Consider the following 140020-nt stretch of genomic DNA (forward strand, 5'->3'; position numbering starts at 1 on the left):
AAGATAATCTTCCAAATAAGAAGGTTTACTGTCTTGTCTGTTGCACGCTGTGTAAACCCATCATGCACCTTAACAATGCAAATCCTTCCCAACGCCCTACTGCATGTGTGTTTAGTTTTAATAATTTAATCTCGATTAACTTTGATACAGATAAAAAAGAATACATTACAATATTAATAGTAAATACCATATTAAAAGTAATTACTATGGCCTGTAAGTCACATTTCCATTGTCTAAGAGCAAAACTTTTCACTCATTACAGATTAAAATATTTTAAAATCATTCAAGACAATTATTTACAATACTTAAAGACTTAGGGCTCCCAAATCAATGAAATATGTGGACATTACTAAAGAGATTTCTTAGTTATATGTGCAGGTCTGATGGCAGTGGTGTGCTGACTGGCGGCCGAATTAGCCTAGTCCCTTCGTTGACTGGGGAATCAGCGCGGCGTGAATCATCAAATAAACACGCTGTCAGGCAAACGACGTAAGTTTCACTACTGTTTTTCTCGTACGCACTTTAAACATTTAATTAACAACCTAATTACTTTAGACATTGTTTCAGATATAAGCGCACGCGCACATGGCGACGAAGCCGTGCGCGACGGCACCGCCCCCATGTAAGTGGGTGGGTCTTAAATACCCGCCTACTTTCAAGATTCGTCAAAAAATAAGTGCTGTGTATATAGTGCGTTAATGTGTGTGTGTGATTATAGTGGTGTGCGTGCGTAAGTGCGGTTTTCTAATTCTTAACTTTCTAAAAATCAATCGAAACTTTTCAATAGAGCAACACTAAGCTTTAGATATAAAGAAATAAGCTAATAGATTAAGTAAATTTAAGTTAGAATTAAGGTAACTGCCGTTTATTTCTAAGTTATTATTAATGATGTCGGTATGAATAAGTTAAACGTTTTTGTATGGGTGCCTAATTATAAGTTAAGCTGAGATGTTTAAAAAAAATTGCAACGTTTGTAAAAATTTTTACAATTCTACTGGAGGCCTAAAATGTTATTGAATTTATAATGTTATCGTTTCGACGTTCAGTTTTTGTCGTTCGGGTCGTGATGCATTTAAACTGGTTTTTGTCGTTACGTTTTGATTTTAAAGCTCTAAAGTTAAAAAAAAAAGTGAATCCCGTCGAAAACTTATTAAAGTCAACGATAAGGTAGTATTTTTATTTTTATAATTATTGTCATTTTTTAATCTAACAAGTATATGAAAACATAATTATAAATATATTACATATGTATATAATTGCTTAACTTATACATCTTGTAAATAAGGATGTTTTTTTTTTTTTCATCAACTTGTTAGATTACCTTTCTACATAAAAAAATTTTGGGATGTGATGAAATATAAGTACCTGGGTATTGAATAAACACATCCCAAAATTATTCCACATATTTTTTTGTGTCATATTTGTTCGTTCCAACAAGATAGCTTCAAGCCGTGTTAACTTCCTCGGTGGGGGGAGCCCTTCCTCCATCAGCATCGGCACGGGTCCACCTCTAGTCGAAGAGAAGAGGAACAAGAGAAAAAAGAGACAGAAGACAAGAAAGGAAGATTCCAGAGACGGTGGCTGTAGAAACAATGAAATTGGCGGCAGAAATAACTATAAAAAACTAAATACGATACATGTAATACGATGGTAATTATAACTAATGTAAGTTGTAATTTTGTTATTTATTTGCTAGATTCGAATCATGAAAATAACCAAATATTTTGGACAGATGAAAACTATAATAACGCTTATGTTCTAGGTGCCACTCACCGCTCTGGTAGATTAGAGAAGTATTCATTCATCGAGGCACACTGCGCAGTTCACCGATTCAGCACGAGATCTATTTAAACAACATGTATCTAATGTGAGCATATTCATTCATTCAATTATGAGCTAGTGACGCGTTTTGGATCGCCACTAAAATAGTCATTCTTTTCTCACAGTGAAGAGGCTAAAAGAAAAAAGAGCTACAAATCAACTCATTTGTGCAACGAAGTAAAAGAGCCACACTGGTCGCCAGTTCAACACGCGATCAATCCATACCACGTCAGGATTCATTTTAATTCATTTATGCATGGAATAAGAATTAGTGCCGCTCTTTAGATCTACTGTCACTAAAATAGTCAATCTTTTCTCATAGATATGGTGGTGCCATGAAATGCTTAGAGCTCCTCAACAATTTGTCCATTGAAGCATCAGTACTACATGGAACGTCAGATAAGAACGCGATCCATACAAACAAGTAAGTGTCTCCCAATCTTTGTTTCATCAGCCTTCATTCCTTAAATAAAATTTTCCTTCTTTTCTCATAGTTAAGGAGCCACCAAAGTATCTAGGCTACTTGAATCTCTTCAACTATTTGAAGAAAGTCATAGTCAAGTCTACTTCTTCTAAGTAAGTATGTCTACTACTTCATACATTTTCAATAATTCAGACAAAAGCCGCCGTTGCTATCTATTTTAATAAAACTGTTATTCTCCTCTCACAGTTTCTGCCTGGATGATGTTACAAATTTCAAGTCTTTTTGCGACGAGTTACAAATAGTCCCAAACATGTGCACCACCATTTGAGTACGCGATCTATTAAAAACATGTGAGTATAACCCAAAACTCAATCGAATACTTAATTACTCCTTATTTTCTGAACTTATTTCTAATCTTTTGTTATTATTTGACAGATATAATGCTGCCGGGAGGTTACAAGATAGTCTTCACATATTTGGACAGTTCAGCATTTGATTTCTTCAATAAAACTACGTAAGTTTGAGTTAAAACTTACTTAAGCTTACTAAGTACTCATTCGTAGTATTCGTATTATCACGGTATCAAAGTCGCTTGATACCGTGATAATAACGATACACATCTGTGTAGGTGAAGGAGCAGCGGGCAGATGCTGAGTCAAACGGGTCACTTCTTACTTACTTCAAATCGTTGTGAAAAGCACCAGTGAGGAACAGCCCATAGAATTTAAAAAACGGGGCTTAAAGTAATAAACAAGGAAGTCGAAGAATCGATGGTATCAGACAGTAAACTCGCTAGCCTAGATAACCGATATTTTTAAGCGTCCTGTCTTGCCCAGTCCAGAGAATTAAAAAGGCGAATGGAATTACTTGTAGGGTGTCAAGAAAAGTGCGTGAACTGATGGATGCACTCTCCTACGATTCCATTATCATTCAGTCACAGGAGCCATGAATAAAGGAGGTGTTGGCTTATCTTAGTCTTTCATACTACAAATTTATGATAATTGAGTACTTGTTATAAAAGCGAATTTGGAATTTAGCATAGTTTAACTAGAATGAGAAGATAGGTCTCATAAAAGATCTAGTTAAATAAGACATTGGAATGTTTATAAAATTAAGAAGAACATATAATTGAAAAGAATGTTAATGTTGACAGACGCTTAAAATCCATAATCATCGTATGATGTCTATAACTCCAAGGAGGCTTGTAGCGGCAGTTGAATTCAATCGATTCTGTTACATGTAGAGCTTCTGCAACATTGAGTTGAGTTGCAGTGGCGTGCAATGGAGATATCGAGAAGGAATGGTGCCTGAATATCATCGAAAAAAGAAACGTAGATTTTAGAAATATAGCGACCACTATGTTCGTAGTATTAGTAGTAATAGAAGACGGTTTCTGAAATTCCACGTCTAGCGCGTATTTTATGTAGGACAAAACATCCTGATCACTCCAATCCAACCTGCAACCCCTTCATGTTACTGGTGATCTCTGGGAGCGATTTCAGTGAACAGAGATACCTAATCCTTTAGTTGGACACTGCCGGGCAGTGTTGTATGACGTGAGACACTGTTTCCTCTTCTTCCATGCATTAGGTGACATTTATGTATGAGGCCTGAAGTGATTGTGTTGCTGTTTAGAGCTTGAAGCATCGCCATGCTGTCATTAAGTATAAGGATGTTTTCATCCTTAAGTTTCCTTGCATCTATGATATGTGCTGCTAATCTGTAGAAAGGATGGGAAGGGAAAGAGGACTAAAATTAGGCCTCCGGTAAAACACTCATCAGACGAAACGCGGAACTTCCCCTTCACGCCTATCTTCTGTGTGGTCGTGGGATTGCACCAGTCGAAGCGACCAATTCGTGCACCCAACAAATATTGTTGTTGCGGTATCTACTACTGTTAGAGCCACCACTTTTTATAGCCTTGGTGGCTTTGGTGATTTTATAGCCCTTTTTTCAACTCGGATTTCCTTACCAGGAGGCATTCCCTTTACAAGAGTTACTCTCCTGCCAGAGAGGCTCTGGAGGTCTACGACCTGAACTAGTTGCCTGATGACCGCTGGAACCAGTATAATACGGTTCCTGATCGGTGATTAGCGCTTTCATTTTATTGTCATATATCTAAGACAACTTATGTAGGTTTTGCGACGAATACAGAAGCATTTGCTCTGTATTTCCACATTATTTTCTATTAAGAAAGGATGGGAAGGGAAAGAGGACTAAAATTAGGCCTCCGGTAAAACACTCATCAGACGAAACGTGGAACTTCCACTTCACGCCTGTATTCTGTGTGGTCGTGATATTACACCGGTCGACGCGGCCAGGCGGCCTTTGCCTGGGCTGTTCTTAATCTTTACATCTTACTGGATTTCATTTCTTCGCTTTAACAGTACGTGCCTCCACAATGGATGCAGCTGCCTATGATTGTTTAGGTATAGTTAGCGTTGAATTTTGCATAACCTGTTATGAAAGTGTCGCCCCCCAAGCTTCCCATACTCCATACAGCCCGCACCTTTTGTGACGCCTTTCTCACAGAGATTCAGGCGCTAGGATTCCTGGGGATTAATATACGGGGCTAGGACAGGCTGAGACATATGTGTGTCAACGGGCATTCAAATTTAAATTGATGGTATACTGTATCTTTGTAACTTAAGTTATTAGACCTTATCATTGTAAAATAAGAATATTCATCTATTTTTATATTCAATTATAATTATTCGTTTGACACCTTCTAGTATTATAATGTTGTAATGAAATTATAAAAAAATATTGTCATGATTTAATTTTCACTGCAAGACATATATTTTTTTATATTACAAGGTGGCAAACGAGCGCTGCCCATAGACATTCGCAATTGTAGATGCGTTGCCTACCCTCAATCGATGAAAGAGGAGACGCACAAAAAGAGAATATTTAACCTTCCTATGCACCTCCTCCTCCATCAAATCAAAAAAAATCAAAGAAAAGGGTGGGAAGGGAAAGAGGACTAAAATTAGGCCTCTTTCCCTTCCCACAGACAAAACGCGGAATTGCTACCACCTCACGCCTGTTAAGCGAGCTGAATAATTCGTGCAACAGATGTTGTTGCTGGCGTTTACCACTGTATAAGAAATAATGTGTAAATTTGTATTCATATATGTTACATTTACTTATTGTTACAGCAAATGATAAAAAAGGCTTTATAAAAATTGTTATTAATTTCTATGTTTGTTAACATTAATTATTAAAATTCGACATCACAGGAGACCGAAGAGCTGGCAGCTACCTCGGACAAAGAATAAGTCTTGCCATTCAAAGGGGGAACGCTGCCAGTATCTTCGGAACCTTGCCTAAAGGGACACCTTTTAATGATATATTTTAGTTTTTATGTATTATATTTAATCTAATATTTTAATTTATTGTATAGTTCAGAAGTATTAAATATTAAATGAAAATTATTAAATAACCTAACATTTAATATTTAAATTGTATGTTAAATTAATTTATGTAATGTAATGTAATGTTGAGAAAGAATCATATTTATGTAAAAATATTACAATGTAAATTAAATACATTATTATGTACTTAAATATGTAATGTAATTTTATAATTAAATACATAAAACACAGTATTACGTGTATTATGCAATATTATTCTCATGAGAGTGAATTTTTCTTTGTCTTTTTGTAAATAAATTCTTTAAACCTTAAACATTCTTAATTCATTTAATTCCTTTAACCTTAAATTACTTTATAGTGAAAATTAAATTTCATTCAATATCAGAGTATCTATCAGATTACTTTAATATTAAAAATATAAAAATTCTATAATTCTCTGTTTTACTGGATAACTAAAACGTTAGAATAATACATACTACTTAGCCACTTTAGTACTTAATAATTATTTATATTTAAAGTAAACATGATATAAACATATCATAGACAAAAAGCACTTTAAATAAATCGAACTATACGCACAATGGCTTTATTACTAAATCTATTCCCTTTTTTAACTAGCCTTTAACAAAATAAGATTACCATTAGAAGACATGAGTGATTGCCAAGTCTCATAGAGCCAAGGTAATTGTTAATTAAAGCAGATTTCCACTATCATATTACATTTGACATTTCATATTAAAATTAAAAAAGATAATTCAGCGTAATCACGCTCAGTAATGTAGTTATACCCACGTCATAACAGGATTGACAAAAACCCAATGTCCTACGCCGTAGCAAACGCTACACGACCTGATACTACGCTTCATCAACTGTGCGATACAAAAGGAGTAACTACTATAAGTACATATGCAGTAAGTACACAGTATATATTATATGCGGTAAGTACTTCTAACAAGGAATATAAAAATCTATTATCTTACTTTTAACTCTTGATGACACTTGTATTAATACCGTCATCCCTTTCATAACGAAACAATATATACATGTCTGCAGTCGAAATGCATAGTTATAATAACAAGTTTACAATCTACAATCTATATATATAAAAGAAAGTCGTGTTAGTTACACTATTTATAACTAAAGATCGGTCGAACTGATTTAGCTGAAAATTGGTGGGCAGGTAGCTTAGAACCAGGAAACGGATATAGGATAATTTTTACCCCGTTTTCTATTTTTTATTCCGCGCGGACGGAGTCGCGGGTAAAAGCTAGTAATCTATATATATAAAAGAAAGTCGTGTTCGTTACACTATTTATAACTCAAGATCGGTCGAACTGATTTAGCTGAAAATTTGATGGGGAGGTAGCTTAAAACCAGGAAACGGATATAGGATAATTTTTACCCCGTTTTCTTTTTTTTATTCCGCGCGGACGGAGTCGCGGGTAAAAGCTAGTAATCTATATATATAAAAGAAAGTCGTGTTCGTTACACTATTTATAACTCAAGAACGGCTGAATCGATTTGACTGAAAATTGGTGGGCAGGTAGCTTAGAACCAGGAAAAGGACATAGGATAATTTTTACCCCGTTTTCTATTTTTTATTCCGCGCGGACGGATTCGCGGGTAAAAGCTAGTAATCTATATATATAAAAGAAAGTCGTGTTAGTTACACTATTTATAACTCAAGAACGGCTGAATCGATTTGACTGAAAATTGGTGGGCAGGTAGCTTAGAACCAGGAAAAGGACATAGGATAATTTTTACCCCGTTTTCTATTTTTTATTCCGCGCGGACGGAGTCGCGGGTAAAAGCTAGTACATAATAAAAGCCATATTTCGAACAAATAATGTATTTGCGTTGCTGACAAAGAAAAACCTATCTTTAAAAATTATGTCTGTCTGTCTGTCTGTTTGTAACTGCGGAGAGCTGAACTGATTTTGACGGGAAGGTAGATGATGCTCGAGCGCGCTATTTAAGGCTACTTTTTTTTTACTACGCTAACGAAGTTGCCAGTCTAATAATCCTGCGTATAGTATAAGAAGTATCTAATGATCAAACTCTAGAATGTACTCTGTGAAAGAATGTGACTCCGATGACACCGGTTCAGTCACATGGTCTTCAGAGAGAGAGAGAGGTTAGAGAGTTTACCACCAAATAAGTCAAAAAGTCAAATATATTGCCATCTGATGGAAACCAGTTAAAGTTATAAAAAAAAATCTGCTTAGATTATAACATTCTCTTTCCGGCCTCAGACGTGTATCCGATAAAGTTATTTAAGCCGGTGAGAGAGGCGCTGTTATCGCGGCTAGTTCTGTCAGAATATAGCAGTGGGCCAGTGGGCTAAAGTCAAAATTAAGTTACCTAAAACGAAACTAAAAGATACGACAACAGCGCCTCTTTAACCGGACCAGATCTTTGTGGAGCTATTAGTATTTATTTTAATAAATACAAAGCAACATTCTACTACGTCTCTATTCTCCTTTCCGATAACAAACATTTCACTACATTTGCTTTTGCATTTAAAAATTCAGGTAAGCTTATAAATTGCAATGACATATTTCTCTATGATTATATAATCTATGATACATCTAAGCAACAGGAAAACGCGAAATTAAATAACTAAATAAAGTCTAATTTGTGTATAATCTTGACATTAATTGCTAATTGTAATAGTATCTTGATTTTTAGTAATTAATATAATATAACATAAAATTATCTTTTCTTAATATTTTCAAGTTATTATGGCAATTCTGGGAAGCGTAGATTACATAAAAAATATTTGTAAGCTGGTAACACTCACACATTTGCGTATCGAGCTCGCAGTTTGCAGGACTGAAAGCTGGCTGAATAGAAACAATTCTGGTGTCCACCATTTGCTAATTGTAAGTACTTTAATACTTCTACACTTAACCCATAAATTAAAGATTTAATGTTAACAATTGTAATTTTAATCTAGTTCTTCATCTTCCATAATATGTATTGCTTCGTAAGATCAATAAATTGTACAGAGTCATATATATTGGCAAACTTTCAGGCCCAGTGCTGACTGCGGAACGGAACTTTGTTCTCGACTTTCAACGGGAACTTTAAGCTCATAAGTGCGAAACTACGAGCAACCAGCTGTGACCTGAAAATCACCGATTGAGGTACGTGGCTTAAAATATTTTGCAGTATTTTCATCTTGCTTGCATTAGATTGCATAACGGTTTTTTTAATTAAAATGAATCTGCTTACAAAATCTTTAGACCCCTTCTGTAGTCCAAAATATTATATTTTGGATTCTAATAGGACAGAATAAAGTATTATATAACTATTTATATATCGTTATATTAACTATAACGTAGATATTATATACAAATTAATTTATATATAGTTTCAGTGGTATTTGTGATACAACGTGATTACAATTTTAGCCATGTTTTTTATTTTATTTTTTAAATATTTATACGTATATAGGGTGTGGCCTGGCAACCGTCTATATTGAGCTAGGTCCGTGGGCGGCCGGGATCACGTGGGTGGATGAAAAGGCGCATGCGTTATTTCTTCGAGTCGATAACGACCCCGCCCTTTACATAGTTTATACCTTCTTCCAGTATCACCTAGACGTGTTCTATTTGCTCAAAATTATATTAAATCTACAATTTAATATGTTTTACAATTAAAAATAAAACTTCCATCGTAAATTAAATTCGAAATGTGTAAATAAAGTATCTACATGTCGTGTATTGGAACTACAATAGAATGTTGCAAGCTCAGTTCAGTAAGACATTCGTCTAAGTCTTGTTGTATATGTTGTGTCTAAAATTGTCTTGTTTATAAGTTTAGCTTGTTATATTTAGTGATCCCGTCAATGTACTTTTTAAGTTTTTTTTTTTTAAACACGAATGTTAATTTGAGCAAAAATAACTTAACGCATTGCTTATTGTTTATATTTTCCTAACACCATCGAAGCTTTGTTAAATGTTCGAAATTTTTATTTCTTTATGTTGGCAATAAATATCGCGGTTGTTCTATGAAACGACGACTCCATTTGAAGAGGTTGGCCGTTGTCTTTTTCTGTAAGTACACCCTCAATTCTGTCACTTAAATGACATCGTAATGGTTACTAAATAACGTAAGATGTATAACCGTCAAGTGATCGGATAGCAAAATGCGCTGTTGACATTTCCAAAGTCATTATGACACATTAATTTTTGTTTGCAGTTGATTTGCATTAATCTCCTACGTAGTTAAACTAAAACCATTTTATACCCAAATATAGTTTACAGCATTTTAGAAGTTTTATGCCTTTTATATGTCTGTATTTTTTGACTTTATTTCGTATGAATCCAAACCCAAATTCTTCTCACTAAGACAATCTGAATATTTTTCGCTTATACTTGTGTGTTAACAATCATTGACAAAGTAACTTAAAGAGCATATTATCCATGTACGGAATTTAATAAATAATAATAATGGTTTAGGATTTGGATTCAAATAAAATATGATTCTGACATAAGCATAAGAGCGCAAAAGACCCTTTGCATAAACACCCGTTTGAATAAATAAGCAGCTTACTCAAAAAACTAAGCTTGGCTTTTTTGGCTTATTATGCTTTTTAATTACTTGCATGTTTGTATAATATGCCAATTAACATTGGAAATATGAGTAATTTGAAATTTTTACTTAAATTACTCAAAACTCAGGCTGATTATAATGATGATGGTGTCAATAAAACGATTTTTACTTTATTTTCTTTTTTTTTCAACGCGCATTTGAAACAAAATCTCTTTACTTCTGTTTATGGAAATTAATAACGTTTTAAAGAATTATAAGAAAAATGATATTTTGTACAAATAATGTATTTGCGTTTCTTATAATGAAAAACCAATTTTTTAAATTTGTCACTGTCTGTCTGTCTGCAAGGCCGCGTTTATTCCGTGTGATCTCCGGAACGGCTGGATAGATTCTGACGAAAGGTAGCTGATGCATGTGGGCATAATTAAAATTCTACGTTGCAAAGTTGCGGGAGGAGCCATAGTCAAAATTAAAATTTGACTATGAATTATGGTCCAATTTCGACCAATGGACGACTATAAATTTAATAAAATATGTAATTACAAAATGGCGCTCGTAACTCCAATGCAGTCAATAACACCATCCATTGAGGATTAATTGAGGTGCGTTTTAAGAAATGGGAGGTGCAAGTGCGATAGCCGGAGTCGGAGGCATCTTACCCTCTGAGGGTTTAATCAAAAGACCAAGACTGTGCCGTCTATTTAAATAAACTCTTTACAAACCCTTAAATTATGTATATATAAAGTGGTGCACATACCTAGTCATGTATTGTCTTTTTTTTTAATGATGGAATAATTTAATTTGACTTGTGGTTACATGGGATAGCTTTATCGGTATATAGTTTAAAGACGAAACTAGTTGTCAAAGAAACAAACACCAATAATAATAAAAGGAAAAGAGAACTTTCGATATAAAATTTTCATCAAAATTAATACGAAAAAAGGCTTCGATGTAATGATCCCGATCTACTAATCCCGAAGTATTAAACAGCATTAATTGGAAAAAAAACAAAACAAAAAAAAAGAGATAAAAATTAAAAAAAATTGAAAAAATTACCACAACCTACAATACAAGGAAATAATAAGATATTATAACAAAAAAAGTTAAACGAAAGTACACATCTATATTAAAAAAGCATTAGCGACCTTGACCAGAATGAATCTTACTAGTCTTACTAATATTATAAATGCGAATGTTTTTTAGTGTAAATACAAAGTGCGATCTCGTCACGATAAGCGAAATTAAGGTGTAAGGAACAATGATTCGTATAAAGTTGAAAATGGTAGATTATCCATCATATGTGAAACCAGTTCTGAACAAAGATCCATTGATCCTCTAATTGCAATGCGAGTTATTCTACCAATGCATGTTTGAAGTGATCGGTCTAATATACGAGTACCTGATAAGTCAATAGACAGCCCAATAGAAAGCATTTTTACTAATAATTTTTCTGTAGTTATTCCTGCAACAAAGATGTTTGAGAATTTATAAAATCACGTTGTAATACAAAGAACGAACTATCCTCTTTCGAGTTTCCTGTAAAATTATGTTTCACGTAGACGAAGTTCGATTGCTGGCCAGAAAAGCGGCTACGACTCTTACAATTGTTTAAAAAGTACATCAGCGAATCTCAAAAACAAATGAATGCCTAAAAAAATTGATTTCCTTTTCAAGTATACATCAGATAAAGGAGTAATATGAATCTCTATACATAGTTATAAGTTTCTAGCGCCCATTTTAAAGCTGTGAAAAAATATTACTTAAAAATTAAATATACAAACTAACTGTCGCCCGCAACTCCATCCACGCGGATAAAAAAAAATTATAAATAAAGTAAAGTAAAATTACAAAAGTTTTTATTCAAATCAATTAAGTTAAAGACATTAATAAAATGATGATTTTTACATATCTGAGGAGAAATTCAAACATGTGTATGAAGTCAACCAATCCCACCTGAGCCAGCTTAGATGACTATTTTCTAGTCACCCTTTACAAAGGGTAGGCTCGAGGCCCAGGATGAGGACATGTAAGATTTGAAGATACGAGTGTAATTAAGTTTTCTTTATTATTATTATAGATGACTCGTCGTCTTTTAAAGACGCCATTTTGAAAAAAACCCGCCATTTTGATTAAAATCAGACGCATGCGCGTTGAGGATTAACAGGTCACCTTCAGTTGGGTTGAGTAGACGGTTGTTAAGGGTTGGGCAGGGGGAGGGGTGGCGATAAATCGATAATGCCCGGGCCGTGCGAGGTGTAGAGCGCATGATCAGAGTCCTAGGTCAAATCGGACACGACCGCACCCTGCACACTCGTCTAGTCTACCGATCTGATCGGACGTCTGTGATTCGCTTCTGATATGAAAATATTCTTGTTCTTAATTTAATTGCTTGATTCGAAGCATCAATACCAGATTGTTTATTTGTCGTGTTTTTGCACACGTTCAGTGAAATTCTAGAAGATCTTGAAGTGTAAACATGTTCTTTTAATCCACCAGGCGGATTGGTTGCGCTACATGCTTACGTAAGTTTTTTATTTATTTATTTAGAAGCAAAGCGACATATTATGATACCTTTATGTTATTACTGATACAAAAATAAAGCGATAACAGAGCGCATATTTGGCTTTTTATTAAGTAGTCACCTACCTACGATTCATTTTGTTATTACACTTTGCTTCGGTTTTGTTCGCTATGTGCAGGCACTATGTGCACTACTACATCATATCTGCATCACCCGTGTGGCATCACCTTTGTGCGTTCTATCACCATGTGGCATGTTCTTTGTATTGATCGTTTCAACCTTTTTGGCGGCTCAAGGTCATCTGCTCGATGCGCAGTACACCCATCCCTATACACCTCTCGTCACCTAACATTGCGTATTGCGCAGCAACTAGTGTAACGATCTGAGCCCCCAAGATATTTAAAACCAGAATGAACGTCTTAATCTTAATAAAATAAAGAGAATTTCTTTTTAATTTTAGATAGCCACAAAAGACTACAAATATCGTTGAATAAGAAAACAGATAAACCGTTTCTTCGTTTGGTGAGTTTCTTATTTAAGTTTTTATATGAGCTGATTAAAAACGACAAAACCGAGTATAATAAACTGTCGAGGGTCCTACTTAAGCTGGATTCATGGTCGCGTCACGCCTCGCACCGGGGGATGAGGGGCGACTTGAGAGGGAAGCAGGGCGTGGGGAGGAGGGGCAGCTGGCCGCTCTGTTCGGCGATAACGACGAGCTCAATATTGATGCGTCATTGTTGTTGTTCACGATCGAAAGCCATTTTTAATCAGTGTACCCCACAGTAATGTTTCACTACAGTTTAATATTATGATATGATAACTGACCAAAGAATAATATTTTGAATTTAAACTCGAGGAATGTACACCATCGGTTAATAGATGTGAATATTTTTTTTTGGAAGCCTAGTACTTGTGTCAAGTGGTATAGTCGTTGTTTCAGGTAAGATATGGATCCACATCAAATTCTGCACCACTGCCACCTCGCGCTCACAAGATTCTTCCGCAAGGATTTGGAGAATTTAATAATCGTCATGAGCGCTTGGTAAGTCATTTGACTTATAATATGCAAACTTTATGGCGTCTTTATTGGTTAGCGAGCGCAAGCCTGCGCAGGCGGCGCATGACTGCTGCTGAATTATTTGACACCAACTGAAGAATCATGTTCCTTTTCCAAGATCATCATGTTCTTTTAACAAGTGGTCACTGCTCGTTGTTTTAGCAGCTGTGTTAGTAAATGTGCTGTTTGTTCAGGGACCGTGCTGCACTCTCCCACAGCTCGAACTGGTCACAATACAACCAGAACCCGGTGCTGCCCCTGCCCCACGAGCACGTCGTGGGCCTAATGTCTACAATGAGATTTACCCGCGACATCTACCTCCATCAATACCACTTCGACTCCACAGTGTACACTCTAGAGTCGGTAAGTCGTAATACGTGGAATCTTGGCATAATTTTGCAAATATATATTATCCCAAAAAATATAAATTTGCTTTTTAAATTTGTAATTGTCATCAGAGCTAAAGATGAGAGTGGATCTAATTTAAATTACTATATTTGACCCCATTAAACGAACAGGGAAATTCAAAAAGTATCAATATAAAGCCGATGAAAATCTTATCGCGCTCCAGAAAGGAATACGATCAAATCGGAAACAATACATATATACGCAAAATCACAGTACAAAAATAAATATATAAAAGTTTAGAAAACTAGGGTTACGGAAAAATCCACCGCTTTCACAAGTCATGTTATTGCCGTGTGTTTGTTTGTACTGGCGGGCATTTCTTCCTTTCCTATTGGAACGAAGTTTTGGAACGAAGTTCCTTATCGCGCGTTGTGAAAGTGGGGCTAGACGGAAAAAATTCTTACGAAAAGTTGTCACGACACTTTTTGCTATATCACCATGGCAACGACGTGACAATATATAACGAAAATTCATAGAAATAAAATGTACTTCTTGTGAAGACTTAAGTTTTTTATTCATAGAATAAACATTGGTTCCTTCACTAATTAATTGAAAGGAACTTCGTTCCATCCGAGTGTCCCTTGACACCTCTCAAGTTTTTTTTTATTTATAAAAAGGTATAACAATATGTTCTGTTGCAGTTAAACGTGGAGGGAATAACGGACACGGATATTGAGAGGCTGTTATGCACCGCCTAGAAAGAGCTCCTGCAGGTTCTCCGGGAATTTGATTTCGCTGAAGAAATTCCGGACCTCCTGCGGGCTGCTCTTAAATTAAATCTAACTTTTTATACTTTTAGGTAAATGTTACTATGCGTTGTATTATTCTAGTAAAAAACACAGACAAGATATTAGGATTCAAAATCATTCAATCAGGAAATCATTACCTGGTTGGAAGATTGCGCCTAATCTGTCACGGTATTTTAGACATCCACAATTCAGAATGATTTTACCTTTATTTCGTTTCCTTATCTTTTAGATTATTATATTCATATATTTACTGTCAAATATCAGATTTGGTTCGTCTGATAACGTGAGTTTTCTTATCTGGGAATCTTAACTTGGCAGGATTTTAGGCCCAGGTTATTGCTGAGGGTTATTCAAATCAAGTCCATATTCCAACGAGTATTCAATTTTTTTTTTCGTCAGTGTTTATTTCTATTTTCTTTTCAACAGGAAAATGTTCTCAATATTAGAGGAAAAATTATTTGAGACTGAAGAATCAATTAACATAGTTGAGAAGGGAATAAAACAGGGTATTCTAACAGTCTTTGATATTATTCCTGCGCTACCAGATCGCTTGGAAATAAGCGTTAGAAAATTGACTTTTGAGGTAAGAACTTTGATGAAGAATTTTTTATAAACTTGGAGATTACCTAAATTTCATAATGGATCTTCGTTCACAACCGGGTTTCAGTGATAAAGTCCCAGATTTACTATCATCATCTCCTTGACCTTGTCCCACCTACGTAGGGTCGGTGCACCAGGTTTCCGTCCTCCAAATCAATCTGTCTGCCGTCATCTCCATTGTCACCCCCTTCTTGATCATGTCATCTTTCACGCAATCCATCCATCTCTTCCTAGACCTACCTCTACCGGTGTACCTCCACACTCATACTTAACGTTCTCTACAATACTATATGATTTTTTTTTGGTGATGATAGTAGTAGATGGATGATGGTAGACGCTGATCATGATTATGATAATATTGTTCCTACAGGTTTACCCGGAAAAATGGTTAATGCTAGATGAGAAGCGGCTAAAAGAGTTACGTGAGCACTGCGCACTCGCTGCGGCCACACATCGTCATATCGCTCTCTTCTCCCCTGAAGTAGCTCAACTGCCGCGTTTCTGTGCCTCGGAAATAATTTGGAGCAACGGGTAAGTGTAATTTTCGCGGCTGTAACTACTGTGGAAACTGTCAGCCCCGCGCGACCGCAGTCGCTCGCCCACCACTCTAAATGTGAAAACAGGCTTAGTTTGTTCTAAGTAATTAAATATATGATTGAATTTTTTCATACACAATCATTAAAATAAATGTAAATTTTTTAGTGCTGTCCCATTGCTAAGTCTGAGAATGTCTGGAAGGGCGCTTGGACCCTATGGAAGGATGATAAATGGTATCGATTACTTCAAGATCGAGAGCTGTCAAGTGTTAATGCCCCCCGTAGAGTTGCTCAGTCTATGGAACCTCTCAGCGGCGATATCTGGCGAACCACGCCTTACATTTTTCTTGTTGAAGGTACTGATTTTATTAAATAAAAGGCGTGTCCACACATTTTGTAACGGTTACACTTCATTAACTTAATCTTTTTTTTCCCATCCAGTATTACTGAGACAATTCAGCCAAATGACCAAATTGGAACATATCTTTGCGTGAATAAATTCCTTCGATAAGCCACTGTTTACAATTAACCTAGCTACCTATTACAAAGCGTTAATAATAAATAAGTATAATTCTTGTACAGTTGATGAAGGAAGTGGTCAAAGGCTTCGAAGAGGAACGAGAGACGTGGATACCGGACGGCCCCGAGGGCAATAACATCGTTAACGTATTGTACACGTACGGCTGCTGCATGAGCGCTATAGGTAACACGCGCGCTGCCGTCACATATCTCAAAGACGTCATCAGGTAAGAGCGCCTACAGATGACGGGTCGTATTACCTCTATCTGAATATTAGAAAATTAGGTAACAAGAAAGTATTTGATAATTGAAATCGCTTGCCCGTACACCATCCTGGGTCAATCGGATAATTTTCGGTCGGCTTATTTAAATTTAATTGACAAAATTAGACCAAAAACTTATAGCAACATACATACATGATAAATTACGTAGATATGTAAAGTTTTTTACATAAAATAACAGTTTTGTATACAATATTAGATCTTAAATGGAAGTTAATGTAATTCTTTGACTGTACTTGATAGATAAATCATTAATTTAGATTTTTTTTTTTCAGAATTAAGGACTACATAACTGATGACCATTTCCTGGTACCGTACGCTATGTTGGAATTAGCGATGTGTTATCACGCTTTGGGTCAAACTGAATCAGCTCGGGATCTTCTCATAGACATAAAGTAAGCTTTTTAAAAATCATAAATTTGTATAATGACTTTAATAGGCTATAATATAGATCAGTGGTTTCCAAACTGTGAGACGTGACTCTGCGTACTTTTCGTTGCCCACTTATGTTATTATTTATGGCCAAAACTAAAACTAAAGCTCAAGGCCAAATCTATATATATAAAAGTGGTGTTAGTTACACTATTTATAATTCAAGAAGGGCTGAATCTATTTGACTGAAAATTGGTGGGCAGGTAGCTTAGAACCAGGAAACGGACATAGGATCATTTTTACCCCGTTTTCTATTTTTAATTCCGCGCGGATGGAGTCGTGGGTAAAAGCTAGTTATGTAAAAATACATAAGCTTTTCTTTTAAAATACCATACATTTTGCAGGTAAACATAAATAAAATGTGAGCACTGTCCTACGTCTAAGCAAATTCTGGTGACAAATGAAACATTTTAGTTTTTTTTCAGGAATCAAAATTTCAATGATTCGAAGTCATTGCGTTTCTTATACCGCTTGTATTACAAGATTATAATGAACGAAGAAGATACGACTCCTTCTCCTCCGTGCACCGATTAAATGATGACTATAGCAATGGGTTGCGATACGATGCGACATACTTGTATTAAAACATATAGTTGTCTCTATTTTTTCCAAAGAGAATATGTGTCATTAGGCAACCAACAGACTTAATCTTTGTAGGGTCGAAGACTTTTATTTCCTACCCATCTACACGGTGAAATGACGCTCACGTTATAATTGTGTTGAAAACTGGTAGTGTAATAATAATATATAACACTAATATATGTGTTAAATTAAAGCTCTAATCACTATTAGAATTTTTACGAATTAGAACGAATTTTGTATACCAAAGTCACTACTTTGGTATACAAAATTCGTTCCTAAGTGGTAAGCGAATTTAATTCTTTAAATGTACATTTGCCATTGGTTTGAAGTGCACATTAGACACTATGTGACTAGTGGTTAATATTGAAGATTGGAAGCTAATAAAAAACAAACTCAAAGAGACAGTAATATTAGCCTCTGTTGCACAATTTTCTTTAAAATTGTATGTCGAACAATTAGGTTAAAGTATATTACAAGGGCACTGAACATTTGTGTATTTACTATCGTAAATCTTTTCGATTGTGCCAAAATAAATGTTAAATGTGTTACCAATAATATCACTTGGTTATGTATAAAATACTATGTCTGTCTATATAATAAAACTATGTGTGTTAAGAACCTTAATTTACCCTTAAATGTGTTTAAAGAAACTTTAAATGTGTCAACTTTAAGAACGTTAAATTACATTTAAAATATATTGTGAATGTATTCACAAGTTCTCATAAAAGTGAATATAATAAAGATAGTGTTGTGTTGGAACTATATTTGAATGTGGTATAAGGAACATCAAATATATCGTCGGCTCAGAACATTGTACGAGTCACTGCGCGGAACAAGTTATGCTTTATTTAAAGAATGCGTCGTGGTCGGTGCCCAGTTTGCTATCCCAAGTATCGCTGGATAGATGAGGTGGATAAAGATTTTCGGGAGCTACAGATCAGGGACTGGGTAGGGACGGCGCAGGATCGGATAAAATGCACGAAGACTTTTGTTGTCGGAGGCCAAAACCCATTTCGGGTTCCCTGCGTCAGTCTAGTTAGTTTAGTTAGTGGGGATTCGTTCTGCGCAGCGCTCAGCTGACTGTGCCGTCAAAAATTGACACTGATAATGTAATTCTTGAAGGAAATCAATTGTTTGGTGTTCATGTGAACTATTACTTGCGAAGGACTAATAAGGTTGTGGCTTTGTAACTTGGAAAAATTGTAATGAAATTGGTAGTATATAAAAATGAATGTTTAACTATAACTATGTGATATTATTGTGATTGTATACATGTATTATGTTGTATGATTTCTTCCTGTATGTAATATATAAGTTATATTGATGTGAAACATTGATGTTTTCGTAAGTTAAGATATAATCATTATTCAATATATTATGTAATGTATATATCCAACTTTGGTCTTCTCCGCCTCTATATCTTGTGATTTGTTATATATTTCAGATTATTTTTTATCTCCTACTTGTATAACAAGTTATTTGTACATAATATTCCTCTTTAAAACAAGAGTTCTGTAATTCCGACCATTTTTTAATCCTTATATTTATGTAAATAACTGATCATATAATATTTTTGTGAACCCCCCTGACTGAGTTTTTGTAATCGTAAATAAGATTCCGAACTGAAAGTTTTTTTAGACAATTTTACTGTGTCATATATTTTATTATTCAGGGTAATGTTTATCTATACATTTAGGCCTACATTATACGAAAAGGTGTTTTTCTTTTCATTTATATGCTTGACTAAGCGATACATTATAACGCTAATATATGGCAAATAACTGAAAAAATTATGTAGAACGAGTCAAATTAAGTTTAGTATTATTTTTAAAACAACATTAATTAAGTATGTATAAAATATGTATTATGTATGTGGAAATCGAATCACTTGTTCATCTTTTATTTCTACTTCATTTGATGTTGGTACAATTAGTTTGATTCTTCATCCAACCGTTATTTCAGGAATCCTTCTATATTTAAATCTATGTTGCATTTCAAATTTGTTGTGCTTAAATATTGTAATATAGTGCCACTAACTTAACTTTCCCGATACGTAAAATTGTAAAAGTGTAGCGTGACCAGTAAAATAGAACTCGCCATATTGCGGCATATGGCAACACTCTGTACTACACAACAACAATGTCAATGACATGGCATTGACATTGTTGTTAAAGTTGTTTATTGTAATCTCAGCGTAATTAATGATAATTGAATGTTTTATGTTAATGTATAAAAATGTTTGTAGCCGCAGAGATAAAACTATATATATCCATAGCTTTTACGAATAAGGGTCAATATGTAAATTGTCAACTTTACAAGAGTCTCTCAAAATTTCAACCATATAAGAAATAGTCCTTTTAATTCAGAAAAAAAACATTTACATGTGTAAATGTGTATTTTGTTTAGTCCATGTTGTTAACTAAGAGGTAGCTTTTAACACAAAAAAGTAAAAAGCATTAGTTCGTTGTTGAGAGTGGTCGAGAGATTTCAATGGTTATTGACGTCGATGTTGAGTGTTGCAATATGAAAATAATTGTAGCTCACACATGATAGGCATGCTATATTTTCGATTAGGCTATACAACAGTAGCGCCCCCATGGCAATGATAAATAAGACGGTCAGATAACTTTGTCGCAGAATAACTGTTTAGTAATACATGTCGTGTCAATGTCATGTTCGTAACGTGTAATAGTTTGCTTTTTAGGACATGAATATTATTAAGCTAATACATCAGTAAGTAAGTCACGCTAAAGGTTGAAGCGTCAATAGCTTAAGGGGTTTAAATCCCGTTTTATGTCTATTTCGTGAACCATATTCTAAAACTAGCCTACAGCTCAGTTGAAATGGTTGCAGGAAATATTAGTAAATTAAGAGAAACCAAAAAAAAATTAAAACTTAAAAATTAAAAAAAAAATTTAAAACAAAAATAAAAAAAAAGAATGTATTTGTCAGTGGAAAAGTGTGTAATTAGTTTTATTAGTACTAAGATTCAAACTTTACGGCGGCTCGTGTTTGGTTTAATGCGATTGAAAGAAACTCGTATAGGTGTGCCACGCCACCGCCTCACTTTAATTTCTGTTGATATCTAAAATTAGCTTCTGCACTGTCTCCAGCGAATTGCTAGCCGCCATAAAGTTTGGATGTCACTGTACCCCGTAGAGATCCAACAAACATGAACGCGTATATATGAATTGTAAAGAGAATTGTATGCCTTCGTGATACATTCCCAATCTGTAGCCTCTGCCCGTAACGCTGGGTTAAGGATTTTTGTGCTTATTTATGAGTGTCATCTATATGTTAAATTAATAAAGTTTATTTAAATACTCGAAATGCCTATTTTTTCCAATTAATATTATTTTTAAAACCTATTGTCCAAAATTTAAATTCCCGAGTGTGGTAACATTGTACTACATTGCAAGTATGTGTGCGTAGCAAAGAAACAAAAGCTTTTGAGATACATGTTACCTAAAGTAGTCCATATGGATGCCGTGTGGTCCACGGACGATCCGGCGGGAAATAGTGAGTTCATAAGTTGGAAGAGAAGTATAGGTGGGGTTCATCAAAACCCATACAACTAAGAGAAAATACATCGTGAAAATACATGAATTATGTATATTGTAAAAACTTGCTGAAACAAATTGTTTATATTTTAATTTTATAGAAAAAGTTACTAAATTAAGTAAGTTTGAATATTTTGAACCAACGGTTTCGATAGAGTAGGTTTTTGAATGAAAATCTTTTTTTTTTTACAAAAATACAATTTTAATTAAGGTAAAGGCGATTCTAAAAATATTTTTAAGATTTAAAAAACAATAAACTTAAAATCTACGTTCAATTCAATTCAATTTCCAAGCAGTGAAAATCTTCGTTCACTTGAAGCCCTTGTTTTTCTTCTTGTCACCCTTGTTGTCATCCCCACCACGACTCGATTTTGAAGGTATATGATTATTGTTTCTGTCATTTTTCGTAGTATAAATGCGATACTTCAAATTCTCGTTTTTCTGGAAATATCAATACAATAATAGAGTTTCTTAATTAAGACATCGTCCACAATTTTTTACTGTTCTATGGGAAATTCACCGAATAACACATCGCTTTTAAAATCGGTACTAGATTTTTTTTAATCCACGCAGACGTAGTCTCGGGCAACTGCTAGTCTTTAACAATCATGGATGGGAAGCGAAAGTGGATCTGACGAAGAAAGGTATAGAGAACAACCATATTTCTCTAAATCACATGTTCTCTTTATTTAATTATACAATAATTCAGTTATTATTTTTATAAATTCTGTCTCCGCCTGGCTGGTTTTATATGATAGATAAAGTAAATAAATAATAGTAAAATATATACTTGTTAATATACTACTTAATTAAAATATATTCATAAATATATAAAACCTAAATTACATACTATATTTAGCCCAGCCAGACGGGATTCCCTCGACAGGGTAGAACAGACGGCCAAGGGTCAGGGAGAAAGGGAGAGAAGTCGGCGGACAATTCGGGCGGTATCGATAAGCATCGCTTTCTGCATTTGATCTCGGAGCACACCGTCCCGAAGCCCCAGCCTCCTCAAATATCCAGAGAGGCTGACTAGAATTAAACCGTTTGCAGAAACCACTATCGGTATAATTTCAATCGACAAGCCACCCCACATGTCTGAAACCTCGTGTGCCAAGGCCAAATGTTTTCTTTTCTTCACTGTTTCGGCAATCTCGAGGTTCTCGTCATGGGGGATCGCTGTGTCAACCAAAAATATCCCAGACTGTGCCCGGTCCATCAGCACAATGTCAGGCTGGAATAGTCCTGACTGTGATGATGGCCCGGTCATAGTAGAGCCTGGTGTGGATATTTTCGAGCACGGCTTCCGGGACGTAATTATAATAAGGCAGTCTAACATCCAGAAGACCATACTTCAGAGCGAGCTCCTCATGGACAATCCGGGCTACTAAGTTGTGTCTGTGCAGATACTCAGTGTTAGAAACCGCCGTACAACCGGAGATAACATGCCTAAGTGACTCACCGGGAGGGCGACATGCTCGACAAATGTCATTATTATTAATACATCTGGCTTTTAACTTTTTATAGGTGTTTGCGTGCTCGTTTGTTTTGTAAAAAAATATATATTACCTCTTGAAGTTTTTTTGCTACCTCCTTGTAATCCATAATAGCGATCAAGTCCAATCAAATCAACAAAAATATTAACTGTAACAAAAGAAAATAAACAAAAGACATACAAGAAAGAAAAGAAAAAGAAAGAAAGAAAACCGATAAATTATTGTAGTTCTTTATTATTATCTAAACTAGTATATTTCAATAAACATATGCTAAGATTTTCAAAAGATACATTTTAAAAAACTATGGAAAGATATCTTAAATAAAAAATCGATTTTTTTTATTGCTTCGGATTAGTATTACCTAATCTTGAAGTGGCAATATTCGTGACATCATAAAATTTTGCAATCGAAATTATTAGAACACTAACTATCATTAGAACGACTCCGTCCACGCGTAAAAATATATAAGTAGCCTATGTGTTCTCCAGACTATGTTCTGCATATGTTAAATTTCATCAAGATCCGTTGTGCCGTTCCGGAAATACTTTCAAATAAACATCCATCCATCCATCTAAACTTTCGCATTTATAATATTAGTAAGATATAAATTATCAATAAAAATATATGGTAATTGATTATCTTGTACGTAGTGTTTGGGTACTTGCAATTAACTCAAAGTAAAATCAGCAGAAGCTTTTGTCTTAGGACGATGTTAGTAATTAAATTCTTTTTGTTTTAGCGCAATTAGCGTTCTTAGAAATTTATACTGAGACATTTTATAAAAGCGACCTTATACAAAACTATTTTAGGTTGAATATCGAATGTGGAATTGATCTATGAATGTTGTATAAGCAACTAGGCTGACAGTAAGTCTGCACAGAATAGGGCTATCTCCATTTACACTTTAAGAATCTTGCAAATAAACTCTCAACCCTCAATTCATCGTGACGGGAATTCGCCTGTATAAAATTTCAACCTCCTACCCTTTTCCCTACGGAACATCGACACAATTGTACTCTTCCATACAAAGCTTGATATATGTTTGGATATATTAATAAACACTGAAAATAAATAAGTCTTGAACGATTAATATGGACGTCCTCGACCTCTACAAGAGTAGTTAGGGCAAGAGCCCACCTCTGTTGTTACATCCTGTATAAAGCTAAAAATATGTACCTAGTTGTAACCAAAATTACACATTCAAATTTCATGCAGGTAGTTGTTTAGAAGATATTTAATCAATATTGAAAACAATGTTGGTATTGTAGTTTTCAGACATCTTGGTGGCTCTTAACATCGCGCGCGTCGCTACGCAGAACACAATTATAAGTGTAGCGGGGCGTATCGGGATGTGGGAGGGAGGGCACTGCGCAGCGCACCGATGACCTTAGGCCGTTAAGATACTTGTAACAGTAAAATGCATTATAATAACGTAAAAAAAAATAATAAAACTAACTATAAAAAACGTAATTGCACACCTTTTATATGGAGTATAGTTGATGACGTTCACACAGTAAACACTACGAAAGAGAAGTGATAGAGATGAGCTTTTGTTTTGCTGCAAAGTTCGATGTTTACAAAATTATAAACATACTAGCTGTGCCCGCGACTTCGTCCGCGTGAAATACTGTTTTCGTTAAGCATTTTTTTTAAGGATTATTATTTTACTTGACCGACGTGCTATGCGTTGATGTATGGATGTAGACATAGAGATAGGTGTGCCACGACCGCACCAAATGTAGGTGTTTGGTCTCTACCTATCCCTCTGGGTTACGGGCGTGAATTTAGTTGTTGTTGTTGAGGTATTTTATTTAAACTTATAAAAAATTACAACAAAACAAATGGAACTTACAAAATATTCATTTACTCTTATGCAAATTTTCATCCCCTATTCCCTTATCATATTGCAACATTAAGGGTAAAACTTTTACAAACTTTAAATGACCTATTTATTAATATAAAATTAGCAGCCTAAAAAAAAGTTATAAGCTTCTAACTGTAAAAATGACGATACGTCCATACAAATTTCCACCCCTACTTTTACCCCCTTACAAACCTTCTTTCACGATAAAAATTAATCTTCGTCTTTTCTCAGGCTCTAAGCTAAATATCAGTAAGTATAATAGTAAAACATATTAAACAAAACATTCATTAAAACCTCACATATTGCGAAACAAATTTTCATCCCCTATTGTTATTTAGCACCCTTACGGGTAAAATTTTTACAATAATCGAAATTCTTACTTATTTATATCAAATTTTAGCAGCATTAGAAAGAAGTTTCAAGCTTCTTACTGTAAAAATGACGATACTTCCATACAAATTACCACCCCCACATTAACCCCTTACAACCCTTTTTTCGCGTTAAAAAGTAGTCTTTGTTCTTTCTCGGGCTCTAGACTAAATATCAGGAAGGGTAACAGCAAAACATATTAAATAAAACATTCACCTAAACCTCACATATTCCCAAACAAATTTTCATCCCCTATTGTTATTTAGCACCCTTCAGGGTAAATTTTTTAACAGAAATTGAATTTCATATTTATTTATATCAAATTAGCAGCCTTAGACAGAAGTTTCATGCTTCTAACTGTAAAAATGACGATACTTCCATACAAATCACCACCCCTACTTTCAACCCCTTACAACCCTTTTTTCGCGTTTAAAAATAGACTATGTTCTTTCTGAGGCCCTAGACTAAATATTGGTAATGGTAACAGCAAAACATACTAAACAAAACATTCACCAAAGTCTAAAATATTCCCAAACAAAATTTCATCCCCTATAGTTATTTAGCACCCTTGAGGGTAACATTTTTACAAAAATTTAATTACATATTTATTTCTATCAAATTAGCAGCCTTAGAAAGAAATTTCAAGCTTCTAACTGTTAAAATGGCAATACTTCCATACAAATTACCACCCCCACTTTCAACCCCTTACAACCCTGTTTTCGCGTTAAAAAGTAGTCTTTGTTCTTTCTGAGGCTCTAGAATATCTGTGTACCAAATTTCATTTAAATCGGTTCAGTAAACAATAGTAGGCGACACTTCCATACAAACTTTCACCCCCACTTTCAACCCCTTACAACCCCTTCTTCGCGTTAAAATATAGCCTATGTCCATCCTCAGGCTCTAGACTATCTGTGTACCAAATTTCATTTAAATCGGTTCAGTAGTTTTGGCGTGAAAGCGAGACAGACAGACAGACAGACAGACAGACAGACAGACAGAGTTACTTTCGCATTTATAATATTAGTAAGGATTTGCGTTGTCCTTGCTTACGCCAGGTCCACACCTTCGGTTTTAAATGATCAGTCTGAACAGAACAGTCGGACTGTTCAGTTAAAACGTATAAACGTATTTAAGAAAAACTGAGACGTGTACAGTATCAAGTAAATCTTGCCTTCAATCATACATTTTAACAAAACAGTGCGACCGTTGAGTTAAAACTGATGGTGTGTAGCCGTCTTTAGGTCCATGATAAAGACTTATACAATACGCAGTTTGATATTGACATTAAAGTTAACACCCATCTAAAAGGTTATCGCGAACTTACAAATTTATTGTAGTATAAATTACAGGTTTTGTAGGCAAAATATTATAAATACGAATGTTTGGATGGATGGATGAATTGTTTAGAGGTATCTCAAGAGCGGCTGCATGAATCTCGCTGAAATTTGGCATAGATATAGAACACAGTCTAGAAGAACACATAGGCTACTAATTATTATTTTTTTCATTCCGCGCGGACGGAGTCGCCGTCGACAGCTAGTTATGTCATAAATATTTTGAAAAACTGTCTATTATGATGTTACAAAAAATAAAATTTTATATAGGTAATTACATTAATGAATTGAATCAAAAATCTTCCTACTTTAAAAATAAACATCACGACAAAAAATCAAAGTTATATAAAACTTTCTTAATAAACTACGGCTAATTTCTTTTTAGAACAATCGACATGTACATCCTAAATCAGCCCCGGCTGGGGAACTGACTGCGGACATACAGAACGACTCGCACGGGAGGTGCACCGGCAATGATCAACGGTGCACCCCCAATGCGGAGCACAGGAAAATAAAACCACCTAATGTTGGTTAACGAAAGAGATTTATTTGAAATGTATTTCGCCTTATATTTGTTCTTAGATGCCTGACCAAGCATGATCCTTTATACGATCTACAAATGTGTATAATTCTCATGTAAAAACAGCCACTCTGCAAATATTAGGTATCTAATATCTTTTACCTAAACCGTAGAAACATTTTTCTAGCTAATGGAATGCAAATCAGGTTGGAGTTTTCATACCTACAGTTGTCGCGTTCTTAAAAATTATTCAGGTCTCGTCCGAATACGGGTAGGTAGCGTTGCCAGGCGTCCGGATAAAGCCGGACATAGGTAGGCTTTTTGATTGCGTGTCCGGCCAAAATAATCGGTTTTCCAGCTTTTGTTAGGCTTTTTACATTTCTCAACGAGTGTACCTATTAATACTGAGACAAAATCCAAAATAATATAGGGTGTCCTTTCTACCCAAATGTCCGGCCAAACTGGCCGGTCTATCCGGCTAGTCGGTTTGGCGAACTTGCAACCGTACGGGTAGGCGAGGCTAGTGTGTTCAGTCAACCTACAAACCTGCTCTATTACAACATGGTGAATCTCCACCACACCATTATCCTTGTAATTATATACTTCATCCCAACAAATAAAATACAAATTAAAATAATTACTTTATTTAATTTAACCGTAATAGTACGCTAACAAATTATCAGCCATCATTACAATGAAAATATAAGAAATAATAAATTCAATTAATGGACGATAAATAAATCTGTTATAGACACATCGTAAATTTAAAAATGAATTAAAAACGGAATATAGTGCGACATACTTATCTGACCCGGTGAAAGGCGCTGTCATCGCGATTACTTTAAAAACACATAAAAAATACTTCGACATAGAAAATGACATATACGTCTTGTTATGTTTTGTCTTATAAGACAAAACAGATTACGGGATGGATCTTTTGACACTTTTTTGACATTGACAGGGTGGCGCTAATGAGTTTAGAGCGCGTATTTTAGTGTTACTCACCGGGTCAAATAAATTTATCTATCTTTAATTACAATAGTGAATCTATAAAATCATCACAAAAATAAAAATGTTTTTGTTTGTAATTTATACTTTCTCGAATAATCAAGTTGCGATGAAACTTTAGAACCAAACAAACTGTCTGTCTGACCAACAGTCATAACAATATTAAAAAATATTTTTCCAACAGATCTTTTTTCATTGAAGTCAATCCCTACATTTAGCTATTTATATTAAAATTTTAGCAACGCACATCCAATTTAATTCAAATTAATTCTACATAATTAAGTAGAAACAGTTTTGCCTCAAGCGACCTTAGATATATTACGTATATCCAAAATTATTTACTGACTAAAGCACAAAGTGATATATTAAAAATTAAAATAATAAAAAAAAACATATAAATGTTTAAATTAAACAAATAATAGCACATTCAGTAAAAAATAAACAATAATTTTTGTTACAACTGACTTATTAAAAATAAATGGCGTTCAAACGTAAATTAATAATATTTGTAACAGATTAAAAATTTGTGAAAATTCAGTATATTGACTAATACAGTCGAACCTGGATAAGCGAGAGTTCAAACCGCGATATTTTTCTAACCTGAATTAAAATGAAAGACATCTGTCTGTACTGGATAATGACTCTCACTTATCAAAGCACAGTATTAACTAAGTACACTATAATTTAATTTATAATTAATATATTTATCTAATTTATTCAGTGCTTAATTAAACTTTGTAGTGCAATGTGACCATATATGTATATTTAATATAAAAAAGTGATCTTTCTTAGTGTAAACTACACTGAGGGTCATCTTTAGCGACCAACTAACCATTCTGTAGCGACAATTAAGAAATATGTATTTTTTAAACATACAAAATATAATATAAAATCTGATTAGAAAGTTATTTTACTTTGTGACATGTCAGTTAATATATAATTAATATTATGATTATATAATAAGAGAAATTATTTTGAATAATCAATAAATAATTTGTATTTTTACAGCACAACAATCAATATATTTTTAGGCCACATTTAAGTTTTTTTTTTTTTTTTATAGATTAAATTATGAAACATTTCATATTCGATTTTATTTCACTGTCTTTTTTCATTGTTTTAAAAAAGGCATTTAAAAAAATTAGTACCGTTAAAGCACATTTAATTTAATTTAATTTTTTTGTTAAGTTTAAAATTTTAATTGTTATCTTAGTACATTTATTTTAATAAATATATCTAAATGACTTAGATTATGTTACAAAAAATAGCCCCTTTTTAAATTGGCATGCATTTTAATATTAAGTAAAAAAAATTATATAAAATTGTAACTAAAAAAAAATTAAGTAATCAACCAAATGTGATGCATTTTATTGTGTTTCATTTAATATTTTATATCATAAAGTCTAGAAAAAAAAAATTGCTCATTTTTGCAACAAACCGTAGATTTCTTTGACCGAATAATATATAGAGGTATAAAACACATCCGTCAGTTATAAAAAAAATTTTAAACGGAGATTTTGTTATCAGTAATTCACTATAAATCAATAATTGCAAATAAAGCCGTTTTTTTTTTTCGTTTGAATAATAAAAATTTGTAGCCGCCTTTCTATAAATTTGATAATCAACTTTAAGCACATTATTAACTATAATAGAAATTTTATATAAAAATAAAAAAAAACTACAATAAATTGTCAAGTTTTGATACCTATCGGTATAAATTTTTTTTTTAGCTTCCTTTTTATATGAGCTTAACAATTATATACGAGTAAGATTTGAGTAAGCACATTATATTTTTTGGCCGAATAGAAACATTTTTAATGAAAAACAAAAGCTTTGTTATGATGTTTGTAAACTAGCCAAAAGGTTTTGACAAAGAATTCTGACTGACGCAACAATATTCTTTTAAATCTTAAAATAAAAATTATAATTATAACATAATCAGTCTAAAATCATTTTGTAATAAAAAATTAAGCATCTAGAATTTTTATATTTGAACTTCAGTTATGTATTAATTTTTTTTAATTGGGGAGAAAAACCCCAATTCTTTAAGTAGGCCTAACTCTAGTCCTCTTTCCCTTCCCACCCTATTTCTTATAAGGAAAGGATGGGAAGGGAAGGTGGATTTGTTGGAGGAGGAGAGGCATAGGAAGGTTAAATATTCTCTTTTTGTGCGTCTCCTCCTTCGTCGATAGAGGGTAGGCAACGCATCTACAATTACGAATGTCTATGGGCAGCGGTCGCCAATTTCGGCGAATTTATGTGGCCGCTTGCTTGTTTGCCATCATGTAATATAATTAAAAACTGAAAACTAAAGCCTAGTGTCGCCGTCAAGATAGAGCTTATACATAATTCTAGCGATTTAAAAAAAAATGTATCCATTTTTTGTTACATATAATTTATAAACTATTTAAAAAAAATCCTTTTTTTTAAGTGATTATGACGGAATTCGTTACTATGACTACAATCCATAGAGTACTTTGAATATAAAATAATGTATTTTTTTGTATAATCTGTGGTATATTTAGTGCTGTCATTCTTGATCATACTGACATTTATAGTGTTTAAAAGGTAATTTTTCTCCCCATTAATATAAGTAAGTCTGAGGAAAAAAACTGTCTTAAATAATTGATGATATTTTATGCATAAATTTCATCTATATTAATATTATAAATATAGAAAGAAACCCAATTTAACAAGTGAATATATAAAACATTCATAGATTTCTAGTTATTTATATATTTATATATTTCTAGTTATGTATAAAGCTGGTGCGTATATACCTGCACATAGCAGGCATATTTATTAATAAGCTCAAATTTTCAAATTAACCTAACATTCAGAGCATAAAAAAACTTAATTATATTTTTAAAAAAAACTTAAGCAGGAAACATGAAAAAATATATAAAAAAATAATTAAATACTAAGAGATATATCTCTTATAAAGCCTTCAAACGCTATTTAACTGTGGATTTTCACTGAGGTTATTAACCAAAAAAAAATACAGTAGAATTGATAACCTCCTTTTTTTGAAGTCGGCAAAAAAATAGTTATTACTGTTTATCGTGAAATTCAATTTGTATTGAAAAATGTTGCCATCTCTTACTTTTTCGAAGTGAATTACAGATTATACAAGGATTACTAAATTGCATTCCGTCAGTGAAAATTCATAGTTGAATTAAGATTCGCGTCCTATTTTAAAGAATTAAAATGTTTACCCATACAGTTTGACTTCAGTGTCAACGCAGTCCTTCATTAAATTGTCTAATTCCTCTAACGAGGTATTCTCCGGGTCAAAATTACTTAAAAACTCTTCAATTTCCGACAAACAGCTGTCCTCCATTTCACGTAGTATCTTTGTTATCATCTCACTGTTTTCTTTGGCCTGATATTTAGCGTGCAACTTGTAAAGATGATGTTCCCTTCTAGGCTGAAACATTTGTATGAAAAAAATTATAAAAATAATGCGAATGTTTAGATGGATGGATGTTTGTTTGGAGATATCTCCAGAAAGGCTCTACGGATGTTGTTGAAATTTGGCACAGATGTAGAACATAGTCTGGAAGAACACATAGCCTACTTATGCGGACGGAGTCGCGGGCGACAGCTAATGAAACATATAGGCAATTTTTAATCGGATAAAAAATAATTAAAAATAAAACTACAAACTAAACCTCTAGCCACATATCTATTAAAGTAAAAAGAATTTTTGTTTTTTTAATTTCACTATCATAGATTATTGACAGATCCAACTACTTGACTTTACAAGACAGCCGTTGTAAAAGAAGTCTGTATAGAGGATATATTCTGTTATGTCTAATTTTGCTATTTTACAGCGACATTTGAATATCGGGTTATCAAACAGTTACTTTAGATATGTTACATTTTTTTTTTACATTTGCCGATCCAACTATTTGAATGTAAGTCAGTTGGCTCCGTTGATTGCTACTTTTTAATAAATCAAGCTACCTCATTAGGACTCTCAGTATAAGTTGAGACCTGGGCATTAGGTGTGAAGACGAACGGCTTGAAATAAGAGATGCTGGGGTCCGGTGTCGCCGTGAACCAATGAACGCTCAGCCCGTTGGCAGACAGTGCTGACACCTACAATGTATACATATTAATAAAATTGGAGTGTTTGTAGTCTGTCTTTCTGTATGTTTGTCCACCCGGCTGCATTTGTTCTAGGTAATCTCCGGAATAATTGGATCGAATTTGACAATATTTGACAGGAAGGTATTTGATGCACTCGGACATGTTAAGGGCTACATTTTAGGTTTTTTGATCCGGCGCTAACAAAGTCACGGACAATCGCTAGTCGGAATATAATTTTCTGTTAGAATTTCTTATTATTACGCCATTATTTCCGTTAGAATACATATAAAACCTATAAGGATCTTGTTCAACATATTTGATATTGATATATTTTTTTGTTATGGTCAGAAAAGTTTTTCAGGGTAATCATAATTAGGATGTTGGATTCTTACCTGACTGCCCTGTGTTGGGAATGTGTCTTCGCAGCCACGACAGATGCAGCTTTCCTTGTGCCGCAGCACATTGAACATGTCCTTGACGCCAAAGCAACTCGCTGCAGTCCCCTCCCGCAGTAGTCTCTCCCCCTCCTTCTGTCTCTTCTCATCCCCACCCGATGAGAAACACTTCATAAAGTCAAATTGTCCCTGTAATTGAGTAATAAATTATGAATAAATTTGTATTTTATCACTATTGTAGGTCATCTCAAGTGTGTGTTATAAAAAAATGCATTAAAAATTTAGAGAAAATTTAATAGAGCAATATTTTTACACAAATTAATACAAGGTAACAAATAAAGTTATTGTGTTTATTTCAGAAAGAAATCACAAACTTAAGAGACATTCATAAACACAACATCTACACTGATATAACAAAAAGGAGATATTTACATTTTTTATTTTTATATATACAAATAAATTCAAAAAATACTGAACAATTTCAATAACTCTTTTGCCAATATGAAGCTATATTATCACTGAGTAACATAGACTATATTTAATAATAGAAAAAAAATCCACGCAGAGGAAGTCGCGAACAAAAGCTATGAACCAAAAAAAAAGTTGAAGTACTTACTTGACCATTCCAAAAACCAGTTGCTTCGGCTTTAACAAACAATCCTCTTGAATGTTTATCAAATTTAGTCATAATTGTCAATCCATTAGATATATTTCTGTAGCCGGAAGTAATCTTTTCTGCCGCCCACAGTTTGCCGCTGGTTTCCAATACCCATGCCTCCTTGGCATCGGCAATAAGGAAGGAATTGTGATAGAAGTGACTGTCGTCGAACTCCGAACATGGCCCACCTTGGCCATGTTTCTCTAGAAGATTGGTAATTACGTTCAATGCACCCTCAGCGGAATTACCCCTTTCAAGACCCAACCTGGAAATAAACACAAATTATGTTTTCACTCAACATTCATTCATGTTTCAAACAAAACAATAATAATACATAAAAAAAAAACAATACTTTCTTATACTGTCTGTTTTGAACTGTCTTGTTTATTTGTGAAAATTTGTTAACAAAACTAAAAAATTCTGTATGCTTAAATGTAAACAGTAAAATATAACATACAATTTTGCGCGGACGGAGTCGCGGGCGAAGGCTAGTATTAATATAATAAAAAGGTAAACACACAGTTCTTTAGAAAGCAGGAACGTAGCAATTACGACATAATTTTGAATAAGTCTTGTAGTAAAAATCCTTATATTACAACACACTTTAGGCTATATATTTTCACACCACTAAACTAAGGGGGTGAATAAATTGAAAGAATTGTTATGCGAGAAAGGTAGGAAGATTGCAAGCCAATAGCAGCAAAGATAAAGGATGGTAACTGTAATAAGCTAATGGTGATGATGTCCATAATTTTTGCCATTTACAATTGAAAGTTTTTCGCAATAGCTCCACAGGAACAGATAGTTATTACAAATTAGTTTAAACTAGCACATGTTGCTTTGCAAAATTAAAAACAGTCATTATCGAACTGCAAGCAAAAAAATAAAATAATTAACCTAATAAAATAGGATTATTAATAATAATAACATTTTTAATGACACAGTAATCTATATATATAAAAATGAATCCCTATATCCCTTGGGCACGCCTTCACGCGTGAACGGCTGGACAGATTACACTTTTTTTTGTGTTTGTTATTGTCAGTTGAGAAGGTTCTTATGACAGAATAAATTTAAAAAATTTAGATGGATGGATGGATAATGATGTTTGTTTGAAGGTATCTCCAGAAAGGCTTAATGTATCTTATTTGATATAGATATAAAACATAGTCTGGAAGAACATATAGGCTGCATATTGTTTTTTTTTTTAATTCCGCGCAGACGCAGTCGCGGGCGACAGCTAGTGCAGTATGAAAACTCGCAAACATAGGTATTTTTGCCGTAAATATATTTATAACAAATATAACAAAAAATTTGGACGGATGTATGTATATCGTACAATTAAAGAATGTCTGAATAATTCAGATCGGAATGAAATGTAAAACAGAGATAGCAACCTATAATAGAGCATAATATTGTAATTAAGATTATTTTGAATTCGCACTGGAAGAATCACAGGCGGCACTAAATTTTAATTAAAAAAAAACAAAAATTTAAGTTTAAGTTCGCTTCAGGCTGTTTATTCTGCATACTTAAATCTAAACTTACTGATTAAGTAAAGTTATACAAGCTACACAACTATGTTAGTGACTTTAAGGTGTATAACTTAAGAATAATTCAGTGCCTAATTACAAAAAGTTAAACAACAAAATTATTATTTTAATTTTGATTCTTACCATTGATATCCGAGACGAAAATCTCTGTATAAAAAACAAAGTCATCCCTGTCATTATCTTTGACAAACCAGAGATAACAATATATTTTAAATAGGGATTTTTTTCTCAGAAACACACGGTTAATAGTTTCCTTAACCTCACTACTATGTTATGAATAACATATTTAATTTATCACAATTGCCATAGCCAATGTCAAAGAGATATATTTAAAAATATTTTCAATTGATAAGTCGCACAGCTTTATATTTATAAACAGCTTACAGTGAAATTATACTTGTACAAAACATGTCACTTGTTCTATAGAGATGGAAAAGGATGAAAATATGTTTACACTAGTGTTTTAACTATAGAATCTTACGTTTGGATAATACATGTAGCCACTGTGACTCAGCTTTTGAAAACAGTTACATCTCTTAAGAAAGGTCATAAGAGATGTAACTTTTTTCATCAGATGTATTGATTGGTGTATTTTGGAACATGGCAGGTATAATATTAGGTCCTTACATATGAAATTGGCGTTTTGTATGGGAGGAACAAAAAGTCGAATATTTTTTAATATAATATATTTAATTAATCAAAGTATGAACCATTATTTTCTATGCACTTTTGCCATCTCATAGGTAGTTCATTGATACCTTTACTAAAAAAACCAGTCGGACGGGAATCAATAAAATCTTTGAAGGCGATTTGGACTGCCCCATCGGAGTTGAATTTTTTCCCTTCCAAGAAGTTATCCAAATTTGGAAAAAAATGGTAATCTGTTGGAGCAAGGTCCGGGGAGTACGGAGGATGTCTTAGACTTTCCAATTGAAGCTCTTCTAATTTAGTAGCCGTCTGTTGCGCAGTGTGTGGTCTAGCGTTCTTGTGAAGCAGTGGCGTAGAGCGATTTACCATTGAGATTGAGAAATTCGTGATTAAAGTGGCCAGTACGAAAAACGCCAATTTCATATGTAAGGACCTAATATAATGTACTAATAAAACTAATATTCTCACCTTACTAAATCCATTCCTAACAATCTCTTCTGTCTGGCATCACCTTCACCTTCATTGTTGCTCGTCCAAACAGCCTCATTACCAATAACAACATTTTTATCATTTGCACCCATCTCAGCACCCCACATCCATGCAGGCTTACTTAGTATTACACTATTTAATGGCTCGGAACTTTCATCAATTGTAATGTAAGTACACTGAAATTATAAAAGTTATAATAATATTAACTTAACCATTATAACCCACATCTTATCCCACTCTAAATGAGGTTGATAACCCAGGATATAGTCTTCAAGATCTATCAATCATTTGTTTTTTCGGTTGCAACTTCCTACTCAATCCTATCACTTTTCACACAATCCATTCATCTTATCCTGACTTTAAATAACACAATTTCCTTACTTAACCTAGTATCAATAATTGATGACATTTAGATGAATAGGTAAAAAAGTTTCTATGAAACAATGTTACATTTGCAAGTTTAATTTTACTTTAGTAATTCTGAACTTGAAATCATTATGCAGATTGTGAACAAAATAAATTATAAATCTTCAGTAATTTAAAGTTTTTTTATTTTAGTCCTTTAATTGATTTTATTATAGGCACATAGCCTTAGTGCTCTTTTATCAACTCTTTACAGAAGATGTTTTTGAAGCTTACTTCTAAAAGACGTGAGCAGTGCGTGGGAACTGAAACACGTATAGCATATACTAATCAATAAAATTATACAATATGCTAATTATACACATGAAGAATAATCGTCTAATAATGTTTGTGTAGTTTTAAATTTGTTACATTTGTGAAATTAAGGCAATTTAAAGAGTATTATACCTTTAGTTTTGAATTGCGGATTCGGTCTTTAACATAAATGACTTCTTGGACTTCGTTCTGTGGACGGTCCGAATTTTTTCCAAAGATTACTTGATTGTCTTTCGTGAGCGGTGGTAGAACCACAAAAGTGTCACAGGACCTCGGTGAACCCATCATGGCACGAAATATTTATATTATTAAAGCTTTTGTCTTGAATCTCAACTTTGTTTATAATTGATTTTTCACAACGGCCCAACTATCTTTGTTATCTAAATGTCCAACTGAAAATGTCAATGTCAAGTGTCAATTTTGTTTTGCAGCCGTTGGCCGATGTCGTGTAATGCCTAAAACGTCATACGAGATTTGGTTCTTGTACAGGTTCTTTAATATGTACAATAATTTACAAAAGTATGTGTATTTTTTGTCCATGTACGATTTCTATTATGTATATGCTATTTTTTTTCTTTTTGTTCTTAGTTATAAATCATTAGTAAAATGTATATTTGTTTAAAATAAATTGCATGAATCATAGACACAGCATTCTGTTAGGTCATTTTAAATTAAAATCAAATTTGATCGAGACCCTGAGTATAATGCAATTTTATTTTATGTTTTTTTATTATTAGATAGATTATATAGATTGGGTTCGAGCCAGACTTTTGCATACGCCATCCTCCCCCCGCAGTGGACACTCCTTGCCTTGCACCAACCTCCGCCTACAAGAACTCACGAGGCGCCATAAAGTTTAAATCTTGTGCTAACATTACCTATATATTTTTGTCGCCTAACAGGTCACCACTCATTTCACTGACAATGCTAAATGGTTCAGTTCGTAATACCACGCCTCATAATATATATATAAATACATATACCACTGACCATTCGGTAAAGAACTCACTAAAATTTTCTTTTAAATCATGTAAACTGTAATAAAGGAGTAAGTTTAAAGATGAACGAAGTGACCACTCGTTACAAGACCAAGAAAAAGACTGCGTGTCCTGTGTATTAAAATAAACTCATTGTTAATCATTTTATCGCTCTGCAAGTTACCGGGAACAAGAATAAACGTCTCTTTGTTCATATAAATTATCACGCGTACAACAATGTCAGCAAAACAACTCGAAGGCAGGAAGAAGGTGAATAAAATAGTATATCACTTGGTATTGATTTATAAAGAATTTTTCATATAAAAGATAACAAGATAGTAAAAACTGTTTGTGCATACAAATATGCTAGTTTATATTGCACAACATTTTATTTATTGTGTTTATTTATGCGAAAAAATCGTAATTAATAGAAAATTTAATCGTGGCTCCAGAGCCCAGGAACGGTAAAATCTAAAGTGGGGAATAGGATTAACTATGCGTTTCCATTATCGTAATACTTGTTTTAAATATAATAAAGATAAAGAAAACGTATCAAATCATCTTTTTCACATTGAGTTCATGCGAAAGAAACATGTTGTTTAAGTTGAACATCTTATAAGTTTTTCTGCGATGTAAACTCATGTTTAGTATTAACTTAGCTTTTACCCACGACTCCGTCCGCGCGGAATAAAAAATAGAAAACGGGGTAAAAATTATCCTATGTCCGTTTCCTGGTTCTAAGCTACCTGCCCACCAATTTTCAGTCAAATCGATTCAGTCATTCTTGAGTTATAAATAGTGTAACTAACACAACTTTCTTTTATATATATAGATATAGATATGTTTCGACAGGACATCTAAGAGCAAGGGTCCATGAAACATCTCATTCAAACAATTCACCACATCTTTACCTTATCTTACTAATATTATAAATGCGAATGTTTGAATGGATGGATGGATGAATGTTTTGTTTGTTTGAAGGTATCTCAAGAACGGCTCAACGGATCTCGATGAAATTTGGCATAGATGTATCATAGTCTGGAAAAACACATAGACTACTTATGTTTTTTTAATTGCGCGAGGACGGAGTCGCGGGCGACAGCTAGTAATAAATAAATGCATATTACATAGAACAAAATTATATTGATTGAAAAGTAATACGTTCCGTGGCACAATTTTACGATGTCGCTCATACAACGGCGGCACTCAACGTGTTAAGTTGTAATAGAATAATTATTAGATCCATCCAAGCTGTTGTGTAGTTGTAGTTGATGATTCAATTGGAGCCATTGTCATCTCTCCCGGGCCTCGCGTTGGATCTTTGAAGGAAGAACACTTGTGTCCAAGGCACTGGAAAAAAATCTAAATATTTCATAATTATTATCAGCTTTTGTCAACCCATTGTTAGACATATAACCTTCTACAATAAAACGCTCGATTCGAACATAATCAATTAGCGTATGCACGATTTTAAAAGTTATATGACAAATCTTAGTTTTAATATTTTAAGAAAAGATTTCATCATTCTTCCTAAGTAAAAAAAAAAATATTTACATATTATTATTTAATTTAATATGTATGAGATATAATATAAAAGCTAAAATATATCATTAAAAGAAGTCCCTTTAGGCAAGGTTCATATGTATGTATATGGAAGTAGCAAGAGATGGACAGGATCACTCCAATTGGAAGGTGATTTGTGTAGTTATTGTAAATACTCACTGTTGCACTGCAGTTGGTACCTTTGCACTGGAAAATGAACAATTTATATATGGAACAAGTTGACAAACGAGCGATCGATCACCCCGTTCATTATCACGGCAGATCGACACGGAATGGGAAGAGGACTACAATTGGCTTCAGTCACTACTTTCAGTAGACGAAACCCGTCTCCCTCCCTCAACTCTTGTGTTCTGTGTGATCGAGGTATTGCACCAGTCGAGTGGATTGTTTTTTTTTTTGCATTTGCAGAAATAAAATGTGGAAATTTAATAAATATGTAAGCACTTACATATGCAATACAATTATCCGAGTGACACTAGAATAATATAACGGCATTACTTATTGCAAACGCTGAGGACAAGAGCAAAATGGCTGTGCACTGTATAACTTAGGAATATAAGTCAATACTATGCCTATAATAAAATTACGATTACAGATTTTTTATTACTTTCAAATAGCTTCCTACATATTAACTGTAACTGTGAAATCCAAAGGTTAAGTTCATGTATATAAAATTACAGTAGAAGCATCTAAAATCAGGGGACCAACATAAACGAAAAAGTTTCAATCTGTCAATTTACTATGCCTTTGTATGCGTGAGATTTTAGCACCGAACCACTTGTAATAATAAATATTGTTACATCTGCGTTTTCAAACAGAATTAGAAAGATAACATATTTTTACACAAGAGTTTCGACCCCTACAGGCACAAGTAACTAAAACAAAGGTAAGGTTTACCGTTGAGAAGCATTCGGGACCTCGGCACTGAAAATATTGTTGAATAAGTCTACAGAAGAAAATTAAAAAAAAAAGTAATCTTGTATACGAAATTTTAATCTAGTTTACTGATTCTTATTCAGTACAGCTTGTTTAATTACTACTACATTCGCGTCGCCAGGGGGAATAAGGTGGGTAGCTGCTTGCCCCCTTCTAGAACCGAAAATAATAAGTAAATGTATAAGTTACTTCTAAATACTAAGATTCACAACAATCCCTATAGATTCGCACAGATAACTTAGTCTGTTTTCTCATTACCTAGGTCAAACCTAAACTTTAGCTAGCATTACCTTTGCAATAAAAGAAATATTTTGTTTACTACCTGCCTCTCTCCTAGATCTAGCCTAGATCATCGTCTGGCGAGGCTCTTATGCTACTTACTACCTTGTAACGACGGACTACTACTTGGATAATTATTTTGTGTATAAAAGATTATATACAGATCAATAATAAATAACTGTGAACTTATGGTATAAACAAAACTGACCTAGAATCTATTTTATTTCAATGTTTTTTTCTAATTTAGCCTATTATAAATGTACTCACTAATGTTTCACAGCCTTCTCCCGTACACTACAAATAAATATTAATATAAATAGGCATTCACGACTGTTACATACATGTATTGGCAGAGATTCTGTACAAATTTTCATCGCTCAGTTCTTATAGTAAGACTTCCATGTGGACCAATGACCATATGAGGTCAGCAGGAAATCTCCGAAAGCAGAGAACCACATGCTGTGCAAGGCATGTCCCGTATTGTACAGGTTGATAATGATTACGATGTTCTTCGCAAGATTTATTCAGCAAATTGTTTATATATACATACATACATACATTATGTCGATATAGTACTTACATTTGATACACATTTTAGACCAAAACACTGTAAAACAATCCAAGCGTTTATTCTACCATCCGTGAAAATAACTAAGTTCGGCAAAAAAGAAGTATATGTGAGAAAAGATATTAAAACTTAGCAAATTAAAACTCATTCTTACAGCATTTCTGCATATTTGTCCAAAGCACTGTTAAAGAGTTAATTATAAATATTACTAATCTTACTATTGTTTGGATGGATGGATAGATATTTTTTGAAATTATCTCCGAAACGGCTCAACAGATTTTGATGAAATTTGGCATAGATGTGGAACATAGTCCTGCAGAACACTTAGGTTAATTATTTTTTTTTTAAAATTCAACGCGGACGGAGTCGCGGGCGATAACTAGATAATAAAGCAGAGATACTCAAGATGCGTATTGCATCAAATTAAAATACTTAAGTTAGAAAGACATATGCGGGAAGTAGTTAATAAGCCAGTATTAAAAAAATTACCGATGAAGTACAAGAATGTCCTACACCGTCGCACTGAAAATGAAGAATTGAACATTCGGATCCGAACATTGTGAAAGTAAAAAATAGATTGTTAGTTTCTGACCCCAAAATCTCAGTATAAACATAACATCCTTATAATTTTGACAAAACAGTGATAGCAATGCGTTTTAAACTAGTGTTTTGGTTTCAGAAATCTACGGCGAATAATAACAATCTTGTAAAACTGACTTTGCAAACAATTTAAGGTTTTAAGATAAATAAAAAAGTGTTCTTACCCCTGACTTACAAAATATACCAAAACACTGAAAATTAAAAACATCTACTATCATACAAAATCTATATAACACTTCCGACTTGGATTAGGTAAGTAAATTACAAAATATAATACTTGTGAGAGATTAATTCATTGATGAAGCGAAAACAAAAAACATTCTCACGAGCGTTGTTTTAACACCGCATTAAATAAAACTCGTCGTCAGCGGCTCTTGAGAGATGTAGGTGTGCTTTAAAATCACTTTTGCATACTTAGCCTTCGATGTTTCGATTTCGTACTAGAACTAGATTAGTGAAACAGTTTCATCGGACTCAACGGTACAACAAGTCTTCTAGTTCAACTAGGTCTATCTCTATTTTTACCTATTTGGTACATACGCTAAAATACCTGAGAAACGGACCCCGGATAAGATGACTGCAAAAACAATCTTAGTAAAATATCTTGCATGGAAAGGTCAATTAAATTAATTTAGTTTAATTTTTTTTAATGTTTTAATTCTTACTTACTATAATATAATAAATGCGAATGTATAGATGGATGGATGGATGTTTGTTGATGTATCTCCAGAACGCCTCAACGGATTCCGATGAAATTTGGCATAGATGTAGATCATAGTCTGTAAGGACACATAGGCTAAAAAAGTTTATTTTTAATTCCGCGCGGACGGAGACGCGGGCGACAGCTATGTTATAAGTATTGAAATGTCTTTGAGCGGATTAAATGTCTTATTATTATCTATTATTAATTATGCGTTAGTATATCTTTTTCATAGAATTCAATACTTACCCATGCTACAGATTCGAAACCTGTTGCCTAAATTAATTTGAAATTAGTCCTTATATAAGCTATGATAATTATTTGAGTTTTATTATTTATTTATTTTTTAGTTATTTTTATTAAATATTACTCACTTTAGCACGGGAATTGTTTCCAGTGCACTGTCGATCATAATTTTAATATTATTTAAGCCCGTAGTACACAGCAGTTAAAGCTAATAGGAAGCGAAGCGAAGCGAAGTATCACTCTACGGTCGGAGTACGGAGTGCAGTCGTTAAACTGCTGAACGCTTGAAGTTGTTGATACTGAATACTGAGATTGATATGTGGTTTGCGCAGCGACGTAGCTATGTGCTTCAGGCGTGTTCCTATTTCAATTCAATAAAATGCCTAAATAATATTAAAAATCTTACATTAGCCACGCAAGCAATACCGTTGCACTGAAAATATTTTTTAGATAATCATTAAAGGCTTTGAATTTGAACTTAGAACTTAAAAAAGAAATATGTCTAACCTCTGCAAAACAGTCCTCAATTTCGTCCTGTACATAGAATTACAAAAGATCAATTCAACCCAAAATTGTCCTAAAATGTGATATTAAAAAGTGATATGTATAGCATCCATGGCTTTCTGAGGTCAGAATCTCTCATTAAAACATAATTGTTATCTTTGTTTGTCAGAGATTTTCATCTCAGATACCCATCAAGAAAAAAATAAAGCTGTACAAAAGACAAACTTAAAAGTTATCTTAAACATTACCTCTTGGGTAAGTATATATGTCTGAAAAAAAAAATGCTATCAAAATACAAAGTGTATTGAGGAACACTTCAATAAATAATTTCTTGTGAGCAGCAAAAACAAGACAATGCATGGTATGGACATATTATGTGGAGGGAAGAATCAACCGATAAGGAGAAATTTAGTTATGTGTGTGAAAACCAGTAGAAGTAGGTCAGAGATGGATAGACTGCGTTGTAGGTGACATGATCAAGAAGATTGTGATGTCAGATGACAGAAGATAGATCAATATGGTAGACTAAAACCTGGTGCAATAATTAGCAAGATTTATATCCAATTTGCTCCAATTATTCCAATCCAGATTCATAACAATTAAGGAGAAGTGTAAATATACTTTACCATTGTAGTCATAGAGATAAATAAAATAGCCAATGCACGTTGGTATGAATACATTTTGAGAACTGTATTAAACAAGATAAATGAAATTTTCCATACATTAAAGATAATTAGAAAGTTAGTTCCACTAAAAATTAAACTTTACGCATATCTCCAGTTTTATAATTGAATGAAACTAACAAACACATAGTGTCATTCTTTATATTCATTCTGAGAAAAAAAACGACACTCTTATTGAAAAAATTAAATTAAATTTAGCTGAGATTGAAAAATAAGTTTAAATTTTCACTTTCAATTGTAATAAAAAATTAAGGTAAGTTAAATAAAAACACATATATCGATAACAGATATAATTCATGAATTATATTACGTTTACAAACTAGCAAGTGATGATTCACATAAGTTACAATACTAGTATATCAGATTTCTTTCTTCATAATTTATAATGCATAAGATTTTTAATAAACTTTCATATTTTTGAAATGTAATGTTTAATGCATTATTGCCGACGAAACGACGAGAGTGCGTGTGTCCAGGTTAAGTAGATCCAAGTCCAGCGGATATGGAGACTGATCGCAGGCAAGCTTGAAATGGTCCGTCAACGTATCGAAATCCAAATCGCACCTTGCATAATCTCTTTCGTTCTCAATTAACTGTCTCTGCAGCAAATTCAATTTACTAACTGTCATGTGAAAAAGGTGATTCTGTATCGAATCATACAATGCGTCTCTAATGGCGCGCGGTCTCGGTATGAGTTTGTAAAAAGCATCCGACCAAAACAGATGCGATATATCCAAGTCGTAATGTTGCGGCGGACAACGCAACACCGGGTGATCTCCTCCCGTACGGCCCTTGAACAACTCGTCGATCGCATATCTTTTCACCTTGTCCTTGGATTTTAGGATTAACTGATACAATTGAGGTTTGTACATATTCAATTGTATAGGTACTCCATTCATTAGAAGCCAGGATCGCATTTGCAGTTTAGTTGCATCTGGCCGGGGGGGAGGGCTTAATAATTTATTCTGGCACGGTAAGTTTACCAAAACGATCACCGCATTCGGCGGAATGTTCGGAATGACCCTTTGGCGAATCCAATTTTGGCATATTAAAAATTGTTCTTGTTCCAAATTGTTATTGTTCGCGATTTCGTACATATCGATAGAATGCGGTGCAAGCCCGGTACCAGAGTTGGCGTTCAGAGTAAACGTGTTACAACGATCACGGCCTCGTTGTGAGAAATAGTCGAAATATTTGCTCAAATAAATAATGGGCCGTCCTTCTGCGCGGTATCTCTGTATCGTTTGTAAATATTCCTCGCGATGTAACCTTAACGCTGCGCTCTCCACAAGAATGTTTTTGTTTGGGCTGTTTTTTGTCACAAACCAAAAGTAACCCATTTTGCAGAGTCGTCTTTTAAATTCTTTTAAAGTTCCTCTAATCTTCAATTTTCTTTTTAGTACATGTACTATATCGCTGTGAGGGTACAGTAACTGTTCATTAGCTATGCAGTGGTTAACAATTCGCCGTATATAGAGTTTACAACCCTCGCTGGCATATTCATTGCAGGTTGGTTTATTTGAAATTGTCAACCGAATGTGCTTTGTCTCTGTATTAGACTCCGGGTTTCCATCGGATCTCAAGACTGCAAGGGTTCTCGTACCTCCAGTAGTCGTCTGGCCTGCAAAGGTGACCGGGGCCGCACTGGACGCCGTGGTCGGATTAAGTGCCGCGGTTTCACTAGGCTCTGCAACCTCAAGGGGGCACACTTCAGTGGATAAACTAAGGAAGTTTGGCCTTACCACTGCACAAGGCTTCGTGATGCGTGGTTTTTCCGGCTGCGTTTCTTCGACGCCCAACTCCCAGAACACGTTCCATGACATGTTTTCGATATATTTTACTTAACAATAAATAATTATTTTATACGCACTTGTTGCAAGTTTAAATCAACGCTTCCGAGTGATGATAAAGGGTCGCTTCGTAAATAGCCTGAGAGTCGATTACAAAGTGTACGTCGTCAAACATCTGAATCAGCTTTGTCGATGGCGCGACCTGTGTTCGTAACACGAGCGCTCTCCTTCCACGAATTGTTGCTTAGCCTCTATCAATAAATTATCTATTTCATATTAATGCATAACAATATAAGTTACAACAATTCATCCACAATATATATTTATAATCTGAAGTTGTAAGGAGTTTAAAAGTAGTAATAATAATTACTACTGTACTAGTACTAAATAATCTTCTGAAATAGAGATAAATGCAACTAGTTTTTTTTTTAATTTTGTCACGGACAGACCAATAGTAAACATCTTAATTTAGAAGTTCACTGCTTTGTCACTTGTATCACTTCAAGACATAGTGTCATACCTTTCAGTCTCTCTGACAAAACGGAAACAATGCATATTAAAATAAATGATCACAGCAATAGAATTCTACAGTTAGAGAAATATGTAAATCCTTCACGTTTTGAATAAATTTTATTATTTCATAACTACAATAAGCAGTCAATAGTACAATTATTAAACTGTACTTTTTTGAAAAAGAGAGTAAATAATTAGGAGTAGAAGTTAAGTTGAACGGAACTGACTTTCCACTGTCCGTTGTTGTATTGGAATAGGTATCAAATTATATCGAGATAGATAACTCTCTGTAATAGCACATAGGCTACTTAAAAGTTTATTTTTATTCAATGCGGACAAAGTCACAGAATGACTAACATAGAAATGTAACTTGTATGATTGCATATAAAATAAAATTATTTTATATTATCTGTATTTATTTGTTAAAAGACCGTATCAATACTGCATTACAACAATTCAATACTTCTGTATTCAATTGTACCATTATATACATTTTCTACTTTTAATGGACATGGGAACACTTTTAAACATATGGAAAAAGCTATTTTCCCTTCCTCCGCCGAGTACATTTCCCTTCCGATCCTTCCATAGCTAGGAAGGGGAGGGGGAAAATATCGACCTCATGCACCCACACACACACGCCTCAGACAAAATGTGGATTTAATTCACTTTCATACCTGTCTATAATGTATTCGGGGAATTACCCGACGAACGAGTTATTCGTGCAGCAACAAAGGCTGCTGCGGACTCTACCTTGGCACAGTGTCATGGCTCTAAGGTCTACATACCAGATAATATAGGGTGGAGCATAAGACGGAAAACTGCGATCTATTATACACTACATCCAAACAAGGTTGACCTTTATAATGTATTTTACTAGTGGCAGAATCAGATTTTGTAGTTTATTATGATTGGAACTTTTATTTACTTTAAATATTGAATGGTAATCATTATTAATATATAAATAAACATAAACAAACATTAACATTTTACATTATTTTGACACTATACACTATCATTTGCTATTATCACTTATCATTCCAGCACTATGACAAAAAACAGATTCTTGCCATTGCCATGAACATCATTTTCTTTTACCAAGCTTTTTGTTTTTTTTTTAAAGATATTTAGGAATTATTTGATACCAAAAATTTTATATTTTTAGGTCTTTCGCCTTCCATAATTAGTTAAAAAATTATATCGTACTGTAAAATGCAACCTCTATCCCGAAGTAGAAACATTTACATATGAATAATTTGATAATTTGTCTGTCACTCAGATAAATTATTTAATCTGATCTGTGGTATTAGTCAAATTAGTCAATACAGGAGTGGGAGAGTGGGGTTAAAATTTAAAAAAGAATTACCGGCGTTATTTTTTCATTTAATTAATCAATCATTTAATTATAGTTGGGAGTTTAAAATTAGGGTCGAAACTATGACGTCACTATATTGTCACGAAAATCAAGACTTAAAATATAAATAATATTTGAAAAATAATTAGAATATTAAAAGAAAATATTAAAAATTGGAGGAAAGGTCGCGATGCGCTTCCACCGGAGATGTGGAGACAGGGTCACCCTTCTTCACAATAATTATACAGCAGTTAGGAATTTTGTCGAGTTCAATCACGGCCTGGTTCTGAGTGACCAGCCTCTAAAAAACGATGTCATGTTCGAAGTCTGCATCGATCGCAAGGTTAGTATCCTTCAAAGTAGCCGAGTACCACTTAACAGCAATTTTATATGTACTTAAATAGTTCTATATAACTAGAATAAGAGTAATGGTCCTCATAAGCAATATAATATCATATACATTTTTATTATTTACATTAAATGATATAGAAAATAGCTTGTTAGAAACTGTAATACATCTTAATCTGCAGTTCTTAAAGGTTGCATGGTTTATCTATATAGTCTAAATACCTTAATGCTATATTATAATTGGATAATGATGGATATTAGGTTAACTGTACCCTTTATTTTCGTTAATACATACTACTATGCATAGATATACAATTAAACACATCAGATAATGTGCATAAATATATTCCCTTTTAAAATATTTAATACTGAAATAAAATAAAAATGTTTGTATTATTATATTTAGTGGGAGTGATTAATTTAATATTGATGAATTACTTCTTTGTTTAAGGGAAATGTAATGGCTTGAGTGAATTCCGTAAATTTTTTAATGATGTAAATATTCTGTTTAGGTCAATGTATGGAATGGAAGCCTTGAAATTGGTGTTACAACACAAAATCCAGAATATATGGACTTACCTGCCACGGCAACCAAATTGAGAAATACCGCATGGGTAAGTCATAAACAACTGTTGTTTATTTGAAACATATACAAATGTAATTATTATTACAAAAATAATGCAGTTTATTTTTTACCATTTCTAATAAAATGGTCTATGCCGTAACAATTTTTTTGTATGAAACTTAACTGTTAAATATTAAAAAAAAAAGTTATGTTAAACTACAAATTAAAATTATGACAACTTCTCATATCTTCTCACTTGGCTTAAAACATCAGTTATCCATATAGCACAATTTTACATTTGAAATTATAATATTAGTATGGCCACATTGTATTTTTTTTTTATAAGAGAAGGGGGCAAACGATCGGCTGGAACACCAATGACAACACCATTGTATGACTTGTACATGTCTTTTTCTAGATTCTATCAGGCAGTTCAGTTGTGAGAGATGGTGTAACACATTTACCATCATATGGCCCAGAGCTTGACACACTGCAGGAAGGGGACTGTGTTGGTGTCATGAGAACTAGTCGAGTAAGTCTTTATTAATAAGTTAATTTCAATTAATAAGTCCCCACTAAGGGCCTCGAGCCTACATTAAGTGAATACAGTTAATTAATTAAATTTGCTTTAGCATTGAACTGTCAACATAACATCTGAAATTTTGCATTTATAGACATACTAGCTGTCGCCCGTGATTCCGTCCGTGCGGAATTTGGAAAATCTTAATTAGTAACCTATGTGACCTTCCAGACTATGCTCTACCTCTATGCTAAATTTCATAGAGATCCATGCAGCTGTTCTGGAAACACTGTCAATCAAACATCCATCCATCTAAACATATGTTGTTGACCTAATTGCAGTGTGTGTATCAAATGGAATCACTGAAATATATAGGTTATAAACATCCTGGAATATAATTGTTAAGTTGTGTTTTATTTTTGTAGGCTGAGTTACTATTTTTCATCAATGGAAGATGTCTCGGTGTGGCTGCCATGGATATGCCCCCACTTTTATATGGGGTTATCGATTTGTATGGACAATGCGTTCAAATAACTCTCGTGCCGCAATCGCCCACTACACCTAGATCTGCAATAACAAATGCAGAATCTGTAAGTATATTTTGTTAACATATTTTAAATGTAGGAAATGAGTGGAGTATGACCATAAAGTTGTGCTCTTTTATTGCTTTTAAAAAAGTACTCAAATAAGGCAGACATGTTTTTATGTATGGGTGTAATATTGTGGAAAAAACTGTATATAATTACTATAATTTTTCTAATGTTACTTTAGTAGGGTTTTTGTATGTTTTTTTTATATGAAAAGGTGGCAAACAAGCAAACGGTCACCTGAATTCGCCGAAATGGCGAGGCGTTGCCCATCAGCAAATGCAGATGCGTTGCCTACCTTTAATCAACGGAGGAGGGGACGCACAGAAAGAGGATATTTACCCTTCCCGTGCCTCCCCTCTTCCCCTTCTCATCCTTTCCTAATAAGAAAAGATTGTGAAGGGGAAGAGAATTAAAATTAGGCCTCCAGCACCACACTCATCAGACTGTACTATAATTGCTTCCACTTGAGGCCTGTCTTCTGTGTGGTCATGGTTTTTCACCAGGCGAGCCAATTCGTGAAACAGATGTTGTTGTTGCTGGCATCTACCACTGTTGAATAATGTATATAATGTTTGTATGTTTTAGCAAAATGAAGCAACGCGTCATGACGGACCAGTGGCACTCATGGAGGTTGTTAACTATGAACCCTCTGTTGACACATTCCCTAAGGGTAGCCGGGATGAATATGTTAATAATTCTACGGAAGCTTCTTGTACACAATGTAAGCAATGTTTCATACATCAGCTTGAGTCATTTCACTGTTGGTCATAGTCCTTCCCAATGCCTTATATATTAGAAGATCCGTAAGGTGTGACATAGCCGCACCAAATGGGATACTGTAATCTCTGCCTAATGGGTTATGGGCGTGAGCTGTATTCTTGTGCAAAGCACCGTATCAGGTTTATTGATGTTTTTAATTGACAAATTATATAGTCCGGGTTTAGTTGATTGTGATTTATAATTACAGATAATCAAGACCGTTTGAGATTTCATACAAGGTGCGGTGTATTGGTGCGGTTCTCACATCACAATAGGTAAGTTGTTTGAAATAATATACTGAATAATTCTCCTGCTTTAATACTTATATTAGAGGTTTATAGTCTTAGAAGTTGTTACATTTGTATGTATGTATGTATGTATGTATGTATGTATGTGTATGTAGGACGGCGGAACGCGCACGGCCAATGGATGATTATAATGATGCTGTGGTGATGACGTCACGACCGTTGCATGATGGTGAACTCTTCGAGATACGCATCGAGCGCCTCGTGCATAAATGGAGCGGTAGCATTGAGGTAACCCACCCCCCACAACATCCATACATACATACATACACTGCCACCATACAAATATCAACACATACACATCTAACGCAGGCTGATATAAAATTACGATGCAACATTAGTTTAGGAATCTATAATAAACTAGCTTTTACCCGCGACTCCTTCCGCGCGGAATAAAAAATAGAAAACGAGGTAAAAATTATCCTATGTCTGTTTCCTGGTTCTAAGCTACCTGCCCACCAATTTTCAGTCAAATCGATTCACCCCTTCTTGAGTTATAAATAGTTTAACTAACACCACTTTCTTTTATATATATAAGATATACAAGCATTCATTTTTATTTGTAGGTTGGCGTGACCAATCACAATCCGGCAACTCTAAACTTCCCGTCAACTATGACCAATATGGAAACTGGCACAGTCATGCTCTCCGGCTCCAAAGTGTTAATCAACGGTCAGGGTACATGCACTGAATATGGCTCTATGAACCTTGATGAATTGAAGGTATGTATGCAAGTGGGTGTTGAGTCAGTCAAGAGGCAAGAGGTTCCAAATGGCTCCATACATATGTCACTTGACTAAGATAAAAGTTAACAAATTTCAGTATCACGCATTTCAGTGATGTAATACAGTTCTGAAATACAGTTTGTCTGTGACGAAAGTTGGTACCCGAGATAATACTAGGGTAAATAGAGTAAATTTCAATGTATGATGATGGTGAAAACTTTGTTACCAGGAGGGTGATATGGTGGGTCTGATGAGGAAGTCGTGTGGAAGCCTGCATTACTTCATCAACGGCGTGGACCAGGGCGTGGCCGCAAGGGACGTTGCGGCTCCCGTCTGGGGCGTTGTTGACCTCTACGGGATGACATCCAAGGTACATTTAGCCCACTCACAACATTGACGGTAAGTTCACGATCAAAGTATGGCACAACTGAGAGGAATATACACTTGATTAGTGTGCAGAAAGTTGCCAGTTCAAATCTCGTGACCGAACAAGATTTTTGCACTAGTAAGTTCCATTGGAGACCCCCACTTGTGGCACTAAAGGAAGGCCATATAGAGAAGGGTTTTACTGTAAATGCAATGTCATATATCCGTCATGATGTTGCTTTAGATGAAGAATCAGGAAAGAGGAATCTAAAGTACGAAGTGATAAATATTTATGTGTGGTTCATTTTTTTTTAAGATTACATAGGTTTTTTTTAATATATGCAGGTTTCTATAGTGGATGCATACGATGACAGTAACCTTCATGATATATCTCCGTTGCCCAGCGTGTCAGTGCTAGCCGGACTAAGTATGTATACATCTATATATATAAAAGAAAGTCGTATTAGTTACACTATTTATAACTCAAGAACGGCTGAATCGATTTGACTGAAAATTTGTGGGCAGGTAGCTTAGAACCAGGAAACGGACATAGGATAATTTTTACCCCGTTTTCTATATTTTATTCCGCGCGGACGAAGACGCGGGTAAAAGCTAGTTATACATATTATTAAATAAGATTTGTGTGTTTGTTTGTTTTTATAATTTGAATTTAAAAAAAACATATTGATCTATTTTTTTTTTAGTAAGAAATTAAGCTCTTTAGTGAGAAAGCCATCCAACTTTTTAACCTAACTGAAATCAAAGATGTTTTTTTTTTTTCATAGTAATTGTTATGTATTTTGTCTGTATGTATCCGTTCTAACTGTTTGTAGCGTAAGCGACACCGACTTTGAATATATCAGAATATGGCCGAAATAAATGGTTTTTTTTATAATTAACTTAACCGTTAATATAATTTACTAGATTTTGCCCGCGACTTTGTCGTATATTATTCCGTGATAATGTAGCTTTCTAAGCTTATTAATATTATAAATGCGAAAGTTTAGATGAATAGATGTTTGATTGAAGGTATCTCGGGAACAGCTGAACGTCTCGAAGAACACATAGGCTGTTTATTATGTTTTTTTTTTTAATTTCGCGCGAACGGGGTAGCGAGCGAAAGCTAGTATTAATGTAGATGTGTAATGTAATATTTATTATGTTATTGTTGCAGATGAGCTAGCACCTGAGATAGACATGGATGCAGATATAGATACAGATACAAATGACATTGAAGATGACAGTCATTTATTTCATACGATGCGTGCTTCGAATGTTGTTATTATTAACAATGGTAAGACTGCTTATAGGCCTAAGTGAGTATCAATTTTTATACATTTCTTATAAATACTCTATGTGTTGTTATTTAAATATTTAAAAAAAATATCAGAATATAGAAGTATTTCAGCAATTTTTTAATTTCAAGTATAACTATAATTATTATTATTATAATGTCCTCGTTTTGTTGGAAATTCAATAAATATTATACTTTTTTTTATTATATTCGCATAGTATATAATGTAATATTTGTTTATCAGCGCTATGGAATTCTTCAATGAAGGGCTCGTGATGACAAACCGGCCCTTGAAGAATGATGAATTGTTCCAAGTTAGAGTCGATGTGATCGTACCAAAGTGGGCTGGGAGCATTGAGATCGGAGTCACGCAACATACATCAAATGAAATACAGTTCCCATACAAATTGAGCAATGCCAAGTGAGTTAAATACACATCTTTTAACAGTAGAACTCCACTGCGGTGACATCAAACACATAGACTAAATAAGATATTAGACATACTTTCACACTTTAAAAAAACATTTATTTTTTTTAAATTTTACATTTTTTACTGTGAGTTTTGATTGCCGAAACACTTGTATGAAAATTTGAAAAAAAACAGAAATAATCTGTTTCATATAAAACAATGGAATTTAACACTTATAGAGTTTTGTTAAAACTAACTGGTGCACTTGTTGACTAATTAACTAACTATGAGTGCGACAGGTATACTTAAAAAACGTATTGATATATGTTATTAGCAATTATAATACCTTTTTTAAATGAATAAATGTGCATTTCGTGATATGTGACGGAAAGAGTTACATCGTCACAAAATTGTAAAAGGAGCTATGTTGACAGAAGTGGCACGTGGGCCTTGGTCGGCGAGGACGTGATCCGCGACGGTGTCATCATCAGCTCGCAGTACACCAGGAACCTCAACAGGCTGGTGGTAACACTTTACACACATTATATTAGTACTTTATAACGTAAAATTACGAGAAAATTTCTTAACGCTGTCAAAATATTCTAGATATTTCAGGTTTATTTCTAGATTATTACTTTAAAAAGATAGTGAAAGGGAAATTGCTGGCTCCACTGTTGGTATGATTGCAGGAAGGCGATACAATCGGCCTGATGCGTACCAGCTTGGGGGTGTTGCATTTCTACATCAACGGAGAAGACCAGGGTCCCGCTGCTTACAATGTACCAGATCAAATCTATGGTATTATTGGTGAGTCAAATGAAAAAACGAAAAAAAAAAATATATAACATTGGTTTTTTTCTGAGAGATCAGTTAATTTTTTTTTTTCGCAGATCTGTACGGGCGTGCGGGGCAAGTAAGTATTGTGGAGGGTCGAGTGGACCCTCCAGTGTACTCGCCTGAATCACCACTCTCCACTGAATCCATTATCACATCTTTTCCGTAAGTTTCTATATTAAATTGATATTATAAATTCGCTTTTTGACATATTTTACCAACTTTTTTTTTGTGTATTTTAGGGAAATGTGTTTCCACCTGGTGCATGGTCGTAATGCAGTGTTGTCCAGATCTCGTCTGACTGCATCACGAGCTGCTGTCTACTCTGAGTTCAATGATGCTGTGTTGTTCAGTTCACGGCCGCTGCGTGAATGTGATATGTTTGAACTACGTATTGACGCTATGGTCGACTGTTGGATAGGCAGCATTGAAATGGGTAAGTAATGTTTAATATATAAAATAGAATTAATTAGATGCCTGTGTTTTATGTTCCAAATTTATGCTAAATTTTAGCGAGATCTATATAGTCGTTCTGGAGATATCTTCAAACAAACATCCATCTAAATTTTTTCATCTATATATATAAAAGAAAGTCGTGTTAGTTGCACTTTTATAACTCAAGATCGGTCGAACTGATTTAGTTGAAAATTGGTGGGGAGGTAGCTTAGAACTAGGAGACGGACATAGAAACTTTTTTTATCTTGTGTGTCTTTTTTTTATTCCGCGCGGACGAAGTCGCGGGTAAAAGCTAGTTTATAATATTAGTAAGATAGTTATTTTTATTAACCCATTGACTGTCAGCTACGTGATATCTCGTAGTGTTTTTTTTTTCAATAAAAATTACTGTAAATGCTATTACAATAATTTATTGTAAAATTTCATGTATTCTTTAAAATAAAACTATGGCACCCAGGGCAAGACACTCTAAATATGTCTGGCAGTCAATGGGTTAATGCTAACTAGATAACTTATTATCTAGTGTTTAACTTAACGGGTGCTTTATATTAGGTGTGACTGGTATTCGGCCTGAGGACTTGGAGAGTGGTGCGGGAGGTGCATTAGCAGGCACCGCTACTGACTTGACTGGGGATACTTATGTTCTGAGCGGTGCTGCTGTCATGAAGGATGGAGAATGCGTGCGCAGCGGTTACAGACTAGATCTAGACACTCTCTCCGTTGGCAGTAGAGTCGGTGAGTGATTTACCATAGGTTTCTAAGACCAAAAACTTTGTTTAAAACAATATGTTATAAACAGGTTTTTGATCTTAGAAACCCACTATTGTACATAACATTTAAAGCTAAAATCCTATACATTATACTTACCCTTGTTTTTAAGGAAATTATGCGAATTGGTGAACGTAAAAATTTACATATTTGAAAAAAATATCTTTGATGGGATTCGAATCCAAATCATGTAGATTATAAGTCAAGTGTTTAATCCCTGAGCCATCGACGTTATTAGTAGTGATATATATTTTGTGTATTTATATATTTGTCAGGTATGATGTGGCATGCGGACCGCAGCCTGCATTACTACTTGGATGGGATGGACATGGGACAAGCGTGGCATGTACCACATCTCAATATCTATGCAGTCGTTGATCTCTACGGCCAGTGCACCCAGGTCCTATACCCTGTCTGAATTCATTACTATAAGTTTATGAGTTTCCACTGCTAATAAACATGTACTAAAACATATCTTTACCCATCTCAGTCTATAAAAAAGGGAAATAAAAATATAGATTAAGGCATTGAAATCTTGATTATGTGAACAATGAAGGAAGAAAGTTTCTAGGAAGTTTATTTGTAGAAAGAAGTCGTAATTAGTGATGCAACGGATGTCTGTTTCCGTTTCGGCAAGTGCGGAAGTTCCGCGTGCTTTTCAACATCCGTTTCTGCTTCTGTTTCCGCAAGTTTTGTAACGGAGATAAAACGGAACTTTACGACGGCTGAGAGATCCAAATGCACGGCGCGAGACGCGCAGTTCGTGCGCGGCCTTTCGGCACTTGTCGCATTTTGTTTGTTTACGTACTTTTTCGTGAATTTAAGCGCGTAATATTTTTGCTGTTTGAATCAATCAGTTTCTCTTGCTGGAGTAAACTGTCTAGTTGTTGTCCATACAAAATTTGACAACTGGCAAAATGTGACTATTTCATACTTACGAGTTATTAAATGTACTTTTGAATAAGTGATAACCATGTAATATATCATCATCGTTATTATCATCAGCTCACTATACATCCCCACTGAGGGGCTCGGAGCCTACCCCAAATTAGAGGTGACTAGGCCATAGTCAACCACGCTGGCCCAGAGCGGGTTGACTTCACACATATCATTAAATTTTTTCTCAGATATGTGCAGGCAAGCATCACTATGTTTTCCTTCACCATAGGAACGTCGCATAAATGTACATATCTAAATCGAAAAACATATTGGTACATAGCGGGATTCAAACTCAGGCCCTGCAGATTACAAGTCAAGTGCCTAATAATTATATATTTTTCTAATCTAGATTTGGTGTTTTTGATACTTAACACATTCACTGTTTACAAAATAAAAAAAGGGTAACAGCTGGGAGCCAAAACTTTTTATGGTGAATTTTTATTTAGTAAGGTATATCTGGGAGTGTTTGAACATATAAATAAATTAATAATGTTTTTTGTATTTGAGCGCTAGTGATCGTCATTTTGAGCGCTAGGGATCATCATTTTGAGCACTAGGGATCATCATTTTGAGCACTAGGGATGGTAATGGTTTAGTTCACTAATACTCGTATGTAGATATTTGTTCCACGATTGCATTTCTGTGTACTAATATGTTACAATATTTTGACAAAGTCAAGTTTTTCATCAAATTCCAGAATATTGAGTAAAACATGTAAAGATACTAATCAAAACCAGCTTTTATCTTCTCGGTTCAAGATCTTGTAACATTTCATACACACCCACACATACACACACGTATACACACACACACATAAACACGTACACACACATACAGGACATACATATATTTAAAAAATATACTACAAAGTGAACGGGCCCCTCGGCCTCGGGTCAGCAGTGAATGTATTAATAAAGAAATATATTTGACGTTTATCAACACGAGTGGTTTGGCGAACATTAATTTGTAAATAGTGTAATTTTGTTTCCTGAAAATAAATAAAAAAAAACGTATTTTAACTTATTGCAGCACAGTAAAAATACATATATTTTTATATTGAAGGCTAAAGGACACCGATATCCAATGCCTTAATAAATTAAAAACGAATACAAACTGTTCTTACCAAAAAGACATTTTGTAAATATGTTTTTTTTATTATTTACACTTCTGTTTCCGCTTCCGTTTCCGTTTCTGCTAAAATTTATTTTTGACATCTGTTTCCGTTTCTGGTTCCGGTAAGACACTTCCATTGCATCACTAGTCGTAATACTATTTTGTCTTTGCATTTTAACTTAAATTAAATTTTTGTTGTGTAGGTGACAATTTTGCAAAACGAAGCTCGCACTTTCAACTACAACCCTGGCACAGCATCAGACAACTCTCTACTGGACATGACTCAGCAGCCTGCTGCACCTCCGCAGCCTTACTGGTATTTATAGCTATCGCCCGTGATTTCGTTCGCGCTGAATTAAAAAAAAAATATAAGTATTAAATATGCTCTTCAAAACATTAGTAAGATAAATTTATACAGGGTGTAACTTAAGTGATTAATTTTCACGAATTTAATAATTTTTTATAACTTTGACATATCAGATATATTGAAAATCGCATCTTTTGACAAATATTATAATCCTCAAGCCATTTAAATTTTTTAATTCGTAACTTAAGATACATCCTGTATAGTACTTTAAATGCTGTTTGCAAATAAATCAATTTGAATTCAATCCCAAAAAGACACAAGTGTGCGCCATTACCGCTAAAAAAACAACCCTTTGTCGTAGATCTTCGTTTTGAGGGCACTCCCCTGGTTGCCTCAGCCAGTATCGGTATTCTCGGCGTTGACATATCGAGTGACGTTCAGTTTCGCGGTCACTTGGAAGACAAGGCCAAGCTGGCCTCCAAAAAGCTGGGTGTGCTCAGTAGGGCGAAGCAATATTTCCAGCCGGGCCACCGCCTTCAACTGTACAAGGCGCAAGTTCGGCCCCATATGGAATACTGCTCGCACCTCTGGGCGGGAGCACCCCAGTACCAGCTTCTTCCATTTGACCGCATACAACGGAGAGCGACTCGAATCGTCAACGACCGAGCGCTTACCGATCGGCTTGATACTCTGGCCTTGCGGAGGGACGTCAGTTCCCTCTGCATTTTTTATCGTTTATACCACGGGGAGTGTTCCGAAGAACTGTTTGGAACGATTCCTGCCGCCGAGTTTCGTCATCGGACGACCCGACAGACCGCCAGGTACCATCCATACCATCTGGATGGCTGGCATTCCACAACAGTGCGGTTCGCGCGAAATTTCTTGCCGCGCACTGCCGCGTTGTGGAATGGTCTGTCCTCGGCGGTATTTCCAACCCAGTACGACTTAGGGTCCTTCAAGAAGCGAGCGTATCACCTTCTCAAAGGCCGGCAACGCATCTGCGATTCCTCTGGTATTGCAGATGTCCATGGGCGTCGATGAACACCTTAGTGTTCCCGCTGCTCGTTTGCCCACTTTTCTTATAAAAAAAAAAAATCTTAGTCTATGTATTAATTATATTTTTGACAGCACATTTTCTGAATACTGCGGTGACAATGTTCGTGTGACAAAGGAGTACTCGATAGCGACACGGTTTTTACCTGACCCTGCCGGTGCTATTGTCTTCAGCTCCTCACATCTGGCACAAGATGAGATGTTTGAGGTAAATATTATCTTATTCTTTTATAAAGATAATCTTCAATTTAAGTTGAAAAAGTTCATATTTATATTGTAAAATAAACAACATAAAATGTTTTTATTTTAATTAGAAATAAAATAATAAAATTAACAATATTTATAAAATTAAAGCCTAATTTTAGTCCTCTTCCCCTTCACAATCTTTTCTTAGTACGAAAGGATGGGAAGGGAAGTGGATTTGGCGGAAGAGCGGACGCATAGAAAGGAGAAATATCCTCTTTCTGTGCGTCTCCTTCTCCGTTGATTAAAGGTAGACAACGCATCTGCATTTGCGTATGTCTATGGACAACTGTCGTCTCGCTATTTCGGCGAATTGAAATGGCCGTTTGCTCGTTTGCCACCTTATGAAATAAAATAAAAATGTCTAAAATTAATAAATTTAAATCTTTCATGACAAGGGAAGAGAAATATAAAAAAACATATTTAATATCAACTTGAAGATAAAGAGATCTCTTTCTTTACATACAAATATATACAAACTGAATATCTGATGCCTCATTAAGGCAATCATTGTATCTCAATGTTAATGTAAACTCCCTAGACACTGAGATTTTCACACTCATAATGGTTAAATGGGCACTAAGTAACAATGGGATAGTTAGTGTTCCATACTTGATACATATTTTAAGTCATCACCAAATCTGTCTTTCATTCCAACACAATCAACAAATTCAGCAGATATTTCTCTGTAATTATCTTAATTTTATGTCAGGTGAAGATATTAAAGCAACGCGCCGGGTTCGCTGGTGGTCTGCGTGTTGGTGTGACAGATGTTAATATATTGAACGCGCACGTCAATCGCAGCCTCCCGCCCGCCATCATCTACTTACCTCACTTCACAGCTTACATCGACGGTCAGTTACAACCAGACGTAATACTGCCTTAAAAAAATGTATCAAGAACTGACAAGGATTGGACCTGTGCTCAAAAGTCAAACTAAATTATGACAGCTCACTACCATGTCAAAAGTGTCGCAATATCCTTTTTTTTATATCTACGTAGGTTTTATATGTTCTGTACATTCTGGTAGAATTTAACTGCGATACTAGCGCCCCTCATCAGTTCAGATATTCTTGTTTTAGTATATAAGTTATATGAAACATTTTTTTTTTTTTTTTACACATTTGCGATCAACAAGCTAATCGCCTCATTTATTATCTACACATATTAAAATACTCAAAGTATTTTATACCCGTCTTACATAAATAAGCTGTTAAGTTCTATTATCTTAGTACAGATTCTACAGAGGGATGTTTATGTTTTAGGGAAGCACATGTTTTATTCAAGACCGGGTAGTCGAGAACGCGATGCTAGGCTTGTGGTGCCGTCCTTTGAGTGGCTGAGACCCGGAGACCGCATCGGGCTCAAACTGACCGCAGACCATCGGGTTGTGGTCTATTACAACTATGAGCCCCTCGAAGTTGCCTTTGAAGGTGTACCTGATGTAAGCCCAAATCATATATCTGTCTACTCTACATCTGTCATAAAAGCAGGTCTAATCTGTTTTTTTTTTCAGAAAGTGTATGCGGTAATTGAGTTACATGGCGAGGTGAGCAAGATCCAAGCTATGAACAAAATGACCGCCAATGCATTGCCTCCGCACTGTAAGTTACTAATATTTTTATTTTAAACTAGCTTTTACCCGCGACTCCGTCCGCGCGCTTTCTTTTATATATATATAGATATAGATAACAAAAATCTTTTCAATGAAATATTAATTATGTTTGTTTGTTTGTTGCAGTAAACGAGTCGTTCATGAGACGCGAGGTGGAGACGTTCCAAGAGGTGACTTCACTGAAGCCATGCGAGGATATGGACGGCAGCATGGAGGGGATAGAGGGCACGCCAGCGCTGTCCCCCGCACCCCCCGCACCCACCGCGCCCCCCGCCATCCCCGCCATCCCCGCCCACCGCAACCCCCGGCCGTACACCTTTCACAATGTACACGGGAACAACATCAAGCTTTGCAGCTCCGGTGAACAAAATATTCACAATTATTATGTTTTTAATACGATTTTGTTATAATGCAATGTGAACTTGGCAGATACGGTGGCGGTGCGCACAACCAGCTACAATGGCGGCCTGGCAGTCGTCAGCCAGCCTATCAGGCGCGGTCAGAGCTTTATGGTACGTTATATTAGGTCCTTACATATGAAATTGGCGTTTTTCGTACTGGCCACTTTAATCACGAATTTCTCCTCTTTGGTAAGGAATTCCAAATTCAAATTTGTACAGCTATAGACTCATGTATTTGTGGTTCGATGACCGTCATTCATTTGTTTTTTTTCTTCTGTTTTTTTCTGTTTGCGTCACTCATTTTACAAAATGGAAAACTTAAAATATCGCATTATTTACGAGTACGAGTTCCGCCGTGGCACTAGTGCTGCGGAAACGACTCGAAGGGTGAATGATGTGTATGGCGGTCGTGTTGCAAAAGAAAACACAGTTCGTTTTTGGTTCCAATGTTTTCGTTCTGGAAATTTCGATCTGCAGAACAAGCCCCGTGGACGGCCTGAGACTCAAGTTGATAATGAAGAGTTGAAGGCTATTGTGGAAGCGGATCCATCGCAAACCACGTCCGAGTTAGCTGCAGGCTGCGATGTTAGTGATAAAACTGTTTTAATTCACTTGAAGCAAATTGGGAAGATTAAAAAGCTTGACTGAAGCAAACCGGCGAACGCGCGTCGACTGTTGCGTTACATTACTAAAGCGGCACAATAATGAAGGTATTTTAAACCGAATCATTACCTGTGATGAAAAATGGGTTCTTTACGATAATCGGAAGCGCTCAGCGCAATGGTTGGATCCTGGCCAGCCAGCCAAATCCTGCCCCGAGCGAAAATTAACCCCAAAAAAGTTACTTGTAAGCGTTTGGTGGACTAGTGCCGGTATTGTTCATTACAGTTTTCTCAAATCTGGCCAGACTATTACGGCTGATGTCTATTGTCAGCAATTGCAAACCATGATGGAAAAGCTAGCGGCTAAACAACCTAGGCTGGTCAATCGCTCCACGCCACTGCTGCTTCACGACAACGCTAGACCACACACTGCGCAACAGACGGCTACTAAATTAGAAGAGCTTCAATTGGAAAGTCTAAGACATCCTCCGTACTCCCCGGACCTTGCTCCAACAGATTACCATTTTTTTCGAAATTTGGATAACTTCTTGCAAGGGAAAAAATTCAACTCCGATGGGGCAGTCCAAATCGCCTTCAAAGATTTTATTGATTCCCGTCCGACTGGTTTTTTTAGTAAAGGGATCAATGAACTACCTATGAGATGGCAAAAGTGCATAGAAAATAATGGTTCATACTTTGATTAATTAAATATATTATATTAAAAAATATTCGACTTTTTATTCCTCCCATACAAAACGCCAATTTCATATGTAAGGACCTAATACTAATGGTTAGACATCACATGATGTCTATGGTCAATTTCTAGACCGCAGTATTAGATATAAATATAAAGGCTATGTCGTATACTGAAGGATATGTGGTTGCAGTTCCGTGTGGACAAAGTTGACCCGACCTGGTCGGGCAGTGTGGGTGTGGGTGCTCTAGGCTATCTGCCTGACGAGCTGCCCGACTTGGCCGGTGCTATCGACCCGCCTGCATGGCTGCTCGCGCCCGACCTCTGTGCGGACAATGGCATTTACGTAAGTAAACCTAACATCATCGTGGCCTACGTATAATATTTTACATGGTAAGTTATAATTGAATGTCTACGTGTGTGTATCAGTTCCGGGGGGAGGCTGGGCGTGCGCTGGAGGAGGTGAGCGAGCGGTCTGTGGTGAGCGTGGAGTTTCTGTGCGACGGGCGGCTGGTGGCGGCGGCGGATGGCAGACCTTTGTGCGCGCTCGGCCTCGTGCCAGACACACTTGATGTCCTCTACCCACTCGTAGATGTCTACGGCAAAGTCTGCCAGGTTGTTTGGTCTTTCATATATCATATAATAATAATTTGATAACTTTTTTAAATCGCTACTCTACATGAGCTTGCCAGCGAGCTCATCAAACAAACATTTGTTCTTCCAGGTGTCAATATTGCTTCACCCATACGTACTAGGGAGTGGGGCCTCCCTGGACCTGCCGAGTGTAACTGCGACCCGCGAGGACAGCTCGGGCGTGTCGGAACTGCCCGAGGACGACGTGTCGCCGGTGGACCTCGACGCCGGCACCTCTGTCGCCAAACCGAAGCTGCGTGCGCACAGTCACAGCGGCCTCGCGGAGGAGCTCGCGGCGGCCACGCGTCGGCCCCGGGTCGGCGGGCCGGCGGCCACCACCATGCACCACAGTCTCATGCTGCCGCCGCCCGCTCGCGAGCGGATGCACAAAAGCCACTCTAGCCACAGCCTCGGTGAGGCGCGCCGCCACGCCTACGCCGACGACCCCTTCGCCGAGCGCCATCTCTGCGATACTAACATACGTCACAACGACCGGTACCCGGAGGCGAGCGAAGTCGACAACCTAGACATCGAGATCGTGGATGCGCTCACACTCGAGACCGGCAACCTGCCAGACCTCACCGAGGACCACTCCTCCTCCATCGATGACTCGACGCGCCGAGACGATCTCTGCACGGACATGCTTTCCGCGGAAAACGTCCACTATCTGAGCTCACTCCTCGGCCTCGAGAGAGGCGGCGGCGGTGAATGCGAGCCCTCGGAGTGGGAGCGGGCGGTAGGTGGGCGCGACTGTGCCCACCTCGCCCTCGTGCTCGACTACTGGCGCTGTCTGCTGCAACCGCTGCCCGAACTGCGGCGCGGCTGCGCGTGGGGTCGCGCCGAGTGTCACTGCTCCGGCTGCCACCCCGACCTGCGACCACCATTAGCCGGTAAGACAGCCGCTATCGGCAAAACCACCGTCACTTACGGCAAGTGCAAGACTAGTATAGGTAAAAACTCAATGTATTGTTTGTATGTACAGGTTGGGTGCGTATAGAGAGGGCGGACGCTGCGGGCGGGGCTGCTCGCGCGTACTGGCCGCTGTCGCGTGCGGCGCTCGCGGGAGTGCGCTCGTGCTGCGCCCGCGCCCGCCGCCCTCGCCGCCCTACCGCCCTAACGCCCTCCCTCTCACGTCTGCCCGCCTCACTCTATGACGTGTTAGTATCTACTGCTACATACATTGCCACAGTTACACTCACACTGGATTACACAATATTATAATTTCCATTCCAGATGGTTCGACGTACAGGGTACACCGCATCGCGTTGCGCTCGCCTTGGAGATAGATGTCGAGTAAGTCAATTTAAAACTTGTCATTTTTCGCCTTTTTCTATCTCCTCCTTGAGAAAGGATATTTATTTAGAAATGCAATATTCATTCATCACAAACATGAACTTTAGTTCAATGGTGTGACATTAAATTTTACAGTATATCCTGTCAATTGCAGGGGAAAGACACCGGAGAGTGATTGTATGCTGGCAGTCCTCATCTATATGAAGCCTCACTCCACCTTGGCAGACAGTCCCTGTGGCCTGGAGGAGTGAGAGGGTCCGTGAAACCTGGGACAAGTTTTAAATCCAGATTTAAGTGCCAGCATACTGATGTCACTAACATTTGTCATCGGTGCATCAATGTCATAAATGTCACCAGTCAAGTATAGTGCGACATACTTATCTGGCCTGGTAGGAACTAAAATACTGAGACTGACAAACGGCCCTTGTTAAAAAAAAGTCACTCTCTTATTATAATATGTCAGCAGATCTGTGTCAAGAATAGTTACCTTAATTTAAAGGGCAACGTTTATAATTTTTATCCAATTTGACGGTGCTATGGGGTCATTCTTAAATACAAAATGGCGTTTATGTAACGACCATTTTGTACCTATCGTGAATTATGTCAAAGTTGTTTTATGACATTATTTACTCATAAAGATAGTTGTTGTGTAACTTATACAAAACATGACTTTTATGACATTGTCACATCGGTCACACAAATTGTCATAACAACGAGGCTGTTTTATTCTCTACTTAATAGTTGTAATTCCAAAACGATAGTATATAAGTATTTATTTATTTTTTTAAATTATAATTTGCAATATTTGTATGTAAATTAAGTTTTAAAATTAATATTTAAAGAAAAATTATGAAAATGATTTTTGATGAAATTTAGATATGTCGTCATTTTTTCTCTAATCAGATTATTTTGCCTCGTAATCAACTATATATATATATATATATAACTGTTATATACTATACAAGTATATACTATATTTATATATAATATATATATTTAATTGGATTCTAATTGATTTTTTAAATTTCATGAAGTTATAAATCTCGAGTCCCCAGAGTCAAATTTGAAAATGCACCTTAAATAATAAATAACACAATTTAATGTAATATATATGTTTTACATAAATATGTAATGAATTTCACATAAATAACTATATATATAATAATTCACAGAGAATTTTTAACTATTTAAAATTTGACTATAACATATCTAATAATTTGATTGAATAGTATTTTGACTAATTATTATAATATACGAAATTTGTTATAAAAATACTAAAGTAGCAGTAGTTATGTTGAAATTATATTTAATGGATTTTTGAACGGTTCAATTTGTATGAAATATTGCACTTTATTTGGATATGTAATAATATTAACTACCCTTTTCCACAAAACAGTAACTGCTTTTTCTTTGAGTTTATATAATTTCCACTAGCATATAAATATTAGTCCTTTGAGGTTAGTCTCACAGTTAGTCGCGCTAGTAGAAATGGGATCTTGAGTAAAATATATCTACAAGTACCACAGCAGTGAAATTCTATGTGTTTTTTCGCTTCCCTGAAATAATTATCGTTGCTTTCTGAGACCTTAATCTATATAAAACATATCTCTGTCATTATCTTTAACAAAACTGAGGTACAATATGTTTTAAAATGGGATTAAGTCTCAGAAACCCACAGTGAGTGAATATAATATCTAGCTTTGGTCTAATAGAACCCAAGTAATATAGTGTAGTGCTTTCTAGTCCATAGCCATGTTTTCAATTTTTCGACGCCAAATCAAGGCGAGTATATAATCCTGTTTATGGTTTAATTATTTAAAAAAAAAAGATTGAATAACCTAACCAAAAAAAAATCCGTCTGACAGGTTTCAACAGATGAAATAGCGTCTAGCCATCTATTGATTTCATTTTTAATTTAAACTTTATAAATTACTAGCTTTTACCCGCGACTCCGTCCGCGCGGAATAAAAAATAGAAAACGGGGTAAAAATGATCCTATGTCCGTTTCCTGGTTCTAAGCTACCTGCCCACCAATTTTCAGTCAAATCGATTCAGCCGTTCTTGAGTTATAAATAGTGTAACTAACACAACTTTCTTTTATATATATAGATTATGTTTAAAAGTATATAACTTTCTTATATTAGAATATACTCGGAAAACATCGAAAAAAATTTAGCAATCAATATAAGTTATGGCTAATGAGATGTGTATTGTTTTTAGCCGACTTCAAAAAGAAGGTTATCAATTCGACTGTATTTTTTTATCTGTGTTACCGCGAAACTCCGCCCCTGGTGGACCGATTTTGATAAAAAATATTTTAATCGAAAGGAAGTGCTTGCAGATGGGTCCCATTATTTATTTTTTTTTTTTTTTAAATAACTAGAAAACTAGTAGATTTTTATTACGCAATTTTTTAGAATTTAATCTCTCAGATCCACTATATGTAGTTTATGCCGATGTTGTACACTATGTCACCTCATTTGCCAATATCGGTTCAGTTGTTTAGGATGCAAGCCGTAACATAGTAACATTAATAAAAAAAACACATTTTTAAAAACAAACTTACTGTTCGAGAAAAATTACCCGCTTTATCAGTCGAGTAAAAAACATTACCCCCCTTTGTCAGTCGGGTAAAAATTAAATTAACTGTATTTTGTGTGCTTATGTGCTATATTACATATTAATGTTTTCTATATATACTCGTAGATATGAGCCATTTCGATTTTAGTCTGTGATTTTCGGCAGCGATAGTATCCTTTGTGTTCATTTGCTTTAATAATTTATTTTATTCATAATAATTTTGATATTTTATGTCAATATCCTTTGAAAAATATGAAATTTTAAACTATTTTTTTTGTTTAAACTTTCGTGAGTCATAATAATTAATTAATTAAGAACGGCTTAACTCACGTGTGATCGTCCAGTGACGGCACCGACTAGTTTCGGACCCGTCGGGGGTCCATTTTAATGTTAACAACAATAACAGTGACTCGTCAATTTTGAACTCGTCGACATCGCCGACGCACGCAACGTCCACCGCGAAACCGCGCTCTCCGCCCCCTCGAGCCGCGCACTACGATGGTTGGACGCGCGCGAAGATGGACCCCCGACGGGTCCGAAACTAGTCGGTGCCGTCACCGGACGATCACCCGTGATTTAAGCCGTTCTTAATTCATTATTATTTTTATACTTTATGTTCAAATATTTTTTAATTTTTTCTTCTATATAATTTGTATTTAAAAAAGAATTGAACACGAAAACATCGAGATTAGAAATGAATAATGAATATAGTAATTAGAGTATTACTTTTTATTTGTTATTTAAAATATTAATTAAAGGGTTGTGTCTGATATTTGATACTCTATAGTGTTTTGGTTCAATACCACTGCCTCAGAGTTACTTCCTTGTGCTCATATGTTTACAACTCATTATTGAGAATAAAATAAATAGATTCTTGAATTCATTGTGTGTTTTTTTTACATAAGCCGTCAAATACCCTTTGGATTTATTTTTATTCATTTCAAATATCTTCTCCACACCACACCTCCCGCATCCCGCTACACTTAAAACTGTGTTCTGCGCAGCGACTCACAAAAAGTTAACATCCATCAAGAAATCTAGATATCTGAAAACTATAAATAACTACAGTCGCCCGCGACTCCGTCCGCGCGGAATTAAAAAAACGTAATAAGAAGCCTATGTGTTCCTTCAGACTATGTTCTACATCTGTACCAAATTTCGTTAAGATCCGTTGAGCTGTTTCGGAGATACCTTCAAACAAACATCCATCCATCCATCTAAACATTCGCATTTATATTATTAGTATGTTAAGACGATCGTGTCAATAATTTTATCAACTTCTGCCTTGACATTGTCCGAAATTTAACAATAACAATTACAGTAAAGTAATGAATAGAAACAAAGAATTAATAAAAAAAATGATTTAATGTCAGTGTTCGAAAAAATGTACAATCAGTTCAAATTATGTTACATTTATAAGAAAAAAAGAACAAAAATTGTTGCCGCTTTTGGTATTAAATGTTTGTATGTTCAGAGAGATGAAATAAAATTAAAACTGCCATATGCTGAACAAGCTGGCAACTGAACAACACAAACTATAACCTAAACAAGAATATAAAAATCCTAGGGACACTTCAAACGGCTTCTTTATTACATCACTTTCTAATGTGCCCAATAAATTAGTTCCATATTCTTCCGCAATATTGCGAGGATTTTTATATTTGTAGCCAGGCTATTCATAAAAATTTACAATACTCTAATACAATGAAAATATTAACTATAGAGTGTAAGATTAGTTATTCCATATCGTGAGACCTTTTTGAACGTCTAATAATTTACTTACCCTTAGAACTAAGCATCTAAACTTGTATATATATTTTTAAAACCTATTTGAGTTCATACATGGAGCATAGTTTGCCCTCACTACTTAAAATTCAATCTGTGTTACAAAAAAAAAAACAACCGTTGATGGCTACCGCTAGTCCTACGGATTATATAACAAACTAAATTGTTTGTACACCCCATATGTAATATATAATATTTTAACTATTTATCTCTAAATGTAATATATACTGTTTCCTGCATTACGGCAGAAGCTACATCGATTAAAATGAGTTTTAATTTAACACAATTGGCAACACTAATAAATTAAAAGACATAATTGTAATGTAAATCTCCTAACGGCACATAATATCTAAAAATAAATTTATTAAGTAAAATTTATTACAATTAAATATAAATTGGGTTTCAACGAAACCAAATGTTTAAATAATAAATACGTACAATGAAAAATTATATAATTTTAATTATTTAAAAAAGATTTTTTTTATTAATTCATTTAATAAAAAAAATCTTTTTTAAATAATTAACGTTCTTGTAAATAATTTGATTTGAAATAAGTAAACATTTATTAAATAAAGAAATGAGTAGTTAATTAAATAAAAAATATTTACAAGAAATAAATCTCTTGATATGAGTTCCTGATGCGATCTTTTGAAACTCGAAAACAACAACTTTTGTTTGTGAGTTTCCACAGCGGGTGTACTTTTATAAAACATAGTCATCTCTATCATTATTAAAAAAAAATAGACAACAATGTACGACATGTGACATGGTAAAATATGTTCCTAAAAATGTCTACAACTGGGCGCTAAATATAGTAAGACGGTACAGATCTAATCATTTCTAATTTGATATTTATATTAAATATGATCATAATTTACATTTTTATTACATGCAGTATAATAACTAGGCATCTACAAAACTGATCTATGTATATTGTAAGAGTATTACATGTCCTATATTTTAACTAACAGTGCAATATTTAACATCAATCAATGGACATCCGATAATGTAAGCTGTAATAAATGCATAATTACACATGGTGCTATATAAAGGACAATGGTGGCTATTTACATATTGTTTTTTATGTATTTTGTTATTTAAATATCTTTTAAAATGTATTAAATTTTATAATATACATAACAATAATAACGCAAAGAAATTTGTTAAGTATTTTTACGATGAGTATTGTTGTGTCTATTATTTTTTTAAAGTCGCACAAAATCTTATCTACAATTTGATAATGTGTTATACAGAGATTTTTAATAGTTCTACATACATGATTGTTTATTTAATATAATTTAAATGCAGAATTCGGTAAATTAAATTTGTAAATTCATCAAATATACACAATAATTAAATTTGAATGCACACAGTTCAGAGCTTTGTTTCACAAAAGTAACGAAATAAAAAGCTGAGTTGTATAATTTCGTTCGATATGTCTGTGTGTAAGCTCGTCAAACTTTTTATGATTTTCTGATAAGTGTCAACTTAAAATATCAGAAGTATTTTAATGATCTCTAGGTCATAAAGTATATGGCGAACTTAATCTCCGTGGTAAAGATTCAGAAAAACGGATCAACAACCGGGGTAGTTACTAGGAGACTTTCGCGTATTCAGCGGCGGAGGACATCGGTATTTCTTAGTCGTTTTCGGTGGCTGAGTTGTTGTAGACTTGATATACTCTAAGTAATGACTGTTCTGTGGATAGAGGTAGGATAGGAAGTGGCTGGGAACTCTCAATGAATTTCTCATGAACATTTTTTTCTTGGGTGCTTTGGGTGCTTTGGGAGCTTTTTGTTTTTTGGTACCCTCTGAGGGAGGGTCGGCGGTGAACTACCAAACCTTGCACTTGTTCTTTGGGTTCATGGGCGAACCGAGGGGGCAGGAGTAGTCTCGGGAGAACTCCTCCATGTTGGAGAGAGGGCCTAGAACCCGGAAGCGGCCTGGCGCGTGGAAGCCGGTCGTGATGCGTAGCTTCAGTGCCTCCTTGCGGTACACCGAGCACCACGTGCTCGCCGCGCTCAGCCAGAATAACTGCACACATAAACAACACATATAAATCACAACCTACATTATCTATATTTATTACAAGAAATCTATAACACTCAAAATCTAGAAAACCTAAAAAAAATATAAGCACTACTGTCACTTCTGTTATTAAAGCAGAATCTATTAGTTTTTTCAAAATGTAACTATGTTACATTTACAACTTCTTCGTAATGGTGTCTAAGATAAACATGTTTATTCTTCAATAAAATGGTTAATAACCTGTTTTGGCGTGTATTTCTCTAATCCTGGAAGGCGTGGCTCCTCGCCGTGCCTCTTGGTCCAGGCCTCGTACGCGTAGTAGGCTCCCTTGATACCGCCGTTGTCTGCTATGTTCTCACCCTGAGTGTTCACGCCGTTTAACTGCGAACACACAAATGTCATTGAATCAAATAAACATGCTTTAACAACTTATGAAGATTCAAACAAATAGAGCGGTTATTAGTAACATTACCCTACAAAAATTATCAGTAGCAATAATAGCAAAACGCCATTTTATACCTTATAGTACTAAATTATAAATTACGAGTGGAGAGTTGTTGCTCAGAGGTAACATGTACCCAGATTTTGGTATTTTTGGTACATAGAACTGTCTTTGACATGATCTCTATGTCACTAATATTATAAATGCGAATGTTTAGATTGATGGATGTTTGTTTGAAGATATCTTCAGAACGTCTCAACGGATCTTAATTAAATTTGGCACAGATGTAGAATATAGTCTGGAAAAACACATAGGCTACTTATTACATTTTATTTTATTTGTCGCGGGTGACGGCTAGTGCTCTTATAAAGATAGGTTAATTAGAAATTACACAAGAAAACCTTTGCTTTTAACTCTACGCAATTTACCTTAAGACCAACTTCTTCAACAGTGTAATTCGAGTACTGATCAATGATGCATTTAGCTTTCTTTAGATACTTCTGCTTCGTCTCCTCTTGCCACCAATCCACCAGGTTACCATCCTTATCGAATTGACGTCCCTGATGACATAAAAAAAGTTAAGCGAGCATTACTGAAAAAGCACTTGGATATAAAAAAACGTTGTATTGATTTTTACCAACTCTATAAAAATGACTTGAAATTACTACTGATGACAAATTTTTTTTTTCAAGTTTTCCTTTTTTCAAACTAACTGGGACACTCGCATTCGATTGGTTATTAAACAATTTCTTAATGTAGTTCTTATTATAAATCGACACTGAAAGCCTTCATTAGTGACTTCTTAACGACTGTCAGTATCGTATGAATAACAATGTCGACCTGGTCATCAAAGCCGTGTGTGATCTCGTGTCCGATTACGAAGCCGATTGCGCCGTAATTCATGTAGGCCGGCCGCAGAGCTGAGAAGAACGCTCCTTGTAGAATGCCCGCAGGGAATTCTGTGACAGGCATACAAGTAGTAACTTAGCTAGAATTGACACGAATTTATTCGATTAAATAAATACATTATTTCTTCTTTTTTAGCTGGTTTTAGTAAACATAGAAATACTAACGTATGCTGTTCTCTATGGAGGAGTAGAATGCGTTAACGATGGCAGGTCGGCCGTGCGTCACCCAGTCCGTCTTGTTGACGGGCTGCCGCAGCTTCTGGAAGAGGTAGTCGGTGCCGAACAACGTCAGGTTCAGAACCGACTCCATCAGCTTGTCCTCAGACATCTCCAACTACAAGGAATACATATATTATCACCAAAGGTGGACATAACTCGTTAAATCGTTAATTAAAGAAGTTAACATTTTGCTTAACGGATTAACTTTTAAGTTAACTTCAAAAGGTGTTAACGCTTTTGTTAACTTCCGTTAATATAGTCCGTTAATCGTTACATTAGATACTGGGTGACGTGCTGTCATTTTGTTCAAATTACGCGTCACGCCACGCTCGTAAGTTCAGCTATGTTGGGCGACTGTCGGCGACTCGAACGAGTTGATAATAGATATATGTGAAGTTCGCGTGCAAGTGTGATGCATCAGAGCGTCCAGGAAAGACGTGGCCAATAGGGAAGGGAAGGTTCGAAAACACTTTACTATATTCATACTTTTAGACTTTGTCTAATACTTGAGATACTAACTGACTATAGGTTCAATTGCAATCAAAATAATCAAGTGTGAAAAAATTTAATTAATATGTTAGAGAATGTATAGTGAAATAAATATATTGAAACAAGTGTCGCCACAATAAGTGTGAAATTGTAAATTCAATTTACAAAAGTGTGTGCAATTCGTATATCCCTTACAATAGACTACAAGAGACTTACCCCTTCATAGAACTCTGACAGTTTTTCATCGTTGAGCATTTCGTCAGGGTATGCGATGTGTGCGGCCATCGCGTCTGCTTTGGCAAGGGCGGCGCGGCGCGTCGTATCGTCCATCCACTCAACCTCCTCCAAGGTGCGGCGGAACTGCTCTCTGATGTCCTTCACCATCTCCAAGGCGTTCTTCTTTGAGTCTTCATTGAAATACTTACGGATGTACAGCGCACCCACAGATATAGACAAGCTGGAAACATTAAATATATTTTATAATTGTGCCCATAAAGTGTGGAATAAATGACAAAGTAGGAGAGATGCTTGAGGATAAGAGTATTGAACAATACAGAGAAAATTGAGTAGTTCGTAACTATCACATCATTGATTATCACTAGACAAATTAGTCAAAATTTAAAGACTGTTATTCTTCGTCTTCAAATGAAATAACTTGTCCTTAATCTCTAAATGAGTAGGTAGTTTGTTATTATTTTGTAGCAAACTGTGAAAACATTTCGTTGATAATTAATATTTGTAGTACCCTACTCATTTTTCTAGCATTGTGCATGTGTGTTGTGTGAGTTCGTTTGTTTGGCACAAGCGTGCTAAAGTGAGGTTATGGTGTAAGGTCGTGTTTACCTCATGCTGGTGGTATCAACACACTCCTTCCAGCGGCTCTCGCGTTCCGTCTTTCCGGAGAGCACGGTGACGTAGCTCAGCTGGCGGCGTCGCAGCTCATCCGTTAGGTAAGAGACCGAGGCGCCCGCTACGCGCCACATCACGTAGTTAGCCTGCACGCGCTTAGGCGTACTCTCCAAGAATTGCTACATACATCAAGACAACAAGCCAATGTTATATACGATAAAAAAAATGTTTTACAGGAAATATTTTGAAATGTTAATTTTACTGACCAACTGAAACAAATCTGAATTCGTAATGATTTTATATCGAATTAAAATACTGGATATAAAGATTTTAACAGTATTTTTATTTAGACAACGTATGGCTGGATCATCTAATTATTATAAACTAGCTTTTACCCGCGACTGCGTCCGCGCGGAATAAAAAATAGAAAACGGGGTAAAAATTATCCTATGTCCATTTCCTGGTTCTAAGCTCTCTCTCTGTGTCGGTCCCTCATTTCTGAGGATCGTGGTCAGCATGTGCAGGGTCGCATCTGGAGCGGATGATATGCCTCCACCGGCTCCTGTCCAGCGCGTCTCTCACGACGGTATGAAATTTTGTGGACGACAACTCCTTCATTTGGTCAGTCCATCTTGTTGGTGAGCGGCCGCGTGGTCTTTTTCCTTGAGTGTTGCCAACGACAATAAGTTTTTCTAGACTTTCGTCTCCTCTGCGTTCTGCGTTCTCTGGTTCTAAGCTACCTGCCCACCAATTTTCAGTCAAATCGATTCAGCCGTTCTTGAGTTATAAATAGTGTAACTAACACGACTTTCTTTTATATATATAGATAGATAGATATAAATACGTACCTCCAGACTGGTGATGTAGGAGGGAACGTTGACGATAACAACCTCGTCCATATCGATAGAGACGTGAGGAGCCAGCAGCCGGTTTATGTATTTCATCCAATCGACTCTAACAAAAGTTAATTGTCCTCATAAATAAAAAACAATGTTAAATTTATTTTATGAAGGCTTTAAATTATCTATATATTTTGCTCGAATGTAAATTTTAATGAGTGAACTCAAATGTACACCACATCAAAGTACTTAAAAGTTAATAGGCTTTATAATTATCTATAATTCCTTTAAATGCTCACAGTTACAAATAGGGCTTTTAATTTAACCCTTAATCCAATTAGTATCATTATTTTCATTTATTAAGGCTAACGATCTATTTACATTTCCGAAGGCTCATCATCATGAGGGATCATGATAACATGTATCCCTAATTAAAAGGTTTAATGAGATTTAAAAAAAAAATACAGTCGAATTGATAACCTCCTTCTTTTTGAAGTCGGCTAAAAAGGACAAAAATCATCGCAACTTCCATCCTCAATATACATCAGACAACTGCCATCTGTCCAACAATTTTTATATTTATCTAATTAAATTTTTATATTTTTTATTCAAAATTGTGTACTTACTTTGGGAAACGTTTTTGCAGCTGTGTAACAGTCATAGGGTTATAAAGAGCTGTCGCGTTACGTCGTTTCTCTAATGGCAAGGAAATCTGTAATAGAAATAAATGTATCTACATCTAATACACTACAAAATAAAAATACACCCACATCCCAGGTTCATGATCCGAACATATGTTAGGGGGAACGATAGAACAAAAAAATACAGTACCTAGAAAATTGCAAGTAATAATGATGTTAAGACAGATACTTATCTTTGGTTTCTGAGAATAAAAATATTATATTGTTATCTATAGTATGTTAAAGATAATTGAGAGATATTACGATATGTTTTAAACATTGATATAAGTTTCAGAAACCAATATAATGTAATGAATAAATGATGGTCGGAAATATTTTAAAGTGAAAAGGCCAAAGTACATAATTTATATATGAACATATAAAAATGATTTTGTTTTTTTCACTGAAAGTTATTATTTTATAGTTTCATCATTTCTATTTTATTTAAATTTTAAATTCAGCGATGAATTTCGTATAAAATTAAATTATGAAAATATGATTCTGGGAAATTTGTTGATTTTCCATTCCCTTTGAATCTGTTCATTTAATTAAATTCCAATTTTTGCGATGTATTTTACGAATATTTCATAATAAATAATTCACGGTACAATATATTGAGTCTGGATGTCAGCCAATTAATTTTACATACAAAGCAACATAAAGCATTCGCTAAATAAAGATGCCATTTTCAATGTGAATTTAAATGTTAAATTTCTCTTTGTCATATTACGCACTTTTGATCACTTCACGTTGCTCATAATGAAATGTTTTTCGTCAGCCGTTTTGTGAAATCAATGAGTGAAAAATTTCGTTAATTAAAAAAATAAAACCTTTTGTATTGCTTTAAGGAAATTTTTTTTTTTTTAAAGTAACGATAGCGGTCTTTGTATAGTAAACTAGCTGTCGAACGCGACTCCGTCCGCACGAGATTAAAAAAATTTGTTCAGACTCCCAGACTATGTTCTACACCTATGCCAAATTTCGGCAAGATCCATGTAACCGTTCTGAAGATAACTTCTAACAAACATCCATTCATCTAAACTTCCGCAATTATAAAGATATCTAGCTGTCACCCGCGACTCCGTCCGCGCGCAGTTTAAAAAAAAATAGATGTTGGCCGATTCTCAGACCTACTGAATATGCTCACAAAATTTCATGAGAATCGGTCAAGCCGTTTCGGAGGAGTACGGGAACGAAAACTGTGACACGAGAATTTTATATATTAGATAAGATTGTAAGTTCTTTCTGATCTTGTTAGTTTGTTATTATGACAATAGATGGCGTTAGTAGTTTATCACGAAAGTCACACTCTTTTTGAAAAGTCTTGCGCTAAATAAATGCTAATAAATGCAATAGTGCTAAAAACATTAATAAAAACCAGAATATAAATAGGGAAATACCCGAGCGTAAATGCTAGGTTTGACATCTGTAGCCACTTGCTTACAATTTTCCAAGTGGATTTTTAAAGCGCAAAATTTTTATTGTAACTTCAATAGGTAGGTATATAAATAATTTCAATACATATTTCAGTCACTTATCATTGTTAATCTATATATATAAAAGAAAGTTGTGTTAGTTACACCATTTATAACTCAAGAACGGCTGAATCGATTTGACTGAAAATTGGTGGGCAGGTAGCTTAGAACCAGGAAAAGGACATAGGATAATTTTTACCCCGTTTTCTATTTTTTATTCCGCGCGGACTGAGTCGCGGGTAAAAGCTAGTCTATATATATAAAAGAAAGTCGTGTTAGTTACACTATTTATAACTCAAGAACGGCTGAATCGATTTGACTGAAAATTGGTGGGCAGGTAGCTTAGAAACCTTTTTTTTTTTTTTTTTATTCCGCGCGGACGGAGTCGCGGGTAAAAGCTAGTAAGTGATAAATAAAAGACCCCAGATGGATACGAAACTAGTTGGTGTCGTCAACGGAGTTAAAACGTGAGTGTAAGCAGTTCTTAAACATTTTATTAGCAACATAATTCAACATTAAAGTGAACGATTTATTTATCATTGAATCCCTCAAAGTCCTTTAACGATATTCTCGTAAAATGGAGCAATAAATTTTAGCGTATATATTTATATTTTTCAGTGTTTCAAGATTCAATTGAAACAGTCCTATATAATTAGGTCACTGTGCTCCGAAGTAATTTTTACTCTCGGTCACAAATGTTTCCTCGTAATAAAAATGCGCGTATCGTAAATCTTGATGATTGTTTTGTTGGTCGCCTGTCAATGTTTAGATCTAATATTATAAATGCGTATGTTTAGATGGATGGATGTTTGTTTGTAGGTATCTCCGTAACGAGTTAATGTAGAGCATGTAGATACATGTAGAGCATAGTCTGGAAGAACACGTAGGCTACCAAAAAAGTTTTTTTTAATTCCGCGCGGACAGATTCGCGGGCGATATCTAGTTATAAATGCGAAAGTTGGATGGATAGATTTTTGTTTGACGTTATCTCCGGAACGGCTCAACGGATCTTGATGAAATTTGTCACAGATGTAGAACATAGTGTGGAAGGCTACTTCTTATCGTTTTTTTCAACTCAGCGCGGACGGAGTCGCGGGTGACTACTAGTCTGGTGATATGTTACCTTTATTATATTGAATTGAAGATGAAAGTATTAGATTTTATCGTTTTCCAGTTCGGAAATACTTAAGATAATATGCTTGTTAATAATTTTAAAAGAAGTATATAACTTGTGTGATAATTGCAACAAGTTTAGATATTGAATGTTCTAAGTGTATTGTAAAAAATTTCTAACAATTATTGATAATAGGATTTGATTTGTTGCAGCACAGAAAGTACTTAAGTTACGCAAAGTTATTTTTAAGTTTATCTTTCACAATGTAGAGAGCATGTTTATATGAAAAAAAAACCTGATAACTTAAATCGATATATTTACTTAGGTTCTATATATTGCCTAGGTTGAAGAAAATAATAAAACAGCAAATTCCAAGCCATGACTTTAAATCGATTGCTCCTATGAATAAGGGCCAATGTGCAAATTGACAACTTTTCAGGAGAGACTCTCAAAGTTTCAACCATATAGGAAAAGATGCCGCATAGGCTCTTTTACTTTAGAAAAAAACACGTTTACATCTGTAAATGTGTATTTGTGTTTAGTGGATGTTGTTAACTAGACTAAGACGTAGCTTTTAACATAAAAAAGTAAAAATCATCAATTTGTTACTTTGGCCCTTATACATAGGACCATAAACCATAGACATAGAGGTAATTAAAGGAATAATCGTAAATTTTACATTTAAAACAATACTCACATTGGCGAGTGTGATTTCGAAATCGAGCGACTCCCTGAGTTCAGTTTCCGCTCGTTTTCTGTCGGCTCCGAGCAACACTGAGATGTCGACCATGTAAGAGTAATATGCTTGCACCAGCTTGTCGTTGAAGCCGTGACTGAGGTACTCCCGGCTGAGCCCTAGCGACGCCTGATCCAACTGTATATAACAACATCATTATTATATGCTCATATACTTTACAACATATTGAAAGTACCAACATATTAATTCATCGCCAAGCGAACGCTAGCGCAGAACATTCGCAAAACATAATATCGTTACACTGTACTGCAATATTTCATTAAACGGTTAAAGCAAACTCGCTCAGCTATACTGTTACATATAGTTACAAAACAGCTCATTCTCAAGATCGTTATGTAACATGTCACAGCCTTGTATGAATATAAAGTTAATGTCGCTCACCAAGCATTACATTTTACACGTTTTCAAAAAATATAAAGATGGACAATATAGTAGAATACCACAATTAACTAAATTACTGTATAATTTTATAAATTAAACTATATTAACACATTAACAGAATACAGTTGAGTCTTACGTCGATGATCCTCTTAGTAGAGTTCTTGACGTCGACACTGATGGAAAAGTCGAGGAAGTAGTCGACGGAGTATCCAGCTGTGCGGAAACGGTACACGGAGTCGTCCCAGGCGAAGGCGTGTTCATTCCAGTTGTCGCCTTCCAGCACCGGCCAGCCGCCGAATCGCTTCATAATATCGAGCAGGGGCTTTACTCCGCGCGCCTCTATCACGGCTGCAATCGATCTAATTGTTAGTACTTCTATCGCTACAATGTTTATTACAATAACATAGTCGATAGAATGGTTAAATGGGGTCATCATGTACTGGATTCTAATAAATAGTAGCCGGACCTAAACATATTTTATTAGAGAGGTATTTTCATGCGGTGGACTGTAACTATTCAGAGATTTTTTGATTCCTCGGTTATTACAGATAAAAATAATCACTCCATCATTATTAAACAATTATTTATAAAGCAATGACAGAACTGTGTATGTAACATTTCTATCTAAAGCAATGTTAAATTTTAAACAAGAATAACTGTATGTTTTAACAATTTGTTTGAACTCTTAACCTACTTTTGTTTAAAGGATGATTTTAATTTGGTCAATGGGTGTGTTAGTTTACGATTTGGCATCGATTCCGTGCTTTATGCATTCTCGATGTGAGCGAATTGTTTGCGGAAGTGACGTCACCCGCTCACTTTCACCTCCGGCAGGTTAACGTAACGATCCGTGTAATTATCAAAACAGCCACCATCACATATGTTATCCTAATAATTGCGAATTCATATTTGTTACGCTTTAACATACTGATGTATTACACACTAGCTGTCGCGCTATATACGAAGTAGAAGTCGTCAATTTGATGTTAGGCAAATCATTGTTGTTATTTTACGATATCAATATGTAATATGTAGCAGCGTAAAGGGTCTTCATACGAGGGCAGAATAGTCAGTAGGACAATGTAGTACTCCATTTTTTAACTCACCCTAACTACCGAAACTGTTCTACCTCGTGCGTCTGTATTCAATAGCAGTGCTGCAAGTCCTACTACACTACGTCGTGTTCTGCCCTCGTGTAAGGCATAACGTTTTATTGACTGACGCTAATGCTAATTGATTTGGCCAAGCGAGTTGCCTGATTCAATATAATTCTGAGACAAGCGTACGAACATCGAACAGATATTGTATTTTAAAAAAAGTAGCTGGTATTATACTAATCGTAGTGATACAAGCTTCAAATGGTTAATTTTTTTTATATATATCTATATTTATAAAAACTAATTACGCCTTTCATTTTATTTCAATCGAAATAAAGATATGTTATAATACAAATTCTTAGTTAGTTTTTCTAAAGTGGAAAACCCATGGATATTGTGTCACACTTCAAGTAGCACAAGAAGTCAATAATTACAAAATTTTAATTGAGCTAGGAACGTAGTAAACTTAAATGTGAGAAGTTTAAAGTTATAAAAGTTACAACAAATATTATGATTAATAAATGTACCAATAGATGGCGACTCATTACCGCAGATATATCAACAACCGTCCCGCAAAATTTAATATTCGTTATCCGCTTGATATTCACACGACGAATGCGGTCATTCGCAACAACTATGTTACCTATGGTTAATTACGAAATTAGGTAAACACATGCCAACAATATAATAAGTAAATAGTACGCGTGCGGTAATCAAATTAATACAGAAATTGAAATCACGCAAACCGAGGATAATTAATGAATCAATAATTATTTACTCAGATATCATTGTATTAATAAACCTATTATGAATAAAACTTTAATTAGTCACATATACAGGATGTCCCATAAAGTAAAATGATGATGATTTTTTTTTTCTAATAGATGTCTTTTTGATTTCAAAACAATTTGAACACCCTTGTATTTTTTACTTAACATCTAGTTAAAACTCTTGTTACCGTTGTTAATAAACAGATCAAAATAATAGGTTGTTCGGAAAGTCATTTCGTTTTTTCTTGACTTAGGATTCGTTTATTTCGACGAAGATGCACCACGTCCTTGAAGGTCGTTTGGAGCTGATAAAGGCATTATTAAACATATAAAATAGAAACAAACATAGAAAATAGAAAATAAAAACGAAACGACTTTCCGAACAACCCAATAGTTTTATATAAAAATAGTTCGTTTCGTTGTAAATAGATTTGGTAGATGCGGCACATTATTTTTTTTTTCATTCAGCCACTGAGTTGAGTCATGATCGTAAAATATAAAAAAATGACTACAGATATTTGTGTTGAAATGTGTTTAAGAACAAACAATGAATTTAATACAGTTTTACTTGTTTGTTACATAACGTTCTTTCACTCATGTATTCTTTTATTTTATATCCTTTAGTTTCATATATTATATAATTAATTCGATGCATTCCAGTAATAAAAAAAGCGGTTTATTGATTTTATTCTGTCAAAAATCACTGGGAAAGAAAAGATTTAAGAAGCAATCATACGTTTATGCATTGTCATCCCTTTCAGTTCCCTTAAAAAAACAGAGATAGCGATATGTTTTGTACACAATTTTCGCAAGTTGATACGGTCACGATTAGTGATAATATTTAGTTATAAATTTCAAGTTAATTACTTACACTTATTCATACAAGCCTTGTACAAAGTCTTGGCAAGGATGAAGGGATGCGGTTCCCCTTCGGTTATTGGTTCTTCCAACAGTGCTCGGATCTGTTCTTGCAGCTGATCGGTTATTATCGAGAACGTATTGACGGAGGATTTGTCGTCAGGTATACGTGTATTCTTCTCGAAGGAACCGCAAGAGAAGTCGTAGAAGTCATCGCAAGGGTCCACATTTTGATCCATGTTCGATAGAAGCTTCGAAGCTATAACAATAAATTAATAATTAATTGTTCATAATTATAATTTTAGTATTAATTAAATCACAATATTATTGAAGATAATAATGATACTACTACTACGACGTATTATAACAACGTAAACAGAATTAATTGAAACAAGAAAATATAGGTACAATTAAAAAGTATAATAGTCACACGTGGTAGTAATCAATGTGAGTGTTACTCATATCTTAGTACGCTATCACCGTCTCGTTTCGGACCCGTTGGGGATTCTTCCCCAGGGCAAGTGATAACGGATAATTAAACGCAGTACCGACCGTCTATCCCATTTCCATAAGGCGACGTCGAAAGCGTCCGAGTCTGGCATGAAAGGCCATCTGCGGTGCACCTTAAGATACCCTATCTTTGGAAGATTTCTCCCGACACCATATTTATATATATATATATATATACGTGTGTGTGTGTGTGAGTGTGTGTGTGTGAGTGTAATTTAGTAGTAAATAATATTGTCATACCTGTATGTACACATCCCGGTGAGTAGCAAATCTCGTAATCCGATCCAAAAACTGCGGGCGGCATGGATTGAGGGGAAGAAATTCTCATTTCACTAGTTTGTGGCAAGTCTATAATAAATATTTAAAATAAACAAAACAAAAGAAAAACACGAACAAAATTTAAATAAAAACAAGTTTTAGTTTTCATTATGAAAGTTCAAATGTTTGTTGCATGATGAAGTTGCAAATGATGAAATTATGTGAAAAAAGTAATTCTTATTAGAGTACTCGTAATTGTTTATAAGATTTAAGGCTGTTTAGTACGTTGATAACTTCCGAAGGGAACTATAAAGAAAATTCCAAACATTCTATTGACAACGTGTACAAAATATTCTCGGCAAATCGAGTCCGAATTATCTTAATGGACAGTAATATAACGTATAAGGGAAATATGATGTACAAATAAAAAGCGTCGCAGAAGTCATGCTTCGGCCTCGACGCGACACGACCGAGGTCGTCATTTAAAGTGTTTGATAAATTGATCGCTTCGATTCGAAGAATCATTTCCTCGTATATTTTTTTTATTACAATTATAGCAAACATATAAAGTCTAGAGACAAGTTTACGAATGTAGCAGAAGTAAACATTTGAGTGATCATTTGAAATGAATTCGAACCTAGGTATAAGTAAGTATTACTAGACATGTCTTTGTTTAATGCTATGCCTAAGTAATATGTTAAGTTTAATCGCTATATGTTTCCACTGCTTAAACATGTAAAAATTATATGTTTTAGTGCGAATATTTCAGCTTAAGATATCTACAGTAACATATTACGCAGTTTGGTATAACAATGCTATGGTTAATATTAGGTCCTTACATATGAAATTGGCGTTTTTCGTACTGGCCACTTTAATCACGAATTTCTCCTCTTTGGTAAGGAATTCCAAATTCAAATTTGTACAGCTATAGACTCATGTATTTGTGGTTCGATGACCGTCATTCATTTGTTTTTTTTTCTTCTGTTTTTTCTGTTTGCGTCACTCATTTTACAAAATGGAAAACTTAAAATATCGCATTATTTACGAGTACGAGTTCCACGGTGGCACTAGTGCTGCGGAAACGACTCGAAGGGTGAATGATGTGTATGGCGGTCGTGTTGCAAAAGAAAACACAGTTCGTTTTTGGTTCAACGTTTTCGTTCTGGAAATTTCGATCTGCAGAACGAGCCCCGTGGACGGCCTGAGACTCAAGTTGATAATGAAGAGTTGAAGGCTATTTTGGAAGCGGATCCATCGCAAACCACGTCCGAGTTAGCTGCAGGCTGCGATGTTAGTGATAAAACTGTTTTAATTCACTTGAAGCAAATTGGGAAGATTAAAAAGCTTGAAAGGTGGGTACCTCACGAATTGACTGTGAAGCAAACCGGCAAACGCGCGTCGACTGTTGCGTTACATTACTAAACCGGCACAATAATGAAGGTATTTTAAACCGAATCATTACCTGTGATGAAAAGTGGGTTCTTTACGATAATCGGAAGCGCTCAGCGCAATGGTTGGATCCTGGCCAGCCAGCCAAATCCTGCCCCAAGCGAAAATTAACCCCAAAAAAGTTACTTGTAAGCGTTTGGTGGACTAGTGCCGGTATTGTTCATTACAGTTTTCTCAAATCTGGCCAGACTATTACGGCTGATGTCTATTGTCAGCAATTGCAAACCATGATGGAAAAGCTATCGGCTAAACAACCTAGGCTGGTCAATCGCTCCACGCCACTGCTGCTTCACGACAACGCTAGACCACACACTGCGTAACAGACGGCTACTAAATTAGAAGAGCTTCAATTGGAAAGTCTAAGACATCCTCCGTACTCCCCGGACCTTGCTCCAACAGATTACCATTTTTTTCGAAATTTGGATAACTTCTTGCAAGGGAAAAAATTCAACTCCGATGGGGCAGTTCAAATCGTCTTCAAAGATTTTATTGATTCCCGTCCGACTGGTTTTTTTAGTAAAGGGATCAATGAACTACCTATGAGATGGCAAAAGTGCATAGAAAATAATGGTTCATACTTTGATTAATTAAATATATTATATTAAAAAATATTCGACTTTTTTTCCTCCCATACAAAACGCCAATTTCATATGTAAGGACCTAATATATTTAACATGTTCAGTGTAAACAACGCAACGTATGCGATGTCACAGGGTCGCCTGTTAAAGGAAAATGAGATGGTGCCAAGTTCATGTCGAGGGCAAACATTTTTTTTGGAGCTTCCATTAAATGCAAATGGTCTTTAAACTCAATACAATAGTGTAGGTAGACATTTATTATTTTTTTCCGATAATGTATTTCGTAAGTATGTCAAGACAATGCAAATTGTAACACTTTCTAATATATTTGGTTTGCTAACATATTGTATGTTTTTACATAATATACAAGGTGCATACGCAATATATATATATATATATATATATATATATATATATATATTGTTAACATATTATTGTATAGTAAGCAACGATAACAAAATTCTTCACACACAAGTTCGTCAATTTTGACAAGAGATTTTCGTACGTACGACCTTTAACGAATCTGTTTGGTGTGTAAACAGTTTTTTTTATATCAGTTAGTTAGTTCTAGTTCATGAGTAGTATTTCCAATAGTAATCAGTCCTAAATTGCATAGCAAACGCAACTGTTCACGTAAGAGGTGTGACGCAAACATCCGTGCGCCATTTAAATCTGGTAAACGAGCGAAAATTACCTTTCGATTTGCAAGTATATTAACAAAAACTCGTTCCAAACAGATTGGATATTACACTCTCGATTTTCGTGCACTGATTTCGTTTCCTAACGCCTTACTTAACTGTAGCGAAACGGTCACGACCGAGACGTGAGTTGGCTGCATAAGGTTCGCTGTACACGGTTACCTACAAACAGTCGATACAGGCGACTTGCAACAGTCCGCGTCTAGTAGTTAGAAATTGAACGACTCAGAACAATAATGATTTTCGCGTTTTTATGTCTTAGGATTTATATGTATGTTCCATTATGATCTGTAGTCTAAACGACTGCACCGATTTCGACAAGTGAGATTTTGTCAGATTTTTTCAACAATTATTGTTTTTCATGAAACAAGGTACAATATGCAGTCGAAGGTAAAACATGTTGCGGTCCGTGTACAGTTAATTAGTCAATTACTAACATCGATCGTTTAACAACCGGTATCAAATGCTTGAATTAGTTCGTGTACAGCGGCCCTAATTTGTAATTGAATCGGCTACTACGCGCAAATAATAACACGTAGGTAATTGTTAGTGATAGCCCTTGATTATTTAGCAGTCTCAAATATTTTAGGTGCCAGTGACTAATAAGTCTGGTTCCCTAAAATTAGTTCGTCCATTGTAGGGACAGTCGCATTAGAATAGTTCCACTAAAAGCTGGACTCAGAGTACTATTTATCTTGAGGAATATATTACTATAGGTATTGTATGAATTCTTTTATTACTTGAAATTCCTTTATTATTACCTGATTATCAATAGTTATTTCTGTCACGTGCCTTGATTCTGTATAAAATCGTATCCATACGAAGGTCATTAAACTTGTACGATAAAGTAACTGCGCGTATATCTTATAAACGGGTAAAGTCGACGAGTATGGAATCCGCATGATGTACAGTCTAATTTGTTCGCTGTGTTCCAGTTACGCAACTAACTTAAAATCAGCCTCTTATTCCAGCAGAGTGATATCAAATTATAAACAATGTATATTGCCTGGACTGTATATACCTCTGATTACTATTTAGTGTAAAATAGACAATTGTTATAACATTGATTATTATCGTTACAAGGCGTACAAGTTTAAACTATTGTCGCTTTTAAAGTAGAACACCGCGAACGACGGCGACTGTACCTTGGAATTATTTTTACCTGTGATGACTACCTAGTTAATGTTTTTTTTTTATAAAATCCGAAGTGCTCGTGTTCGGTGTCATATTTTTCCATGACCGGCCTTGATAAGCTTAAATTTATTTTAAATACCAGTTTTGGTTTAATAAACCCTTCTAAAGGCCGTATAAGTACTCGTGGTCGGTGTCACATTTTTCCATGACCGGCCTTGATAAACTTAAAGTTATTTTAAATACCAGTTTTGGTTTAATAAACCCTTCTAAAGGCCGTATAAGTGCTCGTGGTCGGTGTCACATTTTTCCATGACCGGCCTTGTTATACTTAAAGTTATTTTAAATACCAGTTTTGGTTTAATAAACCCTTCTAAAGGCCGTATAGTCATACAATACAAAGTCAATTATTTTTCTTTGTGAATAAAAATGTTTATTTGTATTCCTTCACGTCTTAATGTCGCTCTCAGAGTAATTAAATGGTGGTTGGAACAGTCGCTTAGTGTAGATTAAAAAGTTCACACTAAAGGGCGCCATTAGTGAAAGCTTAATAACTAAGTGAAGACTTAGTTATTAAGCGAATGAATAAATTTAGAACACGCATTATTAGAATAAATTATTTTTAATATCGTATGAATGAATGAATGGAAAAAACAAAAAGCCTAATGAATGATAACTTACTCGTTCATATCGATTTATCGTTTAGGCTACAGGTCACAATTGTATAGACAACATTCAGGCAAAGATACATAGGATGCTAATTGTCCGAAATAAAAAGCGAGCGTGTCACCACGGACAATATCTACTTGTCTATGACATTGAAAATTATATAACATAATGGGACGCCACCCGAATAATAGATTACTTCTATATTGCGGTGGATCGTGACCTTTTCTTATCTCCAGTTAGTTCACGATTCTTGAAGAAATTTTCTCTCATTGCGTATTCAACGTTAGTACGGCGGTCACTTGTGACCGGTTGTGCGAGCACCCACTACGCATACGATAAACGCAGTTTCAAACAAAACAATAGGAATAAAGTTTAACACAACGAACAATAATATGCAACAAGGACGTTCGGAAGATAAAAGAAAAATAGATGAACTATTTAGTACAACGATTTATTACTTAAATCTCTGATTCACTGTAGACTTATAACTTTATATCGAAATAGGTGATATTTGATAAATATATACGGAATTTTTAGAAATTTTTTTTAGAAATAGAATAATTTTTTTAGTAATAAATTATCTAGAAAGTGTAAGTATTTGATTTTTGCGTTACTATAATACGTAGTTTTTATATGCAGTCGAACCTGGAGAAGATTTTTACAGTTTTTATGCAGAATAGTAAATCAGTTCATGTAAATTCTAATGTTAAAATAGAGAACATATTCTGAAAAAACAATTTGAGAATGTTGTAGTAATTCTAACATTGAGAGACTTGTAGCAAACGTTTGAACTTTCATAAAATAATCAATAAAAAAGTGTGTTATGGCAACATAATAAATAATAATATGATAAAACACGTGAGGCAACTTTAGGTACATTGGTACGTATGTATAACAAGATTCAAACTTTATGTCGGCTCGTGATTATCTGGGAGCAACGACTGCGCCAGTGGGTTAAATCAGGCGCTCAGGCTGTAGCCCAGTCCTCACACCATTAGACCACATCAGAGTTATCAGATAGGATTGTTGTCAAGTGATAGTTTATTCTTTAAAAAAAAAAACATCAGCTCAAGTTTGGCGAGTTTACTTACAGTTGATTCCATTAGAGCGCATGTAGATAGAAGCTAAAAAGGCGAAGAGGAAGGCAATGGCCATTATAGAAATGACCACGCTAGCGATGATCAGACGCTTCTCCAACAGCGTTCTTCGCCCCCAAAACGAAGCCCTGAAATATAATCTCCAATTAGTTACATATAAACTTACTGCTACACTCAGATAAGTCACTAAAGATCTATCTTTTTATGTAATTTTTAATATAGATTCTGTACTTGATCTATATGAATACTAAGGGAGATATTAACAAGGCATTATCATGTAAGATTAAATTTTAATTATATCTAAAGCCAGGAGAAGAATTAACCTTACATCAAAATCATAGCCTTAAGGTGAAGGCGAATATTATAAAATCAGCATTCATATGTTTGCGTCTATGCCTTCTAACAAAACTAAATAATTTCATTAAAGTTTAATAGGATGAAAAAAGTTTAGCGCTGTATATAAAAAAATATGTTAAGCTTTGACAATGTTTTTAACGAAATGTGAATGGATATTTCATCACCAACAAAATAAATATATTAGAATAAGTACGAGTGTAATTTAAAATATAAGCAACGAGGAAAAGCAAGTTTTTATTATGAACACAAACGAATTGCTTTTAAATTTTCAATTTGTAATGGTAATTGGATTTGTGCGTTGCTTCGATTCATCTTAGAATAGAAGGGAGAGGGACGTATTCTAGCATCGAATGGATGTTCACATAAAGTTCAAAAACTGTGTTCATAAACAACCAGTTTCTATGACATCAATTTCTGACACAATTATAACCTAACTGTATATCAAAAACTTTGATTATAGTTTATTTAAAAATAACAGAATTTTTTATAAACTCGATATATTTATATTAATAAAAGTGATTTTTTTCAGTTCATATTTAATCTAGTAGGCCAAAGCTTTGTACTCTAAAATCTACAAAATAAAAAGAACACAATTTTTCGCTTTTCATAAAACCTATTGTTTGCACTTTACTAATATTATTAGAAATCTTTATTTATTATTCCCTCGCTTATCCACGTAACTCTCTTCCCGCCAGTTTGAACTCAATTTAAAACCATAACTTCATATCACATTATAAGTAAACAATAGAATTATTAATGTCATGGCTATTTCTTTAGCAAATCGAGCATTTGTATTTAAAATTAATAAACACAGAGAGATTGTAAATACATACTTAAGATTTTCAACCGGATTTTCAAAAACAGTCGAATTGATAACCTCCTTCTTTTTGAAGTCGGCTAAAAATGGACGGCACTTGCAAATGAAGAACGCCATAAACTTTAAACTTAATTCTGGGTTCCAATTTCAGATTAACGAGTCTTTGTGTTACGAATCTACAGTCGTTAAAAGATCATCATTAATTTTTACCTTTAGTATCAAGCGCGTTTTCTTCGGTACAACAACATCTTCGAATGAAATAATACTGCGTTACCACTAGAACATTAATACGCAACACATTACGCCGTTCACGCTCCGCGGCGAACGATAACAACATACAAATGCTATCACGCTTTTCTACAACATTAGGGTGGACAGATTTGATAAGCTGGTCAAATAAATTGAATGACAAAATTGAGATATTTCTGTCTTCAATTGAATCAAATATTTCAGTAGTGTGGTTATTTTGAAAGAATATATAGATTATTGGAACGAAGTTCCTTATCGCGCGTTGTGAAAGGGGGCTAGACGGAAAAAATTCTTACGAAAAGTTGTCACGACACTTTTTGCTACAGTAAGTATGTTAACGACGAATGAGCGCTACTTCACCATGGCAACGACGTGACAATATATTATATAACGAAAATTCATAGAAATAAAATGTACTTCTTGTGAAGACTTAAGTTTTTTATTCATAGAATAAACATTGGTTCCTTCACTAATTAATTGAAAGGAACATCGTTCCATCCGGGTGTCCCTTGACACCTCTCAAGTTTTTGATATTTTTTTAAGAGAATATACTTCAAATAATATGTTTTTGTACCAGTTTTTTGGCAGTAGAAACCGATGGCTTACAAACTTTGATGACAAGGAAGTAAATTGCTTGTAGAAAAAAAGTCTATTCTGTAAAATTTAATGCAGACGAATTAAGAAGTACCGTATTTCGTAATGTTTATTTCTTGGATTTATTAAGAGATTACATCATAATTCGGGCAAAGTGTACCAAGCTCAGGGTCTGCAAGTCAATGAACCTTTGACAAGGCAGGTCTGGACTCGTTTTCATAGGGCCGCTTTCTCTGTCGGCATTTGGGAATGCTCTTATTACAAGAAAATACTACGAAAGCAACAAATTGCCTTGCACGCTACATTGAATATTAGTACGATTTTAATTTGATATGGAGTTTATATAATTAGTTATGCCACAATGTTCGCTATGTTTAATACATAAGATGGATGTGAGATTACATTATTACTAAACAACTTATTTATTATAATTATGATTTATTATTCACAATTATATTTTAAAATTTATAAATATTCTGACAACTTCAGGTAACTCTGAGTGAGAAATAAGCTACAAAGTAATAAAAATTCGATTAAATTTGTGACTTAGATTTTTGTAGGTTTCATTTCTTTGTCATGAACTTCGTGGGAAATTGTAGGTTATTTTGTCTTTGCATAAATTAAGTTTTTTTTTTAATTTACAATTAGCGACAATACAATTTCAATAGTTGTGATACACTTTAAGTGAGTGTGTATGTGTTGGAACTGTCATATTAAATTAGTGTTATCAAGAAATAATTAATAAGAAGGGACAAGAAATATAAATAATGATTGTTACGGCTCCGAGAAGACATTCTGTTTTTCCCATTCAGTCATTTCTATAAATGTTAAGATTATGTTGTAGTTACCAGTAAGGTATCAAATAATTTGATAGGTCAATATCATGGAATTTCCCAGTTAAGTATCTTACGAAGAATTAAATTGAATTAATGCATCAAACCACGAAACCTCTTTTGATGACGTTGGACTTGTGTCTTAAAAACTGTTTGCGGTGATGTTACAAAAAGTATGACAAGGCAAGATTATGACAAAATCTTACTAATATTATAAATGCGAATGTTATTGTGATAGATGGATGGATGTTTGTAACAAGGTATCTTCAAAACGGCTGCATAGATCTGGATGAAATTAGGTATAGATGTAGAAGACATAGGATACTAATTATGTTTTTTTTTTATTACGCGCCGATGACGTTATGGGCGACAGCTAGTACCGTAGATTACATGAAAATTTCTTTTAAAATTAATTAGATGTATAGATAGCTTAGTTTCTTAAATCGATTTAAAGTTTATAAAACTTTACGTAGAACTGTACGGGGCCGGAATCAAAGTGCAGCCCTTTTTCTTTAAATTTTAATTTAAATTTAAATTGTTAATAGTAGATACTTCTTCCGAATTATTAATAAACTGTAAAGTTTTTAACGCCACAAGCTAAACGTTAGGATGGAGTTTTTGTAGTTTAATTATTTTGATTTAGTTATAATGTTACAATAATAATTTGCAACATAGTAAAAATTGAACTTTTTTTAATTAGTAAATTAATAAGATTAACTAATCTTTTAACTAGAACTACTGTTGTGTTAGGTTTTTGTTGACGGCAATTAGTTGAATGCATTCGAACCCACGACCACGCGATCGAATGTCCGTATCTTTAAGCTTTTGGTCATTGCCGCTTTGAGGCTATTCTTAAAGTTCTGGTTTTTCGTTTTTAATGGATTTTTTTAGTTCACGACTTGAATATCATTTCGATATTTTGTATTTAACGATATCTACGAAATAATGTCGACAGACGAGTATTTTAGATATCCGTAGATTAAGATAAAAGCGGCCACAGACTTTACGGTACTCGGTGACCGGTTACTTTTAATCGTAAAGAATAACTTAAAGAATACACATCATAAGGCATTGAGTATCGAGTTCATTGACCCATATGGCCTCCTGGGTCAGAGCGGACCGTTACTAGCGGTATAGACAGGACACTTCAATATAAATCCAATACACTTTTTTGTGTTTTTCAATAGTGATTTCATACTCAAGGTCAATTAAATGGGTAAGTAGATCTCAGTATGTACTAAAAACATTTTATGTGTTTGTCCGGTCTGGTTTTAAATAGTGTGTTTGATGTTATCTCAAACATCGTTTAAAGATAACGGTAACAGTCTATCAATCTTAGTATTTCATTAGAAGATCATCATCATCAGCTCACTATATATCCCCACTGAGGGGCTAGGAGCCTACCCTAAGTTAGGGGTGACTAGGTCATAGTCAACTACGCTGGTTGGCACGGTTGGTTAACTTCACACATATCACTGAATTTCTTTTCAGATATTTGAAGGTTCCATCGCAATGTTTTCCTTCATCGTAAGAACGATGGATAAATGTACTTATGTAAATCGAAAAACACAATAAGTACATGGCAGGATTCGAACCATGGACCTGCACATTGCAAGTCAAGTGCTTAACCCCTGAGCCACCGACGCTCCTTGATTAGAAGAGATTTTCTAATAATAAAATCGTTCGTAATAATTGTGTCTAACTAGTAAGTGTAACACCCTCACCCTTCGCGAGATGGTCAAGAGGAGAGGTCGCGACCCTCAGGAGTGAGGAAACGATGCGCAGAGAGAGAGTAAGTGTAACAGGTAATAATTTACTCGGACACAGTTCAGTAATGATGGTTACCATAGTGCCTCGTTAGTAAGGTGCGTACCAAACGGTACCGTACCGTAACTCGTGTACTATATTTTTTGCGCGACAGCAATAACTCTAATGTGGTCGCAAATCGACCCTCTTGTGACATACGTCCTCTCTTTACCGTTATATACAAAAGCGCATTTTCACTTCTTTATATTTCTTTGTTATGAAAGGTAGAAAATAAGCAAAAGCTTTATCTGAAATCGAGTTTTCTGGAACACACTAAAAGGTATCCAATACGTTATTTTACGTAGGTAGAGAACAGGAAAAGGCTCTTTTCCTATCCATCTCCATTTACCGTTTCATATTGGATAAAAGCATTCCTTTTCTTTTTAAATTGTTTTTAAAACATTCTCTTTTGTTTTTATGTCCAAACATGATGCATCGCGCAAGCACTCCGTTGTATATTTTCAATTTCCACTGCTGATGCACTCGAAAAACTGTTTAAAATAAAAACAAAGTTCACATCACAATATGTTTTGAATTCGCAATATGGAGTCCACGGTGAGTGAGAGATTTTAATTAATAAACATCTGTAACATCCTGTATTAATAATATAGTTTCACAGTCTGTGCGATCCCGAACTAATAGCTTTTAGTTTAACGAGATGAGAGAAAACTAAAAAGTTTCACGGTACATTTGTCAGTTTTCATTTACTCTACTCACTGACGATTATATTTTCTAATTTTCTAATAATGGAGATAGAAGCGTAAAAGCAGAGCGACAAGGGTGACCATGTTTTGTTCAGTTCTCAGCTACTCTTTATCATTTTACAAATAAACTTCTCTATGAGCTATAACTAGATGAGATGAAGTACACATTACATTTTCATTAAAGTGTTCAATGACGTGATGACTTGGTGACGTCATCAACTGTATGAACACCTACGTCATACTTAATTCTTCGGTAGTCGATTTACAATATTCCACATTATTTTGTAATCTTATCTTAAGAAAGTATTGAAATTGATTGCCGTATGGATTAAAGTATATAAGCGTTAAAAATGCGCACCTATTCCTTACTTTAACACTTATCTTTTTAGCCGACTTCAAAAAGAAGGAGGTTATCAATTCGACTGTATTTTTTTTTTTATGTGTGTTACCGCGAAACTCCGCCCCTGGTGGTCCGATTTTGATGAAAAATATTTTAATCGAAAGGAAGTGCTTGCAGGTGGGTCCCATTTTTTTGTTTTTTTTTAAATAACTAGAAGACTAGTAGATTTTGAATAAAGCTTCAAAATTTGTTCCGAAAATTAGGGACATTTTTGCTTTCAGCGCTTACGTAGGCTAAACTATAGGACCTACATAAAAATGATGTATGGCGAATTGTAGCTCTTTAAATGTGCTAAATAAAAGTCAGCGATAGCATATATCTATCTTTTATAGTTTTCTCACAATAACCATTTTTTTCTTCAGAAACATCAATTAAATTCATGCCCTATTTCCGACGCTATTATTCGAGTTCAGTATTAACTCTTATGTAAATAAACATGTTCATTATCAAGGGAATTTAATGTAGATTATATTTGCAATTGAAACTATACCATTCTGTCTAATAGTTTAGGAGATATCGTAAGAATAAAATTACGCGGAAACGAAAAATGCTACACGAAAAGCACAATTTTGCTTTCCGGGCTTACGTAGGTCAAACTATATGACTTACATAAAATGATGTATGGAGTAATTATAGACCCTTAAATTTGCTAAATAACAGTCTTCGGTGGCATATATCTATCATCTATGGATGTCTCACAAAAACCATGTTATTGTGAACAAACTTCGATTAAAATGCACACGAAAAACAGCGTCGTAAGCTTACGGCGCTATTATATTATATTCGATATGAATCCTTATCCAAATAAATATGTTTGATGGCTAGAGTATTAAATGCAGATTACATTAGCCTTTAAACTATGTAATTCTGATCAATAGTTTGGGAGATATTAAATAATTAAAAACTACGCGCATTCGAAAAATGCTAGTGCGGCGCGCGGCTGGACTAAATTAAAGGTACGCTACGATGTATTAGTTCGGTAATTTTCAATTTGTATACCGATTTTGATAATTATTTCATTGTTTAAAGGATAAGTGGTTATCTGCTGCATTCTAAATTAGTTTTTGAATTGAAGTACACATATCAAATAGGAAAGTCCTTTTCTTTATTTGTCTTATTTATGTCTTTATATGCATTAAGGAAATTTGTAATTGAACTTCAAATTCACTAAAAATTGTGAAATAAAACAAAAATTTTAAGAAAAAAAAATAGCCGACTTCAAAAAAAAAACAATCTCAAACAAAATGCACTCAAAAGTAACCTAAAAAACCAATTTCAAACAAAATGCACTCAAAAGTAACCTAAAAAAACCAATTTCAAACAAAATGCACTCAAAAGTAACATAAAAAAACAATTTTAAACAAAATGCATTCAAAAGTACCATAAAAAACAATCTCAAACAAAATGCACTAAAAAGAAACAAAATAATGACATGAAAACTTCTTTCTTTCTTTCTTTTCTCTTTCAAAAACCCTCTAAAATCTAAAGAAAGTTCTCTTCTTTCTTGTAACATGTCTATATTGTATAATTATTGTTATTTTGGAGTCGGTTTCGGCCTAAGTAGGGACATAAACGTAAGTATGTCTCATACATCTCAAATATAAAATGTATAATATTATATTTACTTCGGCCGACACCGACTGCGAAATAACAATAATTATACAATATAGACATGTTACAAGAAAGAAGAGAACTTTCTTTAGATTTTAGAGGGTTTTTGAAAGAGAAAAGAAAGAAAGAAAGAAGTTTTCATGTCATTATTTTGTTTCTTTTTAGTGCATTTTGTTTGAGATTGTTTTTTATGGTACTTTTGAATGCATTTTTTTAAAATTGTTTTTTTATGTTACTTTTGAGTGCATTTTGTTTGAAATTGGTTTTTTTAGGTTACTTTTGAGTGCATTTTGTTTGAAATTGGTTTTTTTAGGTTACTTTTGAGTGCATTTTGTTTGAGATTGTTTTTCTAATATACGATCCTAAACAACTGAGAACATTTTAATTAAGCTTTGGTGACATATCTAATCACACTACAAAAGTTTTGTACAATAAATGTAAAAATAAAAAGTATTGTTTTGCATTTTTAGGAAATCTTGCTGCTTGAACAATGCACCAACAAATATAATTTTAATGTTTTTTAAGGTTTTTAGATTTATTTTCTAGAGTAATTTATATTTAATTTCTTTCTTGTTTATGCCATCAGAGCCATATGGAATATTCCTTAATCCGAAATTTTGTTATATACTCAGATCCATACTACTTAACATATTTCATCGTACGCATGGATCTTTTAATTAAACTAGCTCTTACCCGCGACTCCGTCCGCGCGGAATAAAAAATAGAAAACGGGGTAAAAATTATCCTATGTCTATTTCCTAGTTCTAAGCTACCTGCCCACCAATTTTCAGTCAAATCGATTCAGCCGTTCTTGAGTCATAAATAGTGTAACTAACACGACTTTCTTTTATATATATAGATATAGATTTAATTATTTCAGTTCATCTCGTTATTTATAAAAAATACATTCGTAAATGAAAACGGTTCTATACTTTAAATAAATCGTGCTCGTGAGAGTAATGATGTATTCTATGCACACAAGCACACAGACAAAGGTACATAAGTTAGTGCTATTAGTGGTTGGTTGCGGTTACGCAAGCTGCGCTAGACACAAGCCGTGTAATGCTTACGAACTGTCTGTTGACTATTACAACTTATTTTACTTAATATCTCATACAATTCGTTCTCAACATTGGTGAGAAATATTACGTTTTCTATGAAAGATGGCAAACAAGCAAGCATGCTGGAGATAGGTCTTTTCCAATGTCTTCCACTGCATCCAGAGACATCCTGCCATCATCACTAAGTCATCATAATCATCATCTGTCCATCAAGAAGCTTTCTTCCAGATTGACGCCAGAAGTTCCAATTTTATGGTTCGCGTTTTTGGATTCTGTTTAGGCCAAACACAGTTGCTTGGTTGTAATGGTTTATTTTGGAATTAACAAAGTTGCAAAAAGACAAATTATACGGTGCGCGTATGCATCGGCAGCCGGTTGAGATCTTGAGTGACGTTTCTTTTCCCCGCACGCCGCTCCGCCCGCTTATAGTGTTGCCCGCATCTCGGGCGCGAACAGATTCCATTTTAGGATTACCCTCCCCACCCACCATAGTGTTACCAACAACTTAATGAAATGCTGTCAACACTTTCAGTATCTTTGAAAAAAAATATAATAGATACTTCGTACAACGTCAAATCACGGTAATGGTTTTAAAATTGTCTCGAACAAGTTTACGGCGACATAAAAGATTCGTATAAAGGTAATGCTCGTAAACTGGTTTACAATCCAACGTAAACCAAATGGATTAATCAGAGTCTTACATAAGTATTTACTCTTACTTTCATTTCATAATACTACATAAAATTAAAGACTCAAGTATTCGTGTTTTTTAATGGATCAAAAAAAATGTCAACCGTATTCCTTTGAATATATTTTAAAAGCTAATAACTTAGTACTTTTTATTATTTACAGACGTTGCTGTCAATAAGGGATCACAATAATATCAATGCTGTAAATTGAAAACGTAACTGAGTAAAACTTTTTTCTATTACGAAATATTTAACGCTCTTTAACGCTCATATTTTTTATTATCTGATTTATTTTATAACCAGCCTGTATATATAATACAAGCCCCTGTTTTATACAAATCATCAATATTATTGTTACAAAACGGTATCTATGTTTGTATCAAAACAGTAGCTAAATAAAAATCTTAAAAGTAGACTCGAGATCGCAATATCAATAAAACATTTTTATTTTAAATAGCCGCGGTGTTGAAACTCTGCCAGAATTTTATAGTTTCGAACAGAACATAATAAAAAAGTGAATAAATGCCACCGGCACACTAACGCCACTATAGCCCGCGTAAAGTACTTCGCGCGTTATCTGTCATATAAGTATTAGTAGCTGTCGACCGCGACTCCGACCGCGCGGAATTAAAAATAAACTTAATAAGTAGCCTAATTAAAAAGTAATTTCATCAAGATCTGTTGAGCCGTTCCAGAGATACCTTTAAACATCCATCCATCTAAACTTTCGCATTTATAAAATTAGTAAGATGTACTAATTACAAACAAACAAAATTAAAATAGGTACCAAAATAATCTCCTGGATTCAATTATTAGTTTCAATAATGTCTAAGCTCATGTTTATTTAGACTTATGTTTAGTCGACCTATGTTGTCCAAATTTGTGAGTTTAAAGTGGGTAAAGACTGGAGCATTTACTTGTTAACAACGAGCCGTTCTATGATATGTTCTAGTGTATCACCCTTTTACGAACCAGACGTGCTTTGTAAAGTATGCTCTTACCTTTATTATATTCGTAAGAACGTTACAATACATATAAATGTTTGAGGAAATTCTCTAGTGTATATTCACCTTTAAACAAACATTTCATAGCATAACACAACATTTATAGCAAAGGTATTCGAAGACGAAACAAAGAAAAACAAAACTTACTTGACGCCATCCCTCATTGGAAAGCTTCTTGAGTTGTATTCACCGTGCCCACTGCAACAACGAAATTAATTGATTAGTAATAACTTTTATGGGAAGGTAATAAACTTCCTCGACTGTGCATACGAAATTCGAAAAACTCGGACGATGCAACCAGTACTACAAGTACCAGATTAAGTTGGTGTGTAACAAAGATTAAATTCAATAATTAACAAAGTCGGAAACCGTAACCTACTTGGCTTCATCCTTTACATCCTGCGTTTGTGTTAAGAGGAAGTAACAGACGCCCTTGACGACTTATTATCAGTTCTGTAGTCATTTTTACAATCACGATTTACTAAATAAAATTTTAATAATTTAGTATATATCGACGCTGGAAAGCATAAACGCTGTAACCCTTGAAATCGCGAATATGTTTTTCACACGTTAATAATTTCAACCATTATCAAACGATAATGATTTTATTATAGGTTAGCACAAACTACACAACATTGCTAAATACCGCATGCTTGTAGACGTATCAGCTCACGAGTTATCATTTTTTGGCTCTCCTGTAAAGTTCATACTTTCGGGGTTACAGCGTTTACGCTTTCCAGCGTCGATATTTTGTTTGTAAAAATATATTCATTGAAAAAAAAACTTTAATAAAATATCCAGAAAATATATTATAGTTTCTGTAAATTGTTATAAGTTTGGTTTACAATTTTTCGTCAGTTTATCCCTAGAGAGACTACTACCCTGGCTATAGATCGGACAATTGCAAAAAACATTATTTATGCACTAATAATATAGTGCCAAATGTACTCTTTGCATACGCGTAATGTGGTGGTAACGAGATATTTCCTACTTCGACCGACTTCGCAACACTTCCGCAACTTGTAGTTACAACTGTTTCTGACATCCCGTGGCGTCGTCGCGAGTTTTGTAACAAAACTAGAAATATTTTCACACTGCATTACAAACATAACAGTTACTTTTGTCAGTGTACACTGTAGGTTTCCATTGCTGTGACACTTGTATAAAGACATACTGTTGTCTCTCCGCAAAGAGATAGTGCGGGATGACAATGTGTCAATGCAACGAAGCGAATCAATAGGAAAGATAGTTCTATGGTTCTTACATATTCAAAAGCTGTAACAAAGATTAATAGAAGAAAAAAGTTTTACAGAAGTAAAAAAAAGTATATAATAATTATAAATATGTAAATTTGTGCTCTATAACCGACCACCCTGAATGTAAAAGAGATGATGGAGATGCAATACTTGCGCTTTGATTGCACGAATGCCTTATTAAGTTAGATTTATCAAGGTCACCTTGTGGTTATAAGTCATAGGTAATTTTAATATATCAATCAAACAATTTTATACGTGACTTCTTTGAGTCACTCAATTATATTATCTGTGTATTATTTTATTATAATTTGCTGTAACAACGCAAACACAATCCGTAGAGATACATAGAGGTCTTACAAACAAGATACTCTTGTGTACACCGTACATTATAATAACGAAATATCAATACTAGCTATCCACCGTGACTCTATTACTCTCGTAGCCTATGTGTTATTCCAGACTATGTTCTACTACTGTGCCAAATTTCATGAAAATCCATTGAGTCGTCCCAGAGATACCTTCAAACATCCATCCATCTATACATTCGCATTTATAATATAATATTAGTAAGTATTAGTATCATTGCTGTAATCAGTTCAAACCTGGACTTAATTTGAATCCAGTTATTAACAAATTTCTAATCGTAAAATCGTACACTGTAATTATTAAGCCCAACCTATACTTGGGACCTAGCCTCACTATACTTGGGATTGTAACCGGATTATCTAGTAAGCTAGATCTCCTTTCTAAGTAATTGTAGAGGAAGAGACCGACAACAACATTGCAGAGCGAGCGCCCTCTTTCCAATCGAATCACTAAGAATTTATATTTTAATTAATTCCATCATCAGAAAGTAAATCGATTTGGAAAGTTGTTTATTATACACTAATTAACAACTTTTAATACATTCAATTCAATAACCGATATTAAGATCGTAGTAATTTTAATTAGAAAGGAGAGGCCTAATTTTAGTCCTCTTTCCCTTCCCAATCTATTCTTATTAGGAAAGGATGGGAAGGGGAAGTGTATTTGGCGGAAGAAAGGACGCATAGGAAGGAGAAATATCCTCTTTCTTTTAGACTCCTTGTCCGTTGATTAAAGGTAGGCAACGCATCTGCATTTGTGGATGTCTATGGGCAACGTCGCCTCGCTGTTGCAGCGAATCAAGGTGGCCGTTTGCTCGTTTGCCACCTTATGATATATAAACAAAAATTAATTCAAAATGATCGATTTCGGAATCGAATAGGTTTTCTGAATCGAATATTGTTTTCAATCGTTATGTTTACTTTCGATAGTTACCGATGTTGATCACAAATTACTTAATTTTTGGTATATCTTGTGCACTTCTACGATACTATGGAACATATGTTAATACTGGCTGTCGCCCGTGATTCCGTCCGCGCGGAATTAAAAAAAAACGTAATAAGTAGCCTATGTGTTCTTCCAGACTATGTTCTACATATGTGCCAAATTTCATCAAGATTAATTGAGCCGTTCTAGAGATATCTTCAAACAAACATCCATCTATCTAAACATTCGCATTTATAATATTACAGATTAACTAAATTTATATATTAATATTTAGACATATATCAGAAAAATTTTAAGTACAAATATTGCTCGATTGGGTAGCAACTAATGCAGGCCACACATGTTAGGTTTATTGCAAATACTTTGGTGCGATGCAAAACCTGCATGAAAACCCTTACTTGTGTTGGCTGCATAACTCAAGCCCTTTTCAATATCAAGGTTGTAAGTCAAAGATTGTATAAGGTTCGCATGTCCCGAACCCTCCGGTGTAAATTCTTCGCGTGGTCACGAACATGGAAAGGTTTTCTGTTTATTTGTTTATTAACGTAATATAAACAATTATAATTCTAACAATCTAATTGGAAAAACTTTGCGTGATTTCACACATAACTACGTTCACCATTATTGCAGTTTTTTTTTATTATTTAATTGGTTAATGTAATAACTATAATTAAAAAAGACTGTAGTTGATTTCGCTGTACCATTTTAAATTCAATTTACATTTCTTTTAAGTAAATTTACTAAAAATAATTATAGGTATGAGGCAATGTATACGATTTTAAATAAATAGATTTCTTGGAGTGAAAATTTTATTGAAACTTACTGTCACCCATAAATTCTTTCTGTCACAGTCACAGCAGTGGAAACCCACAGTGAAGTACTGATTACAATAATGAGAATTCATTTTCATTAAATAAAAATCAGGACCGTCCTGTAAATCTGATGGTCACAGTATCTAAGTCAGGTCGAGGTTAGCCCAGTTCTTTTGTGCGTGTTGAAATTAAACTATACCTGTGATTGCTTAGTTATCCTTGATTCCATACATATAAAAATATAAAGTCCACGTATACGTAAATGGAGCAATTTGGATCTTACTACAGGAGAATGTGCTGTATTATTTAAACTATATGACTAGAATGACTAACCAGATTGTAAAATTTGGAATAATATAAAGTACATTTAGTGTTATATAAATATACTAGCTGTAGACCGCGACTCCGTCTGCGCGCAGTTAAAAAAAACTTAATAGGGGTATGCAAAATAGATGTTAGCCGATTCTCAGACCTATTCAATATGCTCACAAAATTTCATGAGAATCGGTCAAGCCGTTTCGGAGGAGTTCAAGTTCGAACCCCGTGACACGAGAATTTTATATATAAGACTAGCTGTCGCTCGTGACTCCGTCCGCGTGCATTTAAAAAAAAACTTAATAGCGGTATGAATTTTTTCTCGCCTTTTAAACCTTCCCTAGACCTCCACGAACATTTCAAGACTAAGATATCATAAATCCGTTCGGCCGTTCTCGAGTTTTAGTGAGACTAACGAACAGCAATTCATTTTTATATATATAGATAAATAAACACTTCGAAAATGTTTAGATAATTTTGTTGAAATTTCGTATATCGACTTACTTAGTGCGAACTCTAGGTGGGTATAGTATTTCAATTAAAAGTTACTGTAGATAAATTATGTTGTCGTATCGCGTTTTAGATTTCAATTAAATTTTGTTACTTCAAACAGTTGATAAATATGTATTACTCGTAGAATTTCGTTTGTAGCTTACATTTAATTAATTCGGTATTCGATATTTTCAGTTGTTTACGTCGTAACCCCGGTATATTGTTTATATAATTTTGCTAGTACAATTGTTTTTCAATGTGGCATTGTCAATCAGTGTAAATATTTAAGTAAGCGCATTATTTGACAACCTGCTGGTGGGAAAATGAAATACAATAACATAACTCATTGCCGAATACACTACACAGCTTGCGACAACAAAATTTCACAACAAAACAATTTCCAAACCGCTACGACTTAGGGTCCTTCAAGAAGCGAGCGTATCACCTCCTCAAAGGCCGGCAACGCATCTGCGATTCCTCTGGTATTGCAAATGTCCATGGGCGTCGATGAACACCTTGGTGTTCCCGCTGCTCGTTTCTTCAACAATAATTCAAGTGTAATACTCAGTGTTAAAATATGGTCGGTAATGGAAACCAACTGACTATGGTTGTCATTTGTCCGCAGATCAACGTACAGTGGAAGCTTCCCATAAGTAGAATGGCATTTAATATTCCACGTGTATGCTTCAATGGTTGTAATGTGTTGTATTGCAACATGCTTTGCGTACTGCGTAAATTACTACATCTCCAAGATTCCGTAGAAGCCGTAATTACGTTGTACACGTAACCACAAATTGATCTGTTTGATGAACCGTCCGCATACCATACGAGACTCTTCTGCTAATATTTCTATAGTTATGTTATTTAGATTTGTAATAGTTTTTAATAAACAAGTTAATAAAAGACTAGCTGTCACCCGCGACTCCGACCGCACGGAATTAAAAAAAACCTAATAAGTAGCCTATGTGTTCCTCCAGGTTGTTCTACATCTGTGCTAAATTTCATCAAGATCCATTGAGCCAATCCGGGGAAATCGGTTACGGTCACTCGTCAAAATCGGTTAAGTCGTTTAGGCTCTCGATCGTCACAATTTAAATTACATTTACCTACAAGCCTACATACATAAAAACTTACATACGCGCCCAAAAACATTACCCTTTTGTCAGCCGCATTATACTCGTAAAAAGGACAAGGTTATAAATTCGTCGGTAATTTTTTTAAACAATGATATTTCGATTTTCACACGAATGTCATAACTCGCATAATTATGTTTTATATTCATACAATTATAGCGTACTATTACAATAATTTCTAATGTATATTGATGTCGACCGGTTTGTATTGCGACTGAATCACACGTGTCATCTCAACGCCAATTAACCGCCGAACACAATAACTTATCCATAAGATCGATACGAAGATTGTTTTAAAACAAAAGGACACGAGAACATATTAAGAGGTTACTATCTCAGTCCAGTGGAATATTTGGTTCGGCCTAATTTCCTTACCAGCTTGCCGCGCGACCGCGTTGGTTAGACATTAGGTAACATTTCCACTGACGCGGCCGATACTACAGATACAAAACACGGAACATACGCGCGTGGCCAGTCAGCTAGTCCCTTAGTCGAAATAGCCTCTTACAATTTACTTCACGTGGCATACTAATTGTATCAGTTGGCGGCAGTCACGTCACGGCATGCTTCAGGTCGTCAGAGAACTTGTCCGAGCTTACCATTTCTTGCGGTAATATTTTTTATAGGAAAAGATGGCAAACGAACGAAGTGACAGTTGCCCATAGGCACCTACAACACGTTATAAGTTGTCGTTACCAACCTTAATAAAAGTGGTCCCTGACGAAAAAAATTGGGAACCCCTGCATTAGAGCCACAGTCAGTCAAGTTTTTTGATATTTTTCAATTAAGGTTACGTTATTTTTGAACTAGATAAATGAGAAAGTTGCAGTAAAATATTGACCTTAACAGAACAATTAATAAACCAATAATTTTACGTAATATTGACGAAGTGTCATATGTCCAGAAAGCGACATATGTACATAAAAACTTACATAAGAGCGCAAATTATGCTTACCAGTCAGTCGGGTAAATAGACGATCGATACAATCATTGAGAAAAGATTTAACAAGTTAGATATGTTAAATTTATTAACATTACATTGTACTAATACTCGTAGAAGATGGAGTACTTCTATTCCTAATGCTTCAAGGGCAAGCAATCGAAAACATCAGAAACGGAACGCGAAATTGATAAAAACATAATATATGATAACCAACCTCTGCTTCTAACACATTTTACTACCAACGGCTGTTTTACGATGATAGAATAGATTGCTTTTAGACGTACAAATTTTTATGATGATACATTGATGCGGGATAAAACATTGGTCTGGATTTAAACAAGATTTAGGCGCCACTCCCATGTCTGTTTGATAAATACATCTACATTATCATAGTAAAACAAGAATCGTGAATGTCTTAAAAGCGCTTGAAATGCAAACCTGAACTCATTTAGATTCTATATTCTATCTAGATTTCTCAATTTACCTGCTTCACTTTATTAAGCTAGGTTTTAACATCAATATGCAGCTCCTTTAAAATCATTTCTTAGTCATCAAGTTAAATGTAAGTAGGTTTATATGAACGCAAAAAAATATACGGGAAAATTTTATTTTCCTTGTTTTTTTTGCCGACTCGTTCTAAAACTTTGTTAATAAAGTTTTTTTTTTTTTTAGAAGGGGGCAAACGAGCAACGGACCGAGAATTATTTGATCCGACGCCCATGGACATCAGCAACGCCAGAAGAATCGCAGATGCGTTGCCGGCCTTTAAGGAAGGTATACGCTCTTTTCTTGGAGGTCCCTAAGTCTAAGAATAGGTATAATAAATCGATCATCTGGGATCTTATTATGTAATAGACAATTTTCTAACTTCTTCCTGAACGCTCATATCCTTTAACTTTATCATTAAAGTTTGTTAATTTACTTTTTTCCCCGATAGATGGCAGTGTTATATTCTAATCAAAAAGTTTAATATCGAATGTTCGCAGTTCGCTGAGAAACTTTTATTTGTATTAAATCCTCGTGGTAGGAAAAATTTTAGTAAGGAATTATGATAGCGCTGGCATGAACAGGTAAATAAGCACGATAAACAAGATGAAGAGTGACGCTACCTGACGGGATACACAAAATCTTGTTCTAAACAATAATTTGTACTTCAAATATTGCTACTATAAGACATCCTTGTAAATCAAAGCGAGACGAAATAAAGATGGCATTTGACATAATAACGATTAATTTTTAACTTAATTTCGACGTCTTTACTTTTACCGTCCATTCATTTACAATGCCAATACGAGAGTAACAAGGAGTTATCGTTAGACGTTTCACCGTCACTCTGGTTACATACGAAACAATTCTATAGTTTGTCTTAAGCCGCCTTGTGGCTCGTGGAGAACAACCCTATAGAAGTTATTACATATAGAAATGAAAACATCGTATTAAAATACTTTTCTATAAATTAATAAGCAATTCAAACGGATTGTCTGTTTGATATCGGAGTATTATTCATATACGTAAAATTCTAGATAGAAAAGCCCGACTATTAAAAAGCTATAAGAGGCTCCAATAAACGTCCTGTTTTGTTAACACAATACCACAAATTAAGTGTGAATATTAGTGGCGATTCTTTGGAAGTTTTAGCGATTGTTTGCTACTCGTATATTTACATTCGACTTTATTATCATATCGTAGAACCAATCGTTGGTGATAGATTTAAAAAAAATACATGTTCTTAAATTAAATAACATTTGCCTCCTCTAGTAAATTTCGTTTATTTTTTGCTTTCATCAACAAAATTATATCTCTAATTTCTTTCGATATACAATTAAAATTTTGATTCAACCTTTTACAATTTGTACATTCAAAATTTCATCTTTACTGTCACGAATCTTACATTTTAAAATGCGCCTATTTGTGTTATTTTTTTTATAAATAAACAAACATTATCATATTCTAAGTAATCATTCATAAAACAAAAGAGACATCATTATATTAAGTATTAATTAAATAACAAAGGAAGTTATAAGATGTAATTTGCCCGGAAGTAGTGTCCTTCGCTATCATTAGAAGACATATACAGATATTTTGATGACGTCTCCCCGATCATAAGGATTATTATTCGGAGAAACCATAAGCGAAACAAAAGCAAATGAAATTTTATATTAATTGTCAATGTTATACGTTGAAAGGTGTTTGAAAAAAAAACGAATGTCAGTTTAACACAATTTAGTAAACGGCTATGGAATGTTAAAATCTATTTTATATAGCTGTAGCCCGCGACTCCGTCCGCGCGGTATTATAAAAACATAAAAAGTAGCCGATGTGTTGTTCCTGACTATGATCTACATCTATGACAAATTTCATCGAAATCCGTTGAGCCTTTAGGTATAGAGATACCAAACAAACATCCATCCAAACATTCGCATTTATAATATTAGTAAGATACATACAAACATTGTTAAAAAGGCTATTTGAAAGGTGTGATATAACCGATCTTTCGATTTGATAAAAAACATCTAAATAAAATTTTGATAAATCCAGAACATACGTCAGTTACTCACAGAAAAATGTTAACATTTTTTTTATTTCAAAATGTCGATCGTATATGGGAAAAGCAATTCCCGTAGCTAACTAGTGGCAACATTTCAAAGTTCATCAGGTTGTGAGCGTGTCGCCGGCGGCAATGTAATTTTGCACAAATTCTATCACTTGCTACGATCGTGTGCACAATTTTGTAACAAAATAAATGTGATGACGTCATAGAGGGCAATAACCTTGTTACCTAACTACCTAAGGTGGTTTCACCTTTTGGCCTGTGTTCGTATCAACGACCATGGCTAGAGCAGGTCCTGTCCATAGTACTGGAAGATTGCACAGCAACGAGAAAAATATGTAGAGCATACGTGATATGTAGCAGGAAGTTTAAAAGATTGGGGCGCACGTAACACACACACACCTATGAAGATCTTGTAAATGCTCATGCTTGGTCTGGCATCTAAGAACATATATTCGGCGAAATACATATCAAAAAAACCTCATCGGTTTACCAGCATTAGGTGGTTTTATTTCCCCGTGCTCCGCATTGGGGGTGCACCGTTGATCATTGCCGGTGCACCTCCCGTGCGAGTCGTTCTGTATATCCGCAGTCAGTCCCCTACCCGGGGCCGATTTAGGATGTACAACCTACTAATAAAAACCCGTGGATGATCATGGTGACATTACTATGTCTAAAATGGAAAGGATATGTCTGTCTGTCTCTATTGTCAACGTACAAAAGAAAAAACCCGACCGACTTTACAGAGAAACACAAAGGAATACGAATCGAACGAAAATGGTTCAGTTACGCTACAAGTCATAATGGTATTATACAAATACTATACAAAACAATATACAAACGTACATAATAACATTATTTTATGATTATGTACCACCTGAGTCAGTCGGGTAGTAATCAGGAAAAGTAGGTAGTAAAACAATTTTCGGGTTTAGGGATCATTTCTCCTTCATGATGTTAGAAAAATGTGACAAAAATTACAAAGTTGCATTTTATAAAAACTCTTTTGTCACTCAAAAGATTATTAGATAGCAATAGAATTACCTATGTTCTCTATCTTTATATTTATTTGATATACATACTTCATTCACAAAAACGTCGCAAAATGTAATTAAATTGCGCTCTGCTGCACGGAAACGTGTTAATTTTTTATGGAACAAAATATGCTAGCGAACGCTTGACTTTTGATTATCATTGAGGTGATCAAAATTATATTACAAATTTATGTTTTGTTTATCTAACTCATCACCTGATAATCATAATTGTTAAAAATTCTCTTCTACCAAATACAGAACAAATAAAGTTTTTAATCAATATTATCAATAATTTTCTGTATCGAATTTGTTGTACAATACACGATTGCATTTTGTTTGTGAGACAATTTCTTTTTAAATAGACGATTAAATTAAATTTAAACATTAACTTAGAAAAAATTACTACTTAGAGTCGAACACACTCCATTCAGTATCGACTGATACATCAGTAGGCGTCTATTTGTACATTCGAGTATATTTATTTAAGGCGTCGTCGTGACGCGACAAAGCTAATTGTTAACTTACACATTGCGTTTCTCATGATCGCTGTGTTAACTTCATTTTTTACAGTTTCAATCAATATTTCGGGTTTATTTATATTATTTCAAGGAGCAACACTAGTTGTTAACGACTGTACCTAACTCTTAATGTTTGTTGTGGTTATCATGATATGATACTGATAGCTGTCGCCTGCGACTCCTCGCGGAGTTAAAAAAAAACTTAATAGCCTATGTCTTCTTCCAGACTATACTCTACAACTAGCGTTGCCAGGCGTCCGAATAAAGGTAGGCTTTTTCATTGAGTTTCTGGCCAAAATAAACGGTTTTTCGGCTTTTATTAGGCTTTTTACATTTCTCAAACGAGGGTGTATCTATTAATACTGAGACAAAATCCTAAAAAATAGAGGGTGTCCGACCTTTCTACCCAAATGTCCGGCCAAACTGGCTGGTCTGTCCGGCTAGTATGTTTGGCGATCTGGCAACCCTATCTACAACAATGCTAAATTTGATCGAGATCCGTTGAGCCGAGGTACCTTCTAACAAACATCCATCCATCCATCAATTTAAACATTCACATTTATAATATTAACATTAATTTAAGTTAATAAAATTATTAATAGTAAGATTATTAGTAATTATAATTAATAACGATAACAACATTAGTATTATAATAATAATTAATATTATAATAGCTTAAAGTGAAAAATATTTATATTTATTATAGCTATTAGAACGATGTCGGAGTAAACGTGTATCACATAGACTCATCATTTTAAATTTTCTTTTTATACTGTTCCCTTTGGAAACTCCATGAAATGTGTTCATATATATTTATAATCAATATATATTTATAATTCTCAATACCGCACAAAGTACTTATTAAAGTGATTTTCAAGTGCTGAAACGCTTTGGCGAAAACATATTTTCGTACAAGTGTTTCAGCAGTTGAAATCCAGCTGTTATATATTAAACTAGTCGAAACAAAACAGGACATACCTCTATCCTTCATATTAATACGAAGCCGATAGAAGTAGAGGCACGTAAAATTACAAACATGGCCGCCGTAATATAACATTTTACTTTTTTTAGTTATGTTGTGTAAAAAGTTGTGTATAAAATTTTAGAATTTACAAGTTTTCGCGTGTATTGTAGTTCTTCTTTGTTTAAGAATTTAAATTCGGTATATTTACACATTTATAGATTCAATTTGCAGTACACATTACGTTATTTAAATTGTGTATAACCGTGACGCATTGTAACTGACAAGGATGGAAAATCGTAAACCGCTACATACAAAATGGTTAGAATTTAATAATAAAAAAAACATTTGTTCAACACTGAAGCTTATCAATTTCATTAGTCGGAGAGAAATATAGATTTATTTATCGAACGCGGTAAAGTTATACAGATGGTTTGGATAAAATATAAATTATATAAGGATTGAATTGAATTTTAATGTAGGCACGTGTATCTTATTATTGAAAAAGTATGGATGGTTGTTTACCACGTAATCTGGATGAAATTTGAAATATAATTAGGATAATTTTTTTTTAATTCGACATGCGTGGATACGATCATCGAATGTTTCATACTTTTCAACTATTTTATTCTAATTTATTTTAATTTCATACCGAATAAAGGAATAAGTGAATAACACATTTAAATTACAAATCAAATATACATGATTGAATCGGACTCGTGTATAATATCTTGGCAAATAGATGTGATAAATTGTATTAAAGATGAATAGTCTGTTTGCTAGAAAGGTGTGAAATGAAGTGACATCTACGTAAAGAATTACATCTCTTAAGATATTCCATAAAAGTTCTCGAGACTCTTTTCTTCAGAAGAAACATATGCTTCAAAACAATTGCCAACAAATATTGTGTTATCAATTTTTTTCTATTCAGCTTTATATTTATAATTTCTATGTCAAGGTAAAATGTTTCATGTTGAAGTGTTTAATAATTTATTTATCAACTATTGGTACAAGTGTCGGTCTTTTTTTTCTTTTGTTCATTGTGTGGAAGACGTATTTTCTTGCATTTAATTTTATGAAATAATCACGGCAATTTAAATTTATACAATCATTTAAATGTAAACTGTATTTAAAATTTTAAACGTTTTCTTATTTAATTTTTTGAATATTATGTCAAATATTAAAAAAAAACAATCAAGTTCGGGCGTAAAAAAATAAATACTAATACTAAAAACTAATACAATATATAAAGTGTAAATGCAAAGCAAGTAATATTAATTTTTTTGTCATTCGCGCTAATTTAAAATGTTTTTTATTCAAAACTTATGTCTGTTATTAAATTTTTCAAACCCATTGATACACAAAATAGTTTTGTTTAAGCATAAAAAAATGTAAAATTGTACGATTTTTAAATAATATGACGTTTAAATATAATTAAATAAATCGCGTTGCTTCAGAACTTACCTCATCGGGATATTTATGATACAAGATTGGTCTCTGTGGTAGATGTTGGTTTTGTTCCTCGTCATCCGGAGTTCGTCCGGATTCGCCACGACTGAAACACGAACTGTCGTGACTACCTCGATCGCTGTCGCCGACCAACTGACTCTCGCGCCCTCCCCACTCGCACTTTTATATCCTGCCCCGACTGTGAGGGCCGGCCGTTTTCCTTTTCCCCGACTGCCCAACTGCCCGACTGCTAGGCTCTCATTTATTTTCGTTGTTAAATGGAAATTGACAATTACTCCGTTATTTTTTTATATTATAGCTTTTTTGGTATTGGTTTTACTTTGGCTATTTTAATGATATTTATTTTTTAGACGTTAAAGACGCTTCTTTACTTCGGTGACATAAAATTTTCATCTTATATCGATGTTGTCATTTCTTTATTCAAAATATAGTCAAGTGATTACTTTATAGGGTAGTGTAGTACCTACCAAAAGATACAACAATGCTGTTTATGTTTTATAAAGTAACTGTTTATTCTTAGAGATGTGTCTTTTAAGAGATTTCGATTAAGAAAACACACTAGGCGTCTACCAGAACACAAACGTTCTGGTAGACGCCAGCAACAACATCAGTTGCACAAATTGGCCGGTTCGCCCGGTAAAATACCACGACCACACAGAAGACAGGCGTGAAGTGGAAGTCATTCCGCGTTTCGTCTGATGAGTGTGGTGCTGGAGGCCTAACGTTAGTCCTCTTTCCTTTCCTACCCTTTTTTATAAGGAAAGGATGGGAAGGGGAGGTGGATTTGATGGAGGAGGTGATGCATGGGAAGGTTAAATATTCTCTTTTTGTGCATCTCCTCCTTCATCGATTGAGGGTAGGTAACGCATCTGCAATCGCGAATATCTATGGGCAGCGGTCGCTTCGCCATTTCGGCGAATTCATGTCGCCGCTTGCTCGTTTACCACCTTGTAACATAAACAAAAAACACTTGGAACTTGAGGTCGTGGGTTCGTATACGCTGACCATAGAAACATTTCTTACTTAACAAACTTCAAAAGCTAATAGCATAAATTAACTATAAAACTAAATGGTCTCATTCAATGTGACATTTCACTTGTGTCTATGCGAATTTGCATTGTGTTAACATCTGTACAAAAACGAATTTTACGTCTTACACAATGTCAGGGCTTGTAAAAAGCCCTTAGTAGAGTGGATGATAAGTAACCAAAATAAGTAGCGACTTTGACGATAATTCCTATAAATATTAAGTGTAACCTCTTTTTTTAAAGTACCCTCATTTGTTTTCTTGTGGTTGGCACCCATGATCGCATGGTCATATTTATTAAAAGTTGCTAATCAAACATGAATAGGCGCTTGATATCATATTTCAATTTGTTAGAATTGGAAAATTAATTTACTCTCATGCCTAACGGTTAATTAGCAGAAATTGTGGATGCAAAATTACGATGAAATTCTCTTGTTAGCGGCCTTCCTATTCAAATATTTGTAACATTCAGTACATTAATTTTAGTTTGCAATGCAACTCTACCTAGATGGGATTTCATTTACATTTTGATCAATGCAACGTGTTTATTTTAGCATAACCATATTTGTAAGTCTTTTATAATATAAAACATTAATACTTGTTACAGTAATTTATTTAGTTGTCATTTATTACTTTACAGGAGAGGCTCTCAAAGTTCCAACAATATTGGAAAATATGCCGCATAGGTCCTTTTACTTTAGCAAAAAAACACGTTTATATTTGTAAATGTGTATTTTTGCTTAGTGCATGTTGTTCACTAAACTAAGCGGGAGCTTTTAACTTTTAACTTTTTTAAAGGTAAAAATCATCAATTTGTTGCTTTGGTCCTTATACATGAGATCCATCAAATATAGAGGTAATTTAAGGAATAATCGTAAATCTATCTATATCTATATATATAAAAGAAAGTCGTGTTAGTTACACTATTTATAACTCAAGAACGGCTGAATCGATTTCACTGAAAATTGGTGGGCAGGTAGCTTAGAACCAGGAATAGGACATAGGATAATTTTTACCCCGTTTTCTTTTCTTTTTTTTTTTTATTCCGCGCGGACGGAGTCGCGGGTAAAAGCTAGTAAATTATAATTAAAGGAGATAATTCAGTATTTTATGCGCCGTGTAAAACTGCAGCACCAAGCTACTCGTAGTTATTGTTAATGTTTAAAGAAATTAAATGTAATATTTGTCACGCATGATAAGTAATAAATTTGATAAAACATTTTATTTTTCGTCACGGTGACAGAATATAAATTTCATAGCATTACACAAAAGAAACTGACCATGAGATAAGTAATAGGCTTTTTATATTAAAGCTGTTTAAAGCTGTATCTTTACGTCATCATAACTCTTCCACTTTCCATTGCAAGATAAATAACTTTTGATTAAAAATTATAACTAATACCAACTAACAATATATCACACTCTAGCACTTGAAAATCAGTCATGAATTAAGTCACTTAAAAAGCAAAACTACGAGGTAAATTTACTCTCCTGACAGTCGAGCAAAAAAAAACATAACATTTCATATATACTTTAAATCAGATTATGGTGGCGTTACGTATCCCAATGTGAAAAGCAATAAGTTAATTTCAGCTCAGCTTAAAGATGTTTTTTTTTTTTTGAGTAAGAGAGATACGAGTAAAACATATTCGATGTGAATGTTTCAAACACTACGAACTCAGTACATTGTGCAGATTTAATTAGCGAGATGAACGGTCAACTTTTACTAAGTATGCTTATACGAGCATATCTACGTATAATAACTTTTGCATTGCAATGTACTTTTATAAATTTTACTGATATTTGCGAAGTTCCAGACGTTAACTTGTATTTAGAAAATCTATATATATAAAAGCAAGTCGTGTTAGTTACACCATTTATAACTCAAGAACGGCTGAATCGATTTGACTGAAAATTGGTGGGCAGGTAGCTTAGAACCAGGAAAAGGACATAGGATAATTTTTACCCCGTTTTCTATTTTTTATTCCGCGCGGACGGAGTCGCGGGAAAAAGCTAGTATATGATAAAGAGAGAAATAACTATCTTTATCTAATTTATAAAACTCAAAGAAATACATAGTTTATGTGTTCATCATCACCATCATCTCACTCACCCCTGAGTTAGCTGATAAGACCTTAGCAAACCAGTTCGCCTAGTGCTGGTTGGTTGACTTCACACGTATTTTTTCACGATGTTTTCCTTCACCGTAAAAACGTCGGAAAATGTAAATATGATGTTCGAAAGTCGAAAAAATTTTGGCGGGGATCGAACCTGGACGTATAAATTGTGGTCCGGTCCGCTCAACAACTGCGCCACAGACCATAGTTTATTTTCAGTTTGCCTGAATTGAACTAAAATCGATGATAGTATTAGGAGTTTGATCGACCGTATGAAATTAGAACCAGCTAAGTTTGGATATTGTAAAATAATAAGACGAACTTGCAACAAGTCTGTACAGATAAATAAAACTGGAGCGTCTGTATGTTTCTTTTGTACCCAAAAGTCCGCGTTTGTTCTGGGTAATCTCTGAAACTGCTGGACTTATAATGATAGTTGGCTGATATATGAGCGAGTTGTATAGGCTTATTGATTTTTTTATTTACACACTGACAAAGTCGCAGGCAATCCCTAGTGGCAAATAAATCTTTTGATAATTTTATGAATAAAAACCGCTGTGATCTTATCATCAAAGGAGTTTGATCAGTCTACCGTAAATCTAATCCTATATCAGTGAACTATTATATTTGGATTAGAAAGGGGGACGCTCTTCTCTCCCACTCCCCTAATACCCACCCTTTCTTATTTCACACGCAGAAAATTATGTTTTTTTTTTTAAATAAGAAGCTTATGATGTTGTACGATAAAATTTTACTAAGCCTGTTTTTTTGGCCTGTTTTTTTTATAGAAAAATACATAATATGAAAAAAAAACGATGTTAGAAAACCCTTTATACAACAATTACATTATATATTACTAATATTATAAATGTGAAAGTTTAGATGTATGGATGGATGGATGTTTGTTAGGAGGCATCTTCAGAAAGGCTTAACGATTTCGATAAAGTTTGGCATGGATGTAAAACATAATTAAGTTTTTTTTTAATTCCCCGCGGACGAAATCGAGGGCAACATCTAATGATTTATTAAAACATTCGAGTATTTCAAATTACACCCCCTTAATTAGTGGTTTAGATACTGTAATGTTCCGACTCCGTGGAATTATTAATTACTAGCTGTCGCCCGCGACTCCCTCCTAGCGGAATTAAAAAAAAAACTTAAAAAGTAGGCTATGTGTTCTTCCAGACTATGTTCTACATCTATGCCAAATTTCATCAAAATCCGTTCCGCGGTTCCAGAAATACTTTCAAACAAACATCCATCAATCCATCCATCCATCTAAACATTTGCATCTATATATATAAAAGAAAGTCCTGTTAGTTACACTATTTATAACTCAAGAACGGCTGAATCGATTTGACTGAAAATTGGTGGGCAGGTAGCTTAGAACCAGGAAACGGACATAGGATAATTTTTACCCCGTTTTCTATTTTTTATTCCGCGCGGACGGAGTCGCGGGTAAAAGCTAGTTTATAATATTAGTAAGATTGTATACAAAACATGAAGGTTCTTTGAGGCGAGGTATTTAAAGATGACTAGCTCATGAATTATCTCTTATTATGCCTACGGTTGCCTTGTTTAATTTATTTAACTATACTCGTATACTCGTATACATACTGTTTAACTATTGCATTAGATATTGAATAATAGTTGATTAGTTTTGTCAATAGATAATTTATAAGTAAATAGGTGTGTGTAATTTTCATTAGTAAAGACCTATGTCTTGTAGCGTGAGAGGTAATTTAAAAAATGCCATGCCAAAAAAGTGCAGGCCGCTTCTCAAGACATGCCGATATCATACGCCGGTCTCTTGCCACCGACAACGTGCCAAGTCTACTAGAACCGACTGGTATTGCAAGAGACGATGGCAAGAGGCCGGACGGTATGAGTTTGATTCCATGGAAGATGGGACGGGTGCTGGTATGGGTTGCTACCTGTTCAGACACGCTGGCCCCATCCCATCTTCATGCAACAGAGCTGGTGCGGCTTGTGAAGCGGCTAAAAAAGCTAAAGCTAACAAATACAGGGGTCTAGGCTCCGAATATGAATTTTTCCCATTCGGTGTCGAGACCCTTGGTCCATGGGGTCCTAGCGCTAGAAGGCTTTTTAAGCTTTTTTTTTTTTTAGTCCCCGTGGCCCCGCCACAATGCGTCGGAGGGCAGTCAGGTTTTAGTGGGTATTCCGGTCGCCTTCTGCGGCCGGCGAGTCCCACACTCCCTATGGGGTCCTAGCGCTAGAAGGCTTTTTAAGGAAACAGCAAAAAGGTTAGTCGACATCACAGGAGACCGAAGAGCTGGCAGCTACTTCGGACAAAGAATTAATTTAGCCATTCAAAGGGGGAACGCTGCCAGTACCTTCGGAACCTTGCCTAAAGGGACACCTTTTAATGACATATTTTAGTTTTTATATTTTATTTAAATTAAATGTAGATTTGTATGTAATATAACTTACAAATTACTCATACACTATGACTATGAATAATTGACCAAATATGATTTAACATTTAAAAAATACAAATCTTTACACGAGATTGACAGCAATAATAGCGGCGTCTAAGTGGAACTTGTTTCTTAAGCCTTCGCTTGAGAAGCGATAGCTTCCCAAATGCAAACAACCTTTTCATCAAAATTCATCTACACAATAAACAAAACAACCTTTTCATCAAAATTCATCTACACAATAAACCAAAACAGTAATTACTTAAATTAATGAAATCCTATTTGGACACATTCCAAAATGATCGATGATTTTAATTAGTTATCTGTCGGTATATAAGTAGATGTAAAATGAACCGATGCCCTGGTCAATGTTGCCGGAGTGCACTGGATGCTGGCGGCACAGGACCGGGCATCGTGGCAATCGATAGACTACGTTCAGCTGTGGACAAACTCTGATCATGATGATGACGATGTAAGTAGGACATACTTTGTTACTTAAATATTGAAATATTTACGTTTAAGAACTCATATTTAAACCGTGCAACCGACACAACGGACAAAAACTCAAAACCAGAAATGTATTTGAATCTAACAAATACATCGTTTAATCTCCATTATAAACTTGTTTAATATATTTAGAGACATGTTTAAAATATTCTAATTTATGCATTTATGTCACATGACATCGAGGTAGAAAAAAATATAAAAACAAGAAAGGTAAATGAACCCAACGGCAGTTGATATTTGGAATGACCGCATCCAAACAATGCAGGTCAAGGAACTTTAGCGGAGATAATGTTTGACATCTATACTTAATACACTTATTTGTAAAGCCTTACTCGGATGACAAACATTTTTATACAAAACTTTAGAAAAAACTTTATTCAGTTAAGTAAGAGGAAGTCTGTCTTTTTTTTCAGAAAAAATCAAATGGTTAGCATTTGTAAGAACGTAAATGCGGAGAGATGATGGGCACATAAGAAAGTAATGAGATTAAATGTGTATTGTATTACAAGGTCATAGTAGACCTAAGAAATAGACCTAAGAATAGAATTCGGTCGGTGAAGGAACATTGCGAGAAGAGTAAAATGCGAGTACTCTTAAGGCAGTTTCCGCCTGTAGTTGTTTACATAGAACATAGCATACCATATCATGCCATGTTCAATAATAATGTCATACACTCGCACCATTCATGTGATAATCGTATTGGAGTTTCAAAGGCGAAACTTATCTCTCCTAAACATATTTCGTTAGACGATGCGCGCATATGAGACTGATTAATTAAGTCAAGACTTTTACACTATTCTGCAAAACCTACCTAGAACTTAACTGATTGAACACACTGTTCACTAGATGTAGTGGTAACGGATCTTTGCACGGCTCTTCTTATCGTCCTTTTAACTTCTCCTTCTGTGGAAATCTTTCCTTCCTCAGTCGTCCCGTCGAGATGTAATTCCGGTTCATTTTAACTTTAATATTAACACAATCACATTTCAATCTGCTGCATTAGTCAGAGTAGCAGGAGTCAGCAGTATTAGGTGGCACACAAAAAACAACTCTCACAGAAATCAGCAACGTCTCTGCTAAAGCAGACTTATCTATTCCTGGCAGAGATGTCCAGTACGATCTGGATTCTTACAAAAAGGCTGCACACACAAACAGATTTAGGGAACGTAGTAACCGGTCCCCGGTCACATGCGGCGTAAGAAAGCGTACATCAAGCAATGGACAGCTTTCACAATGATGGTAAAATAAATGATGACACCGCTCACTAGACTCAGGTCAAACAATTCATCCTTAGTCACTAACTACGTTCTATTTGTATGAGGATGTGCCAAGAGAATCTTTTATTGTTTGGGATGGATGCATCCAGTTAAATAACAGAATCTTAACTAACCAGTAATTTATATCCACGAGAGATGTTTGCCATTTCATTATGAGTTCGATTGTCGCGGGAACTTAAGCCATCGAATAGGTGATAATATTAGCTCATAGTATCTGCGCCTCGGCTAATTCTATTTGAACTTTGATTATTATATTCTAAATTATTATAATAATTATCACTACCATTGACAACGAAACCCATTCAGTAGCTACTGTGACATTCATTATTTACAATTTTAGAACAATCCGATTGTTGACTGATTTCTGTTCTTTGTTATGTTTTTTTCTCGATAACTTGACAAGAGCGGTATTGTGCGGTGGCAATGAGGTCATTGTTGGCCGACTGGTGGCCCAGAGGCGGCCCCGAAGGAAACGTCGCACCGCTGGACATCGGAACGAATGAGACAACGCACCATTGTTTAAATTATCTACTCTTTTCTATTGTTCAACCCGTGACGTCATTTTATATCATTAGCAACATTTCTTGGGTCTTATTTCTTACTTAAGAAGAATAAACAAAAATTATTTCGAAGTCAAATAATGATTTCGGTCGTAACTGTTACTAATAAACAAGTAAAAGTTAGGCCTAGAGATGAGTAAGAATTTCCTTATCGAGGATACTAGGTTTGCGGAAGTGTTTACGTGGAACATTAATATGCCGGCATCATCCCGGCGACCGCCTCGCGCAATGCCACGCCAATACATTACTGGCCCCCACATAACACCTTTGAGGTTTATTATCTTCATTTTATAGCAAGAATAGCAAGTAAGTTCCAATTCAAACATACCATAGACCAAGTACACCAAAACTCTATTATTATTCCAAAGTTATCTTTGTAAAATGCTTTTTCACACAAAAATTCATTTTATATTAGAATTATTACAAAACAAATGAAAAACTGAAATATTGCAATGGCCGCCATGTATGAAATTTGACGTTCCTCATTTTAATGTCATAAATGGATCGATACGAGAAATACAATTTAGATACGTAGGCTTAGTATGTAGGGTTGACAGTCGACGACTCTTCGCCTTAAAGAAACCTTGCTAATAAAAGAAACTGCAATGTATAATTTCATCTTCATTTTATGAGTTACATATCAATGGAAGGCCATCTTAAGGTTAGATTAAAAGTGAACAATACCAATCCATTGTGAGTATCAACTATAAAACTATAATCATCATCAGCTCACTATACCCACTGAGGAGCTCAGAGCCTTCCGTAAATTAGGAGTGACTAGGCTAGTAACCCACGGAATAACTTCACATATGTCTTTGGATTTCTTTGCAGATATGTGCAGGTTGCAGATGTTTTCCTTCACCATAAGAACTTCGGACATACGTACATAAGTAAATCTTAAATCACATGTGTGTGCGTAGCAGCGAAACTAAACATTAAAATAATTTCATACAATATAAACTTTATGATAAAACTGCAAAAGTTACGAACAAAACACTGGCAGTGGGCCATATAGATGAGCGATTTGTCTTATTACAATGTCATGAGAATGCTTCCTCGATGACAGCAAGGAATTTACTTCTCTGTTGTTAAACACATCAGTACTTGCGATTAAAGTATTCGTAGTATCGAAGCTCCCATCGAATAATCCTGTAATGCACTCTTACCAGGTTTTTGCTTTTCCGTCGAATTCGGCATCAAAAGGTCCTATTACATGTTGTGTTTTTTTATATTTTTCTTAATGTTAATTACGGATATAAAAAGTCATTATTGAAACAGATTTTTTTTATTTCCGGTATTATAATTTTTCCTTCATACGCCCTGAATACATGAATGAAAATTAAATACAATGAGACTATAAAAATTACCTTTGTTTTGGTATTTAAAAGATTCTTGTACAATAATTGATGAAGTTATTAAAGAAATACGTTTTTTTGCTTCACCTGAAAAAAATGATTTTTCCTATAACGGGGTCATTCGGTGAGGGCGTCGATATGTTAATGTTAAAGATAGTGAGAAAGATAGTTATTGTCCGAAAATAAAATTTTAGTGAAAAAACACCAGGGTATAGATGTATTGAGGTGCAAATAAAAATATATGAGCATGTTAATATGATGAAATATAATGTAAATGATTGTAGTATAAAAGGCAGGCGTAGTTAAAAAGAGATTGACAAGATCGAGAAGGGAGTGACGATTAACACATCGATTTGATAGACGAAAGCCTGTTGTGTAAACTATACATTTGAATGTATTCTTTGTTCATTTAATATTATTGCTTATCGATAGCAATTATTGTTCCCCCAGGGTAGGCATTCCATTTGTAGACCCGTATCAGTATATCACTCAATTTATTCACCAAAGTTATCAAATGACATTCTAACAGCTCAAATGCATCGACATAAATGCCGTAAAGATTGCTACTGGTTATGAATATTTATAATTGTTAGGTTAATTTTGTATTGAGAATAACGTGATGCGATCAAACTCTACGAGTATGTTGAACTTTGAAACTATTGAACGCATCAATTACACTTTGTCTAATGTTTTTGAAACAGTTTAAAAATTAATTAAGAACGGCTTAACTCACGTGTGATAGTCCGGTGACGGCACCGAATAGTTTCTGACCCGTCGGGGTACCTCTTCAGGGCGAGTGTTAAAGAAATGTTTAACACGACGGCATGTCGCTCCCCCTTCAGTGAGCGACGGGCCGCGTCCGTAGTCGGTGACGACACCGGATATCACTCACGAAAGTTTGAATAATTTAATAAAAACATATATGTATATTTCATACATATACAAGCCACACTTAGGAATTATTATCAAATTTATCAATGTCTTTATAACATGTTATTTTTTATCCAAACAATGATAATTTAAATCTTATAATATTTTTTTGGTAAGCGTTTATATTATTTTAGGTCATCTATCGGAAAATTTCTTAACTACTTAAATTGAAACTAGTAACATTGATATAGCACTCTTTTCGATACACTTAAACTGTCTTAAGGAATGTGCTCGTTAATTATAGTTTTTAACAAAATTAAATTTAGTTTTTAAATAAGAATTACTGTTTTGTTGGTCTCTTTTAACAGTTAACCTGTAAAAAAATATTGTTTTAATGTGTTTTTATATTTTCCAGTAAGTTTTGAATATTTTCTGACAGAGCCTTGACAGATTTAACCTTGTCACAGCTGAGAGCATATAAAATTACTCATGTAAAATTTCGCACACAGCCTAATGGCATTTCAAAAATCTTCCAACGGTTCAAAGTAAAACACTCTATTTAGAGGTTAAAAATGTATGTATTATCACACCTGAAATAATTTTGTACAGTTTCGAAAAAATAAGAATGGCAACATTTAGCCCCGCTGCCGCAACTTCATTGGTCAAAATATGACACTGACGCTGTCAAGATCACATTGTTAAATGTTTTTGTTTTGATATGATATTATTATTGTCGATCTGTGACTGCACTATACAGCCATTAACCAATGTTTTAAAGTTTTCAATTGCTTTATAATGTAGATTTTTTGTTCTAAGAAATAAAAAGTGAGTTAGGTGTTTTAAACATGCAGTGAAAAGTTTAGTGGCTTCTGTAGTGTTTTACAATGGTTAGTACTATGCAATTGTATACTTTACACGTATGCCTTTTATGCAATTGTATATATACCTTGAGTATGGTCTTTAATACTTCTCTAAATCATTAATTGCATGTTAGCCTCCTGTCATCTTTGGCTGAAGTCCAAAAAAGACTTGTTTTGGTTATAATTTTTCCAATAAGATAATTGTAACTGCGTAATGCAACGCCGCACATGTATGTTTTCTGTTTTAATATTGAATATTTAAAAAAAAAGTAATTTGTAAAATACAAAAATAAATTACCTGTTAACTAGATAACTAAGATAACAGCTATATAACTTTAACTTAACATTGTATCAATGCATGGAAATTAAATATACCATAATGTTCTTGTGTCGATAATTCTTTTTTTTTTCAAATTCTTAATATTTTTTTTTACATTGCACTTTTAGAGTTTTCTTCTTTTTTATACTTTAAAAAAGGTTGATTTTGTATTCTGTTACTTGCATACCAGTAAATATTAATAATTAATTAATTTTCCTCAAACAGAGCTGCATTAAAACAACAACAAAACCTCGACTCCTTGGTCCTTGATGGACAAGGAAACAAAAACATTTAGTGACTTCTCAATGGTGTCAAACCCATTATGTTAACCTGAAGAATTCTGATTGACTAGCTCTATTTAAGCTAAATCTGAGAGAATGGGTGAAGTGACTTGGGTGTCAGCCTGTGGTCCTAAAAGGATGAGCCACTGCACATAATTAAACTCGTCATGGGCTAGGCATGCCTTCAGCAACGCTTAGCTTATGGTCTTACATACATTTGACAATAGATGTGATTATTATTGTGTTATGATTATTGACATAATTTCATTATTAATAAATAATTACAAATTAATTGGTCTTTGGTTATTCTCCTCCTTAGAGTAATTAAACTAGTGTAGTAAACATGTATAAATCTGCTATGAAACTGTTCTAAATTTCAGGTCCCATTACTTGAACCGTTGAGCTGAAGCTAAATTGATAGTTCACAGCTCATTGCGATGTAATATAACTATGTGAGCCGATGACCAACGAGATGCCTGGTTACTCACAGTTCGAAACGTAAATCATAACTATGCAGGTATTGAACTGATCAGCGAGCCGGTTCACTAATTTGCTTCACATGTGAACCGTGAGTTTATCTGCAGATCTCCAATTTAATCGAGTTACATTTAACTAGAATGTAGGGTTCCGTCAAATACATCTCTCAACGGGTTCCATAGTCAAAAAAGTTTGTGAACCGCTACTCTAGGGGATATGCGTAAGATTAACCCTTACAAATAGATTAGACGGCTGATAAAGATTTAAGAAAAAGTAGTAAGTAGTAGTTTGTCGACCGAAGAGGTAAGATTTTTTCAAAGAGTCCTAAATTTAATTAAGCCTATTTTTTATCAAGCGAAAGTTTTCCGTTCTGTCCAATATATTTCCGTTAAACCGTTGAACGCGTTCACTGGTCTTCAGCAAATCGGCGATGCACTCGCAGTTCACAAGTGTACACGAGTACACCTACTGGTTGTGGAGTACTCGTAGTGCGATAAAAGCTTCAATATTGGAATTCGGTAAGATATCAGGTTAAATTACGGCTGGCAATTAAGGCATGAAACAGACGTTGATTTGAAAACAATCAAGACAAAGACAAAAGCCCTTCGCAAACAAAGGGCTAATACCAATTAAATCGTACTACCGACGTAGTCCGCTTCTCTTAACAGCGTGTTAATCGAGTTAACGATGTTGCCCGCCATCTATTGTTCAACTGGAATATCAAGATGCTCTCTTCGCTATTCCCATCCCTTTTGGTTTGATTTGGTTATACAGTTTTATATCCACATACAGATATAGCTACGGTTCTTGGACGAGACCACATTAAATTTTGTGCTCAACAAAGTATTTTCTTAATACACAATACTTGAAACAGCAAACACGGTCACAAGCCCAACAAATGCTATAAGTCTCATTCTACTTGCTGGTGTGTGCTATCGACAGTTGGATCGTACAGAAGAATTCCTATAGAAGCTTTGTCGTAGTACTTTAGCAGTGTTTATTTGTAACCCCATATCGTCGTCTATACAGATTTGTCGATTATCCAGGTGGGATACTATTTTATCAACCAAAGTCATCCCATAAATATGGCCCATTTACCAAGTCCAAATCCTCATCCACAACGCCCTCTGCTGCAGCGCGCTCTGCTCCGCACACTTTAGTATTAGGTATAAATTGCTGAGCCTCCAAAACAAGAGTCGGATTTACACAACAGTGATAATAACTATATAATTATATGGCGGGAGAATTGGTACATGCTGAAATTGGGAGGATTATAGGCTTATAAAAGTGTATCGGAACAAGGCATTACCGACCACGCTGAAGAGACGCCAGCCGTTGCACAGGACCTGCGTGAGCTGTGGGCCGTCGACTGATAGGAGGCGGTGGAAGAGCGTCAACATTCTTGATCTCTTACCTGGGAGGCAAACATACATATTGAGTTGCAGCTCCAGCGCTGTTAATAATAAAAAAAAAAAATTCAGTCGAATTGATAACCTCCTTCTTTTTGAAGTCGGCTAATAAAAGGAAAAGCTGGGGTAACTCAAAAATGGTAAAAATAAATAAAACTACATAATCAAGGCATCAAGTACAAAACAATATTTCGATAATCAGGGTCAAATGTTTAACTGAAAGATGTAAGGAGGGTAGGTAATCAAAGTTCTAAACTATACATATATAAACTATACACGTGTAAATGATATTAAGTTACGTACTACTATAATCATCAAGATAATATGAATCATGCGTGTAATTCTAACAAATTATATCATGTGTGTAATTCTCCTAATAAATTATATCATGCGTGTAATTCTCCTAACTGCAAATGCTACGTATGCGCAAACATTTTAAACGTAATTGGTTAGTATCGGGCCGGGTTTATATGGAGAGGATAGTGCAGGATAAATTGATTTCACCGCAGGTTATTCGAGGACAGGCCTTTGATCTGATTTGAAATACTCCTCCATGCACTTTACGTCTATCAGACACATTTTGAGCATATTGAAATTATTAAGTTATGTATCTCAGGGGCTAGTAATACTTAATATTTCTATGAAATGTCTCGTTTTACAATTTCAAACTAGTGCGTATTAATTGACATCATACCTACTTACGAGTGAAGATTAGTAGGGAAAGAGAGGATACCTTGAAATAAGGGAGGAAAGGAAAAAAACTAAAAGGATGGGATTAGAAAATGGATTATAAAGAAGGGGATAAATTAAGGAGGAAGGGAATAGGATTACAAAGAAGAGGATGCGATTAGAAAGAAGAGGAAAGGATTAGAAATTTGTGAAATAAAGATTCTGATCTATGTTCTTTCTTTATACGACTCAATTTTACAAAAAGTTGATATTCAACATAATATCCAAAGACTTAAAATATCTTATCGTTAACTTTAATACATTAGCGTGTATTTGAAATAAACATTGATATGATTAAATATTTCTCAAACTGGTGTCGATTGTGGCGCTTCACCTAGGCGGAAGTCGTTGGAATGAAGATGCGTACGTAGTGAAAGCCTACAGACGTGTGCGGTGCCGGGCTCCCTGCAGCGGCAGGTGGGGCGGCCGATCAATACCGCCCCGGGCGCATCCCGCCCGCCCCCGACGCCCCATCACAGGCTACTGACGCACTAGCGAATTCCCATCACTACCTTTTAATATGTTCTTTACATAATCGTATAAATATGTAACCTATGTTGTTTATTTCTACATACATACAAATACTAATTAAAAAATCAAATAATACAACCATTTTAATCTTTAGAATACAGTTTATTTTAATCAAAGTCGTAAATAAATAGTCTTAAGTTTGTAAGCTACCTTATACTCGAAGCAGATTGGAGCTAGTAGCAAAGCGAGCGGAGCGACCGGGGCTGTCCCTAGTTCGCCACTCACTCAGTCGCCTAATAGGAGATAAAAGTTTAAAAAAAATGTCGAAAAAGGTAAAAAATGCAGTGAAATGCATACAAGATGGCGCATCCTATCTACGTTCTATCATTTAAAAATAAAGGATTTTTACCTATTTACCCTGTTTTATAAAGAACACGCCATAAATATTGGAAAAAAATCAACTATTGTCAAAAAAATTTTGCACTGTAAGTTGAAATTACGTAGCCTATTTCTTCTCTTAAACTTGTCTTATAAAATTTAAAAAATAGAACTATTTTTTTTATCATGAGATGGCAGACGAGCAAACGGCCACCTGAATTCGCCGAAATAGCGTGGCGATCGCTACCCATAAACACCCGCAAATGCAAATGCGATGCCTACCTTTAATCGGAGGATTGGAAACACATAAAAATAATATTTCCTCTTCCTATGCGTCCCCTCTTCCGCCGAGTCCACTTCCCATCTCACCTTATAAGAAAAAGGTGTGAAGGGAGAAAGAACTATAATTAGGCCTCCGATACGCACACTCATCAGACGAAATTACTTCTACTTGATGCCTGTCTTCTGGATGGTCGTGGTATCACACGGGTTGAGCCGACCCATTCGTGCAACAGATGTTATTGTTGCTGGCGTCTACCACTGTTGATATAACTACCTACTGCTTACTTTTTTAATATGTATCCTACCTCCTCCTCTATTGTACCCCACTGCAGGGTAAGAGATGCAGTCGTTCTGGAGATACATTCTAAACATCAAAACTTTTGCATTTATAATATTAGTAAGATAAATAAGTTTTCGATGTGCACAGAGTTTGCCACATCCAAGTTAGCGTGCGGCTACTCGTAGTGCTGAAACGATACTGTTAAACTAGTCATGTGTCCTAACTTAATTATTTTATAAATGAGAATCAAACCAGTGTTTTTAATTACTATACTTTTTTATTTTAAACTTTATAATTTTTAGTCAAATATGTGTTTTTTTATTATATTTATCAGTCAAAAATTGCTGTGAGAAGTTTAGTCATCTGTGGTAGCATATGGCGTGGTTTTTTGCGTGCAGCGTGCGAGTGGCGTGCGACATACTCACCGAAGTATGTCGTCAGTACAGGCCGGACTGTTAGCGGACAGCGGCTGAAACAGGCAAATTACTCCGCCGTCTCAGCGCAAAACAATTGCTTTTAATTAGCGTTCTTCCCCTCCCACAGACATGAATTGTTTGTCCCCCGCAAGATAAGGCCCGACAGTTAATTCAACACTGAAACTCTTTTGCACACCGGCTTTCCCTTTTCGTTAAGTATAATCAAGGGTACTTTAGTAAAGTTTTTTTTATTCTATGGAAGTTTTTATAATTTTTTGCGGAAATATAGGAAAAACGCAGAATATCATAATACTGTGAAAATATAATCCCTAGCCACGCTAACGCGGAATTGTGGCATGAAAGAAGTCCCAAAAACAAGGAAAAGTTTACGTTAATTTTTTAACTTAAAATTATAAGATTAGAGAGGTGCACAAATGCAGTTGTCATCTGTTTTCAATTGAAAAACTCGTCGTGATATTCAAATATGATGGAAGTGTGACAGTTAATCATACATGATTGGTGGGTTATGGCATGTGCCTGTCAGGCTAGGTACGTGCGGGGCAGTGGCGACGCGCTAATGACACGTGCGCCTTCCGTGAACACGCATAACTTAACCGCACAAACACCTTCGCTGATAACATTCACTAAACTAAAAAATCTACCTTCATGCTTTTAAAAACGGCCCTTTAAAATTTTTCCAAATGTATGAATTATGTATCCCAATGTCGCATCTCTGTCTATCCCTCTATGTTAACAGGCGTGAATTATGTTGTTATAGTAACTAATTACATTTTTTTTATATCATAAGGAGGCAAATGGGCAAGCGGTCATCCGCCTAAATAGCGAAGCGACCGCTGTCCATAGACATCCGCAGATGCATTGCCTATCTTTAATCGACAGAAGAGGGGACGCACAGAAAGAGGATATCTTCTCTTCCTTTGTGTCCCCTCCACCATCAAATTGTTATTTACAAATTAAATTCTTGCTCAACATTTGTTATTTTAAAATTAAATTCTGTAAATAAAATGTAGTGCTGAAATCAGAAAGCGTTGCTGTCGAAGTCGGGAGATGTAGTCCTACACATTTCCTCTACAGCATTGGGCTGACATTTTCAGGGAAATATTTTCCACAGAAATACCTTTTACGGAATTAAAAGAGCTCCCAGCACCCTGATGTCTAGTTCGCACTAAAGAAACTAAAAGGAAAACGTTCGGAAAAGACGTTAACATCGTATGGCAAATAATATTCGAGGAGTTCGCTCTAGCGACAACATGAAAGGTCTTTAGAAAACGCACAACTAAGGAAATGTTTTGAAATATATGTAAACATGACATTTATCATTCAGTTTTACAATTTAACTAGCTGTCGCCCGCGACTCCGTCCGCGCGAAGTTAAAAAAAAACTTAATAGCGGTATGAAAAATAGATGTTGGCCGATTCTCAGACCTACTGAATATGCTCACAAAATTTCAAGAGTTTCGGAGGAGGACGGGAACGAAAACTGTGACACGAGAATTTTATATATTAGATTACAACTACTATAAAAAAAAACAAATTTATTTCAAAATGCATGTGAACTATTAAAAGAAATGATATTTACGTGCCCGTCATCTTTCTAAAATACTAAGCTAAAATAGCGAATGGGCTCCTTATTGACTTTTTTTTTTTATTTCACGGGGACAAAATTGCGGAAAGCAGTTAGTCCATAAAGCACGTCAGTTGCAACACGCGGTCTATCCTCCCAACTCCCGTGGGTGGTGATTTAAATTTCAATAACAAAACTCGTTTACAGGCTTCGAGTTATAATGAACGTGGGATTGACTCAGCACCTCGTTACAACTTTACGTCGCCCGATGGAACATTGCAGGCTTACATTGTGTTCGGAGTTCCCAATTTGTTCCAGTGCATTTTATAAACTCACTCCAAACATAAACAAATAGATTTTACCTTAGTTTTACGCATATAATATAAAATATTAGTATCATTACTTTAATTATAATATAACTAGCTGTCGCCCGCGACTCCGTCCGCGCGAGATTGAAAGAAGCATATTAAGTAGGCCATGTGTTCTTCCAAACTATGATCTACATCTATGCCATATATCATTGAGATATATTGAGCCGTTCTGGAGATACATTCAAACAAACATCCATCCATCCAAACATTCGCATTTATAATATTAGTAAGATATAATCAAAGTGCGGTAGGATAGTGTGATGTAGGATAGTGTCATATTGCGGGAGTGCACTGGATGCGGGTGGCACAAGACCGGGCATTGTGGCAATCAATAAGGGAAGTCTACATCCAGAAGTGGACGAACTCGGGTTGATGATGATGATCCATGAAGTCCATGAAGTCCATGGTAAGCAATTTTCAAAATGTATTGTCCGGTAGTTTGTACCTTTATGATTGTACAGGGAAGAATATGAGTACGAATTAAATCGATAATTGCACTATTAATATAAATTCCATAAGAAAAATTCTTTTTTTAAAGTTTAAGAACTTTTTTAAGAAATGATAACTTATAATACCCCTCACTTACAGATTTACGGTTGACTTACTGCATTTCATCACGGAGGTACATTTTCCGTACCGTAATAGTGTCGGTCTATACATTAATTTATACAGTCAGAGAATTAAATTCCCTTCCCACTTAGGTTCGAATATCGTGCAACAAACTGTCGCCATAAGGGCTACAGTTTAGTTCAGTTCCACGTTTACTTCCTTTACTGTATATGCATAATTACATGCATGGTACATTTCACCCTCCGGCTGTATCGCTATTGCAGGTTGTTTTGCGGAAATCGCGACGCATGAATATACTCGTTTGTCTGCCCAACATAAAAATGTGTTAAGAAATATATATAAATAGTTGTTGCCCGTGACTCTGTCCGTGCGGAATTAAAAAAAAGTTATAAGTTGCCTATGTATTCTTCCAGACTATGTTCTGCACCTGTGCCAAATTTCATTAAGATACATTGAGCCGTTTCGGTGATACCTTCAAACAAACATCCAAACATTCATCCATCTAAACATTCTCATCTATATATATAAAAGAAAGTCGTGTTAGTTACAATATTTATAACTCAAGATCGGTCGAACTGATTTAGCTGAAAATTGGTGGACAGGTAGCTTAGAACCAGGAAACGGACATAGGATAATTTTTACCCCTTTTTCTATTTTTTATTCCGCGCGGACGTAGTCGCGGGTAAAAGCTAGTTTATAATAAGTAAGATGTCTAGCAAAGCTCACTGCAGACGAGAAAAAATATTGAAACTGATGCAGAAGTGAAAAGCTTTATGTTTGCTTCATTTAATTAAAATATCCACGATGAGACTTCATCAGGCAATGTATACAAAGATATTTGTGATTTAATTAAGGTAAGTACCAATGCAGTGTGCGAAGTAAAGAAGGGAAACAAACTATAATTCCGATCATATGAAAATCAGCTCCTGCAGTATTTCAATAGCAAATAATTTGATCTGTTTTTTTTTCAGCGGTATTATTATTAAATAATCAACTATAACTTGTTTTTTTATTAACACTATTATATACTTTACATTAATGAATTCTTATCTATATATATGCTTTGTCAAATTTTATATTTACTTTTTACGTACTAGCAACTGTTCATCACAAAGCAACTTGTTTCACCGAGGTTTCTTTTCAACACGTAAACAACATCTTTTTTGTTGTACTAAAATTTTCATCACTCTTATAGTTTTTCTTTCTATTATTAGTTGTTACTTCTATAATACTAAATAAACACTAAACTAATGAGAAATCTACACTTAAGGTCACCCTTAGTGATTCATTACGACTATCTTTATAATGATTTGATTACGAAAGTTACAATTACTGCAAATCAATTACTGTTTAAAAAAAAAAATTTATTTCGTCGTAAAATTCAGTTTATTTAAGCAAATCTAATCACTTTCCGTATCAGCGGTTAGCAAACCTACCTTTAATCAATTCGTCCGGAGGCGAATCTGCGCTTGAAATGTTGTCTACTCGCCTTCCACGCAGATATGCAGATTGCTACACTTCATTTAGTAGGAGATAGGGGACTGATGGTGACCTAACCTCGTCGAGATTGCTGATAAAACTTATATTTTATGAACCTTCACGTTGTTTCATAAATGTTATAATTCAGTTGCCAAACTCTATCCTCGCATGGCTATGTTTATTTGATTTTTATATACCAAAATACCTTATAGAGTTTTCGGAAAATTCACCAATCGACAACATAAATATAACAGAGGTAAGGTGTAATGAAAACTCACGATTTGTAGTACACTCGGACACAAATGGACAAACAGATCTTCGCACACTTTTGTTCCGTCTCACTTTCTAATGACTACAATTTGCATACAGCATTTGTGATCTTGAATACTACATATTTGTATTCAAGTCATTTTTGTCGCGAAGAAACGAAACTCTCCCAAGAATATTTGTTGTAATAGTTACTAGGAAAAAAAGGGGAAAGTTGTGAACTTACATCTTTTTCTCTCTGATATTGGTGATGTCCATAAGCTTCGATAATCACCTCGTTGTTAAGTCACGCAGTATCGGCAGTGAGAGAGATCATTTAAATTAGTAAAGAAAAGCCAATTAAAAACACTACTCTGAGTTATTACTTTATTTTAAAATTGGATTAAGTTTAATAATGTTGAAGCACTTTCAAGGGATTATACTCGTATTAAAAGTGTTGAAGAATTTGTATCATGAAATTTTAAATATTGATCCCACAATATCCACCCTTTATAGCTTCATTAATTTTATCTGAAAAAATAATACTCTTAAATCCTTTTCACAGGACGAGTTAATCTCGTAAATGTCAAAGCGAGATCTGGCGGCAGGGGCTCGCTATTTGTCCGGCGAGTTTTAACACTTGCACTGCACTCTGTTCAACTTTAAACCTGACGTTTCACCAATTTAAATTGTTAACCCTTAATTACTGTCACCGGCAAATCGTGTACGCGGCCCGTTCTTAATTTGCCGCTGAAAGTAGACTCGCATCGCAAGACCAAATTGCATACCGAACGAATTCATTCACAAATTGATATTAACTTACTTTATAAATGCGAATGTTTGTATGGATGTTTGTTTGAAGGTATCTCCGGAACGGATCAACAGATCATTATACGGAGTCGCGGGTAACAGCTTATGCTTACATTTCATAAATGTCACCAAAATTTCACTGCATGTGATTTTCAGTTTAGCCTAGTGGACACTTGTAATAGTGCAATTAAAGACATTTCAAAACATATAGACTGGACATCATGAACTAAACTTTTAAAATAAGTACTATCTCGGTTATCAAATTTGGCACACCGTGTCGTGTTACTTTATTGACACGTCATTAACATTAGAGAACTAAATATATTATGTATCATCATAAACAAGCAACGACGTCTTTTTGATATGCTATATTCTATCCAAATAATGTTTCAGTCACCATTTGTATTTTAGGAAATCTATCAGCCATTTCTTCTATTTGATAACAGATTGTTGACAAGTATAAACTGTCAAAGAGTATAAACAAAGAAAGTTTTCTCAATGTACTCTCTATAACTATATTATATTTGAAACTCTTTAAGTGCCACCAATGAAATGTCACCGTTCTAATTACGGAAATATAATACGTCAATTTACGAATGATATACAATTTGCCCATTCTTTTCTTGCTTAACTTACTAACGGGCGGAGAGAACGATTTGACGGTGACATTGTGAATGAAAACGATTCTGTGACTCAATTCAATAAAAGCTTTTAGATTGTAACTTTGTGCCGCCGCGCCGTGCTTTATTGGAAGGTAAAAGGGACTTTACAATCGATGTGTAAGAATAAATGAAGAGTGCCGGACTATCATCAATCGGGACTGTGGGGGGTAGGGAGGTGTTAACTAATCGACAGACGGCTCTGTCGTATATGCTTCTAATATTACAATTTAGGGACCTCACTACCCTTGAAAGTCGCTGTCTGAACCTTTGATTGGATACGGTTTTCTGTTTTCAATTTCGCGACTTCACCAAAACGTTTCTCACGTTTCGATAAGTCACTATTTACTGTGTAAAGTATTTTATATATTTTTTTATTTTAATTCGCAGAACAATGCTCATAAAATATACTATGACTATCATTCCATTGCATTATTTTTTACACAATTAAGTCATTATTTTTATCTAATTTCTCTACAGTGCTAATGTATGTTTAAAATGCTGAATTATGGATCTACTTTTATATATTACTAGCTTTTTCCCGCGACTCCGTCCGCGCGGAATAAAAAAAAAAAAAAAAACGGGGTAAAAATTATCCTATGTCCTATTCCTGGTTCTAAGCTACCTGCTCACCAATTTTCAGTCAAATCGATTCAGCCGTTCTTGAGTTATAAATGGTGTAACTAACACAACTTTCTTTTATATATATAGATAGATAGAATATGGTGGCTTACTAAGCTAAAGCTGATCAAAGCTGAACTAAGAAATCTATTTTTGTATATACTAGCGGTCGAACGCGAATTCGACAGCGCAGAATTGCCCGTGCACCAGCTACCTTCCCGTCAAAATCGGTTCCACTGTTCCGGAAATTACCCGGAGCTAACGCAACCTAGCGGACAGACAGGCAGACAAAATTAAAAAAAAATAGTTTTTTTTATCGGCTACGCAAATATATACTGTATTTATTACTCCAAAAAATACTGTTAGACACTGTTTAGTTAAACACGTGTTTTAACCCTTTGACCGCAACTGTTGATATTATTATTGAGGTCAACGTGATTTTATTATGTTTTACCATAAATATGTATCACCACAACGCTTTCGGTATAAGTATTTCATTATTTATTGGTAAATATCGAAATTCACAAGCCTACGTATAATAATGTTTCAAGAACCATGAGTTGTGAAAAATCCGCGCCGGGTCTAGTCACGGTATCAAAGGGTTGACGTATGTTAAAGCTAAAATGTATTAGAAACATTGTCTAAGTTTTTTATGGTATGGCCCAAAATGTGTAAGGAATATGATTTTCTTTTGATATTCAATACAGACACTCCAATGTTATTAATATCTTTAAGAAATTATTCTAACACGGCTAAAACACTCACGTACATTTGTCCGGTGTCGGTACCGACTAGTTTCAAGTCGCGTCCGCGAAATAATACCACTCTCCCTGATGAAGGGCCCCCGATGTGCTCGAAACTAGTCGGTGCCGACACCGGACAAATGTACGTAAATTTTTTAGCCGTTTTCAATAGTAGTTAATATCTTTAGATAATTAAATAGATAAATAGAATAAATTACGAAGACCAGATAATACGAAAATAATCTTAGGATCTTCCTAAAAAAGTTATATCTGATTGTTCTATCATCAAGTTAACAGACAGCCCAGCTTATGGGTTCCATTATTTCTACAATATTGTACATTTTAAAAGCGCATCTGATTTCGTTTGTCATAAACATGTGGTGGAGTGGAATAAAAGGCTTCGCTGGCCGGGACAAAGCATACCGTGAATAGTACTACCCCCCTCAACCCCACCTCTACCTCCCCGGCATTCCGCAGGTACTCTGAGCTTTAAAAATAGTCAGTCTGAACTGACGACAGAAATATACCTATGAATTTTTTATTTTTTTAAATTAATGTTTTTATCATAAAACATATTAATTTCACAATTATAGGTAGGTTTATATTTTACGATCATTTTTTATTATTCACTATTTATAACTCATGATTGGTCGAACTGATTTAGCTGAAAATTGATGGGGAGGTAGCTTAGAACTAGGAGACGGACATAGGAACTTTTATTATCTTGTGTGCATTTTTTTATTCCGCGCGGACGGAGTCGCGGGTAAAAGCTAGTAATTATTTATAAGGGAGTACAAAAATCGATTGAATATCCTCTACACGATAAACGGTTAAATATGAAGAAGTAGGATTAAAACAAAATGGTAGCTAAAATGCTTTGGAATAGCGAGATTGGGTCTGTTCTTTATGAACTCACAATTATATTATTTACTATTTAAAGGAATTAATTCAAATGATCGCTTTCCGATCGAGTTGCATATCCCATCTGGTGCGTGGGGGTAAGGGGGGGTTTGCGGGAGGAGTAGAATGTGTAGTGTGGGAGGGCGCCCACTAATCTGGAGTTATACGACTTCCGATTGTGAAATACGTCTACCAATATCAATAATGTTGAAACTACCCACATAATTGAAGTTTTGTGTTGTATGGTATCTTATACAATATTACTCCAAGAGGCAGACGCAAAAGGTAAAAACTGAAACGAAATATTAACAAGTACCTTTGGTCTGCGACTCCGTTCGCGCGGTATTAAAAAAAGGAAACTGGTTCAAAAGTCCTAATGTGAGTCTCCTGGTTCTAAGCTACATCTCTACTATTTTTCAGCCAAAACTGTTCAGCCGTTCTTAAGCTATAAAAAGTGTAACAATAGTGTGTCTATTTAAGGATGATTAGTTTGACAATTTACTAGAGATGAGGTGAGTAAAATCGGTTATGAATCTTTTCGATTTTCGATGGTTATTCTCATAGAACTAGCAACCGAAAATTTGAATTATTTTTCAATATCAATATGAATGAAATACACAGACAAATAAAACTTTAAAGCAAAAATTGAGGTTTAGTCAAACAAAAAAGAAATGTATATAATGTTTTTACTTAATTCTGAGATACATTGTCAAATAATTGTAATAAATTCAAAAAGTAATAAAGCACCTAAGTTGTAGTACTTGCTTGTTCGATGAATTTTATTACAAGATCATTTGTCGATAGTTTATAGTTGTTCGTTATGCACGTACGGTCCAACACTATGACAGCCATTAAGTACAACATTAATCATCATTCAAAATTAATTCGATACTTCATAGGCGTCAGTTGTCAAACTAATCATCATTAAATACACACACTTTAACACGACTTACATATAAATACTTACTTGCTGTCGCCCGCAACTCCGTGAAGTAAAAAAATTAATAAGTAGCCTATGATTTTTTTTCTAAAATAAAAGGGCCTATGTGGCATCTTTTCCTATATTGTTGAAACTTTGAGAGCCGCTCGTGTAAAGTTGTCAATTTGCACATTGATCCTTATTCGTAGAAGCTATCAATGTGTTCTTATAGACATCTACATCTATGTCAAATTTCATTGAGATCCGTTGAGCCGTTCCGGAGATACCTTAAAACAAAGATCCATCCAAACATTCGCATTTATAATATTAGTAAGATTTTTCAAAATGCTTTGATCATTTCTATTCGACATCGATATTTATTTCTACCGTATGAGACATCATTCGAATGTTCAGCACTATATTAGATAGGTTATATATGTTCAGTGGAAACACTTCAGTCGATTTCCAATAGCATTGTTCAAATGCGAAATCCGTTGGAGCATTGCCACTGCGACAGTACAGTTTGTGTCTACACAAAGGGACACATCTGTTTCGTCCGAAGTGATTGCTGCCTCGCTTGAGGGTAGATAGAAGTTCGTCAACTAGTCAATATATCTGAAGGTATTTCTCGTAGGTACTTCAAAACTTTATCCAGCAATATCTTATATATATAAAAGAAAGTCGTGTTAGTTACACCACTTATAACTCAAGAACGGCTGAATCGATTTGACTGAAAATTGGTGGGCAGGTAGCTTAGAACCAGGAAACGGACATAGGATAATTTTTACCCCGTTTTCTATTTTTTATTCCGCGCGGACGGAGTCGCGGGTAAAAGCTAGTAGTATGTATTATAAATTTAAACAATGATCCACGATCCACTATAGATGTTTTTTTATTCTTATTTTATTGTCACCATAAACGTGATTGAAATACCTACTTTTAGAACCTACTTTTGAGAGATGAGAATGAATGGATGGATGTTTGTTAGAAAGTATCTCCAGAACGACTTCATCTCGTTGAAATTTGGCATAGATGTTGATCACAGTCAGGAAGAACACATAGACTATTATGTTTGTTTTTCAGAGCGGACAAAGTCGCCGACGATAGATAGTTGGTGATAAATATAAGGTCCAAGCTTTTTGAAAATGGTAATATTGCATACCTTTGACTTCTGATATTGGTTATCTTTACAGTAAATGAAAATTTTATCTGTAGCATTTATTCCAAAAAGTAAATTTTAAATACGCAAAAACACATATGTATTTTTTCATCAAAATATTTAATTTTTGTACCCAGCCAATAAAAACTTAATAATTTTTTTAACCTCTACTAAATTTATTCTCACTAAATAATTTTTAATACAAAACAAATCCACACTCAGGCTTTTACCGTTAATAGAACGCGTATCAAAGGGCAGTAGCTTTTGTGGTCAACACAGAGCAAGGATCGGCTTTCAATAAACCGAACTGACGTCAATTTACTAGCCCCCAATTAATGCCAATCTTCATATTACCTACAAGAAACTCAACAATACTCCGTTCAAGCAAATTCTATACAGTATCAATAAACAGATGAAAGCTTAAGATTACAAAGTATGTACGATATTGTGACATTGATAACATATCAAGTAAAGAGTCATTTTTGTGAGTCAAAATTTTAATATGCTTTAATTTAAGAAGTATCATCGGAACGATTATTGAATTAAACGTCTACGCGTAAAAATAAGTATCTTTATATATCTTCGTATTCTATATTAGACAAATAAATAAAACTATACGTAAAAGACAAAGTAATCTAGACGGTATTTCAATAAGTTGGAGAGGCAATTGTCTGTTTGTCCGTTTAACTAACAATTATTTGGAGAGGCGGTCGGCAGCTGCGCGCTGAATTGACTAACCATCGTCTCCGAGTTAAAGCAGAAACAAAGTGGCATCGGCGCCTTACGCTGATTGTTTGTACTACGAGTCACTTCCACTGCACGATTTATTTATAACAACTAAAGTAATAACAGTGTATTTTTTTATATGATAAGTGTGTTAGTGTTTTTTTTATTGCAAACACAACGGTCATTTAATTTTTACTCCGTCAAGTATAAAAATAAAAAACAAAAGTGATGCTTTCTATAATTATTGTCAAGTTATTTATTTCGCACAAATAAACAGTGCAATTTACGATTACATCATCATATTTATGTTATACTAGCTTTTACCCGCGACTACGTCCGCGCGGAAAAAAGTAGAAAACGGGGTAAAAATTATCCTATGTCCGTTTCCTGGTTCTACGATACATGCCCACCAATTTTCAGTCAAATCGATTCAGCCGTTCTTGAGTTATAAATAGTGTAACTAACACGACTTTCTTTTATATGTATAGATAGATACTAACTTTTTCCTGCGACAAATTAGTTAAGCGTTTGCATCTAATAATTTTGATTTCTAGTTATAATCTTACCAATCTATACCAAATTTCATTCAGATCCATGAAGCCGTTCTGCAGATACCTTGTAACAAACATCCATCCATCCATACATCAAAACAATCGCAGAACAGTGAAGTAGAGCAGTACACACAATACTGCTATTAATGGACACTAACTGCCGCTCTCAGAATCCTTAAGTGGTTACGATAAGTGTAGATTTAGTACGAGAAATCTACACTATGTAACTTTCTCAGTGACCAGGTGACTGAGGATTATGGAAGTTAATCTAAAAACAGTACTGTTCGGTAACCGCATGTGCTTTCAAATAATATCGATACTACATTGTCTTCTGTTCTACATTGTTCTGTCTTCGTATGAAACTGGTATGACCGTTGAATAGTCTCCGATGTGATTACGAGCACGCAACCATGGTAGTACTACACACCGCTCCTCTGTCATCAATCTATTATTCAAATAGCAAACATCAGCTGCATTAGTCTACTGCATTCGAAGTACATTTAATTTTATAATTTGTAAGAATTACTACACCAAAGGCTGAAATAAGTATAACATATCGAACTATTTCTTCGTGGTTTTTTATTAAAATAAATTTAATCAATTTGATCGAAATTGTACTAAATTAAACTGTAAACTGTACTAAATTATCTGCACCTTGTTAAAGTAATTACGGGGAAGCTGAAAACCAGCGCGGCCTTCAGTGACAAGCTGGAGCAGTATCAGCTGAGCCCCTTCCCATTAGCCAAGAACTATTTTTTTCTCTTTAATTGATAAGTGTAATTTGTTTTGTTTTTGGTTAATAAACTGTATTTTATTTTCTTATTTATTTATTTAAATTAATCCGATCTAAAGATGCCAACAACAATTAAATTATCTATTCTTTAAAGGGCGATCAAATTATTTTTGTACTTCAATTCCATGCAACTTAATAGAAATAATTTAAGAATTTATTTCAAGGAAGGATTATTAATTTCGGCCAAATTTGATACACAGTAAATATAAGAAAGAAATTAATATAGTAAAAGAAACTATACGATAGGTTATAAATAATATAAACTACTAGCTGTCGCCCGCGACTCAGTCCGCGCGCAGTTAAAAAAAATGGGGGGGGGGTTTATGAAAAATAGATGTTGGCCGATTCTCAGACCTACTGAATATGCTCACAAAATTTCATGAGAATCGGTCAAGCCTTTTCGGAGGAGTACGGGAACGAAAACTGTGATGCGAGAATTTTATATATTAGAAGATTGTATTTTGTAGTGACATTTGTACTGAGACATATTGTTGTCTCTGTTTTTTTTAATAAGAACGTATGGGATGGCAATATGTGTCGCTGCAGTCGAAACAAACAGAAATAACGGTTATTGTATTATTTACGGCGAAACAAGTCCTTAACACTTAGACACTCGTTTAGGTTACTACCGTTAGTGGAAAAATGCATAAGGATCGCAATTATTAATTCTAACAGCAACGTCGATCGAAGTTGAACCTGCATATAAATTGATTTATTAGTTTCACGCACGTCTAAAGACATTCAGCTCTCTTCGTCTCCATAAAACTTACACAGGAACTGCTTCAGTATCTATTAAACTGAATGCGGCAGATATAGTTGGAATCAACGAAATTGATACTTATATCCGCAGACGTCGCAATTTGAAAATACAGCTTGAGTATCTAATCCAATAATTCCTTTTAAAGCATTCGCATTGTTGCACTCAAAAGCTCGTCACAATAAGTGCCTCGCTTCTACATCGTACAGCTGAAACTCTTTCAAATTTGTACAATTGACAATGACCATAGATTATGTTATAAACTTCATAGATATAGCATTAGGTGCAGTTGATCAAAGATTAACAAACTAAGTAGGTGTAAAAGTTTGAATCGACGGTTGTTAAAATGTAATTCCAAAATGGCTGAATGAATCTTAATGAAATTCGAAGCGAAGATAGATTACGGTCTGGAATAGCGCATAGT

The 140020-nt window shown here is 34.7% G+C and overlaps 7 protein-coding genes and 2 long non-coding RNA genes across 11 annotated transcripts; 4 read left to right on the forward strand and 5 right to left on the reverse strand.

Moving 5' to 3' along the window:
• Positions 1 to 2493: 2493 nt before the first annotated feature.
• Positions 2494 to 2913, forward strand: LOC106717329. Its single transcript, XR_006756763.1, has 3 exons — positions 2494 to 2595; positions 2681 to 2759; positions 2874 to 2913. It is a non-coding gene; the product is annotated as an uncharacterized LOC106717329 (long non-coding RNA).
• A 9556-nt stretch (positions 2914 to 12469) lies between these two features.
• LOC123723478 lies at positions 12470 to 14943 on the forward strand. The gene is made up of 5 exons (XM_045686207.1): positions 12470 to 12698; positions 13158 to 13219; positions 13641 to 13742; positions 13952 to 14120; positions 14807 to 14943. The coding sequence occupies exons 3-5, from the start codon at positions 13648 to 13650 to the stop codon at positions 14861 to 14863; spliced, it is 321 nt and encodes a 106-aa protein (XP_045542163.1). The 5' UTR covers positions 12470 to 12698; positions 13158 to 13219; positions 13641 to 13647; the 3' UTR covers positions 14864 to 14943.
• On the forward strand, positions 14873 to 18051 carry LOC106717176 (tetratricopeptide repeat protein 39A). The gene is made up of 7 exons (XM_014510908.2): positions 14873 to 14964; positions 15341 to 15497; positions 15885 to 16045; positions 16217 to 16406; positions 16633 to 16796; positions 17126 to 17245; positions 17708 to 18051. Exons 2-7 carry the CDS (start codon positions 15345 to 15347, stop codon positions 17814 to 17816), a joined length of 897 nt encoding a protein of 298 aa, XP_014366394.2. The 5' UTR covers positions 14873 to 14964; positions 15341 to 15344; the 3' UTR covers positions 17817 to 18051.
• Positions 18052 to 21750: 3699 nt separating this feature from the next.
• LOC106717222 lies at positions 21751 to 24471 on the reverse strand. Its single transcript, XR_001357317.2, has 3 exons — positions 24399 to 24471; positions 22994 to 23068; positions 21751 to 21865 (listed from the first exon to the last, which is right to left on the reverse strand). It is a non-coding gene; the product is annotated as an uncharacterized LOC106717222 (long non-coding RNA).
• A 6583-nt stretch (positions 24472 to 31054) lies between these two features.
• LOC106717168 (secernin-2) lies at positions 31055 to 36920 on the reverse strand. The gene is made up of 6 exons (XM_014510899.2): positions 36661 to 36920; positions 35830 to 36026; positions 33119 to 33425; positions 32500 to 32691; positions 31982 to 32116; positions 31055 to 31442 (listed from the first exon to the last, which is right to left on the reverse strand). The coding sequence occupies exons 1-6, from the start codon at positions 36814 to 36816 to the stop codon at positions 31227 to 31229; spliced, it is 1203 nt and encodes a 400-aa protein (XP_014366385.2). The 5' UTR covers positions 36817 to 36920; the 3' UTR covers positions 31055 to 31226.
• A 1752-nt stretch (positions 36921 to 38672) lies between these two features.
• LOC106717219 lies at positions 38673 to 41409 on the reverse strand. Its single transcript, XM_045686156.1, has 7 exons — positions 41341 to 41409; positions 40864 to 40890; positions 40551 to 40577; positions 39966 to 39992; positions 39517 to 39543; positions 39228 to 39254; positions 38673 to 38855 (listed from the first exon to the last, which is right to left on the reverse strand). Exons 1-7 carry the CDS (start codon positions 41407 to 41409, stop codon positions 38742 to 38744), a joined length of 318 nt encoding a protein of 105 aa, XP_045542112.1. The 3' UTR covers positions 38673 to 38741.
• Positions 41410 to 43941: 2532 nt separating this feature from the next.
• Positions 43942 to 46889, reverse strand: LOC106717067. 2 transcript variants are annotated; one of them, XM_014510760.2, is made up of 2 exons: positions 46676 to 46889; positions 43942 to 45625 (listed from the first exon to the last, which is right to left on the reverse strand). In XM_014510760.2, the coding sequence occupies exon 2, from the start codon at positions 45405 to 45407 to the stop codon at positions 44016 to 44018; it is 1392 nt and encodes a 463-aa protein (XP_014366246.2). In that variant the 5' UTR covers positions 45408 to 45625; positions 46676 to 46889; the 3' UTR covers positions 43942 to 44015. The 2 variants fall into 2 exon arrangements, with proteins under 2 accessions (XP_014366246.2, XP_014366245.2); XM_014510759.2 differs by having other exon boundaries at positions 46565 to 46889.
• Positions 46890 to 47409: 520 nt separating this feature from the next.
• LOC106717331 (neuralized-like protein 4) lies at positions 47410 to 64493 on the forward strand. Its single transcript, XM_045686157.1, has 31 exons — positions 47410 to 47584; positions 48102 to 48203; positions 48573 to 48686; positions 49100 to 49264; positions 49850 to 49985; positions 50232 to 50298; positions 50427 to 50559; positions 50895 to 51050; positions 51283 to 51423; positions 51765 to 51846; positions 52594 to 52735; positions 52958 to 53134; positions 53557 to 53647; positions 53812 to 53929; positions 54013 to 54121; positions 54199 to 54392; positions 54965 to 55147; positions 55456 to 55580; positions 57436 to 57548; positions 58668 to 58800; positions 59548 to 59689; positions 60101 to 60279; positions 60352 to 60439; positions 60577 to 60810; positions 60880 to 60962; positions 62341 to 62493; positions 62577 to 62762; positions 62872 to 63670; positions 63763 to 63937; positions 64014 to 64073; positions 64228 to 64493. Exons 1-31 carry the CDS (start codon positions 47432 to 47434, stop codon positions 64322 to 64324), a joined length of 4830 nt encoding a protein of 1609 aa, XP_045542113.1. The 5' UTR covers positions 47410 to 47431; the 3' UTR covers positions 64325 to 64493.
• Positions 64494 to 69782: 5289 nt separating this feature from the next.
• Positions 69783 to 110799, reverse strand: LOC106717280 (neprilysin-2). Of its 2 annotated transcripts, XM_045686275.1 has the most exons (16): positions 110650 to 110799; positions 98007 to 98057; positions 87729 to 87862; positions 82095 to 82202; positions 81358 to 81603; positions 78756 to 78967; positions 78179 to 78355; positions 74839 to 74924; positions 74222 to 74327; positions 73368 to 73552; positions 72741 to 72981; positions 71982 to 72150; positions 71749 to 71867; positions 71337 to 71468; positions 70707 to 70847; positions 69783 to 70472 (listed from the first exon to the last, which is right to left on the reverse strand). In XM_045686275.1, the coding sequence occupies exons 1-16, from the start codon at positions 110712 to 110714 to the stop codon at positions 70272 to 70274; spliced, it is 2373 nt and encodes a 790-aa protein (XP_045542231.1). In that variant the 5' UTR covers positions 110715 to 110799; the 3' UTR covers positions 69783 to 70271. The 2 variants fall into 2 exon arrangements, with proteins under 2 accessions (XP_045542231.1, XP_045542232.1); XM_045686276.1 differs by lacking the exons at positions 98007 to 98057; positions 110650 to 110799 and adding an exon at positions 89119 to 89202.
• Positions 110800 to 140020: the final 29221 nt, after the last annotated feature.

Source organism: Papilio machaon, chromosome Z, assembly GCF_912999745.1.
Source record: "Papilio machaon chromosome Z, ilPapMach1.1, whole genome shotgun sequence".
Classification (NCBI taxonomy): Eukaryota; Metazoa; Arthropoda; class Insecta; order Lepidoptera; family Papilionidae; genus Papilio; species Papilio machaon.

Coding starts and splice junctions, on each gene's coding strand:
- LOC123723478 (XM_045686207.1), top strand. CDS start 13,648: ATGGATCCACATCAAATTCTGCACCACTGCCACCTCGCGCTCACAAGA. Junction 13,743..13,951: donor ATAATCGTCATGAGCGCTTG/GTAAGTCATTTG, acceptor CTGTTTGTTCAG/GGACCGTGCTGCACTCTCCC. Junction 14,121..14,806: donor CAGTGTACACTCTAGAGTCG/GTAAGTCGTAAT, acceptor GTTCTGTTGCAG/TTAAACGTGGAGGGAATAAC.
- LOC106717176 (XM_014510908.2), top strand. CDS start 15,345: ATGTTCTCAATATTAGAGGAAAAATTATTTGAGACTGAAGAATCAATT. Junction 16,046..16,216: donor GAAATAATTTGGAGCAACGG/GTAAGTGTAATT, acceptor TAAATTTTTTAG/TGCTGTCCCATTGCTAAGTC. Junction 16,407..16,632: donor TTACATTTTTCTTGTTGAAG/GTACTGATTTTA, acceptor ATTCTTGTACAG/TTGATGAAGGAAGTGGTCAA.
- LOC106717168 (XM_014510899.2), bottom strand. CDS start 36,816: ATGATGGGTTCACCGAGGTCCTGTGACACTTTTGTGGTTCTACCACCG. Junction 33,426..35,829: donor TTAGGAATGGATTTAGTAAG/GTGAGAATATTA, acceptor GTTTATTTCCAG/GTTGGGTCTTGAAAGGGGTA. Junction 32,692..33,118: donor CTGGTTTTTGGAATGGTCAA/GTAAGTACTTCA, acceptor ACTCAATTACAG/GGACAATTTGACTTTATGAA.
- LOC106717219 (XM_045686156.1), bottom strand. CDS start 41,409: ATGTTCGGATCCGAATGTTCAATTCTTCATTTTCAGTGCGACGGTGTA. Junction 39,255..39,516: donor CGGATAATTGTATTGCATAT/GTAAGTGCTTAC, acceptor TTCATTTTCCAG/TGCAAAGGTACCAACTGCAG. Junction 38,856..39,227: donor GTACCAACTGCAGTGCAACA/GTGAGTATTTAC, acceptor ATTTTTTTCCAG/TGCCTTGGACACAAGTGTTC.
- LOC106717067 (XM_014510760.2), bottom strand. CDS start 45,407: ATGTCATGGAACGTGTTCTGGGAGTTGGGCGTCGAAGAAACGCAGCCG.
- LOC106717331 (XM_045686157.1), top strand. CDS start 47,432: ATGCGCTTCCACCGGAGATGTGGAGACAGGGTCACCCTTCTTCACAAT. Junction 50,299..50,426: donor CGGTTCTCACATCACAATAG/GTAAGTTGTTTG, acceptor ATGTGTATGTAG/GACGGCGGAACGCGCACGGC. Junction 54,393..54,964: donor GATAGGCAGCATTGAAATGG/GTAAGTAATGTT, acceptor GCTTTATATTAG/GTGTGACTGGTATTCGGCCT.
- LOC106717280 (XM_045686275.1), bottom strand. CDS start 110,714: ATGACGAGGAACAAAACCAACATCTACCACAGAGACCAATCTTGTATC. Junction 98,058..110,649: donor ATCATAAATATCCCGATGAG/GTAAGTTCTGAA, acceptor TCGTTGTTGCAG/TGGGCACGGTGAATACAACT. Junction 71,469..71,748: donor CACACGGCTTTGATGACCAG/GTCGACATTGTT, acceptor TTATGTCATCAG/GGACGTCAATTCGATAAGGA.